The sequence below is a fragment of the Mustela erminea genome, chromosome 14, assembly GCF_009829155.1.
Source record: "Mustela erminea isolate mMusErm1 chromosome 14, mMusErm1.Pri, whole genome shotgun sequence".
Classification (NCBI taxonomy): domain Eukaryota; kingdom Metazoa; phylum Chordata; class Mammalia; order Carnivora; family Mustelidae; genus Mustela; species Mustela erminea.
The window spans coordinates 43,354,032-43,498,210 of record NC_045627.1 but is presented as its reverse complement, the minus strand read 5'-3'; the positions used below and the strand labels follow the sequence as shown (position 1 = coordinate 43,498,210).

The 144,179-nt window shown below is 45.3% G+C and overlaps 2 protein-coding genes, 1 non-coding gene and 1 pseudogene across 7 annotated transcripts; 2 read left to right on the top strand and 2 right to left on the bottom strand.

Annotated features, from left to right (window-relative positions):
* Positions 1-14,079: 14,079 nt before the first annotated feature.
* Positions 14,080-16,346, top strand: LOC116572671 (annotated as a pseudogene).
* Positions 16,347-24,640: 8,294 nt separating this feature from the next.
* Positions 24,641-24,744, bottom strand: LOC116573850. The gene has a single exon (XR_004279037.1). It is a non-coding gene; the product is annotated as a U6 spliceosomal RNA (small nuclear RNA).
* A 62,663-nt stretch (positions 24,745-87,407) lies between these two features.
* RPS24 (ribosomal protein S24) lies at positions 87,408-93,218 on the bottom strand. 5 transcript variants are annotated; one of them, XM_032311835.1, is made up of 8 exons: positions 93,117-93,218; positions 91,570-91,635; positions 91,269-91,478; positions 90,494-90,604; positions 90,366-90,368; positions 89,846-89,863; positions 87,905-87,926; positions 87,408-87,496 (listed from the first exon to the last, which is right to left on the bottom strand). In XM_032311835.1, the coding sequence occupies exons 1-6, from the start codon at positions 93,117-93,119 to the stop codon at positions 89,858-89,860; spliced, it is 399 nt and encodes a 132-aa protein (XP_032167726.1). In that variant the 5' UTR covers positions 93,120-93,218; the 3' UTR covers positions 87,408-87,496; positions 87,905-87,926; positions 89,846-89,857. The 5 variants fall into 5 exon arrangements, with proteins under 5 accessions (XP_032167726.1, XP_032167729.1, XP_032167730.1 ...); XM_032311838.1 differs by lacking the exon at positions 89,846-89,863; XM_032311839.1 differs by lacking the exon at positions 90,366-90,368.
* Positions 93,219-95,176: 1,958 nt separating this feature from the next.
* POLR3A (RNA polymerase III subunit A) lies at positions 95,177-143,938 on the top strand. Its single transcript, XM_032311834.1, has 31 exons — positions 95,177-95,362; positions 97,013-97,148; positions 97,381-97,518; positions 98,166-98,337; positions 98,584-98,738; positions 106,528-106,767; positions 106,878-107,040; positions 107,219-107,355; positions 109,079-109,182; positions 109,798-109,939; positions 112,330-112,470; positions 116,505-116,574; positions 116,998-117,125; positions 117,230-117,368; positions 119,086-119,250; positions 122,124-122,296; positions 124,069-124,180; positions 124,977-125,095; positions 126,458-126,595; positions 128,606-128,776; positions 129,709-129,822; positions 134,870-134,956; positions 135,045-135,127; positions 135,695-135,865; positions 136,861-136,954; positions 137,144-137,236; positions 138,281-138,445; positions 138,922-139,086; positions 139,305-139,436; positions 141,549-141,681; positions 143,345-143,938. Exons 1-31 carry the CDS (start codon positions 95,319-95,321, stop codon positions 143,491-143,493), a joined length of 4,173 nt encoding a protein of 1,390 aa, XP_032167725.1. The 5' UTR covers positions 95,177-95,318; the 3' UTR covers positions 143,494-143,938.
* Positions 143,939-144,179: the final 241 nt, after the last annotated feature.

The window sequence follows — 144,179 nt, the reverse complement described above, 5'->3', positions numbered from 1 at the left end:
ATTCATCCACAGCCCTCTGTTCAATCTGTCACAGGACCCTGCTCATTCTCCTTCATTTTCTCATGATATATCCATAGGGACTAGACCATATAGGCATTCCACAGAACTTACTTGTTCACTACACTGATGACATTATGTAAATCAGAACTTAAAGAATAAATAGGAACAAGCACAACAACAAGTAAAGATCTAGAGGGTAGGGCATAAACCCTACGAAGATTCAGAAGCCTTCTGGAATAACTGTTTTTAGAGATTTCATGGTCTTGGGGGATATTAGGATATCCCTTCCAAAATGAATAGCAAGATATTGTATCTTGTCCCTGGGGACTGAGACTTTCTTTTGGCTGTGTCTTCTGTGTCACTGAAGTCTCAGCACCCAGCACCACGACACCTACCACACTAATAAATGCGTGCATGAACCAAAGGAACTAAAGCAGCCCGGAAGTCAAAGCCATGGCCAACACCATCCACATCACAAGCAGCCAAACCTTGAGCTTGCCTTTTTTGAGGCTAAACCCTGGTACAGTCAAGTCTGAATAAATGAATAAATAGGAGAAGCAATCCATGCGTCTAGGTCATTCTCTATAAAGAATCATCCAGGTTCCTCAGGTTCCTGTGACCACACTCATACAGATGACTCTAAGTCGTGAAGGCTTTTAAAGGGAAACAGAAACCAATACCTTTAAAATCCTGTCATGTGTTAGACACTATGTGCATCATATTATTTCATTTTAATAGTTCTCTCAGATTTTACTAACATCCCCACTGTACAGATGTTTAAGAGGTTCCCAATAAGCAGGAATCTCAGACCCAGCTGCCTACAAGGATGAGTAGGTAGAAAATGAGCAAAGTGTCCCCAGTCACAGGCAGCTGGAAGATGTGGAGATGGAAAGTGTGTGTCCTGTCACAATAACCAACACATGAGGTGAAAATTTCTCCTGATGATTGTTCAAAAAAAGCTAGAAATCACAACTTTGGGGGGAAATCTCCTCATTGGTGACTGCTAACAATTAATTCAACAAATTACAAAACCCTGTGAGGGTCAAACAAAATGCATGTCAGGGCCTTCTACGACCCATGGGCCATCAGTTTTCAACTTCAGTGGTCAAGGATACAAGCATCAGGATACATTAGAATAAAACCCCTAAGGGTCCTTCATACCCAATATTCTGCCATCCTGTGGCTCCAAAGCCCTTCAGTGCTCTGATCACCAGGTCTGTGGGGAGAGGCCTTCTCCTCCCCTTCCCCAGGCATGATCTCCCCCAACCCCATCATTTCTATGTCCACCCGTCTAAGAGACAGCCTCAAGCCTTCCGGGTGGGCAGGTTAACTCAGAGCTTTAAGGATCTAGTTCTGCTTTCTCCAGAGATGGTGAGGGCAAGAGCATTCCAGCCCAAAGGAGGAAAGATTCCTAACATCTGACCCTGTCATTGTTCCTCACGCCTTTCAAACTTCCACACACTCTGGTCTCTTTTGTCCCTCAGTATGGCAAGGTGGGTGTTACTACCTATCTGATGGGTACAAGAACTGAGGCTCAGGAAAATTCAAGTTTGCCCAAGGTAACACAACAATGTTGCTGGGACCAGACTTGAGTTTCCTGAGATGCTTTTCTAGGGCTTTTTTCACACAGCCACTTCATCCAAAACAACAGATGCCCCTGGACAGTCCTGGAACAGCCACATGGAGCCTTCCGGCCCAGGGCCGTCTAACCAGCATCATCCACCATGTATGCCTGGGAGCCACAGATGGTTCTGTCGGCCCTCCTGCACACACTCTGGGTCCTCTGGGAAGCTCCCCACCCCCAGTAATATAGCCCCCAACGTGCTGGCTTCCACTGCAGCCATGCTATCTGTCCCCAGTCCCCAGCCTGTGCTGAGAGGTTCATTTGCCTACTGAAACCCTGGGCATTAAAAGGGCCAAGGAGGATTTTGTAACCACTGACTGCTGCTGTTGCTAAGAAACAGGTCCTTTAAATTCAATTTACAAAAAAGATAGAGAGAGTAAGTGAGCGAGAGCAAGGAAGAGATGCTCGAACATCTGGTTATCTTCCCTGGCTGTCTCCGGTGACTATGAAAATGAGATAAGTACCTTCCGAGACGCATGCCGACCCTCTTCAAGCCACTTGCTAACTTTCCTCTGAGCTAATATTTTACATCAGCAGTGGGACAGGGGGCAGGAGGAGGGGATGGCAGTGGGGGAGGGGGCTCTTGCTGGAAACTTGGTGGGTTTAAGACAATTCCAGCCACCTTTTCCCCTCCAGGCATGACTCAGTTGCCCAAGACAGTAAGCTCCCTGGTTCTTGAGGCCAGTGCCTCTCACCCCTACTTCTTCTGTCAAAATAAATTATGCACATAAGCCTAATCTTCTCTGGTTTAGGATTTCCACACAGGTTATGTTAGCTCTTGTGCAGTAAATATACTTTCCCACATCACAGATGAAGAGGGGAAGAACATGACGGTTGGAAAATGCACCTGTACCAGGAGGGGAAGGGGTATAAGCCTCATCTGCCAAGAGCAGGTTCAGCCACTCACTTCCCTCTTCAGGCTCACACAACTCAGCCATCTGCTGCAAAGTAGAGTTGGACCATGACTTCCCACAGTGTGCACCACATACAAACAGTGTTTCAGGGGAAGTTACTAGGTGTTTGGTTTCAAAAAAAAAAAAAAAAAAAAAGAGTTCTCTGGCCAAAAAAGTTTGGAAAACACTGGGCTAAAGTGAAATAGGCCTCCCCACTAGGAGATTTCTCACAGCCTTTCATGCTTTAACGTGCTATAGGAATCTCTGAGCAGTTCGCTATCTCGGCTTGGCTCCCACCAGAAGCTATGATAGAAGGGTTTGAGCACAAGTAGTTGATTTGGAAGGTGATCCTGAGGAACCCTGGTAGAGAAATAAAGAAGAGAGGCAGGGAAAAGAAGGTGGTCATGATGGAGGAGTTATCAAGCAAGTCACCTCTGCAGGCAATGGGAACTTTGTCCAGGGGGCTCTCTGGGGTGGGATGGGATGGATGGATGGACGGACGGATGGGATGGATGGATGGATGGGATGCATGTCTCCGAGTTATCCTGCCTGGAAGCAAGGGAGCTGGAGTATTCATACTCCAGCTGTGGCCGGTCATTGGTCGAGGCCTGCTCTTGCCAGGCTGGGGAAGGGCGTTAGTAATCCTCATCAATTGTCAGGCACTTCTGTCGTTCCCCAGGCATGAGCAGAAAGACCTCAGGCAGAACTGGCAGTTGGAAGTCCAGCCCAGTGCCCTAGCCTGACAGCGACTGGGAGAGACAAGAGAGACCCGGACAGTGACTGCTACAGACAAGGGAGAGAGCTGCCCTTTCTAAGGCTTATTGACCACAAGACTCTTTTAGAGATCAGCTCCCAGAACTCATGATCTGTGGAAGAGTTCATCAACCTAGGAGCTTTCTGAAGGCAAGGCACCTCAACGAGTCTGAGGCAATAATCTCACAATGGCCAAAGAGATACGTTTACTCACCATTTCCCAAAAGCTGGACAGATTAATTCTTACAAACATGAGGCAAGTTTGGCTCTGATCTGCTCCCAGTTCATCTTTCAGAAGATTCTGTCCCATTTCTGAAACCCTGCCCCCAACCTAGGATCCGATCTGACCACCCCAGCATGACCTCGTACCCATACGGTAAACTCCTGCTACAGCAGGCCTATCATATTCTTAGGGCCCCCCACCCCAGGTCACTACCTCCTTCTGAGGTCCTTAAGTTAGCCAAAAACAGAGAAACTATCCTAGAGTGCCTCCTCCACTCACCCCTCTCCTTCCACTGGTCTCTCAGACCTGCAGCCTTGTTTTTGAAAATAAGTAACAGTAGTAATCCCAAGAGAGGCAATAGCAGGATGGTTAAGAGTTTAGGTACCTGAAATCAAATTGTACCTCCACTACCGGCATGGCCTTGAGCAAGTTATTTGAGTAAGTTATTGTGCCTCAGGTTTCTATAAAGCAGAAATAATAACAATACTTCCATCAAAGAGTTATTACAACTTGTTAGTTATTATTAGAATGCAATGCACAGTGCCTGAGGACAGTAAGTACTCAAGAATGATGTCATCAGAAATAAAAATGACAGCAGCTAATGTGTATTGAGGGCTATCACGTGTCAGATACTATGACAAGCACTTTGTATGCATTAAATCACTGAATCCCAATTATCTACTTACCTGCCTACCTATGTTATCATTCTCCTTCTCTCTATGTAGAAATGAGGCACAGAGCAGTCATGCCACTGGCCCAAAGTCACTATGTGGGTAAACAACCAGGAATGCTTGTCTGATGGTGGAAGCTCAGAAGTGCAAAACAAGGTTTGCTGCTGCTCAAAGACTACTACTAGGTTTGTCTTCTAGGCAAGGATCTTTCTCTTTCCTCATCCCAGAAAGCTATAGAAAATGAATGACTCCCCTTGGGCCCCAAGATAAATACCTGATCTTTGGAAGTAGAAGCTTTTTACCTATATCCTCTCTGCCAATCAAAGCCTGTCCCATGCCATTAGATTTCCTTTCTCCCAGGAAGTCTTTCATGATCCTTCCCATACCCAACCACAAGGAGGTCTCCCTCTCCCTAGGTAGAATACTGTCCATATGTGACATCTCTTTGGTATGTTGACCTCCTGTTGTCTTTGTGTAGGTCTCTGCAGATTTGATCTTATGAGAAGATATGGCTGCCCACAGAGGCAGAAGCATTGCCTTAAACCCCAGGCTACATTCCTGTGTCTGGTACTCAGTAAAGAGCCACACATCCTAGCACTGAGAGAGAGACGAGAAATTATCAAGCACTCTCATCCCTTCCCTGCATTTTACAGAGAGGGACAATAATCTGCTTCAGTCACCCAACCAGGCAATGGAAGAACCAGACTCAAACCTAGGATTCCTGACTCTCAGGCTACAGCTCTCACTCTGAGGATGCAGAAAACTGTTTCCAGCATGATTCATGATCTTGAATTAATCACTAATATTTCTAGCAAGGAACTTACATCACCCTGCCTCCCTACCGCCATCACCCATCAAAGAGGGGACACTGAGTCCACCTCTTATCTCCCTGGCCCACTTGCTCCTCCTCTCCTTGAGATTCTCTGCAATTATAGCCCAGTGTCTGGAGGCTTATATCCCACCCACCCCTGAGACACTGGGATGTCAGCCATTAGTCTCCATTCTCTGCACTCTCAAATGAGAGAACCAAGATTAATGAAGCATCTTCTCTCAATCAAGAAGCCATTTCAGGCTGTGCTTTTAAGCCCAGTGAGTTGTGCAGATGAATTAACACCATTTGACCTTTTTATTTTCCATGGGAAGATTTGTGGCACCCCCCTCTACCCCCACCCCATCTGAAGAACAAGCATGCTCCCAGCCACTTACATTCAGCAGCCTCAAGTGTGGGCCCAGAGGGAGGGTATCGTGTCCCAGCACTGCAGTCAGATTACTCCTCAGAGTGGCTGCGAAAGGGGGAAATTGGTGGATGTCATTTCTGGGGGCTCCTCAAACTCAACATACCCACATCTAACAAAACACAAGAGACCCTTCTCTCTCAAGAGGCAGACAGAACCTGGAAAGGGACCCCAAAATGCAGCTCTTGCTAAGCCAAGTCCTTGACATGCAGTGGGGGAACCAGAACTGAGTCTGAAGCTAAGCCAGAGCAATATTTGTAAGAGCTAAGCACAAAGCATAGCATGCACACCAACCTACCAGAGCAGACACCTGTCATAAACCACCATAAAGCTACCCAGGCACATCCCAGGGGCTATTGGCTGCAAACAGAGCATTTCCTCTTCCCAAGAAATAGGAAGGGTTGGGGTGTTGATCCAGAAAGAGAGAGAAGATGCAAAGAGAGAGGAAGACCAAGTAACATGGCAGAAGGCTAGAATCCAAGTCATAGAAACAGTCAAGGGGCATTTAAAAAAAACAAAATGTCTTGTCTTAAATTTTAAGTTATGATTTTGCAAAATAAATCACTCCTTCACAAGCTTTCAATGGATTTTTCTAAACACTCAAGTGCCTGAGAGAATGGGGTATGTGTGTGTGTCTTTGTGTGATGTAGCAGGGGTGGGAGTAATGGGGAAAGGGCTGAAGTCTATATCTGACCCCCCACACTTCTGGACAAGAATAGCACATAAGGGTCCCTAAGTCATCACTAGACTAAACTAATTCAGCAGAAGCTCAAAGCAAGAGATGACCATGAGCAATGCAGGCTTTTAAAAAAACTCTTGGGGTCACATTTGCTTCTAACAAATCTATTCAAGGTTCAAGGAACCTCAGTCCAAGAAAATCTTATTCAGTTCTGAACAAGCAGAGTAACCCAAAGTGACATCTGAGTTACACAAGCAAGATTGAAGTCACCCTTTCTACTACCAGCAACTGCCCATACCCCCATTATGTGGCTGAATGCCACCCCAAGCCAGGAGGGCCAAACCCTGGAGTCATCCTTGACCTGTGCCCTCACTGCTAGTGACCAATGCTGTTAGATGCCTTCCCAATATCCATTCCCCACTTTTTTCCCAACTAACAGAGCCATAATTTGGTTTGGGGACAATGTGCCCAGTCCTAGAAAATGGATTGCAATCAGTCTGAGCTAATTGTGTAATTGTGACAATCCATTTCTCATATTCCCTGCCTCCCTTGCATCTAAGAGTGGCCATGTGAGTCAGGTCCAGACAACATAGCCTAAGCAGAAGTCTGCTGAGGATGATTCTGAGCATTTAGTTGGCTCTTCTGATAGAAGGAACTGATGGGGCACTGTCTTCCTCTTCGTCTGGGGAGGGAATGTAGAGGAGATGTCTGGAATTCTAGTAGCCATCTCCTGACCACAGTGAGAAAGCCCAAAGAACATCATAAAACTAGGCTCTGACAGTACACACAACTGAACCCTGCCTACAACCACCAAGACTCAGAGATATTCTGATATGAGAAAATGAACTCTACTTTTGTAAGTTAAAAGTAAGCAAGTGTTCTGCGTCTTGTACCTGAACACATCCTAAGTGATCCCCTCCCCTTCTCACATATCCAAATTGTCACCAAATCCTATTCCCTCCGTCTCCTGAGCACATTTCCCTCCAAACACCTGGTCTCCACCTCTGCTCAGCCCAAGTCCTTTATGAGGACACTAAAGGAGTCTTCCTTAAACATAGATCACTGTGAAGCCCAGCTCTTGTTACTTTAAGAGAAGCTTAAATTCAAGGTTCCTTATGATATGTCCCCACCTGCCTCCGAGCAGGTGATTTGTAACTTAATAAATTTTTGTCTCTTTTTTTTTAAAAAAATGGCATTTAGAACCCAGAGCAAGTTAGAGAAGTATAGGGACAGATGAGCCACAAAAAAGAAGGCATTTTTGGGCTGTGCCTATGGCCTGCCAGAGCCGTGTTAAGGACTGTGGACTTAATTCAATATGAAGCCATTGAAGGACTTTATTCAATATGAGCCTCCAGACGAAGGAATGGAAGGCAGAGGCAGGGAAGGCTATAAAGACAGCCACCTGTTCCCCAAGACAGCTCCCTGTTCTGCTCCTTGTTCCCAGGGACCCCAGTGCACACGCCGCCTTCCCATGTGCAGACGTCCGCATTTGGGCTGTGTGAGGGCCAGGAGACATGTGACTCATATCAGATCATCCTTCTCCTCATTGTTTCCCTTTTCCAATAAAGAAAAAAAAATGACTTTGGTCTCTGCCCACAGCTGTACCACTCGTGACATTCATCCCAGTGTGACAAGAGAGGCCACATTGGCCAGAAGTGGAAGGACAGAACCATCTGGACACTGCCTGAGCTCACGCATGGGCAAGCTTGGCATTTCCCAACAGACATGGCAAAGCACCTCCTCGGGAGTGGGTCAGCTCAGAAAACTCCCTGTACAGAAAACAAAGCTTTGAAACCCCATCAGCAGGAGCTAAAATCCATTCCTAAAATAAACAGAACCCAGCCCCTCACTGTGTCTCTACAGCTAACTCACAACTGAAACAGCCAATCTAAATATCTTTTTTATTTGGTGCTTCTTTCATAGCTTGTCAATAAATATTTTCAGTTTAAAAAAAATGTTTTGACTTCCTTGCAGGAATATGTACTCTCCTTATATCAAAAAACATCTAAAGCTTTATGATCAAATTTTTTAGCAAACGGATAGAAATCCAAAGGGGAAATACATTGTGAAATATGCAAAACAAGCCTTCCCACTCTCCATTAAAAAAAAAAAAAAAAAAAAAAAAAAAACACAGCAGCACACATGCAACTCTCCAGCTCATTCTCCAGAGCCCCAGAAACCTCCTTGCCCTTGGCAGCCAGGCCGTGGAGAGCCCCCCCAAATCCCCACCATCTGGCATTTTTGTCTGCAAAGCACAGGCCCTTCTACCCTGGGCTGCCTGCCCACTCTGCGGATGGAGGCCAGGCGCTGGCGGGGACTGCCTGGGCTCTGCCTCCCTGCTGGGTACATACACACACACACACACACACACACACACACACACACACACACTCTCTAACACTAACACTCTCAGCTCTGCTGCTTCCTGGCCCTGCACGGTGTGCTCAGGCCAGGCCTGCCACTCTGTCCTGACCTCACCTTCCCCACACACCAGCCAAGGGGGTCCAAATGTGAGAGAGAGGGTGAGAGAGGAAGTGGCTAGACTGGAGGGGGGAGAGCAAGGCCCTGGGGGGGGGGTAAGTGGGCAGGTGGTAGAGAGGGCTTCATTTGCTGGACCATCTGTCAGAAGCAAAGGAAAGTCGCCCAGCTCCACAGCCCAGGACCCTCATGCACACACACTCACACACACTCACACGTGCACATGCCCATGCACACAATACACAACCACATGCATACACACATAGACATCCACACATGTGCACGTACCCACAGAATCCCACACATAATGATAGACTCAAACAGGGCTGCCTGGGTGGCTCAGTCGATAGTCATCTGCCTTTGGCTCAGGTCATGATCCCGGGGTCCAGGGGTCAAGCCCCGCATTGGGCTCCCTGCTGGGCAAGAAGCCTGCTTCTCTCTCCCACTCTCCCTGCTTGTGTTCCCTCTCTTACTGTGTCTCTCTGTCAAAAAAATAAATACGATCTTTAAAAAAAAAAAAGATACACTCAAACACATATCCTCGTAGACATGTGCACACATAAATGTACACAAATGGGCACCTACACACACATACACAAGCATATGCACAAATAAATATACCACCTATAGAGTCATACACACACTCACACTCACACATAAAACCATGCACAGATAGACAGAACCATATGCGTGCATATTAAACCAACACCCATATGTAGTCAAACACACATGAACATACTTACACACATGATCACACACTCCCACACTCATCCATTCTCTCTCACATGCATCCTTACACACCATGCATAAGTAAACAATTATGTGTACATACACATGCCCGCAGACACACAGTATACATGCACAAAGGCACATGCACACACATATATTCCTGCCCATGCTCTGCCATTGCCACCCAATACGGACACCCATATCCACAGACACTCTCTCACATGCACACCCAAATACACAAAAGCTTGCATACACAGGGACATGAATACACAACTATGTTGTCCTAGTGAGGTCAGGTTGCTTTAATCAAATACCACCGACTGGGTGGCTTCAACAATAAGCACTTGTTTCTCACAGTTCTGGAGGCTGAGAAGTCCAAGGTCAAGGCACTGGCCAACTGGGTGTCTGGTGAGGACTGTCTTCCTGGCCTGTGAACAGCTGCCATCTAGCTACATCCCCACATGGCAGAGGGAGCGCTTTCAGGTCTCTTGCTTTCTTCATAAGTGCATCCATGCCATCATGACCTCATCTAACCTTATTTACCTTGCAAAGATCCCGCCTCCAAACACCATCACACTGGGGGTTAGGGTTCCAAGGTATGAATTTGGGAGGTTGAGCATACATTCAGTCCATAGCATATATGCACACACACAAACATACATGCACACCCAAACACAGTCACACACATGCACATACCCCTGCACATTTGTGTAGGCAATCATACATGCATATGCTTATGCCAACACAAAGACTCACGTATACAGCCAAAACAGACACATTCACACAATTGTCTACTAACACATACACACCCACACTCAGACATACTTATACATGTACACATGCTCACAAATACAGACACAGACATATGTCTACTCATGCAAACATATCCATATAATCAGAAATGCAGAAATACACTGATGCACACATATACCTCCTCACATGCACACATATGTCCACACACACATTTCTACAATTACATAAGTGCGTACATGAGCACACAAACACTTAATCACATGCACACACATATATGCCCATTATCTCTCTCTCTTTCATACACAGACACAGACAGCCTGCTGGCCATCTTTTCTTCCCATTAGGAAAAATCACATTCACTGCCAATATGCAGAAGACTCTGGTATGGTCACACCACTAGGTCTCCAGGAGTGAGAACAGCTGCCACCATTCCCCACTATCTCCAACATGAACCCACACTTACCCTCCCCTGCCTTTACCACCTCAGCACCATCTGCTGCTCCCCCGGGGGGACACCTGGTCCAGTGTTCTCAAGCCTGGCCACGTAGCAGAATCACTCAGCACTGTCCATCAATACTGACCCTGGGACCCTGATTCAATTGATCTAAGGGGGACCTGGGTACTGAGTTGGGATTTTTAAGTTCTACAGCCTCTCTGGCATAAATCCCCATCCCAGCTCTATACTTCAGAGTACTTAAGCAGGAATTACCTTCTCCATCTCTAAAATGGGAGAAACAATAATGCCTATTTTATAGGTTGTTCTATGGATTAAATCAGATAATCCATCCAAATCACAGAGTGCATAAATGTTAGCTATTGTTACTATTACTAGTTTTATAAGACCACAGTATATTCCTGGGAAATGTTAAGACCAAAATTTAAAAAAAAAAAAAAAACTGAAAGTAACCCCTGAAATTTGTATGACCCAGAAACCATCTGGGCCCATCTGTTCAACCTCCTTCTGACCCCTGTCTCCTACAGGACCAACAGTGCATTGGTACTTCTACCACCCAGAAGTCAGCCTGAGGGACTAAGCATCACCCTCTTCCTGATTGTTGTTTTCTTCTCCTCTTATTTCTTTAGTACAATAATGACAAAGACATCCTCCTACACATGCCTGAGGCTGCGCAATCTAGAGCGGGTTCCCATCATGCAGGTCTGCCACCCCCCTGACATGTCAGAATTATCCAGTCCCCACTGTTGTGATGAGAAAGCAGAGCCACAGAGAGCTTAGCAATGTGTCCCAAGTCAGTCACCAAGCAGCAGATGTGTCTGGTTCCACGTCCAGGGTTTTTCTCCACTGACATCCTGCCAGGCCGTTACTCCTCCACCTCCATTCTCTGTGCCCCCTTCATACTCTGTACTCCCTTTCCCTCCATTCAGAGGTCCTTCAGAGCCAGGGTGGCCTGCCACTCTCGTCAGGAGAACAAGGGGTGTCACAGACTTGATGCGTAAGCGTTTAACACGACGGTGAGAAGTAGTTGATTACAGCCCTATTCCAGAAATGCTTAAAATGGAGGGAGGAAGAGAAGACAATCAATATTGGTCAATGGACCTCGGATCACACGACTAAAAGCAGGACCTAGGGGAACCTGGGTGGCTCAATCAGTTAAAACAGCTGCCTTCGGCTCAGGTCATGATCCCAGGGTCGTGGGATTGAGCTCTTCATCAGGCTCCCTGCTCAGCGGGGAGCTTGCTTCCCCCCCCCACCGCCCCGGATCCCAACCCCCGCCTGCCGCTCTGCCTACTTGTGCGCGCTCTCTACCTCTCTCAAATGAATAAACAAAATCTTTAAAAAATAAAATAAAATAAAAGCAGGACCTAGACAAGAAGGAAGAAGGGGACAAGACCAGTATTTCTGACTACCTCCTAGGCCAGAAGCACTGTGAAGACATAATTTGATATTGTAGGGAAGATAAAAGAAAATGTGGGTTCAGAGTACCAAGTTGGCTTGAGTTCCAGCTGCACCATGTCCTAGCTATGTGATCCTACTGTCATAGCTTCTTTAAAGTGTACAGTGGGGTCTGATGAGGTCAGACCTAGAATATATATCGTCTGGTGCTTGAACACCCGAAGAACTCAATAAACCTTGGCTATTTCCATCTTATTAACTATTATCCATATTTCAAAGCTTTATTAAAGAATCATAGTCCAAGTGAGGACTCCAGATTATTTCAAAATATATTCTATTTTGAGTGAACTAACATGGTGTCCACTGGCTGGACTCTGTTATCAGGCACGAACTCCCAGTGTTATCTCATTCTGTTCCCTACATATAACCATGGAGGTGGCACAGCTCCTCTTCCCAAGGAGTTTAGAGGTTCCTAGAGAAGAAAGAAAAGTTTAGGGGGGCGCCTGGGTGGCTCAGTCAGTTAAGCAGCTGCCTTCAGCTCAGGTTGTGATCCCAAGGTCCTGGGATCTAGCCCCTCGTCCAGCACCCTGCTCAGTAGGAAGCCTGCTTCTCCCTCTCCCACTCCCACTCCCCAGGCTTGTGTTTCCTCTCTCGCTGTCTCTCTCTCTGTCAAATAAATAAGTAAAAATCTTTATTAAAAAAAAGTTTAGGAAGAAACAATATAAGGAACTAGATGAAAAATGAATAAAATGATTCATGCCTACATGCAAATAAGGAAAATGAGATTCAGAGAAGCAAAATAATTTGCCCGAGGACATGCAGCTGATAAAGGAGAGGGCAGGGCCTGCAACTCAGGCATGTCCTGATGCCAAATCTCAAATCTAATGCTCTTTGCACCAAACATAAGCGCTCTGGGGACTTGATTTTTAGAACAAATAGAAACTTTGGCAGATGGAGTGGTGGGTTCTGATAGAAAGAGTGATCTAAACCCCTGAGGGACTCAAACTTGAAAACAAGAAGTCTTGGAGAATGACTAACGAGGATCAAATGGGAAGTTTTGAAACTCCCATCCATAAACACAGCAAAATACATAAGTCATCCAGGTGTGACCCTCAAGGAGATAACATGGCATTTTCAGAGAGGCTTCCAAGAGCTAAACAAACAAACACACCGTATTTCTACATTTGAAGAGGGCCTATTGAGAAAATGTTTATTTTTCCAACTTAGTGCATGACTTTAACTGATTCTAATCAAAATCCTAAGGGAATTTTCTTTAGAAGCTGTAAAAGTGACTCTAAGTTTCATCTGGAAGAATGAAGAGATAGAGTTGGGCAAGAAAATATTGAAAAAAGAAACCCAGGGACAGCTAGGTATACTGGATACGAAAACTTACATGTACGAAGTTCAACATGGGTATTGGTGCAACACCACACAGGTCAACACGACAGAATATGTAGCCAGAAACACACTGGCAAATGCAAGAACCTTGTGAAGCTTCACAAACCAGTGAGACCAGGAGGGATTACTCAATAAGCAGAGTTGAAAAAATTGGACACCTGGGGAAAAAATCCTGTTAGAGCCTCACCTCACAGCATTATACCTTTAAACATACACACACACACACACACACACACACAAAGAAAATGTAGTTGAATATCTATCTGGCATCTCTCTAAATATAAACATCAACGTTAGGATGAACTACAATGGAAAACATCAAGATTCAACTATGTACAAATTTGAAACTTCTGAAAGTCAAAAATCAATATATGACAATGGTTAAAGCTGGGGGATGGGTATGGGGGTGATGGGTTTAAATTACACTATCTGGAAAGCCTGGGTGGCTCAGTTAGTTAAGCAACTGCCTTCAGCTCAGGTGCTGATCCTGGAGTCCTGGGATCCGGGAACAGGCTCCCTGCTCAGCAGGGAGTCTGCTTCTCCCTCGGCCTGCTCCTTCCTCCTCTCCTGTACTTTCTGTCTCTCTCTCTCTCATTCTCTCTCTCTCAAATAAATAAATAAAATCTTTTTAAAAGTAATTAATCAATTAATTAATTAAAAGCACACCTATAAGTACTAATTTTTTTTAAATTACGTTGTTCTCTCAGAACCTTCCTGTGCCTGCGTTTGGACTTCGTTTCTCCAGCCTCCAGGACACGTCCCATCCTTCCGGCCTGAGGCTAGCAGTATAGGAAAAAAAAAATTCCATATAATTTCTTGCCCCATACACACCTTGAGGCAAGCAAAAAAATTAAAATAAATTTTAACAATGAGGGAAATCGTGCACATCCAGGCCGGTCAGTGTGGCAACCAGATCAGTGCCAAGTTCTGGGAGGTAATCAGTGATGAACACGGCATCAACCCCACTGGAACCTACCACGGTGACAGCGACCTGCTGTTGGATCGCATCTCTGTGTACTACAATGAAGCTACAGGTGGCAAATATGTTCCTCGTGCTATGTTGGTGGATCTAGAACCCGGGACCATGGACTCTGTTCGCTCAGGTCGTTTTGGGCAGATATTCAGACCAGACAACTTTGTTTTTGGTCAGTCTGGGGCAGGCAACAACTGAGCCAAAGGCCACTACACAGAGGGGGCTGATCTGGTTGACTCAGTCCTGGATGTGGTGAGGAAGGAGGCGGAGAGCTGTGACTGCCTACAGGGCTTCCAGCTGACCCACTCACTGGGTGGGGGCACAGGCTCTGGAATGGGCACCTTGCTCATCAGCAAGATCCGAGAAGAGTATCCTGACCGCATCATGAACACCTTCAGTGTGGTACCCTCACCCAGAGTGTCTGACACTGTGGTCGAGCCCTATAATGCCACCCTCTCCATCCATCAGTTGGTAGAGAACACAGATGAGACCTACTGCATTGACAACGAGGCCCTTTATGACATCTGCTTCCGCACTCTCAAGCTGACCACGCCAACCTACGGAGACCTGAACCACCTCGTCTCAGCCACCATGAGTGGTGTCACCACCTGCCTCTGCTTCCCTCTCAATGCTGACCTCCGGAAGCTAGCCATCAACATGGTGCCCTTCCGACGGCTCCACTTCTTCATGTCTGGCTTTGCACCTCTGACCAGCCGTGGAAGCCAGCAGTATCGGGCCCTCACTGTGCCTGAACTCATCCAGCAGGTCTTTGATGCCAAGAACATGATGGCTGCCTGTGACCCCCACCATGGCCGTTACCTCACTGAGGCTGCTATCTTCCGTGGGCGGATGTCCATGAAGGAGGTAGATGAGCAGACGCTCAATGTGCAGAATAAGAATAGCAGCTACTTTATGGAGTGGATCCCCAACAACGTCAAGACAGCAGTCTGCAATATCCCACGTTGTGGCCTCAAGATGGCAGTCACCTTCATTGGAAATAACACAGCCATCCAGGAGCTCTTCAAGCGCATCTCAGAGCAGTTCACGGCCATGTTCTGGCGCAAGGCCTTCCTCCACTGGTACACAGGTGAGGTCATGGACAAGATGGAATTCACTGAAGCTGAGAGCAACATGAATGACCTTGTCTCCGAGAACCAGCAGTACCAGGATGCCACCGCAGAAGAGGAGGAGGATGTTGGTGAGGAGGCTAAAGAGGAGGCCTAAGGCATCCTCAGGCTTTTCCATTCCCTTAGCCTTCTTCCTCAGCTGCCCCTGTCCTCTCCCTCAGAATTACATTTTCTGACTCTGTCTCTTTTTTTTCCTTTTTTGGAGGGGCGTGGTCCTAGAACACAGTGCCTGGCACATAATAGGCGCTCAATAAATACTTGTTGTTTGTTGAAGGTCTCCTCTCTTCCACTCTGGGAAACCTAGATTTCTGCCATTCACAGTAACCCTGTATTTCCTTTCAGTGTCCCCTTCCCCCATTTGTCCAGTTGGTATTTCCCTTTGTTTTATAAGATAATTCTCCAAGAAGCTGGGTCTCATCAGATCCCATCTAGAACCAAGTGCTTAAAACCCAGTAGATGGCCACCATCCTAAGCCCATGTGGTAGCCCCGGGGAAAGGAAACAAAGCTACCTCATAGCAGTAGAGGAACCTATAAGGAAGGGGTAGGGTTTTTTATTCTAGAGCAGTTTTGGAGAGGGGTATTCAGGCTCTTGAGTCCTAATTTCCAGGAATTTCCCTGCTCCTCTTAGCTTCAGGAAAGGTGTTGACAGTATTATCTGTATTTTCCCGTCTTCTTCCAAGCTGTGTCCTGAGCTGTTTCTTTTGCTGGGGTCTGCCCCACCCTGTTAAAGCAGGATCCTTCCCTTTTCCTACATAACCACCTTCATATGTTGGATTCCTTCCTTTTCCCCTGGTTGGAGAAGGGAGCCAAGAAGGGGAAGAGGGACTAGCCTCCAGAAAGACCCTCCCCATCCCCACCCTTTCTTAGCAAACACCCAGCTCTGCTGTGTATATACAGAAAGGTTTGTACTGCCACCTAAATCTTTTGAATCATTCTTCCAGAGAGGGGACAAGGAGACCCTCCCATCTTTGGCAACATCTCATTTTTTTCCTTTTGCTATTCCCTCCCCTGCCCTTGGCTTTATCCTGTCCTACACTTCAAATTTCCATTTTGTGTTGAACTTGCTTTCTTCCATATTGAAAAGATAACATTGCCCCAAGAGCCAAAAATAAATGACAACTAAAAAAAAAAAAAATTACGTTGTTGGCTCTGCTTTTGCATATGTTTAAAAATGTCCACAAATAAATAAAAATATTTTTTGAAAAGGAGGGGGATGCCTCAGTGGGTTAAGAGTCTGCCTTTGGCTCAGGTCATTATCCTGGGGTCCTGACATCAAGCCTCACATTGGGCTCTCTGCTCAGCAAAGAGCCTGCTTCTACCTCTGCCTGCCTCTCCCCCTGCTCATGCACTCTCTTTCTTTCTTTGACAAATGAATAAATAAAAATCTTTTTAAAAAAAAGTCCATGGTTATAAAGAAGATGTGGCATATATATGTTTATATTTATATATAATGGAATATATAGTATACTTATATAATGGAATACTATGTAGCCATAAAAAAGAAGGAAACTTGCCATTTGCAACAACATGGATGGACCTAAAGGGTACTATGCAAAGTGACATAAGTCAGAGAAGGGTAAATACCATATGATTTCACTTACATGTTGAACATAAAAAAAAATGAACAAACACAAAAAAGCAGAAACAGATCCATAAATGCAGAGAACAAACAGATGATTGACAGAGGTGAGGTGTGTAGGGGGATGGACAAATGGGTGAAGGGTAATGGGAGGTACAGACTTCCAGTTATGGAATGAATAAGTCACAGGGATGAAAGGTAAAGCACAGGGAATATAGTCAATGATATTGTAATACCATTGTATGGTGACAGGTGGTAGCTATACTTTTGCAAGCACAGCAAAATGTCTAAAGTTGTCGAATCACTATACGGCACACCAGAAACTAATGGAATGCTGTGTGCCAGTTACACTTCAATCTAAAAAAAAGTCCACGGTTACAAATTGAAGTATTTAAAAGTTTAAAAATTTAACATAAATTTAAAAGGCAAACAACCACCAATATAGCATATAAACCATTATTATCTTTAAGGTGTAAAGAGCCCCTCCAATGACTAATACTCACTAAAGCATCAGTAGATAAGAAGTGACCATTAGTGAATTACCCCTTCATATCCAATTCCCCTTCCTGCTTCCTCATGGGCTTTGATTTCCATTGAAAGACCCACAAGGTTCTGGGGAGGCTGACTCCATCCCCGATATTAAGGAGATCATATGATTTGGCCACCCCAATCAGTGCATCTCATTCCCCAGCCATTGTGATTGACTGAGGAAGAGGCATGTGAGCAAGCCAGGCCCAAGAGAATCAATCTGAGTTTCTGAGATTAGGGACAAGGAAGCTCTTTCTTTCCCCCATGGACCTCAGTAGAGCTCTAGGAGCTTCTGGGAGAATGTTGGTATCTGCAGGAAATACCATCACCAATCCCAGAATAAAGCCAACACAAGGATGCAGAGCCAAGAAGTCAGTAGAAACAGAGAGAGGGGCTCCATGACTGTTTTTTGGTTTGGTTTGGTTTGGTTTTTTAAACTCAGGATCAAGTTTCATATAAAGCTGAATGTATTCCTGTTTAAATGTATTGAACAAAAATCCCATTTTTTTTCTGGGTTTCTATTACTTGCAAACGAAAGCAATCAAACAAAAATGAGCTAACTAAGCCTGAACATGTAAAGATCTCAAGCATTCCCCCCAAGTAGAATGCAAAGAGCAGAATTCTCACATGGCCCCTAGGTGGTCAGGGAGGTCTAGGGAGGGCCAGTGTGGGCAGGCTTCCCCTCCCTCAGACGCCAAGTAGTAGTAGAGACTCATCTGAGCTCTGACTGCTGCTCTGACTCATCTCCTGTCTTCCCACAGCCCCCTTATCTCTCATCTCCCGTTTTCCTCTGAGGGAAAGGACCACTTGGGCCCCTGGAATCCCCATGGCAAGGCATACCTCCCTCAGTACCATGAACTGTCTGCCCAGGAAGATAGTGAGACATCTGGGGGCAAGTGTGTTGGTTGAGACCCAGACTCTCCAATCTGCAGGTCCTTTCTCCTGGCCTAAGATTGGAAAGCAGATTGGGGAATCTTCCAGCACATGCAGTCTCACTTAGAGTGGTCAAGAGTGGAGGCTACCTACACCAGCCATCTGAGTATGGCCTCTTCAATCTGACCAGGCCAAAACAAGACCTTCTCCTGTCACCCAGACAGGACCAAATTCGCAGTCACAGATCATTAAATCAGAACGCCAAATGAACAAACCCAACAGCCAATGCATTCATCCACAGTGGTAGCGTTCCCTCTGCAGACCATGCCCATATGCACGATCCCTCCATGTATCTCAGTCCCTGAAATGGCCTAATAAGCATAATATTGGGGCCAATGAAAACTCAGATCCTCCCCCAGGCATGGGGGTGCCTGGTGATCTGAGCTGCCCCTGCTCACTGCCTGTCCCTTCTCTTCCAGTCCCCTGAACTCGGCCCCAAAATGTATTTTGCCAAGTTTGATCCTAGAAATTCTCTTTTTCTAAGACAACTCTTTTTCATAATCACCTTTGTCTATTTTTTAACTATTTCCTTTCCTAGCTGTTATTTTTACATTTTAACTATATTTTGAGCATATTTGATAGAGAATAGAAAGGATAAATGCAACAAATTTAAGTTAAAATTATCTATTAAAATGACCACCCCTTGGGGCGCCTGGGTGGCTCAGTGGGTTAAGCCGCTGCCTTCGGCTCAGGTCATGGTCTCGGGGTCCTAGGATTGAGTCCCGCGTCGGGCTCTCTGCTCAGCAGGGAGCCCGCTTCCCTCTCTCTCTCTCTCTCTCTCTCTCTCTCTCTGCCAGCCTCTCTGCCTACCTGTGATCTCTCTCTGTCAAATAAATAAATAAAATATTAAAAAAAAAAATGACCACCCCTCAACTCACCATTCAACGAAGAGCTAGAACCTCACCAATAACTTGTATCTGCCTCTCCCATCCACATCCTTCCCCTGCAAAATAGCCACATCTTGAATTTTTGTGTTTTTCATTCCTTTATGGTTCTTTGCACTGTTCGCACATATGAATGAATTATACAATTGTAGCTATACTCTGCATAGTCTTCTACAGACTGGCATATTTCACTTAATATTGTTTATAAGACATATTCATGTTGTTCCAAATTGCTGAGGTTTGTCCATTTTAATTGCTGCATGTTATTCCTCCGTATAAAAGTGTATCCTGCTGTCTATGTCCCTCTGCCTGTCTGCAGACACTGACATTGTCAAAGATCTTGAGGGCTTTGCACCATACTAAACGTGCTTCTATAAACATTTCTGCACACTTCTCCATACATGTAATGCCTACACACAAGAGCCTCTCTGGGGTCTATACCTGGGAAGGGCATGGCTGGGTCAATGAATAGTCAAATGTTCAATTTCACAAGAAAATGTCTAGCTGTGTTCCCACAGTCTCTCTTTATGTGGTTGCCAATATTTCTGTACCCCATTATTCACTCCCCAACCTGTAAGGCGATTGATAATAAGCCTCTACTCCTGCCTGTAGCATGCAGTGTCTTGCTGTGGATGGAGCATACCTTCCTGCCATGTGACTTGCACATACCAACAGAATATGACAAGAAGTGACAAGTACCTTGTCTAAGCAGGAGCTTGAAGAGCCAACACAAGGATCTGCCTTTGTTCTTTTTCCCCTCTGCTGTGAAATTATCATGCCCTAGATGGAAGCTCTTCCCCCACTCTGGGTCCTTGGATGAAGATACGTGGAGCAGAGGGGTAGCCATCCTCAGTGACAAAAATTATGAGAGAGAAATAAACCATTATTATAAGCTACTGAGTGCAGGGGCTGTTTGTTACTGCATCATAATACAGCAAAACCTACCTGACACAAGATACTCAACAAATATTTACTGAGCATCTCCCACATGCCGGGCATGGTGCTGGGTTCTGTGAAAGCAATGATGGTCAAGATAAACAAGGTCATGGCTTCCTGGGGTTCACACTCTATACAAGCAGCAGGTCCCAAAGGCCCTCAAGATTTTCACATATAACTCCCAAAAACAAACTCATCAGTTAAGACTCCTTCTGTCAGAAGTGATGCACTTGATAAAGAAACATGGAAATTTGTGGATTTTTTTTTAAGATTTTATTCATTTATTTGACAGGCAGAGATCACAAGTAGGCAGAGAGGCAGGCAGATAGAGAGAGAGGTGGAAGCAGGCTCCCTGCTGAGCAGAGAGCCTGATGCGGGACGCGATCCCAGGACCTTGAGATCTTGACCCGAGCCGAAGACAGAGGCTTTAACCCACTGAGCCACGCAGGCACCCCAAATTTGTGGATTCTTATAAACACAAAGTCCAGGCATTAAGCTTGAAGTAGGGATGGGTCCAGGAGCAAATGATATCACTGGGGCCCATGCTTGCATTCTCTTTCTCTCTCATTCTTTCTCTTTCTGCTGTTTTCCTATGTGTTTGTCTCCATGCCCAGACCCAAGTCAATCCAGGCTACACTTCCCTAGCTCTAAGACCACCAATTCAAACAAAGTCCTGGGCCTGACTCCCAGAACCAGATTGGCCCACAAGCTCAACCCTGAACCAGTCAATGTCCAGGAAGATGGGATACACTGATTGGTCCAGACCTGGGTCACATGCCACCCCTGGAGCTGGTGAGGAGGTCACCCTACCCAAACCCCATGGGCCAAGAAGAGAGTAGGTGGTAGACACCTTCAGGAAAAATCTTGGCACTCTTACCAGAAGGGAAAACAGATTCTAGACAGGCAAACCATCAATTGCCCCTACCAATGATACACTGAAGCTGGCTCCCACCATCTCATTTAAAGACGATAGTACACATCCCTTCCAAACTCTGCATTCAGTGACATCACATTGGTGGTATGAAATCAGTCACTGTGGGGTGTTTACACCAAAGGAATAGGCAGGCACTGTACATCAGGGCTGTAATTTCCCTAGAGAGCCAGTTCTTCTGCATTTGTCAGCACACCACTGGCCCTAACTCTGTTGCAACCTAAAAGGGGTGTGTGGATATGTGTGCAAGCATGCATGCACGTGCATGCTTGCAAGTTTAAATTTGCTTTCTCTGCATCAGAAATCACAAAAGCAGGCATTGGCTATAAACTCCAATATAATTTGGTGAGCTGTACCTCTTCACTTGGGCTATTAAATCATTTCCCCTCCAAAGGTACACATGTTGCGGCATAAGGAGCAAACTGTTGACAGATGGTGGAGAAACTTCACAGGCCCATAATTGAGACTTATTTTCATACATTTGTGCCAGTTTGAAATCTAATTGCCAATAAAACAATACTGTGATACTGCCACATCTAATACCTCTGCCACTCTCCAAAGTTACACTTGAATCCACTAGTAAATTCTAATCTCCCAGAGAAAAATATTTCCCCCTCTCCATCGGAAAAGCAGAGCTATAAATCCACGTACAGTGGTTCATTTTCAAATGCGAACCTCCTTTCCCCGATCCCCAAAGAGCCCTCACTCGGCTAATGTTAGTGCCTGCCTGAGAGCAGTAGATATTCTTTGTTTACTTGACAGAAGCACAGATGTGGCTTAGTGAGTCTGGGATGAGGTCTTTTCGCAGAGAAATGCTTGAATGGGCTAAGTTACCCTCCCTCTTTGGAGTGACACAGTGCCATGTCTGGAGATATTTCGCCTTGATCATAAAAAAGTGGCCACAGGCCAATCACTTTTCACTGAGCAAGAGAAGGTGAAGGAACCCAGAACCGCCCCCCGCCCCGCCGCAATCCTTGCTTTTCTGTTTTCACTCTCCTGATGAAAAGGTTTGACGATAGATCGATCCAGATCAATTGAGACTGTAAATAAAAAACGGGCTTTCAGTGAGATGAAGGAGAGCAGGGGCTGGGTTCATTTGTGTCTACTGAAAAACACAACATGTCACCTCAAACCACAAGCCTGCTACTAGTAGTCACGGCCATCGTTCACAAGTCAGAGCTTTGCCCAGTTCACAAAGAAATCATTACTGCAGGCTGAGTCTGTACCAGGTCTGTGCCAAGCCCAGAGATGGTGCAGTGAATATAGCAAATATGGCCCTTGCCTCCATGGTCTTCACGTGAGCCCTGGAGGGGGGCAGTATTATTTTCCCTATCACACAGACAGTAAGCCGAGGCTCAGAGTGGTCAAATAACTCTTCCTCCAGGATGTACAGCGAGTAGGAGAGGAGAAACTCGGCAGATGCAGATCATCTGATTTACCTCCCGGTCCAGCTGTGTTGATACAGGGATTCAATGAGAGGGACACCTGGGTGGCTCCATTGCTTAAGCATCCAACTCTTGCTTTCAGCTCAGGTCATGATCTCAGGGTCATGAGATCAAGCCCTGCATGGGCTCTGTGCTCAGTGCAGAGTCCACTTGAGATTCTCTCCCTCTGACCTTCCAACCCCTGCTTTCTTGCTCTCTCTCTCTCAAATAAATTAATAAACAAAATATTTTTTAAAAGGATTCAGGGAAATAGTTAACTATGGAATATTTAAAAAGTTGGGTTTCCTTTCTCCCATCCCAGCCCCACCTCCACCTGTGGTCCTCACTCTTCCATCTGGGACTGCATCTCCCTCACCAGCCACACACCAGCCTTTAAACAAGGGAAGGTCATTATACAGCTTCCTGGAGCCTTCCTTTTTCCATGCAAACAATCGTCAGTTGCTTCAGACATTCCCCAAACCATAGCCCAACATCTAACCACTGCTTCTCAAATTGTAGTGAGGACAGAAATCATCCAGAGAATTTGAAATGCAAACTTTGGCTCAGGAGGTCTGGATGGCAGCCTCCACCCCACCCCAGACTTGCATCTCTAACCAGCTCCCCTGGGGAGTCCGGATGCTGCTGGTACACAAACCACATTTGGAGGAGTAACTTCAGGGCCTGTGCTGATATTGGTAGCCACTGGCCACATGTGGCTATGGAGCATTTGAGGTGTTAGCAGTGCAAGTGAGGAGCTCAGTGTTTATTCATTTCGTTGTAATAATTTAAAATTAATTTTTAAAAACTAAATTTAAAAAAATTTTTAAATAAACATTATAATTAAATTTAATTAAAATTAAAGTATTAAATATTTTCCCATTAAACACAATTTACTGTTTTGGTAGGACTCTATTTTATTCTAACCATTGAAATTTAGCATGTGAATTGAGATGGGCTGGAAGTGTAAAAAACATACTGAATTTCAAAGACTCAGCAGTTACGGGGAAAGTTTCCCCTATGTCACTAATAATTTATTTACATGGTTTAATACTGAAATGAACATGTTTTTAATATATTGGGTCACCTAAAATCTATTATTGGCTACTAGAAATGTTTTAATTTTTGGTAGATGATAGATAGGTAGATAGAGTGAGTGAGCTCACATTATATTTCTATTGAACCGCCGTGGTCTAGATCATTCGTCAGCCTCAACACCTTCCGTTTGTCTGAGCTCCAGCTTATCTACAACCTACTGATCCATGGTCTGGATGCTGTACTCAAACCAATGCATCCTGAAGTTATTGGGTTGTTTTGCATGAGTTTGAGGGGCAAACACATCACATCAACCCCACTGTCTTTTTGTCCCCTGATATACATCAGCTCTCCCCTAATGTCCACATAAAGCAGTCTAGCTTTGTGAGCTGTTGCCATTATTCAGACAGTAGAGTTTGCCCTAGTCCGTTTCTCATGCTTGTTTCAGCCCATTCTTCCTGCCAGTCGGGGTCTCCCCTGCATCTCGACTCCATCATTCAACATCTCTCTCTCAACTTCACAGCTTCCTCCTGTTTGATAAGTTTGCCCTCGTGTCTTCAATGGGGCCAGCAATTACATTGCTGAAGGGGACAGGCCACATCTAGAATAGAAAATTGTAAGGAACAACTAACACGCTGTCTACACTCAGGAACTGTTTAAAACAGAGAGTCTGTTAAGTCCTTTAATTGGAATGACCTACAGACACATTTTTTCAAATGGTGTTACAGAAAAACATTTAATGACGCAGAACATTGTCCTTAATGTATTTAAGTGCTAAATGCATGTAACATAACAGTATATAAAGAATACTATTTTCAAGTATTTATTTACATAAGTGGAAAAAAGACTAGTATACGAATATATCAAAATGGTAAACACAGTTCTCTCTAGATGATGGAACTGAAATCACTTTCATTTTCCTTGCAGAATGTTCTGCTTGCATTGTCTTGTTTAATATGTACTTTAATATTTGGGGTCATTGGCATTTTATTTTATTTTATTTTTTTAATATGGAATGCTTCACAAATTTGCATGTCATCCCTGTGCAGGGGCCATGCTAATCTCTGTATTGTTCCAATTTGAGTAAATGTGCTGCCAAAGAGAGCATGGGATCATTGGCAGTTTACAAGCGATGGAAACTGAGTCTCAGGTTACCCCATCTGTCCTTGGCCCCTTTGCTGAAGCACAGGACCATGGGGGGCTCTAGTCTCCCATGGGCAAAGACTCAGGCTCTTCCCCCAGACCCGCTGCTGCCCTCCTAGGGGGTGGGGCCCAAGAGGGTCCTGTAAGTACAGGATCTCTGGACTTCAGCAAAACGTCTAATTACAGCCTATCTTCCCAGATGTGCTTTAACTCCACCCCCTTGCCTAGTCGAGAACATGGCTTTAGCTCTCCTTCCTCTCTCTCCCACCAAATCATGTTCCTCCTCTCTACAGGATCACCCCTGTCAGCATAAAAACAAGCTCTTTAAAGAAAAAAACATAGCCTTTTCTAACCCTCTTTTTCCCTCCAGAGACCATCCCACCTCTCTCCTTCCTTTTACAACAAAAATCCCTGAGAAAGGAATATACAGGAGTATTCAACAAACAGTAGCAATCATTAGGTGCCCCATCAAACATGGCAATGAGGTGATGGAGTGGTCAGCATTGCTCAGAGCCCATGTATCAATGCACAGAGCATTCTGCCATTTTACATCTCACCCCTATGGCAAGTAAGAGCTAGAGTAGCAGGAGCAGCTTCAAGCCCATGGCTCCTTGTTCCCAGAGGAAATCTACATAAAGAATACAATGAGACCCTCAGAAACCAAGTCCCAGCATATATCCCATTTCTTTAAGAACAGCAGCAACAGAACTAGTCAGAAAACAAAGTCAAAGATATAAGAGAAGATAATCTTCTAAAATAAAGACCCAAAATTGCAGATCAAAGGGAAATTTGTCCTCTCAGATTAATTCAATAAGAAGTCAATATTCGAATGGGCAGAGAAATAGAGTCAGCTACATGGGGACACAGTCAGGCTGCCTCCATGGTCTTCTTTGCAACAATCAACGTCAAGAGATAGAAAAACAACCCTTACAGAAATCAAGGGGTGGGGGCACACATAATGTGAATCAAAATTTTTATTAACCCAGCAGAGGTGTCATTGTATATAAAGACAACAGAGCAGTTCTCAGAAAGGTAGTACCCATCAAACCCTTCCTAGTGATAAAGTCTAGCCAACACATGAATGAATCCAAAAGAGGTAAAAAGAAGAACTTGTGAGTACAAGGCCTGTGCTGTACAAGACTTGGCAGAAAAAAAAAAAAAAAAACCTGATTGCCGTTAACTACAGAGCAAAATCTAGGGAATGTGACAAACTGAGGTTACAAGAGAACTTGATCTAGTATAGGCCATGACAATGCCAACGAACAAACATAACATAACCAACAAAAATCAGAAGGCAAAGGGAAAGGAGGGAAAGATGGAGGAATTCTGTGTATTCAGAATCCCTGCTGGGTGATGAGTCAGTCCTTTCTACAGTGGCTGAGCTCTGTTGGTAGTTTCCCAAACATTGTGCCATCAACTCCTCAGGCTCTCCTGGCCCCAGAGTCCACCAGATTCAGCTTTACCCGCAGGCAGTTAAATGACTTATCTACACTTCTCTCGATAGGCCAAGTTCCCCAAATCCAGCTCAGTGACCACATTCTGATTAAAAGGCTAGACTTAAACAAGCTGGCTAAAAGAGCTTCAAGCAACCTAAGAGAAGGGGGCAGGGGGTGTCTCCCCCCAGTGCTAGTCTTGTCCCACCTGAGATATTATCCTCCCCTCAACTCTGGGCACCCTGCCCATACAAGCCCTGCCATTCTGCTCGAGACAGCTTTGCCAGTTCTGTACTCCTCAACAGTCCCCTCTCCCCACCTTCCCTTATGCCTCTGACTCCAGGTTGAGGAGAAGGGGCCCACTCCTCAGTGCCTGCAGCCACCTGGAGACCACTGTCCCCTGCAAACATTCCAGAAAGTCTCTTCTATCACTCCCCAACCTCAGCACCATCCTCTTCTACCATGTTACCCAAAACGTGGTCCACAGATACTAATCCCACAAAATGCTCCATTGAATAAAAGCACCATAGTCCCATATATTTGGGAACCATAGGTCCTATACCTCTGTCCTGAGAAACACTATGTACAAAAGTGTGTTAAAAGTGAGAAAAATCTCATAGTATAAATCCTGGCATTTCCCAGACTTCCTCCTCCACAGAACTCCTTGTCACAAAACATTTGCTTGAATTGGCAATCAGTGGGACACACTTTGGGAAACTCTTCTATCACCCTCCATGACACTCTCACTCACCTAGTAGCCTCCCACCTGACACAGGTTCTCTTCCTGCTTGCCTGCCTTCTCCACAGTCCTTCTCCACTTTGTCCATTCCGCTGGTATAGTGGAAATTTCTTCTTGCCCAGTATCCTTTATCCTTCCTCTAGTAAAAACATCTCACTTTTTTTTTTTGTACCATCCTACCCTCAGACCATGTGATTCAGCTCTAAAGGTTAAGTGAGACTCAGGCTTGGCCAACCACTGCACTGAATTCTCCTGGCCACAGTCGTCAGGTCACTGATGGGCTGGGAACAGCAGTCAGGCCAGTAAGAAACAGCTCCAAAGCCCTTAGCTGGAGCTTTCAGGGAAAAGGTGCTCTATCTTCTGCTGGCATCGCCCAGCTAATAGGATGTAAGCACAGAGAAGCTGGTCGTCATCTTCCAGATAGCCTGCCTGAGAAGTAAACCAACACAGAAGAAAGTGAAGTCTCAAGATATTCCAGAGAATAAAATGGATCCACCGATGCCTGGTTTCTTATACTTCTCACTTATAGGAGTCAATAAATCCTTCCTTTATCCTAATCTAATTATATTGAGTTTCTGTTCACTGCAACATAGTAATAGCTAATATTTATCTAATATTTATTATGTTCCAGGCACTGTTGTAAATGCTTGACACGGATTTTCTCATTTTTCTCATTTAATCCTAACAAATATTAAGAAATAGGCATTGATAGGACTGTGTTTCCTACAGGTGAAGAAATCAAGACACAAAGAAGTTGAGTGATTTGCCAAAGTCCACACAATCAGTAAATGGCAGACCCAGCATTCAGATTCATGCATCTGTCCCTGAGCCCCCCTCAACCACAAAGCCATCCATTTCCATCATTAAGGATTCCAACCAGTGAGGCGTACTCAGCCCAAACACCACACCCAATCCTTTCCTTAATCAGGAGGGAGTTCAGTAGCTGATTAATTCAGGAGAAGTTGGCCTCAAGTAATCCCAGGCTCAGCTGAATTCCCTCACTGCTCCTCCAAAAACCCTTTCAACCCACTTCTTGTCAATTCCCAACCAAATTCCCCGCCTCAGCTGTTCTAAATTTTCTCTCTTACTTTACAGAGGCCCTCTGACATGATTTTCTTCAACAGCAACCTTCTCAAACTCAAAATGTTTCTTCAATTATCCTTCACTTGTCCTCCAACACACTCCCCAAATGAGGCCTGGCACTAACCTGGATGGGGGTCCTTGTCTTTCTACTGTCCCCTTCCCTGGGATCTCACTCCCTCAGTTTAATCATTCCAAATGGAAAAATGACTTACTACACAGTGAGATACAATGAGATAGATACAATGAGACATTCTAATTATATGATTCTATCATTATTACATGATGCTATCAACATGAGGAAATAATATGCAGTGTAAAAAGCAGACAAAAAAGTTGTGCATGAAGTAGACTCTAATATGTAGAGATAAACAGGTAAAGAATAAAGACTGACAGAAAACCCACAAAAACACTAATAATGCTGTCCATTCTCAGCAGAACAATGGGTGATTTTTTTGGTCTTTCTGCACTTCTTTATTTTTCCAATTTTCGACTTGTATTACTTTTAAGTGAAAAAATATTTCAAATATATAAAGAGAGAGACTATAAACAAGTTAGTTAATCAAAACTCCTTTTGATTACTATTCTTTATTTCTTAAGCCCCCAAATTTTTCGAGAGAAGATATCTGTACTGATGCCCCCACCTTCCTCACTCCAAATACTCCCTCATTTCTCCCCCTTTGTTTTCTGGCTTTTCTTCACAGCATTCTCTGAAGAAACCCTTCCTCCCCTGGGACTTTGCCAGGCTAACTGGCACATTTCTGAACCTCTGCTTCAGGTAATACTGCTAATCACCATTCACTGTGTCAAGGGGATTTTTCCTTTTTAGTAGTGACACTAGTATAACGAAGCCCCTGAACCCAGCCCCCAGCGTTCACCATTACTGACTTATACAAACCCAGTTCAGATCATCTTAACTGGTTCATGGGATGAGGAAATACAGAGTGCCATAGCTTCAGAGACATGGCTGTTTCTAGGAATTCAAACAATGTCACCTGGATCATAAAATGGGTGAGCGGGGAGAGATGAGAACTCCAGCTGCACCATCCACTACAAATAGCCAGAAGCAAGACGATGGCCCACATTCCCCTTACTCAAAATAATCACACTGGATGTTTTGGTATATTTGTTTCATTTCTTTCCCTTATGCACGTTTTACTCTGCTCACATGCAGATGTTCAACGAAGCCAAGTACTGTATCCTGTAAGGTGCCAAAATAGACACAGATTTTCATCAGCTTCATCCCAAGAAGTGACCAGTACACCACACATCACCTACAGTCCTCGCAGGAAGATGTCTAGGAGGGTGTGCGGTGCCTGCCCCAGTTCTCTGCAGCTACCATTCTGCAACTACAGGGCTGTCCAGCAGAACTTCTGCAATGACTCACGCTGTACAATATGGTAGCCATAAGCCACATATGGTTATGAGCCCTTACAATGTGGTTCATGTGACTGAGTAACCACACTGTTAATTTTATTTAGTTTTAAGTAATTTGAAATGTCTAACAGCTTTATTGACCTACTATAACATTCAAAGTGTACAATCAGTGGGTTTTAATATATTCACATAGTTCTATAATTATCACCACTATCCAATTATATTTTTAATGTAATCTTTTCTTTTTTTTTTTTAAGTAAGCTCTATACCCAAGGTGGGGCTTGAACTCATGACCTTGAGATGAAGAGTCACATGCTCTACTAATTCAGCCAGCCAGCTGCCCCACCACTATCTAATTTTAAAACATTTTCATTACGGCCCCAAAAGAAACCCTTTACCTATTATCAGTCATTCCCCTTTCTCCCCTCCACCTAGCCCTTGATAACCACCAATCTATGTCTATCTGGACATTTAATATCAATGACATCATACAATTTGTGACCTTAAGTAACGGACTGCTTCCATTTAGCATAATGTTTTCAAGATTCATCCATGTGGTAGCATATATCCACTCTTTATTCCTTTTAACTGCTGAATAACATGCCATTGTATGGATATACCACTTTTGTTCAATGATAGACATATTTCAGATGCTTCCATCTTTTGGCTATTCTGTATAATTCTGCCACTATGAACTTTCAAGAGGATGTACTCTTGGATATATGACTAAGAGTAGAATTTCTTGGCCATATGGTAACTCCATGTGTAATATTTTTGAGGAAATGTACAACTGTGTTTTCCAAAGCAGCTGTGCCATTTTACAATCCCACCAAATGTATGAAGATTCCAATTTCTCCAGATCCTTGCGGACACTCATCATTGTCTGTCTTCTTTATTACAATCATTCTAGTGGGTATGAAGTGGTGTCTCGTGATTTTAATCTGCTTTTCCTTAAGAATGAATGATGTTGAGCATCTTTTTATGTGCTTCCTGGACATTTGTATGTCTTCTTAAGTGTCTTTGCGTATCTTTTGCCCATTTTTAAACTCAGTTATTTATCTTTTTATTATTGAGTTATAATAGTTCTTTCTCTATTCTGAACAAAAGTCCTTTATCAGATCTACGATTTGTAAATATTTCCTCCCATTCTGTGGGTTGCTTTCATTTACTTATTGATGCCCTTGGAAGCACAAAGCTCTTTTATTTTTTATTATGGCCAATGTATCCGCTGCTTGTGTTTTAGCATCCTACCCAAGTAACTATTGTCTAACCTAATATCACAAATATTTAATTTTGTTTTATTCTAAGAGTTGTATAGTTTTAACTCTTAACTTTTGTAAATGTTATGAGGTAGGGGGTCTAACCACTCTTCTGCATGTGGATATTCCATTTCCCAGAACCATTTGTTGAGAAGAATATTCTTTCCCCAATTGAATTATTTTGGCACCTTTGTCAAAAATCAATTGACTGTAAATGTGAGGGTTTATTTCTGGACTCTCAATTCTATTCCATTGATCTATATGTCTACGCAAGTACCACACATTCTTGATTACTGTAAGTCTGTAGTACATTTTAAAACCAGGAATTGTGAGTCCTCTAACTTTGTCCTTCTTTTTCAAGATCTTTTTTGTCTATGCTAGGTTCCTGGCATTTGCACATGAATTTTAAAATCAATTTTTCAATTGGTGGTAAGGGGAAGCCAGCTGGGATTTTGACAGGGATTATGTGGAAGTTATGGGTCAGTTTGGGATGTACTGCCATTTTAACAATTTTCACAACCTTGAACATGGGAAGTCAGTCCATTTATTTGGGTCTTATTTAATTTCTTCTTATAACATCTTGAAGTTTTAGTTGTACAAGGCTTACATTTCATTGGTTAAATTTATTCCTAAATATTTTGTTCATTTTGACCCTATTATAAATGGAATTGCTTTCTCAATTTTCAGATTGTCCACAGCTAGTATATAGAAATTCAACTGATTTTTGTATTTTGATCTTATAGCTCACATTCTTGCTAAAGGCAAGAGATCCTTTCTTGCCTCTTCCCACTTTCGATGATCACAGGCTCTCTGTGGCTTATGGTTGCACCACTCCAATTTCTGCCACCATCTTCACAAGGCCTTCTTCCCTGTGTCTCTGTGTCTTTTCTATCTCTCAGCAGGACATTGGCTTTGGCGTCCACTTGAATAATCCAGGATGATCTCATCTCTAGATCCTTTTTTTTTTTTTAAGATTTTATTTATTTATTTGACAGAGATCACAAGTAGGCAGAGGCAGGCAGAGAGAGAGAGAGAGAGAGAGAGAGAGGAGCAGGCTCCCCGCTGAGCAGAGAGCCCAGTGCAGGGCTCAATTCCAGGACCCCAAGATCACGACCTAAGCTGAAGGCAGAGGCTTAACCCACTGAGCCACCCAGGCATCCCTCATCTCTAGATCCTTAATTAAATCTGCAAAAGAACTTTTTCCATATAAAGTGACATTCACAAGTTCTGGAATATGGACATATTGGGGAGGGCGATCTTCAACTCCCTACATCTTTTTTTTCTTTTTTAAAGATTTACTTATTTATTTATTTATCTGGGAGAGAGGGAGAGGGACAGAGTGCACAGTGGGAGGGGCAAAGGGACAGGAAGAGAGAATCCCAGGCAGACTCCACGCCCAGCACAGAACCCAATGCAGGGCTTAATCCCAGGATCGCAAAACCATGAGCTGAGCCAAAACCAAGAGTGAGACACCCAACCAACTGCACCACCCAAGAGTACCTTGACCCTCTACATCATCTATTCCTAGTTTGTTGAGTGATTTTAATTATAAAAGTGTGCTGGATTTTGTTAAGTGCTTTTTCTGTGTCTACTGAGCTGATCATGTGGTTTTCATCTTTTCATTCTATTGATAAAATACACTGGTTGATTTTTCAAATATTTAACCAACCTTGCATTCCTGGGATAAATCCCACTTGATCATTTATATGATCCTTTGTATGTGTAGCTGAACTTAATTTACTGGAATTGTGTTTAAGATTTTTGCATCTGTAGTTATAAGGGATACTGGTATATTGTTTTATTTTGATGTGATATATTTGCCTGGCTCTTGTATCCACATATTATATCTGGCTTTATAAAATATGCCAGGAGTGTTCCCTCCTCTCTTGCTATTTGAAAGAGATTGTGATATAGGTATTAATTTTTCTTCAAATATTCGGTAGAATTCCCTAATAATGCTATCTGGGACTATTATTTTCTCTGTGGGAAGTTTAATTACCAATTCAATCTTTTTACTTGTTATAGATCTGTTCAGATTTTCTATTTCTCTTGAGTCAGTATTGGTAGTTTCTGTGTTTCTAGGACTTTGTCCATTTCACCTAGATCATCAAATTTGTTGATGTACAGCTGTTCATAATGCAGTTATAATCTGAAAAATCCATCATGATCTTATTCTCCTATAATCTATTTATTTCTGTAAGATCAGTGGCGACATTCCTTTTTCATTTTTCAGTATAGGCACTTGATTCTTTACCTTTTTACTCAGTCCTAGCTAAAATTTTGTCAATTTTGTTGATCTTTTCAAAGAACCAACTTTTTGTTTCATTGATGTTCTCTATTTTTCTATTTTTTCTATTAAACTTACTGAGATTTGTTTCATGGTCTAGCAAATATTCTAAACTGGAGAATGTTTCATATGCACTTGAGAAGAACATGTATTTTGTTTTTGTTGGATGGAGTGTTCTGTAGATAGTTCCTTATTGATTTCTGCCTCATTCTATCTGTTATTGAAATTGGGGTATTAGAGTTTCCAACTGTTACTTTTGAATTGTCTATTTCTCCCTTCACTTCAGTCACCTTTTTGTATTTGAGGTTCTATTATTAGGGGCATGTATTTTTATAATTGTTATACCTTCCCATCCTTCTATCATTATTAAATGTCCTTCTCTGTTCTCTGTAATTTCCAACTTAAAGTCTCTTTTGTGTGATAATACTATCACTAACCCAGCTGTCTTTTGGTTACTGTTTGCATAGTCGATCTTTTTCCATCCTTTACAACCTATGTGGTTATCTTTCAATCTAAAGTGTGTCTCCTTTAAGATAGCCCACCAGTTTGGGACGCCTGGGTGGCTCAGTTTGTTAAGCGGCTGCCTTCGGCTCAGGTCATGATCCTCACGTCCTGGGATCGAGTCCCACGTCGGGCTCCTTGTTCCGTAGGGAGCCTGCTTCTCCCTCTGCCACTCTGTCTGCCTGTGCACTCGCGCTCTCCCTCTCTCTCTCTCGCTGACAAAAAAATAAATAAAATCTTTAAAAAAAAAAAAAAAGATAGCCCACCAGTTTGCTTTTTTTTTTTTAATTTTATTTATTTATTTGACAGACAGAGATCACAAGTAGGCAGAGAGGCAGGCAGACAGAGAGAGGGGGAAGCAGGCTCCCTGCTGAGCAGAGAGCCCGATGTGGGGCTCAATCCCAGGACCCTGGGATCATGATCTGAGCCACCCAGGCACCCTACTAGTTTGTTTTAAAGCAAATACCAAACATGAGATCATTTCACAATACCATTACCACACCTAAAAACACTCATGAAGCCTCTTAAAACCACCAAATTCCCAATCAGCATTCAGCATTTATTTTTAATTTCCACCTCATGGGCTCCTAGACATGGTGTCCTCCTGGTCTTCTGCTATATCTCAAAGCACTCTCCTTTCTCAGGTGCTACTCTAGCCCAAACCTCCCAAACCTGTCTCTTTTCCCCAGAGACACTGTTCTCAGCTCTCTGATGGGTCCTCACATTCCCTCAGGCATCTCATCCTGTCCTAGGCTTCCTAGGCTCAACACAGGAGACAGACCAGATTTGCTCGGAGCCAGGGGTTTCACACTTCTAACTGACTGATGGAACATCTGTATAGGAGCCTCCACCCTCCAAACTTCACATTTTCCCAATTTTAATGCCTCATCTGGCCCCCAACTTTGCTCCCCTCACAACTACTCCATCCTGGTCATTCACATCATCTTCCCAAAAAGCTACACTCAAAACTCCTGTCACATTGGTCGCTCACCTTCTACCTCCACATGTGACCATCCTGCCAATTCCACCACTACCTGCAACTGCCAAAGTTTCTCTGGTAGGTCGTTGGGGTTTCAGGTCTCATGATCGATCCATCCTGCAAGAAATTCCTATCATCAGACTAATGCTCGGCTTGCCTCATCAGCAATGTCCTCAATGAAAACTTACTTTCACCGGGCCTTAGGTTTGTGCAGGGTTTGGCATATCCTATTTGAGTCACAAAATGCACAAAAGGAAGTGATGGCCCAGGGAAGTTAATTATGTTACCAAGCATAGCCATCAACTGGGGGAGTTGAAACCTCAACTAGGTCTACCCATCTCCAGATTGTTCCATCTAGCTTAGCAATGTAAAAAACTTCACCAGGCTTCTGGAGAGAACGAAGACAGCTAAGCCATGGTCCCTGCTTTCCAGGGATTTATGAGTCTAATGGGAACCAAGACACAAAGAGGAGAAAAGTATATTTTGTTAAAAGTATTAAAGATCAGCAAGACAGCAACAAACAGGCAGAGAAGGTTTCCCCAGGTGCCTGAGGGTGCCATTCGCTATAACATAATTATCAATGATGGGCCTGGGGGATATGTCCAAGAGCTGTTCCAATCAGCCATGGAGAAGCAGGACCAGGAGACCAGCCTATAAGGATATGGCTTGGATAGGGCAAGAGAGGAAGGAGTCTGAGGCAACAGTAAGAAATGTTACAGGAGTGTGGTAGATTCATACTGGGGAGGCTTGTGCTGCCAGGATAAACCCTTTGTACTTAATTTAGCAATGGTTGTGTTTCCATTTGTTTAGAAACTTCACATAGTAGAAGTTCATAAAAAAGGATTGGTGCAGGGGCTCTAGGTGGCTCAGTCGTTAAGCATCTGCCTTCAGCTCAGGTCATGATCCCAGAGTCCTGGGATGGAGTCCCCCATCAGGATCCCTGCTCAGCGGGGAGCCTGCTTCTCCCTCTCCCTCTGTCTGATGCTCCCCCCTGCTTATGCTCTCTCTGTCAAATAAATAAAAAAAAATTTTTTTAATCATTTTTAAAAAGAAGGGCTGGAAGATAAAGTCAGGTTAATTCTCCATATGGTAAACCAAAGAATAGGTACAAAAATAGTTGAATTAGAAATACAGTGATTAATCTATGGGCTCCAACATTTGAATAACAGTTCAAAAAAGATAAAAGAGAAGGGATGGAATCCTCCACAGAGATGTCGTCTGGTAAGGAAGGACAGGCATTCCGGGCAGAGGAAACAGCATGTGTCTGCCTAAGAGAGCATGAGCTATTTAGGGAACAACAAGCAGTTCTGTGTGACAGAAGGACAGGATTCCTGAGAGGAAGGGCAGGGAGATGAGATCTCAGAGGTACCCTCAGAAAGGCCTTGCATACCACACAAAGGTGTTTGATCTTTAACCAGCAAGCTTTTGAGGAATTTTTAAGCAAAAAGGTAAGATGATCAGGTTTGCAGTAAGAGAAGTTTGGTCTATAGTCCAAAATATGGAAAATACTCTGTTCTGGTCAATTGACATGTAACAAATCACCCCTGATTTAGTAGCTTAAAACAGCAATAGTCTTCTTTTTGCTTATGAATCTACCATGTAGAAAGGTTTCAGTGGGGACGGCTGTCTCTGCTCCACATAGTACCAGCTGGGGAGGCTAAAACTCTCGAACTGACTCAATGGATTGAAGGCTGGAATCACAAAATGGCTGCCGCAGCTCCTACCTCACACCCCTTTGGGAAAAGTTACAGAATGGCCTTCCCATCAAATGTCTCACTGAGTCTCGGGGTATCTGATTTATCTGATTGGGTCACACAGATACATCCGTGAGCCAATCACTGTGGCCTAGGCAATGCAGTTCACTGATTGGCCCAGCTTTGGTCACATGATCTCCCAACCAACTTGAGCCAGGGAGGAGCCCCGCCCTAGCATAGACTGAGAGTGGCGAAGAGGAACCTCTCCAAATGATAAGCTGTGGAGAAAGAGGGATGGAAGCTGGAAAGGCAAACATCAGGTAGAAGAGGTATGGAAGCTGGAAAGGCAAACATCAGGTATGCATGCTTCCCACCCACCCTACTACCCCCCAACCCCCACCTCCCCGCTCCTGGTTCCTCCCCTCCCCCTCTGCCTGTTCTTCCACGGAAGGAAGCTCACTGTTCCCATGTCTTGCTGGGTGGAAGGAATGCTAATTCCCCTAACTGGAGAGCTCTGTACTCAGAAGGGCCATTTACACTCTGCTCAATACGACTGATGAAGCATAAACTAATTAATTCTTAGAGTGAGAGCATCCCTATCAGGTTTTTCCCAAATAGTAATGAATCATTATCAGCCAAAACCTTAACATCTGCTTACTCAATCAACCTACTGCTAGTCACATGCTATTAATGTCGTTTGCCGTGTTCTGCATCCCCAGCCCCCAGAGTCTCATTAGGCTGTGTAGCCAAAGGACCTCAGGCCAGCAAGGGGGTGAGGATTTTACTCTGGGCACTGGGATACAGCTTGTTGGGGGGATGGCTGAGGATCCAGTGAAAGAATGACCTATTCCCAACTCTCAGAAATTCTCAGAACCAAAGGGATCTTTGAGCCAAATGATCCTTCAGTCTTTTCTTACACACCTCTGACGGCAGTGAGCTCATAACCTCACAAGGCAGCATATTACATTGTTCTGCTCATCTGACTTGCATTTCGTAGTCTGTGCCCAATTAGTTATAGGTTACTTAAATCCAAATTTGAGGCAGCTTGAATGAATATGTCAAATGCTGAAAGAGAACATGATCAACAAAGGGTCAAAAAGGCAGGAAAAAAAACAAAGCAAGGACTAAGATGAGCATGCAGAAATGCGAACCATCCCATTTTACAGAGCCACAAATTTGACATTAGATTTCCTTGTGGCCAAAAGGAAGTGGGAACTATGATTAGTTATAAATTCACATCAGTAAGAGATAGATAAATGACAGAAAGATACAGACCTCAAAAAAAAAAAAGTTAAAACAACTTGTTGCAGAAATCTATTTTTCCTGAAATCCTTCGCTCATATTTAACCAAAATCTAATTTCCCTTCAATTTCTACACATAAGTTCAACTCAGAGGCACTTAAGAAATCCCAAGGACTGGGACACCTTGGTGGCTCAGTTGGTTTAGCCGCTGCCTTCAGCTCAGGTCATGATCCCAGGGTGTTGGGATCGAGTCCCGCATCGTTCTCCTTGCTTGGCAGGGAGCCTGCTTCTCTCGATGCCTCTGCCTGCCTCTCTGCCTGCTTGTTTGTACTCTCTCTCTGGCAAAGAAATAAAATCTTGAAAAAAAAAAAAAGAAAAGAAAGAAAGAAAAAGAAAAGAAAAATCCCAAAGACTGCCTCATTCCAGAAACTTCCAGTGTGTGCTGGTGATGGACAAGACATTGGACTACATGTTCTATAGAGTTCATCTTCCCCACCTTACCCATGTGACCTTAAGCACATCATAAGCCTCTGTCTCCTCATCACAAAAGAAACAAATAACCCTGGAATATCTACTTTGCAGGACAGGGAGATGTAAATGATGCAGACCCCACCTTCATCGCCCCTTCCCTGCCCCCCGTGGATTTAGTGCCACTCTACCCTTCCAGCTGTATTGTTAACTACCCCCTTTCACAAATGCTCTGCTCAAGGTCAGTCTAATTTGCCTGGTGTATCCCCAGTTTCCAGCTTCTCAGTCTTACTTTGCTCAAGCTGGGCGGTCCATCTGGAATGGCTTTCTCCCTACTCTTACACCCACCTCGATCTCTAAATCCTGCCCACCCTTCACATTCCAGCTCAGGTGCCAGCTCCTACAGGAAGTCTGCCATGAGTCCTGCAGCTGTGCATTATATTTACCTTCCCTAAACCTGCTAGCTTGTATCTGCACCTCCCTCAAGACCAAGGTCTCCATTCAGAAACTTCCTGTTCTTTCTCAGGAAATTTAAATATTCCTCCAAATCTCAACTCCTGAGAAAAAACAACGAAGAAAACCAAGAAAAGTATCATATTCTCCTGTGAGAATCAAATCCTATCAGTACAGAGGCATTACTGGTTTGAAGGAATCTGCCAATGTCAAGTCAAAGCAAAAGCAGGAAAGACTGACAGGCAGAGTTGAAGGTTAAGGTTGACATGAGTCAGTCTTGCTCAAGGCTGTTGTGTTATCAGTGTGTGTTTGATGCCCTTTTTGCTGCTAATGGTGAGTTATTCTTGCAAATAAAATAAATATTAATAAGTTTATATGCACAGTATATTTTACATAAATCCTATGAGTGGTGTTCCAAGAAATAAATTTTGGAAGACAAGGAATTCCTTAGTGTTGTTAACCTTGCTAGGAGATCTCAATGTGACATTATTCAGAAACTACCCAATTATGTTCACTGGCATTTTCCATGTTTTAATACACACTCTAGGCTACAGTTCTACTCTACTAACTTAATATCTCTTATTTCTTCATCAGAAAGTTTAGTTATATATAAAAGTGCATAAAGAGAATGAAAAACATTGGAAGTTTTGGTTTTTTTTAAGATTTTATTTATTTATTTGACAGACAGAGATCACAAGTAGGCAGAGAGGCAGGCAGGGGGCGGAGGGGGGCGGTGGAGGGAGGAAGCAGGCCCCAGGCTGAGCAGAGTCCCAGGACCCTGAGATAATGACCTGAGCCAAAGGCAGAGGCTTTAACCCACTGAGCCACCCAGGCACCCCAGAACATTAGAAGTCTTAAAAATAACTTAGGATTTTGCAAAGTCCCTGAAATTCTCATGGTTTGGCCCCTGTATCCCAAAGATTCACATCATTACATGTAGATGCTCCTCCCTTCTCCTTTGCATTATGGTTATCTACACAGTGTCAGCTCCTCTAATGGGCTGCTGGGTTGGATGACAAGATTCACACCTGGTCAGTGCTCATCTTCTCTCCACCTCCTGCACTGCTCAGCATGGCCCCCACACACAGGAAACCAAGACAGTTTCTCAGAATACAAAGAGTGGGGGCATTGGGGGGGTTGAATGTCAGCTTTGTCACCTTCTCATTGTCTGGGCTTAATATGTGGCTTACATGTTCTAAACTTCAGCTTCCTCGTCGGAAAAAAATGAGGGTATTAATAATGCCCACCTCAAAGGGCTGCTGTAGGAATCCAATAAGATAATGTATATGGAACACACCCAGTGCATATTTTACCTTTCTTTGAAATAAACGTTCAGAGCTCAGAGAATCCATGACTGGGTGGATGGATGGCTAGCCTAGTGACAGAAACAGCAAGTGCTTCCCATACCACATTCCCCACTCCTACCCCCAACTCCTTCCCCCATCACCAGAGGGAGAGTCTAAACTTAAAGAACTTAATGAAAGGCAGTGACATTCCCTGGGTTGCAGAGAAAGCAGCCCTCAAAAGCTTAGAGTGCTTTTTGTGATGCCACAGGCCCCAGGAAGGACAAAAATAAATCCCACATTCCTCAGCAAAACTGAGGAGATCTGCTCTATCTCACACGACAGGACCACAGACCAGCTAACAGAGGTAATGTTGCTTTTTAAATTCTTCTGTATAGGTTTAGACTGTGCTTTGGAAGGAAAGAAGGAAGGAAGGAAAGAAGGAAGTGAGGGAGAAAGGGAGAAAAAAGGAAGAAAAGAAAAAAGGAAAGAATTAAACAGTGGGCTCACTTAATAGTTCCTCACCCCATGAGAAGACCCGCAGCCCCACAGCTCTCACTCATGGGAAGAGAGTAAATTGGTGACCTGTGCCGTGTCTTTTCTTCTTTGGCATGGAACTCCTACTCAGCTACACACAAGCCTGCAAGGCTGGGCCAAGTCAGACCTTGGATTAGTCATGACTCCTTCAGTTGCAAGTGACAGGAATCCAGCTCAAAATGGCTTCAGCAAAAATCAATAAATTTATTGTCTCCAGTAGTATCCATGGTAGACCTGGCTTCAGCCTAAATGGAATACAGGAGCTCAGATCTTTTCTTCAGAGCTCTCTCTCTTCCTCTTTCTCTGTGTGTCACTGTTTCTTCTCCCAGGTTTCAGCTCTTCTCCCCTCTGTTTTGAATTCACTCTCAGGGAGACCACCTCCCCATCATGTCTCTTGCATGACTCACCTCCCACCAGCTTAGCAGACACTAAAAAGAGAACATCTACACTAGCCACTGGAAAATGAAATTTTTTAAAATACCTTTATAATAGCATCATGAAATACAAAATACTTGGTAATGAACATAAAAGACTTCTACAGTGAGAACAAAACATTGCTGAGAGGAATGAAAGAAGAACTTAAAAAAAAAAGGTTGGGGGGAAGATATACCATACTCATGGTTTAGAAGATTCAATATGGATAAGATGTCAACTTTCTCCAAATTGAGCTACAGATTCATTGATATTCCAATCAAAATCCCAGGATGTTGTATTGAACAAATGGAAGGGTAATTCTAAAATTTATATAAAAATTCAAAGAACTTAACTAACAAAAACAGTCTTAAAAAAGAACAAAATTGAAAACATTTATACTGCCTAACTCCAAGGCAATATACCAAGGTACTGTGATGTTGGATTAAGTAATAGGCTAATAGTCAAGTGGATAAGTGAAACAGAATGAAAAAGCCAAAATGAAAGTAGAACAGGAAAAGTAATCTCTAATGATAAAAGTCAGAATAATGATTTTCTTTACTGTGTGTACTGGGAAGAGAGTGGTATTGACTGGAAAGGACAAGAAGAGGCTTTCTGGGATTGACTGGAAAAGGGCCTGAGGGAACTTCTGAGGGTGATGGGAATGATCTATACCTTTATCTGGGTGCTATTTACACAAATGTGTATACATTTGTCAAAACTCTTCACATTAAACACTAAAGACCAGTGCATTTCCCTCTATATGAATTATATCTCATTTTTAAAATTTTTAAAGGAGCTTCTCTGTCCTAAGTTGGGTTTTTTTTTTAAGATTTTATATATTTATTTGAGAGTGCGAAAGAGCACAAGCAGGGGGAGAGGGAGAAGTAGGCTCCCTGTCCAGCAGGGAGCCCTACATGGGGCTCAATCGCAGGACCCCTGGGATCGTGACCTGAGCTGAAGGCAGACACTTAACAGACTAAGCCACCCACGTGCCCCTGTTGTAAGTTTGTTGTTATTTTTTTTTTAAGATTTATTTATTTACTTGAGAGAGAAAGAACAGGGGGAGGGGCAGAGGGAGAGGGACAAGCACAGGGCCCAAAGCAAGGCTCAATCTCATGACCCTGAGATCATGACCTGAGCTGAAATCATGAATTAGATACTTAGCCCTCTAAACCAACAGGCACTCCTCTGTTATAAGTTCCAATAAGTTCCCAGAGCTATCTCTCATTGCACAAATGTGGTCACATGTCCATCCCTGAACCAGTCACTGGCCAGGAGAAGAGAATGGTGTGGTTATCCAGGCCTTAGTTATCTGTCTATCTCTGGAGTTTAGGCATGAAGTCAGTACCCTTGAACCACATGACTTGTGGTGCCATATTTCCCCAAAGTAAAAGTCAGGATGTTCTCCCTTCACATTCACAAAGCCATGAGAACAAAAGATGGAAGGGACACTCAGGCCATTGCATTCTACCTTCCCCCTCTAACTGCAGTCTCACGTTGAAGAGATAAATTAGATAGGTCAAGGATAAAGCCAGTCAACCAAAGAAGTAAAGGCCCACTCACTTCACATGTCTACTAGCAAGAGTTTTTCTCTAAGAAAAGCCACTCAAAATCTCTCCAACATGGCAGAGTGTGGTGGCATAGCAGCAGCTGAAGGAAGAGGCCAGAGGACTGAGTCAGGCAGATCCATGACCCTCCACCAAAGAAGCAATCAAAGGAGGGCACACAAAGGTACTAAGAGGGCAGAGGCCTAGCATCAAGAGAAAGAGGCCATCATCAACAGGAACTTATTTGTGATCTAAGGGCAAATGGCCAAAACCACAGACTCCACTAGCACATGACCCAGAAGGCCAGAAGAGATAAGTCACACCTTAGGGGCCACCAGTCCAGGGAGCAGACCAGACTAGCTCCTGGATATGGAAGATACCATGCAAATCCAAAGCCTGTCCCTCTGTTATCTGGAGAATGCAGTAAAGCCCTCAAATACCCAGGTGCTATCTTGGAGAGAGGAGAAAGAAATGAAAACTCTGAAAGACCATTTACTTAAAGAGTTATTCATTAATCCCAAAGGAACTATTTAAGCCAGCTCTGAGAGGAAAATAGGAATGAAGAATGGGAACATTTTCACTGAAAGGTGATTGAATAGGCTAGTGGAGCCTGTCAGCTGATGTGAGGTTTCCCTCACAGTGTGAGTCTCTCTTGGTCCATTCCAGATGTAGTAGTACTCTACTTACATCAGAGTAGTGTGACAGAGTACAGCAAGTATGGCTTTTAAAAGTGTACCTGGGGGGCGCCTGGGGGGCTCAGTGGGTTAAGCTGCTGCCTTCGGCTCAGGTCATGATCTCAGGGTCCTGGGATCGAGTCCCGCATGGGGCTCTCTGCTCAGCAGGGAGCCTGCTTCCCTTCCTCTCTCTCTCTGCCTGCCTCTCCACCTACTTGTGATCTCTCTCTGTCAAATAAATAAATAAAATCTTTAAAAAAATAATAATAATAAAAAAAATAAAAGTGTACTTGGAACCAGACAAATCTGAGTTTGAGTTTTGGCTAGCTGCTGAAGCTGTGTGCCACTAGACACAATACTTATCCTCTCTGAGCCTCAGTTTTATGATATGTAAAATGAAGGTAACAGGGACTGACTCGAAGGATCATTTTTAGGATTAAATGCATGCATAGTTGGATTCAATAGAATATGAAACTAGCCACACATTAAAAAAAAAAAAAAAAAAACAGCTTTCAAAGTACTGCCTTCATCCATGCCCTGATGAATCTCACATTCCTGTTTTTTGTAATGATATCACAGGAAGACCCCTCAGTCTCCTTTCATTTTCAGTATCTAAGTAGAAATGTCAGTCTGGTTTAAAATCTCAATCACCAGGGCACCTGGGTGGCTTCTTTGGTTAAGCGTCTGCCTTTGGCTCTGGTCATGATCTTGGGATCCTAGGATCGAGCCCCATGTAGGGCTCCCTGCTCAGCATGGAGTCGGCCTCTCCCTCTGCTTCTGCCCTCTACTCATGCTTGTTCTTTCTCTCTCCATCAAATAAATAACAAAAAAACAAACAAACAAATAAATAAATTTTTAAAAAACAAACCAAAAAAGCCCCTCAATTGCCTATCTCATTTAGCACTCACACGCTTCCCATACCACCCAGGCAAGACCTATGGTCTATTCTTCCATCCTCCCCCCCACTTCCTCTCCTGGGGCCCTTTCTCCTTGGGAGCTCTTCGGGAGGCCCCACCGGAAGGAGAACTCTCCATTACACACTCCCAAGGGCTGCTCCAAGTTGACGTCCTCCACTTCCCCTCAACTACCACCCTTGGTGGTCTACCTGAAAGCCTCTAGCTGCTATCCTTCCCTCTGTCCAGGGTCTTAGCAGAATGGCTGAAGCCTGGCTGTGTTCCAAAAGCTCCACTCAACTCAAGAGAAACTCATGCAGTTTTATTTTGCCAAAACACTATACTCTCTCCAACCCAGTGTCTCTCTGTATTTGCTTCCTATTGCTGCCATAATGAATTACCACAAACAGTGGCTTAACACAACACAGATGGATTGTCTTACACTTCTGTAGATCAGACATCCAGCACAGATCTCCTGGGCTAAAATCAAGGTATCAGCAGGGCTGTGTTCCTTTCTAGAGACTTTAGGAGAGAATCTGTTTCCTTACGATTCCCAGCATTTAGAGGCCACCTGCATTGCTTGGATCATGGCCCCTTCCTCCATATTCAAAGCCAGCAGTAGCAAACCAAACCCCTTTCACACCTCTCATTTTTCCTGCCTCTTCTTCCATCATCCCAGTCATACCATCTCTCTCTGATGGCAGCCCAGAAAGGCTCTCCAACTTCCAGAACTCAGATTAGGCCCAACTGAATAATCTAGAATAATCTCCCTGTCTCAAGGTCTTAACTTCATCACAACTGCAAAGTCCCTTTCACCATATAAGGTAATTCACAGGTTGCTGGGATTAGGACATAGACATCTTGGGGGGAGATGGGGGGCATTTTTCTGCCTACCACACTCTCCGATTATCTTTTCCTCCTGTTCAAATAAGCACAGGGAGCAGATCAGCAATTCCCCTGCTAAGAAGAAGCTAAGCCAAGAATTAAAATGTCAATCTTCTTTTATCCAGGACCCTTCCATCTCTGTGAGCGATTCTCTTAGAATCCTTTATATGGAGTGGGGACAAATGCCCCTCTAGCCTCCCGCATGAGAAATGGGAGGAAGAAAGCCACATTACTACCCTCCTAGTACACCCCACTCCCATTAGAAAAATTATTCAAATATTTAAATATTCTTGAAATAATTTAAATATTTCTATTTCCAATAGAAATACAATGTAGGACTACATAACTTTAAATTCCTTACTATTCAAATCAAAATAAGCCAAAAGAGGTGCCTGGCTGGCTCCGTCGGAAGAGTGGACAACTCTTGATCTTGGGGTTGTAAGTTTGAGCCCCATGGTGAGTATAGAGATTACTTAAATAAGTAAAACTTTTCCAAATGAGCCAAAAGAAACAGGTGAAATTTAATATTCTATTTCACTTAACCCAATATATCCAAAATATTACAACATGTAATCATATAAAAAGTTACTGAGATACTTTACCTCCTTTAATTGTGCTAAATCTTTGCAATCCAGTGTGTATTTTACACTTACAGCACATCTCAGTCTGGAATAGCCACATTCCAAATGTTTGTTTATTTTATAAACTTTAAGACTGTATTTATTTATTTAACAGAGAGAGACACAGAGAGAGAGGGAACACAAGCAGGGGGAGAGGGAGAAGCAGGCTTTCCGCCGAGTGGAGAACCTGATGCGAAGCTCAATACCAGGACCCCAGGATCATGACCTGAGCCGAAGTCAGATGCTTAACAACTGACGCACCCAGGTGCCCCTGCCACATTCCAAGGGTTTAATAGCCATCTGGGGCTGGCAGCTACCATACTGAACAGTGCCACATCTGGACTTCCATCTCTCTAGGCTGTGACAGTGTGAAGCCAGGGTCTGGGCTACAGTAATGGATGGAGGTAGAAGAATCCATGCAGTAGCTTCTGGGGAAAGTCTATACCTCTCTGCTTTTGGTGTTCTTTATAACACAGGTGTTTTCTGCCTCTTATCCCTACATTTACTTGGCCCATTTCCAAGCAATGGGAAAGTCCCATTCACTGTGCTCTTAAATACTGAAGTGATTAGTACATAGTTTGTATTCATAAATGTTACTATTATCCTACATAATGCCGAGTACAGGGACAGACACACAGTAGATACCCCCAAAAGAAGCTGTTTAAAGAATCAGCTTTTATTCATTCCCCAAGTATTATTTCCCACATTCCATGAAGTCAAGCCAATACCAGGCCCAGGACCAAGCACAAAGTGAAGTCAATAAGTATATTCCACATACCCCACAACAGGGCCCAGTCCTGAGCACTGACCACAGCAGATGCTCAGTAACAGTGTACTTTCACTCCACAAAGAAGTGAGAAGAGAGGGTTACAGTCTGGAAATGGAAGCTAGACTTCCTTCCTGAAAGTATGAACCTATAGCCAGCCAGTTGGGGAACTTAGAAAGTGGATGGTGATGTGGAATGTCAAAGCTAAAATAAGAGGGTCTGAAGGGTCATCTCATCAGCCCCTTTGTTGTACAGACAAGGAAACTTAGGCCTAGAAATGGAAAGGGACTTGCAAAGCCAGGAGAGCAACCCAAGTCCCCCATCACGGAACCTAGGGCTCAGTTCTGGACTAAACACTCTGAAATGCTCCCCATGGCTTTTAGTGCAGACAAAAAGTAATGTTCTGATTTGAGGGATGAAGGGGTAATGAGAAGTGGGTCTGAAAGTTACATTGATTCTACCTCCAATTTCCCGTTTGGTCTTGAGAAAGCCCCCTCCCTCTGGGGTTCCCATCTAGACAGCAAGGAACAAAATCCAAGCAAATGACACGCTGCCGAACTTCTACCAAGATTTCATAAAATCACACAGACCACCGATACAAGATCCATTTTTCAGATGGGAAAACTAAGGCCCAGAGATGGAAAAAAGTCTTGTGTAAGACTAAATAGCAGCAAATCTTCACTTAGGGATCTTTCTTCTCTGCCAGGAAGTGTCTCCCCCAGTGAGGGCACTCCTACCTCTTTACTCCTGATTTCCATAGCAGGGGCAACCACCACACCTTTGAAAGGCAGAAGAGAAGAAAGAGGCATCTGGAGGAAAGGGAGGCAGTCAACTGACTTTTCTAAGCAGGGCTCTGACTCTGGGAGAAAAAAAAGAGAGTTCAAGAGCCAGGCTGAGGTGAAAGCTGACAGCCAACAATCAGACCTAGAGAAAAATGCAAATGAGAGAAAAACGCAGCCAAGGAGGAGAAATGCAGAGACCCAAGGCTGGTTACACCAAGCGTACATGCGCGTGCGCGCATACACACACACACACACACAAACACACACACACACACACTCAGCCTCGCGTCCCGCGTCATTCAATTCCCCTGCGTGTTCTAAACCTAGATGATCAGATAATAAGAGGTTGAGTGGTATGCATAACATCAAGTTGATTAAATTTGTTTACTGATAATTCTTTCAGGTTCCCATGAATATCGTGTAATTTCCTTGCTGTATTTCAAACAGATTTGGGCTAATGCATTATTGACAGCACCCTTGCAGACCATCTCGACAATGTCATTCAGGATAATTATTTCACAACAGATTTCCAGAGCCCCTGGTTCCTGTTGGGATTCACTTGGGCATAAATTACAGAGCCGAATATTTAATCAGTGTCCCCATTAGAACCCCGCGGCTTATTTTTAGGAATGGAGGAGGGAGAGCGGGTGGGGAAGAGGGTATTTGTCTTATTACAGCATGAATACATTTCTTCTGTTCCGGGTGGGTTGGTTTTTTTTTTCCCCCCCAAAGCTCAACCAAGCTGAAAAGCAGCCTGAAGCATCCTTGCCTTTTTTAGAAATAAACACAAGCATTAATCTTTTGACTGCATTAAATTAAATATTAATGTTAACGGATCACATAATGCGAAGTTAAAAAAGCGATTAACATTTATATCACATTCTCTCTCCGTGACTTTTCCATTACACAAATTAGTCCCTCTCTTAACCAGTAACACCTAAGCAATGGTACCTTGGAAAGGTAGGAGCAGGAGGCAGTGGGCTGTGTTGACTGTTTCTGGCATTTCTTGAAGAGAACGGTGGCGGGGGCAGGGGGAGGGTGTCAATGGGCAGACGCTGCTGACCAGACCTGCCTCCTCGCTTGCTTGCTCAGCCAGAACCAAGGTATGATGTAGTTGCTTCCTTGCAAGGAATAATCTCAGGGCTAATTAGCAATGCCAAGGGGCGCTGTGCTGGATCCAGCAGTGTTTACATTTCCGGCTATTTGTGTTGTTCCAGCAGCAGAATCAATCAAGCAGCCAGCCTGAGCTGAGCGCCCACTCCTAGCCCATGAGCCATGCCTCGGCTGCCGGCTTCCCACTGCAGTCTGGCTTTGCCACAGTCACACCCCAGAAGGCGACCACACAGCACCGCTAGTGGCCTCCCACCTGCTGGCTCCAGCCACCTCTCCCCTAACCCTCCAACAGAGTGACCTCTGAAGACTGTGAAGTTGGCCATCACCCCTCCTTTGTAAAGAGTGTGTCTCTCTGTTGTTATGACTTCCTTTGACCCCTCTTGTTACTTGAAATTCTGTGTTACCACCGCCTGCCCATTAGAAGCCACCCAAGCACTGGGAGTCCTCCCTGGCCTTTCTTCCTTCTTCCTCTCCCCAGACTGCTGACCCCTCAGTTCTGGCTGCCATCCCCCAGTCCTCCCCCCCTCTGCCTAATTCAGATCCATGCACAGACGTAGGCCTGTTGAGTCCCTGGCTGGCTACATCAAGGCTCTCCCTGTAGTCCCAGGTTTCCCAGCCTACCGCTGCCAGAGCGACTGCGCCTCTGATGGCTCCCACGGCCTCCAGGATGAAGTCCGCCTGCAGCCCGCACAATAAGGGCGTTCACAACCAGCCCCAACTCTGAACACTGGCCCCTGGCCACTCCCTATCACACGCCCTCTGTTCTAACCATATGAGACTCATCAGCATAAAGGATTTCTGTCTGGAGAGTGGAGAAATGAGGGCAGAAGACCTTTCAGCCTTCACAAAACAGGACTGGGCCCCTATAATTTGCCAGAGGGTGGGCAACCTCAAGGAATCCAATCCTGGCTCTCTGCTTGGAGGAGGACTCTGAGGAGACCGGCTCACTCTCCTTGGGGTTCCTGCAAGGTCAGAATAGAGTGATCCAGGCCATTGGGGCCGATCAGAGAACCTTCATGGAGGACAGGCATTTGAGCTGGACCTTAAAGGAGTAACAGGATTTCAATACGCAGAGGATGTTCATCTTACGCATTTATCTGGCCTGACGGGCACTTGCAATGAGAGGAGGGAAATGGGATTGGGCGGCAGGAGAACAATCTCAGAGGGTTCCACAGCCTTCTTCATCCTCCCCGTGAGGAGCAGCTGAGGCCCCAGCCTGAGGGAGTTCCTCCAGGTCGGCCGCTGCCTGTGAACTGCCGGGTCTACCAAATCCACTTCTCAAATCCAGGACCCTGAGTTCTTTCCTGTTTATACCACTCACTCAGAGACAGTAACTTGAGTTCCAATCCCAGCTCAGCTATTAACCAGCAATGCAGTCTTGAGCAGGTCCTTAGGGAAAATGAGTTTCTTCACATGCAGAAAGGGGTTAGCAATAATGCCCCACATGGGTACCCAGGAGATCACGTAGGGAGAAGGGCACTCTGATCGGGATACCCTGTTTGTGAGCCACCATGCCCCAGCCCAGCCTCACGCCCTGCCCTCTGGCGCCTCTGGGGTCCTGGACTCCCATCATGCAAGTGTCGCTGGAGTCCACAGTGAGGTCAGTGCCCTGCCTGCCTGGAAGGCACAGCTCTGCCTTCTAGAGCTTTGGTGTGCGGCCCAGTCCACAGCCTACCCGCAGAGGCCCTCTGCACCTCCATGTCCCCCTGTCCTTGCACGGTGCAGACAGAGGCTTGGACAGGGGGCCGTTTGTGCGTGTGTCCCAGTGAACTCTGCCGACACCCGCTGCCCTACTTTCCTCTCCTCCTCGCTCTCAGGGCACCACAGGAGCCTTGTTCATCTTTGACTTGCAGACTTGGCTGCCACTGCTCCAAGATCAAAACATCAGAGAGCCAGACAGGACTGAGGTTCTCTATTGCAGGTGCTTTTTGTTGCATTTTCAGTTTTTTACTAGTATGAGAACAGTTGGTCCTTGAACAACACAGGGGGTTACGGCGACCAACCCCCTGCACAGTTGAAACTGCACGTGTAACTTTTGGTTCCCCCAAAACTTAACTACTAACAGCCTGCTGATGTTTCACCAATAACATAAATAGTCAGTTAACGCTATTTTGTATGTTATATGTATAATATACTGTATTCTTACAACAAAGGAAGCTAGCGAAAAGAAAATGTTACTAAGAAAATGATAAAATACATTGACAGTACTGAACTGTATCCAAAAAAAAAAAAAAAATCCACATATGAGTAGACCCATACAGTTCAAACCCATGTTGTTCAAGGGTCAACTGTATAGGCTTTAAAAACTCGAACAGTACCAAAGGGAATTCAGTGACAAGTGAGTCGCACTCCTATCATCCCCAACCCCAGTCCCTAAGGGCCCTTTCCAAGAGGGATCTGCTATTGCCAGAGATATCTGACATAAACTCAAACATGTATTTGTATCTTTTCACACAAATTTTAATATATATATTGTTCTTCACCTTGGTTTTTTTTTTCACTTATTTTGAGAGATGAGCCCAAATCAGTACAAACACATTGTCCCCCCTCTCTCTGACACTGTATGACACTGTAGAATATTTTATGGCACAGATGCAGCATAACTTCGTGTCCTCCTTGTTGACATGTGGCTGTTTACAGTCTATACTGGTGCCACAGCAACACACCACAGCACACAGCAGGGGCCACAGGGGACCAGCAAAGTCACCCAATCCTGTCCACACCCCAAGGTGCCGCCTCCTCCATGAAACTGAACACCGTCCCTTTGCTGAGAAAGGAAATGGTCCCCAGAGAGGTTCTGTGACTCACCCAAGGACGTTCAGCTAATTGACAGCAGAACAGGGTGAGGATCCATGGAATTACTTGAATCTGTACTTTAAAAAAAATCATCCAAACTCTACTTTACAGAGAGGGGGAAACTTGAGGCCTTTTAAAAACGAGAGCCTCTCCTCAAAATCCTAAAGCAGTGGTTCTCAAACTCAAGCACCAGCATCCCCTGATTCATTAAAACAGAGGGCTGGGCCCTACCACTGGAGTTTTTGCTTCAGTGAGTCTGCCATGGGGACTAACAACTTGCATTTTTCACTTGTTACCTGGTAATGTTGACGCTGTTGATACAGAGAACTCCACCCCCTGAGAACTAATGTCCTAAGGGTTCCTGGTATTTGGGTGAGGCAAGGGAGGCCACGTGGGTTTTCCCCATCCAGCCGGCCACCCACCCATGATTTGAATGCAACAGCAATACTTTTTTCTGCTTGTGTGGATAAGATTAGCTTTCTTTTTTTTCCTGGTGTTTGACTGCTTCAGTGCTGTTGTTGGGGAATGACTGGAGTACATCAGAGTCCTTATTATTTGACAATGGGAATCAACCTTTCATTTCCCTAGAGCTCAGTGGTCATCCCCCATGGGGAGCAGGGGTTAGGTGAAGACCCTGGAACACAAGGTGTGCTGTCAGAGCAGGAAAAGGGCCTTTCCAGCCAGTCTCCTCCCCACTGGACACACTATCCCATGGGGGGGCCTGGTGAGGAGGGGCATCACAGCCCAAGTGTGTCCCCAGAAAGGCATGGCAGCTCCCATCTTAGCTGCACTGCCAGCTCTCCCTCTGCTCTCAACTGTGGCTGTGATTCACTGGTTGTCTGGACAGCTGGACTCTGCCGTTGGCCTGAACTTTTTGACCAACTGCCTTCGAAGGCAGGGAAAAGTCCAGCCATCACTGATACCCTCATTTTCCTCCCCGACCCGAGTTCCCAAGCAGCCTGTTGATGCCATCGAGATCTGGGCCTCAACTTCCAGGAACACAAGTCCCTTTCTCGACACAACAGAAGACAAAGAAGTACCAGTCAATGCAGAAATATGCCAGAAATGTGCCAGTGAAGGTTTCAACATCCTCATGGTCCACTGCATGGGGATGTAGAAGACTGCTGGTATTTGTCATTGACATATGTTACATTAGGGCTGAGTCTTCCTACTAGGGAACATCCTACAGTATGAGTCTTTGGGAGGCAGAGCCCTCCTCCTAAGTCAGAAAACAATGGAGGCCTGATAGTTGTCTCATAGTTCCATTCTCCTCTTTGCAGCTGAAGCCCAGTGTGTCATGCTCATGACTTGAAGAGGCATGGTCAGGAGAAAAATGCATACCGGAAGCAGAGGCAACTCCCAGGTCCTAAGGGCATCACAGTGGGGACAGAAGTGGCACCAGCTTCACACCAAGATACCCTGCAGCTCAGTTCAGACTGCGGTCCTGGTACCCAGCCACTCTTATCCTGCTTCCCCAGCTATCCTGCTGATGTACTGATAGGTCATACTCTTGTTCAACAAATTCCTTTCCTACTTAAACCAGCCTGAAGTCATTTCTGTTAACAGTGAACTTGGACTAACATCATACCAACGTCAGAATCCTCTGAAACTGATGGGGCTCCTGGGTGGCTGAGTCAGTTAAGTGTCTGCCTTCAGCTCAAGTCATGATCCCAGGGTTCTGGGATCAAGGCCCACGTGGGATTCTCTGCTCGGTGGGGAGCCTGCTTCTCTGCCTGCTGCTCCCTTGCTTGTGCTCACTCTCTCTCACTCACTCTATCTCAAATAAATGAAAGAATCCTCTGAAACTGAGGAGAAATTTTGTCCTGAACTACCCCCCTACAAAGTGATTAGAGCAAGCCATTCCATCCCTGGAATGCGGGAATCTGCAGCCTTCAACTTCGCTTGTTAGTAACAATAATCTCTTTTGCTTCAGCACCAATTTTGTCCTTTTCAAAGCTGTCCCCTCCCCTATCCTGCTCACTATCACCAAGCACAGGTGAGGGTGAGAGAGGCCAAGGGAGAGGAAAGCAGAGAGAGACTGGGACTTGGGGTATTTTTTTTAAATCACTACTATTAACAACAATAATAAAAGACACTATTTGTTAAGAGTTGGCTATCTGCAAGCACCAGCTAAACACTTCATTATACGTTGTGCAAACCTGCAAGGTAGATGTTTTGCTACGCGTTCTAGTAATAGGAAAACAAGCTCAGAGAAGTTAATTTGCTTAAGAGCATCCAGTTTTTAAGTAGAGAACTTGGACTTGAATCCGGGTCCAAAGCCAGAATTCTTAGTCATTATATTAAGTGGCTCCCAACTGTTCTGCCTCTGCTTACCTTTCTGACAAACCACTTAATCCCCTCTGAATTCCAGGGTCACCAGCTGCAGTAACTGCTCTGACTTGCAACACTGAAGTTTACATTCTCCAGGAAGAAACGGAGTGCCCTTGAGACAAGGTTCTCTTCAGCCAAGCTCTGCTTGGGAAAGGAATTTAATTAGAACCCAGGTGTCTCAAACCCCAGCATCGAAGCTGACTGGACAGGCTCACATCCAGCCAGCCACGGAGCCCTAGTTTTGCACTCTCAGCATTAGTAAATCCTCTCTCTGACTCTTTGGTAGTCTTGTGCAAGGTGGCTGACTGGACAGGTGGGCACTGCCACATTATTAATTTGGATGCTGATTCACCGCACCTCCTAACTGAGAAGGATTCTAATTACAAAACCCTGGAAAGTGGCAGGTCCTGGGAGCTGACAGAATCAGCCCCTTACTGCTCCTTCCCTTGCCTTGCCCCTGCAGCACAGAAAAGGAGCACAGGGCGGAGGGAGTGCTGGTCAGAGAGGGCATGTCTCTGCTGGTGGAGGGAGGGGGCAGTAGGGTCTGCTGCATAGCAGAGAGGGGGGCTGAGTTCTGGGCAGCTCAGCTGGGGAACCCAAATAGCTGACTCTGCCCTTTCACTGTGCTCAGAGGAGGCGGAGCCACACCCCACCTTCAACCCAGTGGGACCAATTAAAGCATTTACAGTAAAACACAGGAAGGGATGTACCTCCCCGGCTCCATCTTGCCACGTTTGTTGAAGGAGCGCCTATGACATTACACAGATTAATACTCCACTGAGCAAATTAATCCTTGGGATTTCACTCACTACCTGTGGCTTATAAATTTTAATTGGCTCTAAACCACCACCTGAATTGATGTGGGAGTGTAGTGATGCAAGGCAAGACATCAGAAACAGTGCCAGCCACACGTGTAGCTTCAGGAAGGAGGAAGGAGGGGGACGCCATATTCCAGGTGCCAAAGGGGTGAGGGAAGGAGAAAATCTTTCAGTGGCCTGCCAGCAGTATTTCCCTGTGCATTCAAGGGGATGGGCAAAAGGATGAAGAGGCAGCCTTGGCTTCCTCCTTCCCTCTGCTTATCTCAATCTTGTCCATCATTCAAATCTCTCTGGAATTCCACAACTGGACAAGCTTTGACTAAACATTTGTATGTGCCACATCCTGGGCTGGGCAGTAGGGAGTCAGTGTATTTAGAGATCGCTGGGTTGTAAGAAAGGGAAATTCCCGGAACTGGCCCCACCCCTGCCCCGCCCTTGGTTAGCATGGCTGTGAAAACGCCCAGGTATCACAGGGAGAAGAGAGGGCCTCAAGGGAACTAGAAGGTGATCAAGCCATGCTGTCTGCCTCTGTCCCTTTCAGGAGCGTGGTCCTCTTCCTTTCTGTCCATACACCTGCTGTGTTCCACTCTCTCCACAGACAGGCTGCTCATCTTCCCACACAAAGCCTTCATAGCCTCCCAAATACAGCAGCCTCAGCGGCCACAGTTAATATCCTCAGTCACTGTGTCCCAATTCAAACTTCCAGGAGAAAGCTGCTGACCAGCCCAGGCTGCATCTCTCCTCACCATTTCTGCCCTTTGCTAGCTAGCCTCACCAGTGGCTTCTACTTATTGAAACTTCCTTCTTGGGCTTCTAGGACTCAGCTGGTGCCAGCTTTCCTCCAACCTCTAATTAGGCCTTTTCTGGCCACTACCATCATTTTGACCCTGTTAAGAGCCGGCTTCGACTCCACCCACCTGCTATCCCTGAATGTAGCTCCAGTCTGGTCCCCTCTTGCCACACCCATCTTTCCCTGCCACGAGTAGTGCATGGACCCACCCAGACAGCGTGGTTCTGATCTAACTAGTGCTATCCAATAGAACATTCTGCAGTGATGAAGTCTATATGCACTGTCCAGTGGCAGTTACTAGCTATGAGTGGCAAATGAGTCCTGGAAACATGGCAACTACTGCTGAGGAACGGAAGTTTTATTCATTTACTGATTTATATCTTATTTTCATTAACTTTGCCTCCCAAAGTCTCCCAGCCCTGCCAGACTTCTCTTCTAATCCCACCCCCCCCCCAACAGCAGCCTGAGTCACTCTCCTTGACTCTGTCACCTGTATTTCAGAACGAAGTCTGGCTTTTCCGCTCAATAGTCAAGGTTTTCATAATCCTGCTTTCTCTCCCAGCCTTCCTCCTTCTTCTCCCCCCTGCATATACAGCAATATCTGCACCCACATTTTTTTTAAAAGATTTTATTTATTTACTTATTTGAGAGAGAGAGAGAGACAGCCAGAGAGGGAACACAAGCAGAAGTGGCGGAGAAAGAGAAGCAGGGTCTCCGCTGCACAGAGAGCCCAAGGCGGGGCTCAGTCCCAGCACCCCGGGATCATGACCTGAGCTGAAGGCAGACGATTAATGACTGAGCCACCCAGGTGTCCCTGTACCCCTTCTTTATGCTCTTTGAACAAGCCCTGCCTTTTCTCACTTCAGTGCCTTGCAGACTGTCCTTTCTGCCCAAAATATTCTTCACCCCACCTTCACTCCAGTCCTAGCAGACTCTTATTCATCCTTTGAGCCCCAGGTAGACTGAACTTCCCTGATCCTCTTCTGTCTCCAAGTTAATGTGTCTTCTTCCATGCCTACATATCAAGGTCAGGCCTATATAAGCTTTGGGTAGACTGGGGCATGTGTAGATTAACACTGAGATGATATTCGCATCACTGCTGGGTTTTTTTTTTTAAGATTTTATTTATTCATTTGACAGACAGAGATCACAAGTAGGCGGAGAGGCAGGCGGAGAGAGAGATGAGGAAGCAAGCTCCCTGCCGAGCAGAGAGCCGATGCAGGGCTCAATCCCAGGACCCTGAGATCATGACCTGAGCTGAAGGCAGAGGCTTAACGCACTGAGCCACCTAGGTGCCCCATCGCTGCTATTTAAATATTAACTCCACCCAAGGTCCCCTATACGTGTGAGCATCCCTGGAGGCCCCTGCAAAGGCATAACTTGTCATGTTGTACAAGTGTGGACTTGAATCTCATTCTGGAAGGCTACTGTGCATGGGGTTGTACAGTTTCATGAGACTGACCAGCCACTCGACATCCATTTCTCGACACATATTGCTTATTTTCCATTCATTATTTACAAGAAAAAAGTGATTTTTTTTTAAAGATTTTATTTGTTTATTTGACAGACAGGGATCACAGTAGACAGAGAGGCAGGCAGAGAGAGAGGGGGAAGCAGGCTCGTTGCTGAACAGAAAGCCCGATGCGGAACTCGATCCCAGGACCCTGAGATCATGACCTGAGCCGAAGGCAGCAGCTTAACCCACTGAGCCACCCAGGCGCCCAAAAAGTGATTTTTTTAAATGGAAAAAACTTTGTGAAAAAAATGCCTCTCTCATCTGCTAGCCAAAAAAAGCTCTACAGCATATATAAATATATATATACATATATATCATATATAAATATATAAACATATATAAAACATATATATGCATATATAAAAATTTATATACAAATCTAGCTTTATAGCATATATATAAATTTATATATATGCATATATATAAATTTAGATACAAATCTTTTCTTTTTTACCAATCCTACAGTGTTAGTTCAGGTGTACGATATAATGATTCAACAATTCCATACATTTCTCAGTGCTCAAGGCAAGTGTCTTCTTAACCCCCTTCACCTATTTCACGCACCACCCCTCTGGTAGCCATCAGTCTGTTCTCTGTATTTAAGAGTCTGTTTTTTATTTGTCTCTTTGTTTTGTTTCTTAGAGTCCACATGAGTGAAATCATACGGTATTTGGCTTTCTCTGGCTGACTTACTTCACTTAGCATAATACTCCCTAGCTCCACCAGTGGTCTTGCAAATGACAAATTTTCATTTTTTTATGGCTAATATTCCTGTATGTGTGTGTGTGTGTGTGTGCATTCTTTGTGCATTCTTTATCCATTCATCTATCAATGGACACCTGGGCTGCTTCCATATCTTAGCTATTGTCAACAATGCTGCAATAAACATAGGGGTACATGTGTCTTTTCAAATCAGTGTTTTCACTTTCTATGTGGAAACAACCAGCATAATAACTGGATCATATGGCAATTCTATTTTTAATTTTTGGAGGAACCTCCATACTGTTTTCCACCATGGCTGCACCAATCTGCACTTCCAACAACAGAACAACAGTGCTGGAGGGTTCCTTTTCCTCCACATCCCCGCCCGTGGTTATTTCTTGTGTTTTTTATTTTGGTCATTCTGACATGTGTAAAGTGGTATCTCATTGTGGTTTACATTTGCATTTCCCTGATGATGTCTGTTGGCCATCTGTATGTCTACAGAAAAATCTAGATGGTCTTGGGATATAATTTCTAAGTCCCATGAGTCTCCCAGTGTTTCTCAGAGGGAGATCCCTGGACTAGAGCATCAGTGTCACCTGGGAGCTGTTTCAATATGTAAATCATGAGCCCTCCCTAGTCTTGCTGTATCAGAAACTCTGGGGTGAGGCCCAGCACCCCTGCTTTAACAAGCTCTCCAGTCTCTTTCTGTATTATGAGAGGTCCTGAGGGGGGGTGCTCCGCCACCCTCAGCTCTCTATGCCCAGCCCCTAGTCCAGTATTCTCCTGTGATGCTCGCTGTGTGTGTACTGAATGAGAAAATGAATGCGTACATGAGTGGATGAACAAAAAGATAAAAACAAATAGAAAAGAAATTGAGCAACAGATGCAAAAGAAACTAGACTAACTTCTGGTTAGGCATTCACTCAGACCTTCTGGTCCAATGAGTAGGAAGAGAAGTGTGAATAGACTATTCAAGCATTGTAGATCCCCCTAGACCTGCTCCTCTCCCATCCCCCATCCCCTCGTCTTGTTCTGAGACCTGAGTGCCAATGCTTGGTCACTCAGCCTCTCCAACCCAAGTCTCAGGTAAAAACTCCTAAGTTCCTCAAAATAGAACCCAGGAGCAAGGAAGCACTGGGTCCTAAATGGCCTGTGCAGGACCCATAAATTAATTACTTAATATCATTTACAGAAGGCCAGTTGGTCTCAGGATGAATGGAACTAATGCTGTTCCTGGCATCCAACTTAAAGATTCAAGGCGCCAGAAATACAAAGGAAGGCTTCTTTCAACTTCCAGACTAGGCTGCTGAATAAAGCTGGAAGGATGGGTTGGGGGGAGGAGGGCTATTCAAAGAAGGAAGAAAGGTTTCTTTGGTGAAGAAATATTAATCTCAATATTCACATGGCGTTAAAATATATGTTTGAGATCTCTAGAATGAGATGTTCATAAATAGATAAGCTCTAAGTGGATGATTTTTTAGCCTTGATTTTCCTTTACTGAAATATAATTAACACTTCCTGAAACCAGCTAGCTTGGAATAATTTAGTTCAATTGTAAGTATGCAAAACACTTAACAATTAGCTCCATGAAATGAGACCAGCCAGCGCTGAGCCGACTTCATTAATGCCCTAAGTGCATATGCCCTATTATAAGAGCTTTCAGAAATATTGTATAAATCTGAAATGCCCCCATAGAATGAAACGGGGAGGGAGTTTCCGATTATTTCCATTCATTTGAAAGCTACATCTCATAAACGCAGCAGTCTGAAAGATGACGGCAATTGGTTTTAATATTTTTACAGCCGCTTCGAGGTGGTAAAAAGAGAAGAAACCAAGGTATTGTAATGGGGTCTTTAAAGGCAGAGTGATTTAACCTCCCATAAAGAGGGGCAGCTTGGGCGGGAAAAGCTCATGGGATCTCAGAGTCAAGGGCCCTGGGCTCAGTTGCAATGCCTGGCACACGTCCTTCATCTATATGGGTTTTCTCACCTGTAAAATGGGGATGACCAGGGATACTATCCAAATAAGTAGCCATCAGTGCAGCACAAGCCCAGAGCAATCGGAATGAATGCTGGAGGAAACGACCAGAACCACAGGCAGAGTGGTATCGTCTGCACACCTAGTACCCTTGCCTGTTCATCCTGCTCGAACATCAGAGCAGCAGATTGAGAATACAGCCCTCAGAGAGCTGCTGAGAGCATTACAGGAGATACTGAATGGGACAGGGCTTCAAAAGGGGAATCTGCCTCTTCAAAAACAGATAGATACTAGCTGGAGGAAACACCAGCTCAGACTACTTTTATCTTGGAGCTCTGAGTGGAGTGAAAAATGAAGACTTGCCAAAGCAGAATTTAAAAAAAAAAAAAAAAAAGTGGGCAATTTTCAGTGTGTACATTTACCAAAATACTGTTCTAACCCACCAACCCAAAACAAAGTGCAATCCATGTGATTTTGCTAGTCCTGAAATAAAGCCTGTATTCCTGAGCAGTGTGGAGCTCTACAGACATGAAGGCAAGGACAGAGACACAAATTCCAGACTGCAAGATGCCCATCTTTCAGTCACACCAGTGAGCTCTAAGACGACATGTGACCACGTGGGGTGCTGACATCAAAGATCCGCATCCGAAGCCCTAGGATGGGCAGCCGTAACACCTGGGTCCCCTGAAAACCAGGGGGGCAAGTTGCTGGCTCCAACTCTGAAGAGCGCTGGCTGAAAGGGAGCTCTTCCCCACATCTGACACTAACCCTGCCCTGGGTACTGCTGGGCAGGCCAGCTGCCCATTCCCCAGGAGAACCCCAGAGACAGGAGGCACTGAACACAAAACCCACAAGTCTGCTTTCCCCAGACAAGGGCTCTCCTGGGGAAGCATGGTGCCGTGCATCTGAGTTGGAGGAAGCAGGCAGCAATATGAATTATGTTAGAAGCTACTGAGTATCTAGCCATGTCAAGTACTTTCATGTGTAAAACTCTCTCCTTTACAGACATGAAAACTGAGGCTCAGAGAGGTCAGATGACTGGCCCAAGGTCACACCACTAATGAGCAGTAAGGCTGGGATTCCTGCTGGCCTCTTCTGCACGGAAGCTCCTGCACCCATTCATCACGCTGTTTATAGAGACACATTTAGGTGAGGTACCTAGCACAGTGCCTACTCCGGACGGGTTGCTTATAAATGCCTATGGAATTTGAGTAGAAAATACTAAATACAGATCTTGTATTGATTTCTTACTGCTCCTATTAACAAATTAACACAAACTTCATGGCTCAAAACAACATAAATCAGGGCGCCTGGGTGGCTCAGTGGGTTAAGCCTCTGCCTTCAGCTCAGGGTCCTGGGATGGAGCCCTACATTGGGCTCCCTGCTCGGCAGGAAGCCTGTTTCCCTTCCTCTCTCTGCCTGCCTCTCTGTCTACTTGTGATCTTTCTGTCAAATAAACAAATAAAATCTTCCCTGTAATTTAGACATTATTACCTCCAATTTACAAAGTAGGAACCAGGGTTTTAAGTTACATGATTTGTTCAAGGCCACAGTTAGTACATGGTGGAGCTAGGATTTGAACTTGGGACTAACAGAGGAGGAACTGGCCGTCCTGATTGTTGATTCAGGAATTATCTCTACCAGGTGGTCTGTGCATGAAAGAAAAAGCACTCTGGAAAATATTCATAAAGAGGTCTTAATATTAAAAGGACACATAAGGAATATAAGTAAGAAAGCATTTAGAGCCAAATTCTGGTTCTGCCATTTGGGCCTCAGTTTCCTTATCTGTAAACAGTCTTAAGCATCTTGGGTTGGTCCAGATATTAAGTGGAGACAATCCAGGTGGAGCATGGTAACAGTGTTCCATCTACATTAGCTGGGCAGGGAGGAAGGCCAGGTGTGGCCCTAAGGGTCTCAATGCTGGAACTAATGCCGGTCAACCTCAAGCCCCTCCTTCCCCTGTCTGGACCTGAGCTCCCTCTCCCCCCAACCCCTCAATGTGCAGTGAAAAAAATGGGCTCAGCAGCTCTGCAAGCAATCTTCTCCCTAATTTCCAGTGAGAAGATAGTACAGGCTTCCTGACTCTAGACCAAAGGCCTTCCTGGTACTGTGAGCATTCTCATTTCTCAGTCCCAGGGCAGTCTCAAAATGGATAGAAATTCGTAAAAGGGTCTTAAAGAATCTTGCTCAGAACCACTTTTCACAGATGCCCTTCACGCCTCTTCCAGCAGAATCGTTTATCAGGCACATGAAAACATGAGAGCAACTACAGGGTCTGGAGCCTGGTCCCAAATTGTGTTTTACGTGAGGATTAATGAGTAGTGTGATCAACCGGGAAAGGCTGGCTCTGGCGGCTATACGATGACATCATCTGGGCAGCTCCTTTGTCCCTGGGAAGAGAGCTCCACCCCTTGCTATCTCACACCCTTGGGAGAGTCCAAGGCCAGACTGCCGTGTCAAAATGTAGCAGACAACAACAAGCAGGGTGCTACAAGACCAGCTACTCCATGGGAAGAGGCCCAGAGCCCTGCTCCAGATCGCACAGCCAGCTAGCATAGCCACTGACTGTCCGCTCAGGGCTATTGTGACCTTGGGCAAGTCACTTACTCTGTGCCTCAATTTCATCGTCTCTAAAAGAGGTAATAATGAACCTATTTCATAAGGTTGTCATGAACACTAAATGAATTAAAATATGTAAGATGCTTATATAAGGTATTCAACCTACAATAAGACTGTGTTATTATTAATAACTACCTTCCTACAGCTTGGCTCCAAGCCTCCCGGATCCTGTACTCATGCTTCCCATGACATCAAAGCATGTCCTTCTGCCAGGTCAGGGCTCTGACATTGCCTCGTCTTCTCTCCACAGCTAACATGGAGGTCCTGGGCCAGCAAGGACCTCAAGGTCTCCCATTCTCCTAACTTACCCAAATAAGACTATTGCTTCATCAACACTCTCCCTGGCAGTTTCTGGGATCACTAGAATACAAAAAGTTAGAAAAGCCTAGGAGCTAAACACTCTGGACCAGAATTTCCTTCTCTCAGTAGTGATGAAGGCCATCAGGTACGATGGAGAAGGGAGAAGGCCCTCACCCCAGTTCCAGAAAGCTGGGCTCTCAAAATCAGAGGGAAGGCTGTTCCTTGTTCTCCAGCCCCGCCTGATTCCTGCAGAGCTCTAAGAGCTGGCTGCCACATGGTTCCCAGCACAGCTGCCCTTGAAGGAATCAAGAGGACTGTATGGATGTAGTAGGACACAGTTGGCTCTTATGCTGGCCAATTAAGGACTGTCACTTTGTCACTTTGCCCATCAAAAGACCCTATGCCAAGGCCTGCTTTGATGTCTAATACTCTCTCCCTCACACACACAGCTTGTCTCTTCAGTGAGCACACAACCCCAGCAGAGGGGAGGTCCACAGGAACACAGAGGAAATGGCTGGCAGGGGCAGCCACAAACATGGCCCCACTTGGTCATCTGGGTCAGCAGGGCTCTCTGACACACATACTGCACCCTAGTTCACTTGAGCTACTATAAAACAGGGGCACCTGGATGGCTCAGTGGGTTAAGTGTCTGCCTTCAGCTCAGGTCATGATCCCAGGGTCCTGGGATCAAGACCTACATTAGGCTCCTTACTCAGAAGGGAGCCTTCTTCTCCCTCTCCCTCTGCCTGCTGCTCCCCCTGCTTGTGCTCTCTCTGTCAAATAAATAAATAAAATCTTTAAAAAAAAAAAAAAAAGGGCTACTATAACACAACACCACAGACTAGGGGGCTTATAAACAACAGGAATTTATTTCTCGCCTTTCTGGAGGCTGGAAATCTATGAACATGGTAGCAGCACTGCCTAGTGAGGACCTTCTTTTGGGCCACAGACTTCTCACTGGGTCCTCATCTGGTGAAAGGGGTGAGAGAGCTCTCTCTGGTTTCCTTCATGAGAATATCAATCCTGTTCTTGAGGACTGAACATCTTGCAAAGGCCCCACCTCCAACAATACCACCTGGGAGATTATGATTTCAGTACACGAATTTTGGGGGCCACAGACATTCAGACCACAGCACATGATGTGATGATGTGGCCTACAAGAAGGCCAAGAGTCTCTGTGACCTTGGCATGGGAAAACCACACAAGGAAGACTAGCAAAGTACGGAGAAAGCAGAATGAAGCTCTGGAAATGAAGGGGGAAGATGGGAGGGGCATGCCCAGGACTCCTACTCCGCACCACTCCTTTAGGAATGGAAGGAGCCAACTAAGACAAAGGCCATAGGAACTTTACTTCCCAAGAACCCCTTGGCCAGCAAAATCTATCTCTACACAGATTTCCTGGCCTAAATGATAAGAGGCCAGCAGGCCTGGGTTCATCTTCAGACTGTGCCACTTACGAGCTGTGTGATCTACAAAAGGTTAACCTCTCTGGACTTCATTTTCCCTATCTGTGAAATGGGTTAAAAACACATATTATTTCATTGGGTTGTTCAGAGTACTAAAAGGGATAAATATGCAGCACCCTCTTCCTTCCCATGGTCTCTGTTCTACAGTGCGCTCGCAGTAATGTGAGCCACTGCATACCGCCGTATCTTCAACAGCCAACACAGCCTCGGCACCCAGGAAGCACTCAGTAAATGCCTCATCAACAAATAAACATGTCACTGTTTGTGTGACAGGAGTCAGCAGGCCCATTTTTCCTGGCAGGTTATGAGAATTAAATGGGATTCCAGGTGGTATGTTCTCCCACAATGCCTTCCCTCCCTTATGGGCTCAAAGTGATCTGAGTTCAGGAAAAGCCCACCAGCAAACTGTGCTCTTTGAGGCCTCCTTAACGGTACAACCTTCCTGCCCAAAGACTTGAGGAGGCAGCCAGCTGCCCATCAGGAGAAAATCAGACCCCAAGAAACTGCTGTTGGTTCTGCTCTCCTGCCCACAGCCTGGAGTGAGACAAACAGCTTCAACTGACCCTTGGCCTGTGGCAGGTGTATTTGCCTGCCCGCAGCCCCAGCTACAGGGGCAGCTCTAAGTGGCCCTGCTTGTATTACCTGTTCTCCTCTGACTCGATTGGAGTTGGATACCTGGCCTAAAAACATCAAGGTTCTTAAGACATCTGCTGGCTACCAGCAATCTGTCAGGTTTTTTCCTCCTAAGAATTTGGACCAAGTTAGACAGGGATAGGCACTGTGGGTTATGTAGTCATGGCCACAGTGGGCTCCACAGCAAACCATGCCATCTGCAAACAAGCTGGGGGGTGGGGGGCAAAGAAGCCATGAGTAAGCAAAGGAATCTTGCCTACAGAGCAGAAAACAGCAGAAAGGCTGCTCAGAGATGGTCAAAGGACAAAGACCACACAGCCCAAGAGAGATGGGAGAATAGAGATACAGACAGAGGGGAACTGCCTCCCTCTCTGGTAGCCTCCTTGACCCCACCACCATAAGCCCCACTGACCTTGCTTTCCATCTACAGGCCCCTGTCCTTTTCCAACCACCATGTTCTGCCCAGCACAGGAGCTGGTTCACATGACTGTAGTCTATGCAACCCAATGGTCCCGCCTACAACAATGGGCATGGTGCTTCCCAGGGGGCAAGGTTGCCTCTTGGCCCCTCTTGTCCTAATGTCCTTCTTTCCATCTTTCCGAGGGGCCCAAGCCCCATATCTCACAAGGACTTCCCTAAGTTCCTGGGCAGTATGCAGACTAGGCTGCCACAGAATTCAGGGCATCATGGCTCAGCTATCTAGAGATAAGAGGAAGCATCTGTAAAATAATCCTGGAGTTACTGACGTTCACTGAGGAAGGTTCAGTGCAACCAGGACATGATAGATTATTTGTTTGGGTCCCCTAGAATTGAAAGTCTTCTCACCAAGTGAAAGAAAAATATAACTCCTCAAGGCACTGCATCATTAGCCAAGCAATCGTCTGGAGTCAAAAGACTTGTGTTCAAGTTCTGATTCCACTACTTACTAGCTCTGTGACCAAGGGCAATAACTTAACCTCTCTTTTGTTCAAGTTTCTAACTGGTATGGTTTGGAAAGAACTCAGTAAGATAATGCATCTAATTTTAAATATTGGAAGAGGCTGTCTACCCATCTGCCTGCCTTTCCTTTATCATAAGTGACTGGCAACAAACAGGTATTAAATAAGTGTATTGTGAAAGCTAAGCCCTCCTCATCCAACACAGTGGCTGGCTGTGATGCCCAGTGCCATCAAACACATGTCACAGAATCCACTCCCAGCTGCACTAGACCAGGAACCCCTGGAGAAGAGGAGCTGTATCTTATTCTTCCCACCATCCCCCAATTCCCAGCACCAGCTTTAGTACAGATTGGAGGAGTGAAGAAACAAATGAATGGGTTCCTTACACATGTCCAGCTCTGGAATGGTTTAGCTATTGTTATCATGAAAATGCATTCTCTAAGTTTGCACCTGTCGCCTAGGAGAGTCATGCGTAGGTATGGACTTGGACCAGGCCTTCTATCCACCTAAGATGGAACACTCCCACTGTGGATAATGTATGTGTACGTGACTGAGTCAGCACCCAGGGTGCCCAGCTTCCTGTGAGTCCTGGGAACAGATTCTCAGCTGGAACGCTGGCTCTCTACCAATCTCTTTCCATACACACACGCACACATATACAGGCAGCAGGGAAGGACGTGTCCAAGCTGGCCTCACCTAGAAAGTCCCAATCCTCCTAGACAGTTGGGTGGAGGCCAGGAGTTGGGGGTCCTGGACCAGGTCCCATGGGGATACCTTGGGGCCCAAAGGTGGGTCCTTTTCTCTGAGGGTATATCCTATCACATGCAAAATGCCAACACCAACAGAGATGGATCCAACTAGACTGCCTATTCAAGTGGCCACGTGGAATCTGGGAGCCAGATTCTATAAACTCAGAGACCAAGAAAGCAAAGGGAAGTCAAGGATTAAGGAGATTCAGAATTCAGACCAAGAGCTGAGCCTAGAGGAAGGTTAGGATACAGGAACTGGCCATGGGGTAGCAGCCTTACTCCAAAGAGCCTCCCATCATCATATGGCTCCCCCAGCCCACCTCCCCTAGGAGAGACATCATTATACTCACCTAGGATAGGAAAGTGGGAAGTGGGAAGATACCATGTGATCAGTCACCTCAACCTCTCATTCATCCTCTGGTGGGATGGATGGCAGGGTGATGACCTGCTAAAGAGAGTCAGCCACAACTCCTTGCACATGGGGGACTGGGAGGACAGAGGCCCAAGAACACAGAAAGGAAACCAGCCTGTCTCTTACCATTTCCTCCCCACATATTAGATCCCAGGAGCATGGAAGTGCTTCAATTTCTCAGTGTACCCCATGCTATGCCATGCATCCATGTCTTTGTTCTCACTCTTCTCTTTCCACAGGATACCCTTCAAATATTTCTTACCCTGCCTGTTACTACAATTCAGGACTCGGCCCAAAGGTCATCCCCTCCAGGAAGTTCTTCCTGAGTGCCCAGGAGCTTAACAATTAGTGAGCTAACCCATGACAGCTCTCTACCCCCATGCTTGCCTTACCTCTTTCCATTTCGTACCAAGAGTCTTTGTAGATGGATGGCCCTCACTGGGCCAAGAGCCCCTTGAGGGCAAGCACTATTCTCACTGGGCCAAGAGCTCCTTGAGGGCAAGCACTATTCTTCGCCATCACTAGATCGCCAGCATCTATCACACAGCTTGATGCTCTAGTGAGTGCTCCATCAGTGCTCGCTGAGCAAGTTCTTAATACACAGAAAACAGTGGTTTGGATCATGGAGAAGAGAGGGGAACGAGAGAGAAAGAGGCTGAATATGAGCATATCGAAATTTGGTCAGATCTCCAAGTAGAGACAGAGCCATGGAGAGAACTCAGGGCTGGTGACAGGTTTGGGGGTCTCCCATGTGGAGGTGGTAACTAAAGGCATGGGAGCAACTGGAGCTCTTTGGCTTGACAGGTAGCTTAGAGGGGAGGATAGAAACCCTCATGATGCTCCTAAAATTGTTCCTGTCATACACAAATCCTCTCCCTCAGTGTGTCTGCAGGATGTCAGCTGTGATTTTTACTGTTGCCCCAGACTGGTCATGGGGACATAGCTAAAAACAAAGAAGTGTCAGTATCATAATCTAGAAAGTCACTAGTAGCAGACACCTTCCCAAAGGTTTTATCAAGAAACTGAAATAGACCCTCTAACACTAGGCCTCAGTACAAACCATGACAGACAGACATAGTCTACATAAGAGACAGGAGAGGAAGAAAAGAGGATCACTGGGGAAACTGGTCTCAGAGAGAACATACTGTTTCAATGAATGGGGCTCAAGAGATCCACTCATAGAAATGGGAGTTGGGGGTTGCCCACAAGAGGGGAAGCTGGCATTTCCCTCCCCAGCTGGATGCTTGCTGAGCTGCATTATCTGGAGCCCCACCTCACACTGCCAGGAGAGAGGAACCAAACCTAGGGAGGTAGTGATGCCAGATGAAGCTGACATGGGTCCCCTAGAGCCTGGGGATTTACATGAGCATAGAACAAGGCATCCACTTTTCCCAGGAGATCACTCAAGACAGAAGGCTTGGAGGAGCCCATAAAGAGGGCAGTGGGGTAGAGTGCTTAGGAAGAAAGAGTGCACCCACAGCGCGGATCAGAAGGCACAGTAGGCCTCAGCTGCCCCTGTGCAGACACATGGAGGTGTAGAGAGAGAGGGTGGGCCAGAGCCACAAGACAGCCCAAGAAATGCTGCCCCTCAATCCCCCCACAGAAAGGAGGCAAGTGTGTACCCTTCATGGGGCTGAAGATACCTGCCGCCTCTAAGGGCATCCTCAGGGACAGATGGCACTGGCATAAGCTAGACTCTGCCCCTAGGATGCCAGCTTGCCATCCACACAGAGACCACCAGGTCATCCATGGCAGCAAGCCGAAGTAGAGATGCCTCCCCCGCACACAGGGACCACTTCTCTAGGAAGCCTGCCTCCACAGCCCACTGTCCCTGCCCCCAAGAGGTGGGCCCCAAAGCTCTGCAATAGGAAGAGAAGCGAGAGCATGAACACTGCCCCCTCCTCACCTGCATCAGCAGGCCCAGCCTACAGTGGGCCAACGGGAGAGTTTCAGTTGAGACACACACTGCAGTTCTGACCATTTAGCCATGGCCTCCGCTCCACGTAAGGTTAAGGGTAATTTGACAGAGTCCAACAGAAAGCAGTGACTAGAGAAACATCAAACCACTGCACATCTCTATGCCACCAAGTTGACACTTGTCGATGAACCAGTCACACGGAGGTCAATGTGAAAGCCCTCCATAAACTGACGAATAAAGGAAAGTGGGAAGAGGTGGGAGCTCTTGGCCCCCCACCTCGGTTTCTCAAGAAGATAGAACTTAAGTCAAAACCTCCTCAGTCTTAATTACCAAACAAAAAAATAACCAGACGAGCTTCTCACTGTATGTCTTTATTTATACTGTCATCTGCTCCGGCATTTTAATATCCAACTTTCCGTTGGAAGACAGATGCCTGGATGTTCACACCCCGTTCTAATGGCTTAATACCCTGGGTACTGGAGCAGGGAGGGGGCTGCAAGGAAGGAGGGGGGATGAAAGCCACCGCCACATTGAGCACAACTTTGGAGCAAATGGGTTTGAATATTCATTAAACAACATTTAATTTAAACACCCAAACTCTGAAAGCAGCAACATATGGCCTGTTTTATTTTACATAAACTGAATAGGAGGTTGGGCCATTCGTTTCTGCAGACATAATGTTCATTACCAATGAAGAATGCTTCCCTCTGAGGACACCCCTGCGCTATACTGGGCCTACTGCCTCACGGCCCCCATGGGCTCAGGCGAGCCCTCTCATGGTGGCACAGTGACATCAACCAAATCCCCATCACCCTTTAGGGGCAGATTAGGATTTCATTAAGGAAAAGAGAAGACTCTGAAGGCCTCCTGGCCCCTTGGTTTGTACTTGGGAAAGAGGATTGGCAGAATTCTCGTCCTCCTAGATTGGGCCTTCTTGGTGCCTGGAGGCTAGGTGGCAGCATCCAGATGGTGTGAGCCTGACCTCCTCTGCCTGTGCGTGCTGCCATGCACCAGTCACACCAGGCCCCAAGGCTCTGCCTAGAATCTACGATTGTGCACATTTCTACAGAAGTCTCTGAGTATAATGAGTTGTGTGTGAGCATACATGTACATGCGTGGGCATGCACTTTAGTGGGGTGGGCCCCATGTACTGCTTATGTGTGTGTCCACATGCACATATATGCAGTGTCTCTATGGGTGTGCCTGCAGCTGCATATGTGTGTCCATGTGCACACCAGGTCCATCTGGAGAGATACAATATGTCCTCTGTAACTCTGTGCAGGTAGAAAAATTCTAGTAGGTGTGCAAGTTCACACATCTACAATGCGTCTGAGTGACAATGTGAGTATGTGTATAAGGGGTTTTGCTTTTCTTTTTCTTTTTTCTTTTTTTTAAACAACGGTCACTCAGTGGTTCTTAACTTGGGACCCACAGACATCTCCCATGGCATCCGTGAACAGAGTGCTGGGGGGGGACATAAACTTGGATGGGGAAAAAAATGATATCTTTATTTCACTTACTTCTTTTTTTCATCATGAATACTGACAACAAACCCCAGCGGCCTGATCAGTTACAATAACTGTGTCACCAACAGAAATCAGAGATATTTTCATACAACACCCCAGATGTTACAGATCTCAGAATGTCCTTTATGCTCTCGATCGCTACTTTGAATTAAAAGGTATTAGACCTGCCACAAGATACTATTATCTCATTAATAAAGAAGCATATGATACTTCATTACAAATTATTTAATATTTTACTAAGTGTACTTGAACAGAATTGGTTTTCTTTATAAGCTGATGTATTGCATGCATTTAGAAATATTCTGGGAGGGAGACCCTTAGTCAACAGCCCACCCAGGGGTGAAGAAAAGGTAAAGGACCCTCTGTGGGGGGATGGAAGGAGCCACCTGTGGTCCAGGAGGCATTCACAAGACATCACATGGACAGGACTGCAGAACCCTGGCAGGAGTGGAACCAGCATCTTCTGAGGGAAACCCTCCCGAAGTGGCATGTGTCCACAAGGGAAGAGGGGCTAAAAAGCCAGTAACCCTCTAAAAAAGACAGCTATCTCTCCATAGTCCCAGAGTCCCACAGTCCCTGTGCCAGACATGCAGACAGCCCAAGCTGGCATCTCCTTGACACTACCCCTCCAGGACTATGGGATAGGCTTCTTGAGGAGCAGAGACTTGCACAGGGCTGTGGAACATGCTCCCAATGAACAGCCACACCAGGCTCCCCATCCCTACCCATGGCTCCTCATCACTGCCTATCCACCCAAGTATCAGTTGGGCTTCCTTCAATGATCAAGACAGAAAAGCCAACTCAAACTCCCTCACACGAGAGACAGCATTCATTAGCCTCCCTAACTAGAGTCCAGGTCAAAGGGTGCTTCGGGTAGGTTTGAGCAGGGGTCTGCCCTGCTCCAAATCTCAACTTTGTCCTCGGGCTGGCTTTCCTCATGGTAACAAAATGTGTAGAGTGGTTCTAAGTTTCATTTCTGCCAATTGCACCACATGGAGCAGGAGAGATCTCTTCCCAGCCATCAAGGGGAAGCCTTCCCACCAACTGCAACTGGCCTAACCTCCATCAGCTGCTTTGGCCAGGGGCAATTCCGTGCACCAATCGTTTTAGGTCTGGGTCACTGCACGTCACCAAGCCATTACTATTCCAGGAGCCAATGCCATACTTTTATTAGCTTAGGCCAGTGAAGGACCATTCCCCCCACCCCCAAGAAAAACAAGTGGGCAGAGTGGTAAGGGGATAAAATGAATGCCTAGTGAGGTGACTGGAAGATCCTCTAACATCTGTCTTTCTGTGAACTGCTAGCAGGCATCTCAGCTTCCAACTGAACCAGCAGTGCTGGGGCAGGGGCCATCTCATGCATATTCACCAGTCCCATAGTGACCACTGAGAAAAGCACTTTGTATGTGCCAAGTCACCATGACATGCCCTCAACCAGCCACTGAGTACACTAGCAGCACCTCTCAGTCACTGCCACACCACCTGAGGGGGCTCCCCTCTCCCAGAGACCAGAGTTCTTCAATAAGATACTGTCTGGGAGACAGGAAGGCTCAGAAATTCCTTTCACAGGCCTCAATTTCCCCACACGATCAAAGAGGGAACTGGACAAACTAAACCTCAAAGTGCTTCTCAATTGACAGTGTGCACATTACAGCAAGGGGAAGAGGAGTTTTGTAGACCCAAGAACCCCCACCATCTCCTGTCAGAGATTCTGCCACAGCCTCCTAGCTGGTTTTGCCACTCCACTCACACCCCCGAGAACAATCTGCTCGCCATACAGCCACCATTCAGTTGGTCAGTGAGTCATTCAGCAAATATTTACTTCTCCTCCTGGCTACCAGGCATTATTCTAATCACGGGGGATATAGCAATGATGTACACACAGGAAAAAAAAAATTTTGTTTTGTGAACACACACACACACATACACACACACCCCCTGCCTTCATGAAGCTTCCTTTCTAGACAGAATGTAGTCAAGAAATGAGGAAACAGGGGCACCTGGGTGCCTCAATGGGTTAAGCCTCTGCCCTTCAGCTCAGGTCATGATCTCAGGGTCCTGGGATCAAGCCCTGCATTGGGCTCTCTGCTCAGCTGGAAGCCTGCATCTCCCTCTCTCTCTGCCTGCCTCTCTGCCTATTTGTGATCTCTCTCTCTGTCAAATAAATAAATAAAACCTTTTTAAAAAGAAGAGAAATGAGAAGACAATAGATGTGAATGCTGAGGAGAAAACACCAAAGTCAAGAAGAAAACTTGAAGATTACAATCTTTGATAAAGTGGTCGGAGAAGGCATCTCTGAGAAGGAAACACTTGAATGAAGACCAGATGAAAAGGAGAGCATGACCCGCAAGGTTAGCTGGGACAAGAGTGGGCCAGGCTGAGGGAAGAACACATGCAAAGGTCCTGGAGCAGGAACAGGGCTGACAGGCTGCAGGAGCAGAGCTAGTGGCTGGGAGGGAGATGGGAAACCAGGTTGCAGGCCATGTGGATGAAGAAGAGACTTCGGCATCTCTTTAAGTGACATGTATAGCCCCTGGGGGGCTTCTGAACAAGAATGACCTCATGCATCTCTCATTCTCACAGCGCACTCCAGTTGCTGCATGGAGAATACATCTAAGGGGTAAAGGTGTAATCAGGAGTGCCCTGAAGGGGCCACAGCAGGAACAGGGTGAGAAATGTGCAAGCTGTGATCAGAGGAGCCACCAAAGTGGTGAGAAACAATCAGGTTCAGGATAGATCATTTGAAGGAAAAGCCAGAAGATGTGGAGATGAACTGGACATGGGAGTGAAAGTGGAGGCTATGTGCCATCCATGGGTGGGGGCAGCCAGCAGAGACTAGGAGAAGCAGGACTACTAGGGCCTCGATTTCTTGCCAGTGCCCTCTGTGAGAGGCACATCTGATGCACCATTCCTCTGCAAAAATCTTCCAGGGGCTTCCCCTTGCCCTCTAAGTCAAGTCCAACCTGGAAACACCTGCTACAGCCCCTTCATGGGCCAACCCCTCCCACCCTTTTGGCCACATTTCTATACGCTCCCCATTCCTGGCTCTCCTACCTCCTACAAATCCACCTACCTTCTCTTGCCTCTATCTTGGCATCTGCTCATCTCTCTTCCTGAAAAATTCCTCACCTGCTTACAACTCCAAGCCCCAGTCACCCCATCTGCAAAAGGGGGAAGCAGAGTATAGTACCCAAAGACTTGCAAGAGACCTTCCAGCTGCCAACAATCTGCAGTCTGTGGCCAAGAGTTTCCGGGTCCTCCCTTGCCCGGGCCCAGGAAAATCAGCAGCAGAGGCGCGCCAAGAGTGTCCCCGATACAGGCTGCGGTCTTCACCAAGGGCCTGCCTGGAGGACAGAACCAGGCTTGAAGAGGAAGAGCATGGAACAGAGGTAGAAGAGCCTGAGTAGAGGTAGAAGCAACAAACAGCACAGTCTGAAGTAGACAGGAGCCCCAAAGCCAATATGCTGTGGTACAAGCAGAGCCCTCCACCTGGGGCACTGTTCCCTTCCATCCCTGCTCGTCCTTCAAAGCCCCTGGTGTAACTCGGCTCAAATCCCCTCTCCCTGAGGAAACCTTCCTGCTGTCTCTGGACCTTCCAGCTCTGCAAGCCAGCTGGTGGTAGACACATCAGTCTTCCCTCTCACCTCTATGCTCATCCACTCCCACTCCTGACAGAGTCCACTTGGAGACTCACACACCACGGTGTATCTTAAAACTTTTCTTGGAATCAGATCACTAATATACTCTGTGTAAGGTATGAGCTTCCTGCCAGGGCAACACATCCTTTGTCCCGCGCGGAACCTGGTCTTTGTGCGGGGAATAAGCCAGAGGGCCTGTGATTAGGGCCACAACACCAGCCCCTGGCCTGCACCTAAGCCAGCCGTCTCCTCTCACCTTCAGGATGTGGAGAAGCCAGAGACTCTTCCCTCACCCTCCCTCACCTTCCGCCCAGGGATGTTATGAGAATTAATGGGATAACAGATGAAGTGCCTCCAAGGAAACGGGCTACATAAATCCAAAGTGTTGTTATTAAATTCCAAATTTAGCCCTCGGGATCAGTGAGACATGACAGATCTGGGCTGGGAGCAATCCCAGCTGTGTGGACAGGAAGTCCCCATAAAATCAGAGGCCATAATATACAGCCTCTGGGGGTCAAAGAAAACCCTAAAAAAATCCCCCAGGCTTACACCTTGCAGAAGGCCCAAAGAGCCTCTATAGCAACCCCACAAAGTAAGCAGCTAGACTCTGCTGTACAACAGCAGTGACAAGAAGCTCACTACTCCCAAAGTTAGCTCCTGCCCTCTTCCATTAGCTCTGGGTTTCAAAAATTTCCTCCTGTCCAACCACACCAGTGAGCCATATTTTCCACACTCCGGGACAAATCTCACCCTTTTCCACATTATAGCCCTTAACCAATAACACGTATCTCTGCTCATTTCCAGCTAAATACCTCCAGACCACACTAGATATCAGCCTGATACTCTTTCTGAAAGCTCGGCTTCACAGCTTCCAAAAATAACATAACCCCAAGAAGCAATCCAACAGGACAGGGCAAAAGAGAACTCACTCCTCCTTCAGTCTAGGTGCCCACTTCCTATGGAGCAGCTGGAGGCAACAATCGGTGTTTTTTTTAGCATCCAAATCACACCATGAAATCATATAATCTCCATTTAAGTTTCAGGCCATAATTCCTGCCACACTATCTATCTGGCTAGTTATGGTCCTGAAGGACCCCAGAAATGACACCCAAACTAGGTGGATGGGCCTCCGGGGAGCAGAGAACCACCACAGGCATGAATGCAGCCTTTGGAGCCAACACTAACCTAAATTCAAGGCCCAGCTCTGCCACTGACTGAACAACCTTCAGCAAATGACTAAAATCCTGAGTTCCAATTTGTTTATCTCTGAGATGAGGACAATAATGTTCACCTTGCAGAAGTCTGGTGAGGACACAAGAGAATATATACAAGGTGCCTAGCACACTGAGCACTAGATACTCAATAAAAGGCATTATTGTTACATCCAAAGTCTCACAGGAGCCCTGACAGGAGTTTCCAAAGACAGAAAATCCAGGAAGTGACAGCACAGTCCACTGAGTTTCAGGGGGTGCCAATGAGTAATGAATAATCTTTTCAACAAGTTTTACGAGAACAAATGAATAGTCACATGAAAAAGAATGAAGTCAGACCCCTTCCTCACACCGTCTATAAAAATTAACTCCAAATAGATCATAGACCTAAATGTAAAAGCTAAAACTATTAAATCTTTAGAAGAAACCAAAGGAGTAAATCTTCATGATCTTTAGGTTAAGCAATGGTTTGTTAGATTTAACAACAAAAACATAAGTGACAAAAGAAAAAAATAGATAACCATCAAAATGTAAAACATTTGCCTTTTAAATTTTTTTTTTTTTAAAGATTTTATTTATTTATTTGACAGAGAGAAATCACAAGTAGGCAGAGAGGCAGGCAGAGAGAGAGAGAGAGGAGGAAGCAGGCTCCCTGCTGAGTAGAGAGCCTGATGTGGGACTCGATCCCAGGACCCTGAGATCATGACCTGAGCCGAAGGCAGCGGCTTAACCACTGAGCCACCCAGGCGCCCAAACATTTGCCTTTTAAAGGGCACCGTCAAGGAGCACCTAGCTGACGGTCCATAGAACTTGTATTCGGCTTTTGATCTCAGGGTTGTGAGTCTGAGCCCCACGCTGGGTATAGGATTTACTTAAAAATAAAATATTTTAATTTTTTAAAAAATAAACAACACCATTAGAAAGTGAAAAGACAGGCGTGCCTGGGTGGCTCAGTGGGTTAAGCCTCTGCCTTTGGCTCAGGTCATGATCCCAGGGTCCTGGGATTGAGTCCCGCATCATATCGGGCTCTCTGCTCCTCGGGAAGCCTGCTTCCTCCTCTCTCTCTGCCTGCCTCTCTGTCTACTTGCGATCTGTCAAATAAATCAATAAAATCTTTAAAAAAAAAAAAAAAAAAAAAGAAAGAAAGAAAGAAAAGAAAGTGAAAAGACAACCCACAGAATGGGGAAAAAATTTTGCAAACCATTTACCAGATAAGACTTTGATCTTATATATATGAGGAACACTTCGAGCAATAAAAAGACAATCCAATTTTAAAATGAGTTAAAGACTTTCTAAAGACATAGAAATAGCCAATAAGCACATGAAAAGATCCTCAACACCACTATTACTAGGCAATGCAAATCAGAACCATAATGAGATACCACTTCACACCTACTTGCATGGCTAAAATCAAAGATACAGATAATAGTAGGTGTCGACAAGGATGCAGAGAAATTAGAACTCTCATACACTGCTGGCAGGAACAGAAAATGGTGCTTCCTCTGTGGAAAATAGTCAGGGAATGCCTCAAATGTTAGAGTTACCAAGTGACCCAGCAATTCTACTCCTCGGTATATATCCAGAGAAATGAAAATGTGCATCCACACAAAAACTTGCACATGAATGTTGACAGCACCAGAATTATTCATACCAGTCAAAAAGTAGAAACAGTTCAAATGTCCTTCAACTGAAGAACGAATGAAGTCTTCAGTCCTTCAACTGAAGAACGATCAACCACACAATGAAACAGTATTTGACAATGAAAAGGAACAAAGAACCACTGCATGCCACATGAACTTGGAGAACCTCATGCTCAGTGAGAGAAGCCTGTCATAAAGTCCTGCACGTGATAGGATTCCACTTACATAAAATGTCCAGAAGAAGCTCACCCACAGAGACTTTCAAGCAGATGAGTGGTTGTCAGAGGCTGAGAGAGGGAGAATGGGGAGAGACAGCTCATGGGTAAGAGATTTCTTTTTTGGAGTGAGAACATTCTCTGTGAATATACTAAAAATAACTGAGTTGTACACCTCATAAGGTGAATTTTATGGCATGTAAATTGTCTCAATAAAGCTGTATTTTTTAAAAGGAATGAAATATTGATACGTGCTATAATACGAAGACTGAAAACATGTTAAGTGAAAAAACCAGTGACGAAAAGGTCACCTATTGTATAATTCCATTTACAGGAAATGAAAATGTCCAGAACAGGCAAATCTATAAAAAGAGAAAGTAGGAGCATCTGGGTGGCTCAGTCAGCTGAAGGTCTGCCTTGGGCTTAGGCCTGAACCCATGCTCAGCAGGGAGCCTGCTTCTCCCTCTCCCTCTGCTGCTCCCCGCTTGTGCATGCTCTTGCACTCTGTCTCTCTGACAATTAAATAAATAAAATTTTTAAGAAAAAGAGAGAGAGAAAGTATACCAGTGGTTACCAAGGGTTGGGGAGTAGAGATGGGGGGAAACAGGGCATGACTCCTAAGGAGCACAGGGTTTCATTCTGGCACAATGAAAGTGTTCAAAAACTAGGTGGTGGTGATTAGGTGCTAGATTCTGTGAATATACTGAAGCTCACTGAATTATACTCTTTGAAAGGATGACTATTATGGTATATGAATTATGAATAAAGTAGTTTTTAAAAAGAATTTTTTTTTTTTTAAATGGCAACATGGGGTGGTCTGGAAGTGATGTGGAGAAAAGGCAGAAGTCTTAGCAACGTGAGGGACGGCTGCTGTGGACCCCTCAGCAGCCCTCTCTCCTCACTGCCTCTCTGCCTCAGTTAAGTGAAGACTGGGATCCATGAGCTGGCAGGACCAGGGAGGGACCCCTGTCCTAAGTGGGCCAGTCAGTGTCACAGTCCTGTGAAGTTATAAGTAGGATGCAGGGTCTAATGAATGGTACTGAATGCCTGGAGTGGGAAGCAATGGAAAGGGCAGCTGTGAGAAAGAAAGGACAGCATAAAAAGCTGCCTGGAAAGAGAGTGGGAGCGAACTCAGAGAAGGTGAAGGAAGGAGGGAAGAACTGATTTCTTAATCCTGATAACAGGGAGGCCACCAGGACTACCTACACCTTGGTTTTTAAACCTCTCAGCTTTCCAGTAAATTCCTTTTGCTTGGGAGAACCCTGTTCAAAGAGTCCCCATGATGCATCCATTACCTTCTTCCTGCCATGGCAGAGACTTGTAGCTATCCCCCAAAGCCATTCTCCCCACCTTTCCCCCAACTAGAGCTAGCCTACATTTCCCAGCCCTCTTGCAATTAGGTATGCCAGGAGACTGAGAGCCAGCTAATGTGACAGGAACAGAACTGATGTGGGTGACTTCTGGTCAGGTTGTAGAGAATGGGTGCCTCTCCTCCATATTTTCCCCATTCTGCCAGGCAGATACAGGTGACCATGAGGCCCTAAAGATGGCGAAGGCACAAAATAGGAGGAGCCCAGGTTCCTGACTCACCACCTGCAAGGGACAGCTTCCCGCTGACCTGGAATACCCCCACCGTAATTGGCAACCATTTACGAAATGGAGCCAACACTGTGAATAGCAAAGCAGAGGAAATGTCTAGGTCTTCGTGACACTGTTGATCTGCTGCATCCATCAACCCTGAACACCTCTTTGCATCTAGATGGCTTCTTATGTAAGCAAATAAATGTCCTCATTGTTCAAGACACTTTAAGTGGAGCTCTCAGTGTTCTGTAGCTTCAGCTTCAGCTTCAGCCTTCAGGCCTCTTACCTAATACACCACCTAAACCAGAGACAAAGCCAGCTCGGGGAGCAACAGTAGGCATCTCAACTCTTAGCTTCTCAGGGAGCACTTGTGTACCAGTGATACTCTGCAAGACAGCAGAGGGCAATGAGGTGAACAGCACGGAAAAGTGCCCCAGACAAGACTGCAGTGCTTTGTAACCTTAACGAGAGAAGAATGGTATTGAGAAAACGGAACAGCCACTTGCAAAAGAATAAAATTAGACCTCTATCTAACACTGTGCACTTAAGACAAAAATCAACTCAAAGTGAATTAAAGACTTGATGGTAAGACCCAAAACCATAAAACTCCTAGAAGAAAACCTAGTGGGTAAGCACCTTGATATTAGTGGTGGCAATGACTATTTGGACTCGACACCAAAAGTAAAAGCAACAAAAGCAAAAATAAACAAGTGGAACTACATCAAATTAGCAATGGAAACCATCAACAAAATGAAAATGCAACCAATGGAATGGGAGAAAATATTTGCAAATCATGTATCTGATAAGAGGTTAATATCCAAAATATATAAAGAACTCCTACAACTCGACAGCAAAAGCAAAACAAAACAACAACAAAAAAACACAATCCAATTTAAAAACAGACAGAGGAACTGCATAGGCATTCCTCCCAAAGAAGACATACAAATGGTTGATACATGAAAAGGCGTTCAACTCACTAATCATCAAGGAAATGCAAACCAAACCAAACCACAATGACATATCACCTCAGAATGGCTATCATCAAAAAGACAAGAGTCTGAGGCACCTGGGTGGCTCAGATGGTTGAGCATCCACCTTTGGCTCAGGTAATGATCTCCAGGTCCTGTGATCAAGCCCCGTGTCAGGCTCCCAGCTCAGGTGGGAGTCTGCTTCTCCCTCTCCCTCTGCCTCTTTTCCTGCCTCTCCCCACTGCTTGTGCTCTTTCTCTCTCTCTAATGAATAAAGTCTTTAAAAAAAAGAGAGAGAGAGAGAGAGAGAGACAAGAGTTAAGTGTTGGCAAGGATGTGGAGAAAAGGGAACTCTGTGCACTGTCGGTGAGAATGAAAACTGCTGCAGCCACTCTGGAAAAAAAGTATGGGGTTTTCTTAAAAACCTAAAATTAGAACTACTCTATGATCCAGCAATCCCATTCACAGGTATGCATCCAAAGGAAATGAAATTACTTTCTTGAAGCAGTATCTGCATTCCCATGTTCACTGAAGCATTATCAGCAGCTAAGACATGGGAATAACCTAAGTACCCGTGCACAGATGAATGAATAAAGAAAGTGTGGAAGACAAATACACACAATGGAATATTATTCAGCCACTAAAAAAGGAGGAAATCTTGCCACTTGAGACAACATGGATGGGCTTGAGGGCACTATGGTGGCATTAGAGCAAGAAAATACTGTATAATCTCCCTTCCATGTAGAATCTAAAAAAAAAAACCCAAACTCAGAGAAACAGAACAGATTGGTGGTTGCCAGAGGCAGGGGGTAGGGAGTATAGGAAACTGGTAAAGGCAATCAAAAGGTACAAACTTCCAGTTATAAAAATATGCCCTGGGGATGTCATGGACAGCATAGTGACTATAATTAACGATACTTTATTGTGTATTTGAAAGTTGCTAAGTCTTAAAAGTTCTCATAACAAGAAAAAGAAAACTTATAACTCGAGGTGAAGGATTTTAACTCAACTTACTGTGATGATCATTTCACAACATATACATGTATCAAATATCATGCGGGACACCTTAAAATAATCATATTAGATGTCAGTATTAGCTCAATAAAATGGGGAAGTGAGAACCAAAGGATGTTTTGGTTTTTTGTCTTAAGAGAAGGAAGAAATGACTCCTGAGTAGCAAATGGCTCCTTCTGTTGTTGGAAGGAAAGTGAGCTCAAGGTGAAAAGGCCCAAAGCTCAGTCCTCTGCCCACCACTGTTGAGCTGTGTGAGCTGGGGAAAGTCACTCTGTGCCTTCATGGCCTCATTCATAAACAGAAGAAAATGCAGTGATACCTGCCTACAAAATGGAGGGGCCAGATCAGCTAAAGAACTTTCTTCCTCCACAGAGCCTTGCCAGAAAGATGCATCTTGTTTAAGACCTTTCCTCCATGAACAAGAGATACAGTTCAATGATGTTCGCCTATGAGCTGCACAATTTCTAACCAAACTTTCTAACATCCTAGAGGACGGGAGCCAGCACAGTGCTGGACTCAGAGCCTCCCTTGACTCCCCCACGGCCCTGTGATATGAAGGTCTACAGCCCTCTGAAAACACAATTCCAGAGATTAACGCCCAGGCACAGCAGCTCGATACAGTGAGCTGTAGTAGGCCAGTCCCTGGATTAATGAGGTGAATGCTGAACCCCCCTCCGCTGTGACAGCCCCTCCCTCCGAGGCAATGTATATTCGGAATACACACTGCAGCTGAGAAAGGGTGTAAATCTTTCCTTCTTCCAAGAAACGCAGAATAGAAATCTATAGCAAACGTAACATCCAGAGATCTGTACTTTTTAAAAAATCCAATTTGATAAGTTCCACCTTACTGCCTTGCACCAAGTCCCTGGCAAGGCTTACTTAAGTGGATACAGGAAATGGAGGTCTTCAACAGGGCTTGCAGCTGTCCTGCAATCCAAGATCCTTGAGTAGGACAAGTCTGTCTTCTGGTTCCCCAGGACAAAATTTTATGAAAGGTACTGAAAGCCACCACTCTCAGTGTCACTCCCTCATCCTAGAGAGTAGGGAACTGATGCCCACAGGAGAAAAGGGACTTGCCTGAGGTCAGGAAGTATGGCTGAGACAGAGCTAAGGCCTGAATAAGGTCTTGGACCCCGTACTCTGGCACCCCACCCAAACCATTCAAGAACTGAACCAAGCCATCACACTACAGGGAGAACAATGAATCATAATCAGGCCAGTAGGATTCGAGTGTTCTTCCTCCCAAATAAATTGCAAGCCCCTTGGCTGGGGCAGCTTACAAAGGAGGAATGTTATTTGCACTGGATCTGCAGAAACACTGCAACACGGATGGGTAGACACCACCAAGCGCATGTGAACAGCAGAAAGCCCTGCCGGTTCAGCTTCCCTACGAAGGCCGAATCCTATAAACAAGATTACCACCCCCATTAGACCTTCTCTGAGAAGAAAGAGTGACCTCTCCAGTTGATGTGGCATCAGGCTTTTTTCATGCTTCCGCAAGAATAGCAGCCAGGACAACAAAGCAGGCAGCTTCCAAGTCTGTGCCCACAGTGCCCCCTCGTGGGAGTCTTTGTGGCTCATCAGACCTCTTCATGCCACCAAAGCAAAGGCCAGTGATTGGAGCAGTCCATAGCACCACCCTTCCTTGGGGAGCTGCCAGCCCCTCTGGAATGTCCTCCCCTTCCCCTCACTGAGTGAGTGGTTCTCAAACTTCAGTCTGCATCAAAATGGCTTGGAGGACTTGTTAAAACACAGGTTGCTGGGAACCCGCCCAGTTTCTGATTCTGTAGTTCTGGGGTGGGGCCCGAGATTTTACATTTCTAACAAGTTCTCAGGTGATGCTGACAACAGCCTGTTCAGACCCACTGCCTCTCCTAATCTCTCTGCATCCATCAAGGCTCAGCACAAATTCTAGCTCTTTGAGATGTTCCACAAATGTCCCCAGGCCTATCATACAATGTCAAAGCTATGTAACTTTGATCAAGTTCCTTAAGCTCTTTGAGCCTGTCTCATCTGTAAAATGTGGGTTAGTAGCTCCCTCATAGAGTAGCTACAAAGGGCAAATGAGATACAGATATACCCCTCAAAAAACCTACATTAGCACCTGTTTCTACTAACCAAAAGAAATCCAAAGAGGATTTTCACTTTTGCAGGGAAAAAAAAAAAGCGAAAATAACATTGTTTGTTTTGCAGCGCTCCCTGAGCAGCAAGAGGCACCACAAGCCCCTGGCCCCAAAATACACTCAGCATCTCGGCATCAAGACGCTATAGCTGTGAACGGTATTGTGAGCACCTGTGCTTTATCTCAGTGTACTTTGGGCATCCATTAGCAAGATGTTTTCTAAAATGCATCCTAAGGCTGGAAGGTTATTTTCTGGATCTGAGAACACTCCAAAATTTTCCCATATAAAATTAGTTCTTCTCTTTACACCTTTTCAGGTTCTCAAAGTTTTCACAGGATCACTCTAATTTCAAATACCTGGGAAAACCTAGAATTCATGCAACAGGGTTCCTGGCACATAAAAAAACAATAAAGGTTAGCTCTTCTGTCATTATTTTACTAGCAGTAGCAATAATAAAATTACTGTTCATCTGCCAGCTTTCATTTATTTGACTGAGAGAGATCACAAGTAAGCAGAGTCAGGGTGGGGTGGGGGTGAGTGGGGAGCAGGCTCCCCGCTGATCAGAGAACCTGATGCAGGGCCTATCCCAGGACCCTGAGATCATGACCTGAGCCAAAGGCAGAGGCTTAACCCACTGAGCCACCCAGGCGCCCCTCATCTGCCAGCTTCTTGAAGGCAGGGACCATTTCTCCTGTTCAACAATTCACAGAGGCAGGAGGGATCTCAGGGACCCATGAGTCCAAAATACCCATAACGTAGCAGCACCTAGGAAGTAATCACAACCTTAGACTCTTGGCTGCCACCAGAACTCACCTGGGAAAGTGGAGCAGGAAGTCTGGGCATTTGTATTTTCAACAAGCCCCCAGATGCCAAGTTTGGGAACTACTCATCCATCCCTGTACCTCATCTAGACACAGGGAAATGGTGGCTCAGTAAAGTCCCTTGCCACCCATAACCCCGGATGGCAAGAGGCTGAGCAAGGATCACAAACCAGGTCTCCAGATTCTAATCTAGTTCTTTTCCATCAAGCTACATGGCATGGATGCCATCTTTTCAATGCCTGGCCTCTGGCACAAATCCCCGCTCCACTATGCATGATGAAGAGCTTAAGTATCCCCCATGCAGAGGAATTCAACATGTGACAAGGACACTCAATCCAGTAGTTTTTATTCAAACAAAATGTTGAACAAGAAAAACCCTTAGCCTTAAGTACGAGATCCTCTTTTTAACTTGCTCCCTGCTGGCCTCTGTAGTCTCAGTTCCCTCAGGACCTTACTTATACCCTAACCCTCAACCAGACTGTTCACACCCTGGACCCACACTGCAGAACTCCAAAACTCAGGAAAGCCTCTACTTTATCAGCACAAATGAATCAGAAGTCTATTTTTGAAATGGAGTTTTTGGTACCAGGTGCATTATGCAAAACTGCTGGAAGGCACCAAAGTCACCAGAGATCTTCCATCTCACCTATAAGCACTCTGCTCCCACCCTCCCCAACTCATCCCACTTGTACACCATGAGAATGACTGGGTTCATTTCACCCCACAGCTGCTACTTGTTCCCACCTCCCTGCTTTTACCACCTTAGATCAGAAAACCCTGCTCCCATTCATCCAGATCAGGTTGTTAGTGATATTCCTTCATAAGCCTTCCAAGACCCAGTCAACCTTCAGATTCTCTTGCCTCAGATTCCTATCATGTAATTTAAAACAATTATGCACTGTGTGCAGCTTCACAGTGAGGAACCAGGCCATGAGACTGCAGTGAGTTGTTAAACCCCCTGAGCTTTGAGAGAAGGGTTAGTTCATTCATCTCCCCAGGACCCCCACAGGGACCAGGGTACACAGCAGTCTAGCCAACAGGAAATTCAGTTGGCCATCTACCACTTCAATTATCCCATTGCAATGGGCTCCTTGTTGAGCACACAGTGGGTATACGAATCACAAGTCTTGTTCACCTTTAAACTTTACATGCCCTGCAGAGACCTGCTCAATTCGTATTTGAATGAATAAAGGCACAGGGACAGACTGGAGTCAGGGGCACCTGGGTGGCTCAGTCCTTAGGTGTCTGCCTTCAACTCAGGTCATCATTCCAGGGTCCTAGGATTGAGCACCACATGGGCTCCCTGCTCAGCAGGAAGCCTGCTTCTTCTCCCACTCCCCTCTTGTGTTCCCTCTCTGTCAAAATCCTTCAAAAATTGAAAAATTAAATAAAATTCTCTAGAGTCAAGACAACTGTGCCCTACTCCCAGCCCCACCACTTAACTGCTCTAAACTCTCCTCCATAGGCCCAGTGAGATCCGTCTCTTAGGGTTATTGTGCAGGATAAAGGAGAAAAATTACACAGAATTTAGATGGTACTCGCCTTGCCTCCAAGACTATGACCTATAACTTACCAGGAAACAAAGAGCAGAACACTGTTAAAAGCTGCTTGACTGCTTGGGCACATGTAGCTAACTATAAATCCAACTTCGGTGGTGGGATAAGAGGCCAAGCAGCACCCCAGTATTCACTGGAGACTGTAAAACCACCCCATTCAGAATCACTTCTAGCCTCTTCGCCACTCAAAATCCCTGCTTCCTCTCACGAATCCACAACCTCCCCCCAGTGCCAAATTAAGGAAAGGAAAGTACTCTCCCTCCCTGCTGACTCTGCTTAGGAAAGGCAACTTTCCATTTTCCCAAAAAGGCTCTTTCAAAAAGACTTTTGACCAGCAGAGCATGGTCTGGTTACTGTCTGGGGCAACAATGCTGGATCTCTACAAATCCGCAAGTTCAACAGCACATACCTTCCACAATTTTGAGTTCCTGTGTGTCCTTCCTTCCTATCGCACATTGCTTAGCATTGCAGTTTCTAAACTGTTCTTACAGGTCCTCCATCATCTGGGCCTCAAAATAGCCTCTTCAGTCCGGTCAACAGAGCAGGTACCCTTGAGTACCCCAATTTAAAGTTAATCCATGGACACCTGGGTGGTTCAGTCAGTTGGGCATCCGACCCAGGGTCTGCTAGCTGATCTCAGGATCTTGGGCTCTCTGCTCAGCAGGGAATCAGCTTGAGATTCTCTCTCCTCCTCTCTTTGCCCCTCCAGACCTCCCTCTCGTGCATGGGCTCACACTCACATACTCTCTAAAGTAAATAAATCTTAAAGAAAAGCTAACCCGGAGGCACCTGGGTGGCTCAGTCAGTTGGGCATCTGCCTTTGGCTCAGGTCATGATGTGGGATCCTGAGAGTCCTACAACCAGTTCCTTCCTCAGCAGGGAGCCTGTCCCCCTCTCCCTCTGCCTACCACTCCCCCTGCTTGTTCTGTCAAATAAATAAATAAAATCTTAAAAAAGAAAGAAAAGCTACTCCATCAGTTGACCAAGTGACCTGCCAACACCCAGCTGGACTAAATGAAGAATCTTGGAGAAGGGAAACAAAACCAGAGGGCAGGCAGAGAGGTTACAAGCTAGCTGTAGGAGCGGAGACCATGGACTGCACAACACCTATCCTAAGGCAGGCACCCAAGCAATTAACCTTGCAAACTATCATCACACAGAAAGGTGAGAAATTGTTGGTGCCTGGTATTTCAAGAAGCTGGAAATCTCTATCTTTGTGTATAACATGTCCAGTTTCAAACATGTTGTGCCTGTGCAACAGAGCTTACAGACAAGAGTATCAGTTAGTGACTTCTGCAATAGCTCAGCCTAGGCAGCTCCCCTAGAAAACCAAGCCCAGCCAGAGTTAATAGTAACTCCCTTCCCCAAAGAGGCTACACTGGCTGAATGACTGTCAACTCTGCCCTTCCTGAGTACATCCCAACAGAAAAGCTTCTTCATCTCGTGAATGCTACCAACCTTCACCTCCACTCAGGCTGGCCACAGCTGTCCCCTCTATCTTCACACCAGTCTCTAATACCCCAGTCTCAAAGCCACCTCATACCCTTTATTTTGCTTCTCTTAGCTCTGCTCCTCAACTTTCTAACACCTCCCCCACCTCCAATTCATCCAGTGCTCTACCCTGGGCCAGCCCAGGCGTCACCTCTCCCAGCTCTCCCTTCTCTTTTTCCTTCTTTGCCCCTGCATGCTGTTTACATCCTCTGCTCCCTCAACCTCGCTGCCACAGGAACCCCATCTTCCGCAATGTTAGCCACCAGGCAAGAATGGCTTCTGCACTACTTAGCTGAAAAATCCCCCACTCCACCTTTTAGCCACTTTGGTGAAAACTGACACTAGCAGTCCTGAATCCCCTACTTCTCCACACTCTCCTGTCAGTACAGCCAGGCTTAGGTCCTGGCCCTAGCAAGGGAAACCATAGGGCCATGAATTCCACAAACCCAAAAGCACAGCCTGAGCTTAGCTCCAAGTGAAACTACACCCACCATCAGCAGGCCTCAGCCAGCAGGTCCAGCCCTTACATCCCTGCTCTCTATTCTGCATGTCCCTCTTCAATTGAGGCCTCTCACCATGTTCTCCAAAACACACAACCATACCTTCCAGCATCCTCATGCCTTCTGCTATCATGATCCTTCCTTCTTCCCGAATACCCCATCTACTCAACCAAGCAGGTCCTTTACTCCTTTATATTTCCTGAGGTTTCACTGGTGCTTTTCATCTACTTACATAGCTCCTAATCATATTTATAAGCTTGACTCCCAGATGGACCCATGTAAGGTACAAACCAATCCTATACCAACTTCAGGGGAAAATGGAATCCAAAACCCTTAAGCCATTAATGCCTCTTCACCCCATTCCCAAATACCCAAGCACTCCCAACTCCTCACTTTCTACCCCCTCATCAAAAGGCACCCCAACCCTTACAGTAACCCTAAAACAACTGCCCTTCAAATCTCTCAAAGCCAAGGCTCCTTGAGTGGCTCAGTTAAGTGTCTGCCTTTGACTCCAACCATGATCCCAGGGTTCTGGGATCAAACCGCACATCAGGCTCCCTGCTCCATGGAGAGTCTGCTTCTCCTTCTCCCTCTGCTGGTACCCCTGCTGTTCTCTCTCTCCCCAAAATAAATAAAATCTTTAAAAAACAAAACAAACAAACAAAAAAAACACCTCTCAAAGCTGAACAAGTGACCAATAACCCAGAGCTCAGGGTTATCAACCTGGTTATCAACTCTGATACCTGAAAAAACCAAACTCAGAAGTGACATTCAGCAAAGAAAAAGTGATACTACATAACCCTCCATGTTTCACCAAAAGCACATACAGATTTACCAAGCAATTACACACTACATCCAAATATTCATTATATTAACTTCTTCTTCAAATTCCCCACTCATAATACACCATTCACTTATCCCACAAGCACAAACCTACAATGCACAGATAATTTTGGCAGATCCTATTTACTTCATGATAAATGATGAAAATGTGGACTAATAATTTTTTGTTGAGGTCGGCAAGTAATTTTTCAGTAATAAGAACGATGTCAGGTTCTAGGAAGACCAAAAGGAATTAATTCAGATTTCAAGTGTGTCTTTCAGATAATGATCCACTAGACTGATGGCAAGTATTAACAATGAGCACACGAGGTTGGCCCTATATGCTCCCATGTTACTGATACCCTATACCTACATTATTTGTGCTACTAAAAGAAACAACAAACATACCAAGTTTTCACTAAAAGCGTACTGGAACATGTAAACTTGGGCAGCAATCTAAATCTAGTCTAACAGTAGAGTAATTTTCTTGACACTCCCAGTAAATTTCAAATACATTTCAAACAAACAGACACATTAACATTCTTAGTTTATTAATCCTCTCATGAAAAATCTGCACAATCACCAAAGATAAAGCCACTGCAGCATCTTTACTCCTTCTGTGAAACAAAGAAAAGGAAAAACTTAGTTAGTTAACCACCTTTAAAACTCTTTGAAGTTCAAAATCTTCAGCTAACTCCAAAATTAATGACACTCATGCAAAACAGGTATTAGTGACCTAAAAGGTTAAGTTTGCGATAACACAATGAGAACATCAAGAAATAAAGCTTGCAAACATTCACATTAGAAATGAAACAAACAATTAAATATTAAGTTTTAGAAACAAAACCATGTCACTACCAGTATTTAAAAAGCTATGATTCTTGAAAGTATTTGCGAATCAACTTCTAAAACTATTTCACATGCAAAAACAAACACAAAAAAACAAACTATTTCACATGCTCTAGACTTTCAAATTATTGTTATCAGTAAAGCCTAATGATGCACATGAAAAGCTTGAATTATACCTGTTGTCCAATTTCCAGCTCACTGAATCAGTGGCAGGGAAGGGAGAAAGGAGGGAAGAAGGAAAACAAACATTTCATTAATAGTCCCTTTTCAAACTCCAAAATAATCTGCATTTACATGCATGCAATCAGTCACCTTAAAAGTAACTGTTTTCTTTTTAACTGTATACAGAGCACTGCTTAGACACACTCTTTATTCCTCTCAATTTGGAGAATACCTCATGTGATTACTATGTTTCTTATGTAAACAAAGTGGCATAATGGTTTCACAAGGAAGAGATCATCATACCAACAGCAGTGCCAATCCAGGCTGCCACTGCCTACGTATACATGAAGCACACATACCTGACCCTCAACCCTCCTGTTCTGCTCAGCAACATCATGTTGGGCACAAAAGCACCACCAAAAGAGCCAGGAATCACCTCACACTAGAGACTAACCTCAAAGAAAGTTCTAAATGATCAAGCTATGTCTTTTAAAACCTGTCTCAGCCGAATACTTTAAAAGCTACTGTTCACAGCCACCAAAAGTAGTGCAAATTAGTTTTTAAAAAGGCAGAACTATTAAAAAAAAAAAAAATTAAATAAATAAATAAATAAATAAAAAGGCAGAACTGGGCTGAAACGAAAATGCTTCAAGCGCTCTTCAAACAAGAACAAGTCCTTAATTTGAAACAATTCTATTGTACCCAAAAGGTAAGAGCAAAAACCAATTCCAACATCCAAACAAGAACAGTTAAAAGTAGTATTAGTAAACCTGGCTAGTTGGAGCCAAAGAACACATGTGCTCATTCATGCATTCATTTCCCAGCCAATTTTCCAGAGCTCTGCTAATGAAATGCACCAGTGCCATGTCAAGAGGGAATAGTGATGGCTCAGGTCCCCACAGGGAGCCCCTCCACACGTCACTGGCGAACACTAACGAGCACAAACACACGGGGCCCAAAGGCTGAATGAAGACGAGAATGGGTTAAATGTCCTTGGGTTCTAGATCAGTCCACTAACTTTTTGCAACCTCAGCAAACACCGTTGATAAGTGTAAGCCTCACAAACAGGGAGCAGTTCTAAGCAGAAGATAGTTCCTCTGGCAGGTCATCCATTACTAGAACTCCATGGCTGGAAAGACAATGGGATTAGAGAGGCCTGGGCAGGCATACCAGATTTACTGCCTGGCAGGGCAGGGAGTCATTGTTACAGGAAGTAAACAGGGGCAGGACTACCAGTGTTTCAAAACCCTACTACTCCCAATCCCTCTTAAACCCACTTTACATGATTTAGGCTGCTCAAATATGCAAAATGTCACGGGGTAGTGGACCACTCTGACCAAAAATTTACAGAGAAAGTATATCATATATCAGAGGCTTTGGTGTGAATATACAATTACCTTGGAATTTTTTCAATTAAAAGAAAAATGGACATCAGATGAAAAATTAGAGATCAATAAAAAGCAGTATAACCGAAAAAGGCAGATCCGAGTGAACGCTTTCTAGACAGAAGCTTCGCCAGATCTCCTAGGCCATTTTATTACCAGAGCTGCCAAAGAAATTGACCAGTCCTCAGGGTCCCCAAGGGAAAGACTGTTGATGACAAAATGAGAGGCCCTTTCTCAGGCCCTGTGTTAACTAAAGCTGTTTCCTGGGTATATAACTCCGGGACACAGCATTTCCCAACTACAAGTTAAAAGATGCCTACTCAGTAGAGTACCCACCTTCCTCCACCAGGTCACTTCGCAACATTAGCATGCATTTTTGAGTTTCCAAAATAAACGTGATTAAAAGTTTCTCTTCCTTCCTCATTATACACCATTTTAAAACAAAGCAGTTAAATTATAAAAGATCATACTACATAAAACTCTTGTTGTCCAAAAGCCAACACATGCAAAGCATCAAAGCAAACTCAGTGAAGGTGATGCATCCCCACACCGTGCTCACAATCTCAGTACCTGCTAGACACTTCATTTCTGATGAATAAGAAATCCAAGAAAGTAGAGGGAAAAGGCAAAAAAAAAAAAAAAAAAGTTCACAGAACACTTGATTATTTGTTAATTTAACAACCCAACACCTTAATTCAACTATTATTTACAGTTAGCTGGCAAAGCTGGTAAAAAGCTGCTTATCATTAAAATCACTTAAGTCTTGGCTAACTGGAGAGGAAATCAACTGAGATTTCAGCTGCCTCTCCAGCATGCCAGGAAAACATGGGCCACATTGATTCAACTGCTTCTTAAACCAGTTATCTGTTTTAAGCAAATAAGTTTAATCTTCCCCTTTTAACAGTCCAAACCAATTAGCAGAAAAATGAAAACTTTTTCCTGACAGGGCTTGCTTGCAAGGTGCCTACTAGGATCACTGAACCGATGTGGCCCCTGTGTTGTGCTGATCTGTGAGCTGACAAAGGGTGGGCAAAGCTACTCTAGTGAGGTGTTAAGATACTACATCATGTAGCGTCTCAAAACACGTTACCTTCTGTAATCCAGAAGAAGTGGGAAAAGAAAAAACATTAAAAAAGGTTATTAAGGAAACAAATCCCTCCTTTCTAGAAACTAAAGACCTGCAACTGACATTTCTGTATTCTTCTTGATGAGCAATACCTTTTTGCCAGCACCAACATTGGCTTTCGCAGTCCCCCTGACTTTCTTCATTCTGTTCTTGCGTTCTTTTCGCTGTTTTCTTGAAGTCTTTTTCTTCTCATACAGACCATGCTAAAGGAAAAAGGAGTACCTCTAAGTGACCTGTGAACATCAACTCAGCATTAACTGATCTGGTAGGGACCATAAGCAAGTCAACCAGCTCAAGAAATGCACCTTCCCAAATCAAAAGTGTTTCAAGTACATTTAACAATGCTTGTTTGTACTAAAACAGGAAAGGTAATCCAATTGAGACACGCAGACTGCTTTCAAATCTTCACACAGATTTCAGCTTAAAGGTCACCTCCTCAGCAAGGCCTCCGAGGGAACCCAACTAATGAGTACAGCATCTGTCTACCACACCATCATTTGCCCTCAGCTGTTCTACTGGAAGACTTACCTGATGGCAGTGAATAAAGAGAGAAAAACACAAGTACTGCTTTAAAATAATAATCGATAGTTTATAATCTAGAATCTAAGGGAGCTTGCTCCACTCATTGCTGTAGTTCACTAGGAAAATGATCAAAAAAGCCTTTTCACGATTCCTGGCTACCTATGAGGGTGGAGTCCAAACTCAAGACTTTTGGAATTAAGGATCTCAATTTGGTGCCAACCTTTCCAAACCCACTCCCCCTCCTTGTGTTCCCTCTCTCGCTGTCAAATAAAAAAAATAAAAAAAAAAGAAGAAAAAAAGAAAAACTCAGTCTTCAGCAACTACTGAACAAATGAGAACACCTACTCTTGCAAGTCTATGTTTGGGTTCATTTTTCTTTGCATAATCCAAGGAATCATAAATCATGCCAAAGCCAGTTGTCTTGCCACCACCAAAATGGGTTCTGAATCCAAATACAAATATGACATCTGGTGTGGTCTTGTACATTTTGGCTAGTTTTTCCCGAATTTCTGTCTTAGGTACTGTTGCCTTCCCAGGATGAAGGACATCAATAACCTAAAAAAAAATAACAGGTTTTAGTGCTTATTATTACAAAATGAATCTCTTAAAGAGAAAAACAATGAAACTTTGATATACCCGCCCTTACCATTTGTTTGCGCTGAAGTAGTCGGTTGGTCATGAACTTCCTGGTCCGGATAGTTACTGTGTCGTTCTAAAAACATACATAAACCATGAATTAGCAATCCACTCAACCTTTTCTTGACCTTGCTTAGTTTCCAAAGTACAGAACTGCCAATGGGTACCTACGAGCCACATGTGGATGATTTACAAACATAAAGTCACGATTAAGATGCAATTCCAAGGCTGCAGGCGCCACATTTTAAACCTTCAACAGCTACATGAGCTAGTGGTGGGAACGCTTTCACTGAAAGAAAAAAAACCACAACCCCCCCACTGCCTAACTCCTAAGACACACCTAACACACATATGCTCAGTATCAAGAGAACATACTCCACAGCTTTATGGAATCTTCCCTTTGCTATGGGAATCACTTTGGAGTAGGGTTTCTCAATCTCAACATTACTACTCTGGCCCCACTACTTCTCTGTGGGGGCTTGTCCTGTGCATTTTAGAACGTCCAGTAGCACCCTTCCATTAGAAGCCAGTAGCACCCCCAACTCTCCAGTTTGGATCAAACATGTCGCCAGATTTTGCAGTCTCCTTGGGGCGGAGCGAAGGGAGACCACCCTCAGCCTCATGTAAGGACCCTTTCTGTGGAGTAAAAACTACATGAACTTGTACAAACCTTACGGCCTCCATTACATTCATAACACCCTCACAATTTGACATAAACGCTGCCACTATCTGCATGTCAACTACCCACCGTGCATGGCCAACTTACACCCCCACAAGAAAACCTACTCCCTTCTAAATGGCCCAACAGCTTTTACACAAATAAGCACCTAGGAACGTGGGCATTCAGCATGCTTACACTAAAAAGAAATTTCATCCAAAAGAGAGAAAGGAGAGGCTTTCATGGCAACGACTGGTTGCTGAATTTCTACTTCAGCGCGAAAAGCCACACCGAAGTAAGTTCACTCTAACAGCCCCCACCTCTTGAGAACATTGGAGGGAAGAGGGAACTTGCACGTTCGGTGGAATTACGAACGGGTGCTGAGCCTTTACTGACAAAGCTCAGGGGTCATGTACTCAAGACAAGCTTTCTGCAGGCCTCCCTTTCCAAGGTCTCGGTTTCCGCAAAGTACAAGAGGTTCCGTCCAGTTGACAGTGATCTAGCTTAGACATGCGGACAGCTTCACGCGACACAAATCGCCCGGGCGCCGGCGGCGCCCGCTTCATCTCTGGGGCTGCCATCACTTGCAAGCCGCCTATCCCAAACCGAGAACGCAGGTGAGAGGAGTCTCAGACCACCCTGCGCGATCCACTAGACTCCACGACGCCGACAAACGCAGCAAGCGCCCTCGCAATCCCAGGCCCTGGATTCTGAAGCCCGGCGTGTCCGGGTCAGGTCCCCGCCGACGGCTCCGGGACTCTCGGCAACCAGCCTCCGTCAGACACAGCCAAAAAAAGAGCGACAGGGCTTCGGGTGGCCGTAGCACAAATGGCAGGACCCGCGGACGAAGGATGGCTCAGATACGTGCCGGATGACTGCACGGGTCTGGGGAGACTCACCATGATGGCGGCCGAGCTTCAAGCAGCCGGAGAGGAAAAGAGACCCACTCCTCGCCGGCCAATCATATCAATGCGCAAGGAAGGCCCCCGCGAAGGCGTGGGGGCGTGGCCAGCCCGGCGAGGGCAGCCGCGCCAATGCCTGATTGAAAGTGCCCAAGGCCCGCCCCCACGGACCTTACGTAGACTAGATTTACGAAGGCAGACGTTCAGTTTCAATTCAATTCGCTGTCCTGAATTTCCCGTACTTAAAATTACGGTAAACCGAATTATAGTTTAAATTATCTCAATGCGAGTTAAACCTTCGTAAAGCTAGAAGACATCTTAGGAGATCCTGTTGACCAGCCTCATTTTATAGCGAGGGAAACCGCAGAAACCAATTCAAAACCTTTTGTTATTTCAACTGCACAAAACCGACCGTTTTAGTTTCTTGCTAAATATTGCTTTTTTTGAGATCCTGTGGTAGTTTTCTGAATTAAAAAAAAATCTTTCTTTAATTTGTGTTTTTTCTGAAAACCTTAGTCCTTACCAAAAAAAAAAAAAAAAAAGACTTTTATGAATATTTGATCCATAAGTTTGTTATTTAAAGTGACATGGCCATGCAAAAATAAGGAACATAGGTGCATGTTCAAATACATACATTAAGACCTCCAAAGATTAGTGTGGAAGAGGCGACAAAGGTGCAGGCTTTGAGGATAGCTTTTCTACGTTTTTCAGAATAACAATAGCTAATGTTCATTGAGTGACTGCTCTGTGCCTGTTACATTCTAAATACTTTCACATTCATTTTGCCATTTGACCTTCCCCATAACTCTAAGAAGTAGGATACTTATTACCTCTCTTATAAGGTGGGGAAACCAAGACAAAATAAGACCAAATAACTTTCTCAAGGTCACACAGCTTTAGGTGGTGGTACCCGAGGAGCGACTGTGATTCCAGAACCTTTGCTTCTGACCTCTATGATAAAAGCCACTCGTCAAATCTTGTTAGTACTGTCTATATTCTTCTAAAGAGATTTTAAGTGATTAACTGCTGAAATAAGTAAAGTCTAATTTGCTTTGCTTTTGTTTTACATTTGTGTTTTGCCAATGAGGATCCATGGAGTCTGAATAGCATCCCTTCTTAAAACTCAAAGGTGTTGAACCACTTGATTCAGTTCTGTCTAGAGTTTCTTACAAATAGTAAAGAAGTTTCAGGCTCTGTAGCACTAAATCCTACAGTGGTGTGGTTTCCTTGGTAGTCTCATGTGCTGAGATGTCACACTAGGATCACCTCCCACAGGTTGTCACAGACTGCACGCAAGTTGTTTATTTCTTGACTACGTTAATGATCTCCAACTCCTATTCTCCCTTCATCTTGCTCACCATGACTTACTTTTCACAGATTTATAGCTTCGGGTTTGTAATCAATCATATAAGTTTAATTCATTTCTTTTTTATTTTTTATTATTCATTTATTTGACAGATAGGGAGAGATCACAAATAGGCAGAGAGGCAGGCAGAGAGAGAGGGGAAGCAGGTTCCCTGCGGAGCAGAGAACTGGATTCGGGGCTCGATCCCAGGACCCTGATATCATGACCTGAGCTGAAGGCAGAGGCTTAACCCACTAAGCCACCCAGGTGCCCCTCATTTCTTTTTCAAAGAAACTTTGTAAACTGCACACATGACCTTGTTTCCTGACCCATTTATTTCCTTTGGTGGTCTTCCAGTTCGGTACTTCTGTTCCCTGGGCAGGTTCATTTAAGCCTCCACCTTAATGTAAAAAATTAGAGGATCGATCTTAATTACGGTGGTATTGATGTGGATAATGACGATTTTCCACTTTATGCAGTTTTTGTCTCTGATGGCCTAAACGTTCTGAGGCAAGGCTTTGCAGTGTCTCTGCAGGGGTCACATGACCTGAAGAAACGAACCTCAAAAAGGCTTTTGAAATTACCAGAACCGGCTCCGCTGCAGTTTCAACGAGGTGCCGCAAGATGGCAGTGTAGGGAGAAGGCGGAAAGCGGTCTGTCCGAAGCCCTCTCCTGACTGACAGACGCGCCGGCGAGTAGCGGAAGAGGAAGTGACCACGTGGGGCGCTCTACGGTGGCCGACAGGATGCCACGGAGGTGTTAGCAGCGAGGCGACTAGCAGCCTTAGGAGGTGCGGGGACGTACGTTTCTCTAGTTCCCCGCGTATTGGGGAGGGTACCTCAGCAGCCGTCACCATGGTGAAGGAACAGTTCCGAGAGACGGATGTGGCCAAGAAAATGTAAGGAGAAGCAAGAATGGTCAAAGAGTGGAGAAATGAGGGGCAAGGGGGTGCGATGTCAGGGGTCCCGGGTCTCGAGGAGTCGGAGATGAGATTCGGTTGGAAGGGGAGGGCCGGGAGGTCCGCGGAAGGTGTGGGCAAAACTCAGAAGTATCAGGATAGGCCAAATACTATTGGTCAGGCAGAGGGTAATCCAACACCTGGGGGACTGCAGGCTGGGGATGGTCCCGGGGCTTGCTGTGTGACGCGAGCTGTGGCCCTACGCACGAGTCCTCCCGAGGTCAAACGATGACCTTTCCCAGCAGATCTTTTTGCCACTGCAGCATGGGGCGCAGTCTCGGGCGGGGACTGTGTCTAATTGTGGTTTTGCTGCAGAGCATGTAACACCGAGGCGATATTTGCTGACCGAAAGGATAGAGTTTCCAGTTAGAAAGCTGTCCCACTGGGTGATATGTAGCAGTCTCAGAAATGGGGCAGCTCTTCTGGACCTTTTATCCCTCAGAACTTATTTATCAGACCGTGGCCTCCTCTTAGAGCTGACACGGAAAAGATGAACCAATCATTCTTGCAACAGACGCTTAACTGAGGAAGGTGTTGTGTGCTAGGCCCCGCCATAAGTATTAGAGCTAGGACGCGAATAAGACCTTACTGCCTCTTTTAGTTGGAGAAGGTAGGCAAGTCAGTGTTGGCAAGTGCAAGGACAAACACCTAATAAGAAAGGGATTCAAACAGAAGAGTGCAGACCCAGCAGCCTTTAAGGAGCATGCTGGAGGGAGAAAGGGTGATGAGAAGGAAGCAGGAGATCTGAAGCTGTGTTCCAGAATCCTCTTGCAGGCCATAACGAACCTCTGAAGCATTTTAAGCAGGGGAGTGTCTAGGTAATAGAGTTCTCCTGAAACGTCCCTCGATTCTTGGGGGACAGAATGAGAGGGAGATCTTGGATGCCACTGCAGGGGTCCAGGCAGGGGATGATGATGTCCTTCTGCATGAGATTGGTAGAGTCACTGGAGAGCTGGATTTCAGAGGAGTTTAGGGTGTAAAATTGACACACAGAATGGGCAGCTGTTTGGTTGGTTGCCGTTCATGGGAAACAAGTGTCTTACGTGGAGGATTCCTTGCTAGTGGTCTCTCCATATTCACCCTGGCCCTTCATTCGCACCCCCCAAACCCCACCCATATTCAGATGTAATCTGTTCTCACAAAGGAGCCCAAGAGACCCTGTTAAGATGCAAATTAGATTTTCTGACTCCAGTTTAAAACCTTCCTGTGGCTTTCCATTGTACTAACATGTAAAATCTCTACCAGCCTTCCCAAGCACAGCATAACTGGACCCCATACACCACACTGATTTCATCTTGTGCCATTAATTTTCTGCACTCTATTATGCTGGCTTGGTTTTGTTTTGGTTTTTTGGTTTGTTTGTTGTTGTTTTTTTTAAGATTTTATTTATTTATTTGACAGACAGAGATCCCAAGTAGGCAGAGAGGCAGGCGGTGGGGGGGGGGGGGCAGGTGCCCCGCTGAGCAGAGAGCCCGATGCAGGGCTCAATCCCAGGACCCTGAGACCATGACCTGAGCTGAAGGCAGAGGCTTAAACCACTGAGCTACCCAGGCACCACCACCCCTGTTTTTTTTTTTTTTTTAATTCCAGAAGCCACATCTGTTTTGGAATGAAGTCCCCTGAGGAGATGCGCCAGCAGGCCCACATCCAGGTTGTGAGTAAGAACCTGTACAGCCAGGACAACAACCATGCTCCCCTGCTGTACGGTGTGCTTGACCATAGGATGGTAAGGCCTCACCCCCTCCCAAGCCATGTGTTTTGACATGCTGATGAAGCTGATGATTTGCCAGGTTCAGAAGAAGCAAGAGCTTCCTTCCTCCCTTATTCGTCCTGCACCATCTCAGGGAATCTAGCCTTTGGTCAGTGGGGTGTGAATACACTGCGCCTTCCAGAATCACCTGGTCCCACATTCCGGTTCAGTAGTCTCCGTTAATAATTGGATATGCTCTTATCCAAAGGGTACCAGTGAGAAAGATCGTCCTTGTGAAACCTGCGGGAAGAACTTGGCTGACTGTCTGGGCCACTACGGGTACATTGACTTGGAGTTGCCGTGCTTTCACGTGGGCTACTTCAGAGCAGTTATCGGCATCTTACAGGTAGGTGCAGACGTGTTTGTTTTCAAGGCGTAAACTTGGGAATTACTGCTCAGAGATATTGGAGTGAGTTTAGGATTGTGAGTGGTTAGGGATACATATAGGGAGAATGTTTACATTACACTCATAATATTGCATCTTGCAGTAAAGTAAATTGCATAAGGTTTCTTTATTCTTTATTTTTTCTTGAGTAGATGGCAGATAGGACACTGTGAAAAATAATCATAAATCCAGCAGTACAGAACAACACAAAATTAACAAATCAGTTAGCAAAAATCCTGCCAGCAAGCTGTGATGCTGAACATCACCCAGCTCTCTGGGCATGTTGCTCAGTTTCCGTGTCCTGGGCAAGAGGTAGGGGTAACTTTTTTTTTTTTTTTAAGGTGATTTTTTTTTTTTTTTTAAGATTTTATTTATTTATTTGACAGACAGAGATCACAAATAGGCAGAGAGGCAAACAGAGAGAGGAGGAAGCAGGCTCCTTGCTAAGCAGAGAACCCGATGCGGGACTTGATCCCAGGACCCTGAGATCATGACCTGAGCTAAAGGCAGAGGCTTAACCCACTGAGCCACCCAGGCACCCCGGGGTGACATTTTTAAAAGAAGACTTTTTCATCTCTCATCCTTTTCTCTGTTTTAATTTTTAAAAGATGATCTGTAAAACTTGCTGCCACATCATGCTGTCCCAGGAGGAAAAGAAGCAGTTTCTGGATTATCTGAAGAGGCCCGGCCTGACCTACCTCCAGAAACGTGGACTGAAGAAGAAAATCTCAGATAAGTGCCGAAAGAAGAACATCTGCCATTACTGCGGAGCGTTTAATGGTGAGCAGGACACGTAAAAGGCTTATGAAAGCCCTTTCCATTCACTCTGGCCCATTTAGCTTATTAGTTTAATGCAGTGTTGGGAAGTCAGGTTTTTTTCTTGCAAATGATGCTTTGGAGCCTAGCAACGGATGCTCTGTTAGCAAATGCATTTTCAGTGATCTCATTACCCAGACTACAACCTTGGGGCAGCCTGACCAACTATCTCATTAGTACAAACTTGGTAAATAAAATCACTCTTAACAGGTACCGTAAAGAAATGCGGATTGCTGAAGATAATTCATGAGAAGTACAAAACCAACAAAAAAGTGGTGGATCCTGTCGTATCGAATTTCCTTCAGTCTTTTGAAACAGCCATTGAGCATAACAAAGAAGTAGAACCCCTGCTGGGAAGGGCACAGGTAAGCCTGAGCACACATGCCTGTCCTCTGCCTACCTCCCCCTGCATCACACGTACCTGTTCTCACCCCCTCCTTCTCTCTGATCTTCTCTCATCTTTCAAAATGAGAAGTCTGATTAAGTTAGATCTCTAGGAATGCTTTGTGTAAAGTGCTTATGGTACACTATGTTTAAGGTAGACGGGCCTTGTAACTAACACATTTTTCATGGTACAGATAATGTGTTTTATCCTAAAAGATTGTGGCTGTATAGATCATAAATTGAGAGATGCTGTTTCTCATGTGGGTATTGAGATCTAAGAAATTGTAGGTAACTCCCATTACTTAACTTGGCACTGATTTAACTAGTAGAATTTTATGAGGGACCCTGTTCGGTCTTGCTCTGATTTCGAGTAGTATTTAATTCCCCCAGTACAGTCTAGAATTGGTAGTATACAAGACTAACAAACGAGTTGAGTTGTTACTGAGTACCAAGTTCTGTCAGACTTAGGGGGAGTATCAGGAACTGCAAGATAGTGGTTCTACTGTCACTGGTCCCACAGTTTAGATGCGTCACAGGCAATTAGTCTGTGAAAAGATAACTGGTATCCCTAGGGCAGAGTGTTGACCATCACACGAGTGGTGGAGACAGGAAACTCAGGAGGAATGGGGAGGAAGATGTCGCTTCGGACTTGGTTAGGGAAGACTGAGGAAAGACATGGTGGGATCTGGGTGAGTCAGGTTTACAGAGTCAAGGGCCGTGAGCTCAGCATGTCCAGGCAACAGTGTCTAGGCTGATGCTGAAGCTGAGGCTTTGAAAGACCAGGGAATGCTAATAAAAGCACCCTGCCTTCAGCAACTGCTGCTAGGGTCAGGCACTGGCCAGGCTCTTCACATGGATTGCCTCCTGTGTAATCCTCAGGAACGCCTAAGACAGCCTTGTCTGAGATGACCTAGTCAACTGTAGCCAAGGGAACTGGAGTTTTGGGGACCAGACAGGTGAGAGCTTAGCCTGCTCTGAGAGTGTGGAGCCAGGGAAGGCATTGAACAGGAAGGTTCGTGGTGAATAACTGATGAAATTGCAGAAGAAGAGCCTGGCTGCTCCTCCGGAGACCCCATTACCGGAGTAAAAAGGTTAGGCCATGGGCTGAGAGAAAGCAGTCAACGTTTGTGTATCTGACAAAGGACTCTCCTATCCAGAATATAGGAAAGGGTCCTTTAAAATCAACAAGAAAAATACAACCTGATTTGAAGCCATGGGAGCAAAACTTGAATTAACACTTCACAAAAGGATATATTCAAATGGCTAATAAATAAGTGAAAATTTGCTCAATATGATTAATCATCAGGTAAATGCTAGTTAAAACTATACACACACCAAAAAAATTAAAATGTGAAAAAAAAAAAAAAAAAAAACAGTGAAAACCACTTGCTGGCAAGGATGTGAAGCGACTGGTACTCCTGCATTGACAGAGGCAGTGTGGACGGTTATCACCACTCTGAACATCCATTTGACGATTTCTTGTAAAGTGACATCTACGCTTACCATACGGCCTAGCAGATTTACTCTTCAGTACATACCTAAGGGAAATGGGTGCCTGTGTCCACGGAAATATTTGTACAAGAATGTTCTTCGCAACTTTCTTAATAAAAGCCACTATTAGAAATAGTCCAGATGATTGTTAGTAGGAGAATAAACAAGTTGTCATAGATCCACACGGTTGAATACTATCCTGTGAAAGAAGTGAACTCTTGACACACACAACCTGGCCAAATGTCAGAATCCTGCTGAGAACAAGGAACTCCGTACCTGAGGGTACATGATGTACGATTCCAGGTAGATCAAGTCCAAGAACAGGCCAGACTGATCTGTGGAAACAGATGTCAGAGCAGTTCCCCTGGGCTGAGGGCTGGTACTGATAAAAAGAATTATCAGGGTCCTTATATGAAAATATTCTGTATCTTGTTCTGAACATTAGTGTGTGTGCTGTATATATGTTAAAATGGGTCAGTTTCTTAAGGACTTGTGCAATTTACTATATGTGAATTCTGCCTTGATGTTGTGCGGGTTGTGGGGGTGGGTTAAAAGGAAAACAGACCCTGAGCCTAGGTGGCAATGAAGGAGCCAGAGACCAGAGTCACTGTGTATGATAACGGACAGGAGTTGATGACCAACCACCAGGGAGATGGGCGGGAGAGGAAGTGGTCAGAGGTGAGTGAGCACGTGCACAGACATCTGGAAAATGGAAGTGATCCTGGAAATGGGGAGACCGAGTGTCAGCGATTGATTCAAGCAGAAGCATCTTCAAGGCAGTTATGGTGAAGCTACTGCAGGGGAAGTAAGGGTGTGAGCTGAGGAAGATGATCTTGCCCTTGTACAGCTGTGAGAAAGGCACTTTGCAGGCTCTTGGCTGTTCACAGAGCTGTCAGAAGCCTGGGGGCAGCCTCAGTCTGTGAGTTTGAGGGGTGTCCGGGCTTTCTTGGGGGCAACCTTACTTGCCATCCCCCTGCATGCACTCTGCTCCTTCCAGATCAGCCTCCCAGGCATCCCACCACCACCACTTCCCCCGGCCAGCTCTCTGCCCAGGCCCGAGCTGCTGCTATCTGCTCCACACTGTGTCCACAACAGCACGATACTCCCATATGGCCTGGGAGGCCTCTTGTTTGGGCATTCTCCTAAATGACTCAGCTCTGGAGGTAACCCCCCCTCCCATTTAAGTCACTAGCCTTGAGCATACAGCTCGACTCTCAGATCATTCCCCCACTACCACCGCTTCCCTGTGGACCGCACCCCACTCTGCCCAAAATGACACCCTAGAGGTGGTTTAGGATGGGAGTTTAGAGCCCAGTTCTGCTGCTTATTTGTTCAGTGACTAGACACGTGACCCAACCTGGACTTGAGTTTCCTCAACTATCAACAGGGATTACAAGAGTATCTGCTTTAATACTATTGTAAGGATTAACAGATGAACTCCAGATACCGCCCTTAGCACAGTGCCCAGTGCAGAGCAGGTGCTTAGAGTGCATTACCCAGTTGCTACCCACTGCTACTGACGTTATCATGATGATAATGACAGGATGGGGCACCTGGGGGGCTCAGTCAGTTAAGCCTCTGACTCTTGATTCTGGCTCAGCTCATGATGTCAGGGGTGTGAGATCGAACCCCGAGTCAGACTCCATGCCAGGCTTAGAGCCTGCTTAAGATTCTCTCCCTCTCTCTTTTTTTTTTTTTAAGATTTTATTTATTTATTTGACAGAGAGAGATCACAAGTAGGCAGAGACAGAGAGGAGGAAGCAGGCTCCCTGCTGAGCAGAGAGCCCGATGCGGGACTCGATCCCAGGACCCCGAGACCTTGACCCGAGCCAAAGGCAGTGGCTTAACCCACTGAGCCACCCAGGCGCCCCTCTCTCCCTCTCTTTAAAAAAAAAAAGTCTTAGTAGTGACAGGAGTGCCTGGCTGGCTTAGTCAGAAGAGTGGGACTCTTGATCTTGAGATCATAAGCTCGAGCCCCACACTGGGTGTACAGATTACTTAAATAATCTTTCAAAATAAATAAATAAATAAAAGCTTTTTTAATGCAACTGTATGATCTAATTTACAACAAAATTCTAAAAATGACAGTCATGGTAAAGACAGGTGAGGATTCCTCCCCTCTCCACGTGTATGCTGGGACTCAGGGTCCTTTCGGCTTATTTTACTGATGCTGCTCCCTCCCCTCACTAGAGGCCCCCTTGCCTTAGCTTTTCTGCAGCTTCTGCTCTTCCGACCCTTTGATCTCACTCACCTTTTCTCAACCTTTTCTCATTGTCTCTGCTTCATGTAACACTTGTATTCCATCTTGTATTTCTATTGGTTTCTCCTTTTTTTTTTTTTTTTAAATACCTTATTTATTGGGCACCTGGGTGGCTCAGTCAGTTAAGCATCTGCCTTCGGCTTGGGTTGTGATCTCAGCGTCCTAGAATCGAGCCCCACATCAGTCTCTCTGCTCAGCGGGGAACCTGCTTCCCCCTTTCTCTCTGCCTGCCTCTCTGCCTACTTACGATCCCTCTCTGTCAAATAAGTAAATCTTTAAAAAAAAAAATTTTTTTTTTTAATATATGTTTATCTGACAGAGAAACAGAGCACAAGCAGAGGGTGAAGCAGGCTCCTGGCAGAGCAAGGCAGCCCGATTCGAGGCTTGATCCCAGGACCCTGGGACCATGACCTGAGCCACCCAGGTGCCCCAGTTGGTTTCTCCTTTAGTGTGGTCTGTAGCAAGATCTGTTTTTCTGAGGTCCTGTTTGAGGCCTTTACAGTGCTTGGAGCAGTGGCGTTGCCTCCAGAGTTGTCAGACCATCAGCTCATCCTGGTTCTTACGCCAACTGTGAGAGGAGGGAGGGGGCGAATCAGGAATTCAGCATCGCCAGATTCCGAATGGCCCTCCCTCAGAGAGGGCCCCGTAGTCACCAAAGTGAACAAAGCATCCATGAGTCACTTTTAGCTTTTGTAGAGAGAGGTGTCATGCAGACAGGTGAGTGTATTACCCTGAAGCTCATTAATCTCAGGATGGTCCAGATCCCAACATGTTTACCCATTTGATTTCCAGGAACATGGAACCTCATGTCCCTTTATGGGCAGCACAGCACCCTTGAGTTAGACAATACCTTAGAGCCGTGGTTCTTGACCTTTTCTGGGTCACAGACCTCTTTAGGAATTAAACTCTGGACTCTGTCCCCAGAAGACTAGTGTATATCTACTCCCCGTTTTAACACAAATCCAGGAGTTGGCCAATCTCAGATAAGACTCTCCATAGAAGGGCATCGGGGTGGCTCAGTTGGTTGGGTGTCCAGCTCTTTTTTTTTTTTTAAGATTTTATTCATGTATTTGACAGAGATCACAAGTAGACAGAGAGGCAGGCGGGGTGGGGGGGGTGGGAAGCAGGCTCCCTGCTGAGCAGAGAGCCCGGCACAGCACTCAATCCAGGACCACAGGATCATGACCTGAGCTGAAGGCAGAGGCTTAACCCACTGGGCCTTTTTTTTTTTTTTTTTAAGATTTTATTTACTGGGGCACCTGGGTGGCTCAGTGGTTAAGCCTCTGCCTTCGGCTCAGGTCATGGTCCCAGGGTCCTGGGATCGAGCCCCGCATCGGGCTCTCTGCTCAGCAGGGAGCCTGCTTCCTCCTCCTCTCTCTCTGCCTGCCTCTCTGCCTACTTGTAATCTCTGCCTGTCGATTAAATAAATAAATCTTAAAAAAAAAAAGATTTTATTTATTTATTTGACAAAGATCATAAGTAGGCAGAGAGAGAGCGGGGAAGCAGGTCCCCTGCCGAGCAGGGAACCTGATGCGGGGCTTGATCCCAGTATTCTGGGATCATGACATGAGCCAAAGGCAGAGGCTTTAACCCACTGCCCAGTGCCCTGGATGTCCAGCTCTTTTTTTTTTTTTTTTTAATTTTAGGGTGTCCAACTCTTGATTGGGTCTTGATCTCAGGGTCTTGAGTTCAAGCCCTGTATTGGGCTCTACCCTGGAGATGGAGCCTGCTTTTTAAAAAAAAAATTAATAAGGAAAGAAAAAGAGTCTTCTTTTAAATAGCATCAGTCTTGCCTCCCAACCCCACAAGGTAGAAATGCCTTCCACAGCATCCCTAGCAGACTGAGCAGCAAGCTAAGCATCTCTGCCAGCCAGGACAGCCCACACACTCCACCAGGGAGCCCGAGCTATTTAGATATTGTGCCTCAGACCAAACAGCCCTTCTTCTGTCTCTCCAGTGGTTTCTGACTTCTGTTTTCCTAGTATATAACAATAAATCAGGGCCCTCTTCTTGTGCCCTATGGAAGGCAAGTGTTATGACGTTCTGGAGTAATGGCTCTGGCCAGGAACTGGTCTCCAGGTTCTTGCCAGTCTTCCTGCCCTCCTGTCCTCTAGACCTCAGTAACATGATATTCTTTTTTTTTTTTTTTTAAGATTTTATTTATGTATTTGATAGAGTGAGAGACCATGAGAGGGGAGAAGGTCAGAGGGAGAAGCAGACTCCCTATTTTGCTGGGAGCCTGATGAAGGACTCGATCCCTGGTCTCCGGGATCATGACCTGAGCCGAAGGCAGTCGCCCAACCAACTGAGCCACCCAGGCACCCCAGTAACATGATGTTCTTGTCTAGCCCTGACCCTGGTACTGTAAGTGACATCTGGCCTTCACCCTGTTCCTAGAACTCTTAGTACAGATTTCCTCTGACTGCCTCATGTAGCGTGTGGTGCTCGTTGCTGGGAGGCAGGGAAGGTGAGGAAGGGACTTCTGTGGGCAAGGACCTGGACTGCAAATCTTCAGGCAAGATTCCTTCTTTCTCCCCAAGTCTGCTGTCATGTCTAGGGTGGGCCCACAGAAACCTGCTCTTGGGACAGTATCCTAATAGAAGTGGATTATGGGACTTTTCTTAACTTTGTTGCTTGTCTCATTAAGTTATGCATAGCAAGTTCTGCTTGTAACATGTATTCTTTGTCACACAGTCTTTAATCCCAAGAAAATATAACTTAGAGCAGCAGGACACAAGCTGACCATTCCTATCTTTGATCTTTGAATATCTCTGAGAAGGTGCATAGTTCTTATGAGTAAGTTGTTACAACATAGCAATTCTATAACATGAAGGTGATACAAAGGCAATATAGGGCGCCTCTTCCAGCTCCCTGCTCAGTGGAGAGTTTCCTTCTTCCTCTCCCTTCCCCGCGCTCATGCTCTTGCTCTCTTTCAAATAAATGAAAAATAAAATCTTTAAAAATAATAAGGCAATATATGTTCATTACAGAAAATTTATTTTTTAAGATTTTACTTATTTATTTGACAGAGCACACAAGCAGGGGGAGGAGCAGGAAGAGGGAGAAGCAGGCTCCCTTCTCAGCAGGGATGTATGCCTGATGTACAGCTCAGTCCCAGTACCCTGGAATTATGACACTGAGCCACCCAGGTGCCACACTGCAGAAAATTTAAATGTAAACAAAGATGCAAAAAGATTATAATTCCATTCATCTGTGGACAGTACTATTAACACCTTGCTAAACATCCATTTCCTCTTTTCTGTACAGATACACATTTTCCCCCCAAAATGAGATCATATCGTACACATGCTTCTTTCATTTACCAGTATGTTATGAACTTCTCATGGCAGTAGCTAAACTTCTGTGGTGTCATTTTTTTAATGGCTACATGGTTGCTCATGTAGGGGTATACGATGGTTTTATCTAGCCAGCAGCCTATCAGGCTGTTTCCAACTTACCACTCTTTTTTTATTTTTTTTTTTAATTTATTTTATTTTTTTTTATTTTTTTTTTTAAAGATTTTATTTATTTATTTGTCAGAGAGAGAGAGGAGCGAGAGTGAGCACAAGCAGACAGAGTGGCAGGCAGAGGCAGAGGGAGAATCAGGCTCCCGGCCGAGCAAAGAGCCCGATGTGGGACTCGATCCTAGGACGCTGGGATCATGACCCGAGCCGAAGGCAGCCGCTCAACCAGCTGAGCCACCCAGGCGTCCCACCAACTTACCACTCTTAACAGCTTTAGAGAACATCCCTATAGCTGCTAAACCTTTGTGTTGATTTCTAAAGCCATTCCCTTTGGAATAATTAGAAGTGGAATTACTGGCTTAAATAATTGAATTAAAAGGCATGTACATGTTTAGGGCTCTGCCACTGTAGCATGTTACTGACAGAAATTTCTATCAGTGCGTATAGTTAACACTGAGGTAAGTGGTGAATGGTGTGAAGAGCATGGAGAAGTAAACCCTTGCCCAGACTGGAAAGTTAACGTGTCTCTCCATTCTTCTTTCCTCTTCTCCATAGGAAAACTTGAATCCCTTAGTAGTTCTGAATTTATTTAAACGAATCCCAGCTGAGGATGTCCCTCTACTTCTAATGAACCCAGAAGCTGGGAAGCCCTCTGATTTGATTCTCACACGACTTCTAGTGCCCCCTTTGTGTATCAGACCCTCTGTCGTGAGCGATTTGAAGTCTGGCACCAATGAAGATGATCTGACGATGAAATTGACAGAAATTATTTTCCTAAATGATGTCATTAAAAAGGTCAGTACTTTCAGTCCCTAAGTTTAGGAGCCTATATATGCAAACACTGCTCATCAAGAAAGTCAGGATGACCCAGGATTGTGTTTTCTTCATACTTCGCTCATTTTTAGCATCGGATATCAGGAGCAAAGACCCAGATGATCATGGAAGACTGGGATTTCCTGCAATTACAGTGTGCCCTCTACATTAACAGCGAGCTCTCAGGCATTCCCCTCAACATGGCGCCCAAGAAATGGACTAGAGGTTTCGTCCAGCGTCTGAAGGGAAAACAGGGTACGTTTCCAACAAAATGTGCAGAAAACAGTCTACTGCCTTTGTCACCTTTTTCTGGAGTGTATGTCCAGCTTATCTGATTGGAAATCACAGATTTTCCTAGTTCTCTGCAGTCATACTATCCGAAACAGCACATGTTTGTTCCAGGGATATCTATGACGTGTCTTTATTGATTTAGGTCGATTTAGAGGCAATCTCTCAGGAAAGAGAGTGGATTTTTCCGGCAGAACAGTCATCTCACCTGACCCCAATCTCAGGATTGATGAGGTAGCTGTGCCAGTTCACGTGGCCAAAATTCTTACTTTTCCTGAGAAGGTAAGTACCATTCAGCCACTCACTTCTGTGTTTTCAATCTAGTCTTTTATTTTGAGATTCCAAACAATAGACACTTGGGAAATCCCAGGTAATGCACACACACCCCAATTTGGTGTGTGTATGTTATCTTCCGGTTTCATACATCTACCACCGTGGATGCCATCTACAACAGTACAACAACAGATGGGTCTGGCTCTGTATATATATATAATTACAGATACATTAGACATAATCTGCTACAACTTATTTTCCAAGTAGTATGGTCTTTGACCTCTTAGTTCATTCTTACCTCATTTTTTTTTTAAAGATTTTATTTATTTGAGAGGGAGCACAACGGGGAGCAGCAGGCAGAGGGAGAAGCAGACTCCCAGCTGAGCAGGGAGCCCAATACGGGGCTCAGTCCCCAGACCCTGGGATCATGATCTGAGCCGAAGGCAGACGCTTAATGACTGAACCACCCAGGTGCCCCTACCTTATGTTTTTAAAGTAACTAACTAATAAGCACCACACCTAGTTAATTACCTTGGGATGGATTTTTTTTTTAACTTTATAATCACTGAGTCAAATACTTTGAGTATTTTTTTTTTTTTAAGATTTTATTTATTTACTTGAGAGAGAGACAGTGAGAGAGAGCATGAACGAGGAGAAGGTCAGAGAGAGAAGCAGACTCCCCATGGAGCTGGGAGTCCGATGCAGAACTCGATCCCGAGACTCCAGGATCATGACCTGAGCCTAAGGCAGTCGTCCAACCAACTGAGCCACCCAGGCGTCCCTACTTTGAGTATTTTAAGGCTGTTGATGCATAGCTAGAAAGGCTACACCACTTTACATCAACTCACACTCATCATGAGTATAAAATGGAATTTATAGTAACTGAGGTATAGAAAACTGTAAGCCCTAATAATAGGAAGATATGGGCTTTAGCTTTGCTTTTGAGATTCATAATTAGCCCCGTTCATGGAATCTTCTGGTAAAGCTTTTATAAAAGAGCCTCAGATACTTTATGTATCTAATCCAGAGTTTCCTTCTCTAGATGGTGTCCCACAAGATTGCTGTCTGAGAGGTTGCATGATGTGACAGTGCAGAACAGGGCATAGTGGTGTTGGAGTCACGGCTTTTAAACCTCAGGAGCCCATGGTACATCGTTGCTAGTGAAGATGCCAACTGTTCTTAGATCACAGTGTGTGCCAGAAGGTCCCTACAGCTGAGTCCAGCCCACTCATTTTACTAATAGGGAAACCAAAGGCCAGTAAAGGACTTGGCCGTTTCACCCCACCAGTGATAGAGTTCAGATTGGAACCTTGGTTCCTGTGTGTCAATCTGCTGTTGTCATTTAACTCAAGACCCAAGAAAGGGGCTCCTGGGTGGCTTAGTCATTAAGCACCTGCCTTCAGCTCAGGTCATGATCTCAGGATCCTAGGATCGAGCCCCACATCGGGCTCCCTGTTCTGCGGAGAGCCTGCTTCTCCCTCTCCTACTCCCCTGCTTGTGTTCCCTCTTACTGTGTCTCTTTCTGTCAGATAAATAAATAAAATCTTTTTTAAATAAATAAATAAACAAACTGCAGTGGGGGGAAGAAGAAAGACCCAAGACAGCACGATGCTGCCTTTCCTTCTCCTGGAGTCACCCAAGGGAAGTCAAGATTGAGACACAACTCAGGATAATGCTCTATCTTACAGAAACCTCATGGTATCTCCTCATGTCTTCTATTGTGCTCATGCAGGTGAACAAAGCAAACATCAATTTTTTGAGGAAACTCGTTCGAAATGGCCCAGAAGTTCACCCAGGAGCCAATTTCATTCAGCAGAGACACACACAGATGAAAAGGTAATGCTGGCCCAGGATAGCCATATGTAACGACATTCTTGCTCCCAAGGTTGCCATACTCAGCCATAGAATACAGTCCAGAATACGTCTGTCACATGTTAGCATGTGGAAAATACTGTTTAAATTGCAATGAGTGCAGGTTCATCATTTGCTGTGTTTGCTTATCACATAGACACAAAATATCCTCTTATTCCCTAGCATTTATCGTTGGATCTAGGTAGACAGAACATGTGGAGTTAGGAAAGCCAGTCATTTTCTATGTCGCACACGCTCTGTGGGGTTACTTATTGTACTTCCAGCCTTGTTTTGCCTGCTCTGGCTTTCCACTAATCACTGGTGCCTTTGGATCTCTTGAGATACACCAACAGGCCACTATGGGAGAAGCGGACTTATTACTACATTTCTGTGATTCTGAGACATAACTCTTTTCACATTTTAACATACATGAAAGGAAGATATACTGACAGTGCGTCATCCTTTAACTGACGGGCTGGTGGAGGCACCTTCAGCTCAGTGCAATGTGATTGTTTTCGAGACTGAACCCTGACGTGAAGAGGGAGCGACTCGGTGAGGAGGCGTTACTCTCACAGGTCACGTTTCTTATCACACACTCAGGTTTTTGAAGTACGGAAATAGGGAAAAGATGGCTCAGGAGCTCAAGTATGGGGACATTGTGGAGAGACACCTCATAGACGGAGACGTGGTGCTGTTCAACCGGCAACCATCGCTTCACAAACTGAGCATCATGGCGCATCTGGTGAGCGTGACGTTTCTGTTTTTAGCTTCTGTTGGGTGGGAATTGGCTGGGCCAGCGATGCAAAATTCCAGGCCCCTAAAACTCAAGATTGCCAGTAATCTCAAATTTTCAGGACTTCTGATTTTACTCTATACTCTCACTTTTTAGTTGGAGTGAAACTTCTACATTTCAAGCTTCCCTTCAGTGTTTTTCATATTGATAAAATCCACACACAACAGTAAAACAGAAAGGCGCTAATTGAAAATGAGCATGAAAGTGACTGGCATGATTCCACTTGCAAACAGAAATATATACGTATATGTGTGTGTACAGACTTGCGTAAAATAGATATGGCAGAGAGTCGATTACAGGTTTGACTTTGCATATTAACTACGGAACGAAAACGCTTAGGAGATTTCTCGTCACAGTGGCCCTCCAACGAAGACCTTCAAGCATATTTTCTTCGGTGATTTAGTTTTGCAGCAACAGCAGTTCCTTTTTCTGGAGATGTAAAATGGAAATTAGATGCAACTTTGATTCGCTAAATATGCATAAATTGTCCTATCTCCAAAGCCGTTAAATCCATGAGCGTTTGCAGACAGTGCTTAAACAGGCTTTTTGGTTAGTGCCTTTCTAGATTTAGTTTTTCCCTTCATGAACATGTTTTGTCAGTCTTTTTACTTAAGTCTGGAAATCCCAAAGAAGCAGTTTATGATTATGGGGGTTACAATATAGGGATCTAGGGAGGGAAACAGAAAGCCTTCCCTTTCTAGAAACTTTTGCTTGGCTTTCAGGCATTCTCCAAATGAAAATTTTTGTGTGAAAATTTCAAATATAAATACAAAAGTAGGAAGAATCCTATGAAGAACTCCTATATTCTCATCCTCTGTATTTAATAATTTTCAAGGTTTTGCCACACCTGTTTCTCTCCCTTTTTCCCTTGATGGCCCCAGATGCCATGTCCTTTCTTCGTGTGTATTCAGTTTACTTCTGTAAAACACACATAACCATAGTGCCATACCACACCACACAAAATGGACACTCACTCCTTGGTATTGTCCAGCACCCAGTCCATGTTCACATTTCCACAAGCTTCTCAACAATCTTTTCATGGCTAGTTTGTCCATGTCTGGATGCAGAGTCTGCACGTGACATTTGGTTGACATGTCTTCGGTCTGTCTTGATCTAGAACAACTGCCCCCAGCCTTTTAATCTCACTGTTACTGAGAAGGCCAGGTCATTTGTCCTGAAGAAATGTCCTGTGTTCTGTGTATGTATACACATGGCATTAAGAGTTTCTTCATTCTTCCTTTTATTCCTATAAACTGGATAGCTCTCAAGGCAGGATCAGATTCATGTTCAACTTCTAGCAAGAGTAACTCCTAGGTGCTGCTGGCTAAATCCTCTTGCCTTATTTCAGAAGGCATATGTTGTCTGACTGCCCCACTCTTTGGTATTCTGAGAAGATTAGGGCATCAGATACTTTAGCCTGGTGTCTCCCTTGAAAGTTTCTTTATTGACCTTTTTTCTAAAGGCTTTCTCCACTTATGATTATTGCCAGCATTATATCATGGGGTCTTCAAAAATGGAGATTTTCTAATTTGTCATTCCTCTCACATTTCATAGCTACCATTTGTATAATGAAGAATTTTGTTTTATTAACTAGGGTTATTTGCTTATCCAGAAATATAATTCCTGAAGGAACAAGCATAAATGCCTGATTCTTTTTTCCTTTATTATCAGTTTGAGGAGGAGAAAGTTGTTGTTCAGTTTCTTCCAACTAGGTTGGTTTGGGTTTTGTGTGTGGTTTTGCTTTCCTTTTTTTCAGTGTCATTATAAACTCATGGGTTTTTATTTAGTCTGTGTATGTGGTTTTTTGGGTTTTGTTTTAAGATTTTATTTTTTTATTTGACAGACAGAGATCACAAGTGGGCAGAGAGGCAGGCAGGCAGAGAGAGGAGAAAGCAGGCTCCCTGCTGAGCAGAGAGCCCAATGTGGAGCTTGATCCCAGGACCCTGGGATAATGACCTGAGCCAAAGGCAGAGGCTTTAACCCACTGAGCCACTCAGGCATCACTAGTCTGTGTGTTTTAATCAACTTCTGCCATGAATCTGTTTGATATCAAACTGTGACATCATTGGCCAGGGGAGCCCTTTCTTGTGGCTCTTAGGTTGGTACTTGCCTTTTGTTAAACTCATTGCATTGTTTTGATCTCACAAATCTACTTGAATAAGTCCACAAGTGACATGTTATCACTGGACCAAACGTACTAGAAATTTATTTTCTTAATCTAAAGTATCCAGTTTTCCAGGAAGCCATGTATTAATGTTTTGAAACCATGAAGTTTTTGGATAAATGACTTAAGTCCTTCTCCATTTTGTTTTGTGTGTGTGCGTGTGTGCATTCCACAGGCCAAGGTCAAGCCACACCGAACCTTCAGATTTAACGAGTGTGTCTGTACGCCCTACAACGCGGACTTCGATGGTGATGAGATGAACCTTCATCTTCCTCAGACGGAGGAAGCTAAAGCAGAGGCCCTTGTGCTGATGGGGGTACGTAGGGTGGCAGCCCCGCCTCTGTAGAACAGCTTGAGAGGAGGGGAAGGGCAGTGGGTCCTGTTTGAAAGCACCTTAGAGTGTGTAAGGGAGTGTCTGTGACAGGTGGGGAGTCAGGGGAGTATCTTCTGGCCTATAATGTGCATCTCTAAGGGAAAGTTCCTGTGCGAGCTCTAGCTATGAAACAATAAGACAAGTGTGTAGCCCTAGATCCTTTAGTTTACATTTAACTATTAGGTTTTATCACAGGTCAGTCCCTTCAATCCATCCTTCTCTCTATCCATAGTCCATCTTATATCTGGAAGCATTTAACCGCGAGTGGCAGACATTTAGCATACTGCCTAAACTCCGTCCTCATATAGTTATTTTTAATTAATTAATTAATTATTTTAAAAGATTTTTATTTATTTATTTGCCAAACAGAGATCACAAGTAGGCAGAGAGAGAGAAAGAGGAAGCAGGCTCTCTGCTGAGCAGAGAGCCCGATGTGAGGCTCGATCCTAGGACCCAGAGACCATGACCTGAGCTGAAAGCAGAGGCTTAATTAACCCCCTGAGCCACCCAGGCACCCTCTTTTTTTTCTTTTTTGTTGAACATTCTGAACAAAAATCTTCTAACAGTATATTACATGCTTGTTTGTTGTCTAAAGGACATGCTAAACAAAATCATTCTATAGAGGTTAGGTTTTCCTTGTTTCCAGTATTCTGGTTTTCTGTGTTATGGGCCAATTTGTCTGTCGCTGTCCAGGTGCCTACCTCTAAAGCAATTCACACTATTTCTGATTCCGTGCTTTTTAAATCTGTTTTAGTTTAGGGTGTTAGTATTGATTCTAAAGTGAAGGCAATTAACTTCTACAAGCATATCTATTAAACTACAGGAGGATTCGGTGCAGACAGGCAGGAGGGGCTGCATTCTTGGCCTCTGCCTGGGTTCTTCATGCTTGAAGTTCACATTGTTTTTCTGGTAAAGTCAAGTATTTAATGTGGTGCAGATTTTATGTACACGCTTAACTATTAAGAAATTCATGTGGCTAAAATGCACTGTGATCTTTAATTTCTTTTAAAAATTTACTCTTATTTAGTCAAATGTTCCAGCATAATGAAGTGATTTAAATAAGATAAGGTTTTTCCATATCACAACTCCTCTGGGTTCTTTCTTTCCACCTCTTTTATCTGTTTGGTTCCTTCTCTGGAATTTAGATACTTGTGGTCATGGTTTGTGATAGTAATACTTAATGTATTATAAATGTCCCCATTTGGGCATTGGGTGGCTCAGTTGATTTGTGTCAGACTCTTGGTTTTGGCTCAGGTCATGATCTCAGAATTGTGAGATCAAGCCCCTCGTTGGGCTCCATGCTAGACAAGGAGCCTGCTTCAGATTCTCTCTCTATCCTTCTCCCTCAGCCCCTCCCCCCCTTAAAAATTTAATAAATGTAAATTTAAAAATAAATTCCCCCATTTGTTGTAAAGTCTTCATAATTATTGATTATAATGGCTTCACAGAATTTCACCAGGTTAACATACCAAAATTCATCTACCTTCTATTAAAACTTGAGGGTGTTTTCCCTGTTTTGCCATGAGAATGACTCCCTCAGTGGCCATCTTTGTGTATTTGGAGTCTTTCTTCTTCTGAATCATTTCTTCAGACTCCTCAGCCTTTTTAAATGATTTGGTTGATACTTATGTGTCAAGTACTCTTCTAGGAACATAGCACAGAATAAGAAAGTCAGTTTTTGTTCTCATCCCTATTCAAATAGGGAGAAGTAGAGTGTAAACAAATGGAAAATAGTTGAGGTGGTAAGTGCTGAGAAGAGAAGAACAAAGCACAACAAGGAGGAAAGAAAATGAGAGAAGTCCTATTCCATAGAGGATGGTCAGGGAGGGCCATTGGAATGATAACACTTGAGCTACCTTCTGAAAGAAGTAGGAGAATGAGCAGCGTGACTGTCAGCATACGAGCAGTCTAAGCAGAGGAACCCGGTGGTACGATCATACCTGGCGTGACAGGAGTCTAGCCTGTTTCCTCCTAAGCATCAGTATTTGTAGCAGTTATCATGAGCACCAGGTTAGGTGTTGACAGAGTTCCATGCTCCTATAGTCAGACAGTATGTTAATCATTCCTTTTGACCTAGCAATCTCCTTTCTGGTAAGCTCTCCAGAGGCCATAATCAGAGTTGGAAAATTACTTGTAATAGTAAAACAGTAGAAACAGGCAATGTCCACTAGTAAAAAATTGGTAAAATTAAATTATGTCACATTCATACCACAGAACCCTGTGCAGCCCTGAAAAATGAGGACATAGTTTGTATCGTTGTTGGCATGAAAGCTACTTATGATTTATTTTTTACTTAAAAAAGCAGGGTTTGTGTATGACATGATCCAATTTTGTTTGGCAAAAAGATGCTTCTATGTTTGTAAAAACATTTATAGCCAGAAGTTGGAAGGGTTATATACCAAAATCTTATAACCAGTTCTCTGGTTCCTTGGAGAGATGTATTTTTGGATTTTGGAATTTTTTCACCTTTTTTACGTCTTTATATTTTTAGGGTGTTTTTTTTTTCTCTAAGGAACATACTATTTTTGTAATAAAAAGTCATGTTTATAATGTTCCCAGTGGTATCAGTTGTGTAACTGGTTTCTAGTGATAACAGCCTGTCACCAACCAGTTAGACTTCAGCATTGGCTTTGTACTGAGGGCCCATTTTGTGATAATAACATATTTCATCAGTTAAAAGTGACAACCATAGGGGCGCCTGGGTTGCTCAGTGGGTTAAGCCGCTGCCTTCGGCTCAGGTCATGATCTCGGGGTCCTGGGATCGAGTCCCACATCGGGCTCTCTGCTCAGCAGGGAGCCTGCTTCCCTCTCTCTCTCTCTGCCTGCCTCTCCATCTACTTGTGATTTCTCTCTGTCAAATAAATAAATAAAATCTTTAAAAAATAATAATAAATAAATAAAAATAAATAAATAATAAATAAAATCTTAAAAAAAAAAAAAGTGACAACCATAAAACACAGGCTCCAAGGATATTGGGATGGAAGAATCTTTAGTTATCATGGGGACAAATCCCCTCCATTTCATATAAGAAAATTGTCAGCTATTGTATTGACTCAGCATTTCTGACTCAGAGGAGTGGGTATGGCCCTAGCCTAAGTGTAGTCCCAAGTTACCCCCGAGACTTGCAAAATACGCAGATCCCAGCTTCATGTCCTCAGCCCCCAGACCACCTCCCTATCCCACCCCAGAGAGATTCTCAAAAGCAGACACAAACAACTGTCTTCCAGCCCTAGTTGGAGGATCACTTTCGTGCAGCATTCTCAAGAAGTCAGGAGAGGTCTCTCCCTTCGGGGGCCTTTTACTCTAGGTGAGGTTGCCCAGGCAACCCACAATTAACACGAGCCATCGCCATGTCAAGGTTTGAGCAAATTTACCTGTTAATTACATCTCAACAATAGCAAAAATTGACCAAATGCATTCTGATGCATAGAATCTTCTTTTAACTTGTTAATTATGCCCTGAACAACTAGCACCCCTTTTTGCTCAGTGCAGGCACTCATTAAATTTTAATTAAATCCTGTTGTTAATTATTGTTAGAACCTAGTGTCTTAACCAAGAAAAGTTCAGTAGTTCTGCCATTATTGTGGAAAGGTATGAAATTGATTGACCTCAGAGGTAACTGCTGCTCATCATTTATAGAAGTGAATTTTCTTTGAAGAATTGCATTTATTAATAACTACGAAGTCTTACACATACACAGTTCTTGTAGGAATCCAAAACAACTTCACTCAGTATTGATTTTTGTGTTGCTATGTCTGAGGTCATTTTCTTGTCTCCCCTTGGTGAATAAAGGAAAGAGGAGCTGGTGACAAAGCTGGAATTGGGACCCCTGGCTTCCATTTTTCAGCCTCTTTTTTCCACTCGCTGGCTATTCTGTATATGCAGCGGTTTGTCGTCTTTCTGGTGCAGTTCCGTGGCCTACATCATGCAGTCCACAGAGATGGATGGAATGGCTAACGTATTTCTGTTTCCTTCAGACTAAAGCAAATCTGGTAACACCGAGGAATGGAGAACCACTAATTGCTGCTATTCAGGATTTTCTAACAGGTGTGTTTATGAATTCACTTGAAAGGAGACTGGAACACCAGGATTCTCATTCACAGTGAATCATTCAGCGACTTGAAAAGCTGTGTGATTTCCTGTGTTTAATTCTGTTGTTTGTATATCAATGTGATTGTGAACCAGCTTGAGATATTTTGTGTTGATTGGTTATGCCTAGAATTAGTAAGCCTTTATTGAGCGCCTAAGGTGCCCTAGACATTTTTCTAAGCACTGGAGATATGGCAGTGAGTCAAACAAAGTCCCTCTCCTTGTGGAGGTTTGATTCTGGTAAGAGAGAGCCAGCAAGCAGCCAAATGTTTTAATTCACTCTTTTAGTAATAGCCCAAATTCATTTTAAAATTGAAACCTTGTGATTTTTCTCACAATTTCATTCCATTTCTTTGTGTTGTGTTGTTTCCAACATTCTAGGTGCCTATCTCCTCACCCTTAAAGACACCTTCTTTGACCGCGCCAAGGCTTGCCAAATCATTGCTTCAATATTGGTTGGCAAGGATGAAAAAATCAAAGTTCACCTCCCACCCCCGACAATACTGAAGGTTTGTGTGGGCGCTGGGAGAGCTCATGGCAGGTTAGCCCGCAAACACTCTGCATTTGAGACCAGGCCCAGCCAGCTAACACTGTGGCTTCCTTCTTCCTGCAGCCTGTCACCCTGTGGACAGGAAAGCAGATCTTCAGTGTCATCCTCAGACCAAGCGATGACAACCCGGTGAGAGCCAACCTCCGAACCAAGGGCAAGCAGTACTGTGGCAAAGGAGAAGATCTCTGTGTCAATGATTCCTGTGAGTGAAGGTAGCAGGTTGGAGGGGGCGGAAAGCAGGTGGCCAGTGACTTCCTTCCTGGTGCAAGCAAATCCGAGGTTTCTCTGAGGCAGGTGTTTTTTTTTTTTTTTTTTTTTTTTTTTTTTTTTTTTTAAAGATTTTATTTATTTATTTGACAGAGAGAAATCACAAGTAGATGGAGAGGCAGGCAGAGAGAGAGAGAGAGGGAAGCAGGCTCCCTGCTGAGCAGAGAGCCCGATGCGGGACTCGATCCCAGGACCCTGAGATCATGACCTGAGCCGAAGGCAGCGGCTTAACCCACTGAGCCACCCAGGCGCCCGGTTTTTCTTTTTTTTGGGGGGGGAATGTAGTAGGCTTTTCTCCTCTTAGTGTGACTCCCCATTTCTTGAGAAAGTAGAGATCATGTAGATCTGTGGTCCAGTGATTAGAATGTTCTTCTTCAGAGCTCCAGATGTGTTTTAGGGACTAGTTTCTTTAAATTCATGCCATTTCTTTTATTCCGGCCCTACTTTTTTTTTTTTTTTTTTTTTCTATCAGCAGGGGTCTCATTATTTAAGGCATATAATTTATCATTTTACATCCAAAAATGTGCTCATTGTCTTAAAGTATAACTAATAAGATTGTTTTTTTACTGCTTCCTGGTCATTTAATTTTTTATAACATGAAGATCAGGTTTAACCATGAGAGAAGTTTTTTTCCAAGATACTTATTTATCTGTTTATTTATGTATTTGAGAGAGAGAATAAGGTCTCTGACAGCAAGGGGAGCATCAGGCAGAGGGAGAAGCAGGGTCCCCACTGAGCAGGGAGCCTCAACGCAGGACTCAATCCCAGGACCTTGGGACTATGACATGAGTCGAAGGCAGACGCTGAACTGACTGAGCCACCCAGGCGCCCAACCGTGAGAGAATTTAAATGTTAAACCATCCAAGTCATCTAGACTAATTCAACCCAAAGTATGGTCCACAGACCAATGCCATTCAGCCGGTGTTTGGTTTGTGCCACTAGCTCCTTTGCTTCCCCTTGGACTTTTAGCAAACAGTTCCCCTGCAGACTACTCTGAACGACACTGACTTTGAATGGGCTTTGTTAGCCAGGCCTGTGACAGGGAGTAGATCTCCAGGACTTTGTACTGAAGAACTGAACTGCAGAGTCTCTGAAGGTCAAGACTTGCACTGTTTTGTCATGAGTAAATGTTTTGAAGGGCACCGATTTTTCTCGGGTTTATAACCGTTAACTTTGAAAATACATTCTCAAGCCTTTTAGGTGTTTTTGGCTTCTTGTTTTAGACTGTGTTTTGTTTCTACCTAGATGTGAATTTCATTTTTTGGTATAGGCTCTTCCAGCTGCCATGGGTTTTCATTCTCTTGTGTGAATAACAACGTGCTTTGTAGTTTATAGAGTATACTGCATATGATTTCATCAGATGCTCAAAATATCCCTGTGACATAAAGATGATGTGGTCAATACTTCTGAAAATGAGGGTCAAATAGTACATTTCAGAGTTAGGATTGTAAAGTAACTAACTGGACTTTTCATGCTTTTCAAAAGTCCCTAGATGTCTGTTTTTTCTCCTCAAACATTTTTAAGAGAATTTTTATTTGCTCTGCTTTAATTTTCAATATGGGAAGGTATTTTCTCAACTGCCTCATGTTGTTTTAGAACAAGGCTAAGTAGTAATTGTTCATTTAAGTGCATGGTCATCATTGTCCTTGCAGACGTTACTATCCAGAACAGTGAATTGATGAGTGGCAGCATGGACAAGGGAACTCTGGGGTCCGGATCTAAGAACAACATTTTCTACATTTTGCTGCGAGACTGGGGGCAGAACGAAGCGGCCGATGCGATGTCACGGCTTGCGAGGCTGGCTCCTGTCTACCTCTGTGAGTATCTTACCATCCTTGTTTTATTGCTATACTTGCTGAGGTATTAGGGGCTCTGTGCTATTTCCTTCTTTTACCTTTGACTCCCCCCACCCGCACACACCACACTCATAACTGTGCACCCAAAAGGAGACTTACTACCAGCTAAATCATTTGTGACTTCACTCCACAAAATTAGCTCAGTACTGACCAGTTTGGTTCAGATTTGAATTTGCTCTTGGGTTCTTATCTCGCATGTGCCATAGGTCTCTACTGCCCATCAGACAGGGTTGTTAGACCAAGGGCCCTTCACGGGCTGCTTCTCAGGTGTCTTCACTCCGACCACAGCCCACTGGGCCCTCTTGACTCATCTCTGCCAGGCCCTCATCTTTCCCTTCTCTCCTTGCACTGGTCTGTTTCCTTTGTTAGCTTGGGCTTTGAGCAGGCCGTAGGTCCAGATTTTTACATGCCCAAAAGCATTTTTATTCACCTCCTACACTTGATCATTTCTCTGGCTGGGTATAGAGCTCTGGATTGAATTCTGTCTTTCCTTGGAATTTTGAAGGTCCTGCTCTACTCTAGCCTTCAGAACTGCATTAAAATGGATTTCTGTTCTTATTTTCACATTGTTGTATCTGTCTTTTCATTCTGGAAAATTTGAGAGTCCTGTTCTTGGTGTTCTGAAAGTTCATAGTGGTAGACCCTTGGTATGGATCTTTTTTCATTTATGGTGCTGGGCACTCTGTGAGCTCTCTTGATCTGCCACCATGTGTCTTTCAGTTGTGGAAATTTTCTTGTGTTTGGTTTGGTTTGGTTTTGGGGTTTTGTTACTACTGTTGGTAATTTTCTCACCTTAATTATCTTTGTTCTTTCTTTTTGTAGTTTCTAGTCATTGCATAAGTTGAACTTCTAGATGGGCTGTCTGATTGCCTTATCTTCTTTTCCCTGTTGTCCATCTCCTCATTTCTGGATTCTTTTTATTTTTATTTTTTTAAGCTTTCGTTTATTCATTTGAGACAGAGAGAGCAGGAGTAGGGGGATAGGGAGTGGGAGAAGCAAACTCCCCGCTGAGCCAGGAGCCCAACATGGGGCTTAATCCCTAGACCCTGACACCATGGCCTGAGCCAAAGGCATCAGACACTTAACCATCTGAGCCACCCAGGCGACCTTCCTTTTATCTTTTAAAATGAATTGTTCTGTTGATTTTTTTTTTAATTTAACAATCATTTATTTAGCTTCCAACGATATTTTCCATTGTTCTCACTTGCAGGTAATTTTTTGCTTTTCAGGGTTTTGTGTTGTTTGGGTTTTTTTTATTTTTGTTTTTTTGCTACCTGTTTTTGTTTGTTTGTTTTTAATTTTTATTTATTTTTTTGACAGAGATCACAAGTAGGCAGAGAGGCAGGCAGAGAGCGAGAGGAGGAAGCAGGCTTCCTGCTGAGCGGAGAGCACAATGCGGGGCTCTATTCCAGGACCCTGAGATCATGACCTGAGCTGAAGACAGAGGCTTAACCCACTGAGCCACCCAGGCACCCCTTGGCTACCTGTTCGTGATCTCTAGATACATCGTCTCTATCAGACACAGTATTTTTCATAGTTTCATTTGCCTCCCAATTTTCTTTCCTTTTTTTTTTTAAATTTAATTTGACAGACAGAGATCACAGGTAGGCAGAGAGGCAGGCAGAGAGAGAGGAGGGGAAGCAGGCTCCCTGCTGAGCAGAGAGCCCAGTGCAGGGCTCGATCCCAGGACCCTGGGATCATGACCTTAGCCAAAGGCAGAGGCTTAACCTACGGAGCCACCAGGTGCCCTGCCTGGGTTTCATTTTTCTGTGTCTTTGTTGTCTTCAGTCATTCATGTTGAAGACTTTTCCTCAAACATCTGGTGGTCCCTAGCTATCCATTCATAATTTTAGGAGTAAGGCACCAAACACTGATTAGAAATGGAGTCTGTTAATTGATGGGCTTCTTTGTTCCTTGATTGAGCTGCAAGCCAGCATTTTTATTGAGGAACTGCCAAATGCCCCTATCAGTAATGCTTTTCTCTAGGGAGGCTTGGTTTCTCCAGGAACATATCTTCCAATCTCAACTGCCTGTCCCCCAGTGGTTGAGATTTGCTTGCCAGGATTCTGGGAGCCAGGCAGGAAAAGGGTCCAAGGGATCACAGCCATGAAATATACTTTCCCTTGTGCCCTGCTTCCCAGTTGTTCCCATCTTTTTGCACCTACTATCCCCCAGTCCAGAGTTCTCTAGTTCCATTAGCAAACTTCCATCTCCCACAGGAAAATACTGGTTTTCCACTAGGTTTCCTTGCTTCCAACCCTTATATTATCTCCAGCATCTGAAGAAGTTGGTGCTATAGTTTCTGAGCCTTCCCAGTCTCGTGGGTCCTCATATCCACAGCCACTCTTAAGCATCCCTTCCCCACACTGCTAAGGCAGGTGCCTCTCATCCACCCATTTCTATGCATCTTAGGTTAAGTCATTGGAGGGGCATAGTTCCCTCGAGGATGGGGTTTTTCTGTGTTTGGGAATGATTTCTGAAGAAGGAAAGGGGGTGTGGGCAGAAAATTCTCTAAGATGGTGTCTTAGAACCAGAAGTCACAAGGCTCACTTTCCATTGCTGGCTTTCTCTGGCTGCTTTTTAGTGTTTAATATTGGTCTCCTTTATATTGTAATTAGTTGGGGCAGGACTTGCCCCCCGCTGGGTTGTAAGGTCTCTGACAGGATTCAGTGAGTCTTGGTCATTTTTACGTAACTTGCCAGGGACTGTCGTGATACATTTTTATTTAATTGGATCATGACGCCTTCTTTGAAGGTGTAAACTTGTTTCCATGTAGTAGGTTGACGACCATTCATGGCCCTCTCTTTTTGCTCCACCTGCCAACTGTTCTGCAGCCAACCGTGGATTCTCCATTGGGATTGGTGACGTCACACCTGGTCAGGGACTACTGAAGGCCAAGTATGAGTTGCTGAATGCTGGCTATAAAAAATGTGACGAGTACATCGAAGCCCTGAACACTGGCAAGCTGCAGCAGCAGCCCGGCTGCACCGCTGAGGAAACTCTGGAGGTGCGTCAGGCTTTTCAGCTGGGTTAGCCACGTGGTCCGCGTGGGCCTGTGCTGCGGGCCGGAAGAGTTGGTAGCAGAGGGGAGAGGGACGTCAGCACGGTGTGGCTTTAGCCCCAGGTCAGCTCTCTGCTCCTTGGGTGTGTGCTCATTCATTTAATGAGGGGAGCACTCTCTCGACTAGATCCTTTATATCCCCTGTGGCTGTCTCAGTCCTCGGTGAGGCCGTCGGTGAGGCCGTCGGTGAGGCCGTCGGCTCACTCTGACCACATGGAGCCGCTCTTGCCCCAGCATCACACTTAGACCCCTGCTGTAACTGGTACTCCAGTGCTTCTGCCCTTTCTGTTTCTAGCATCTTTCCAATAGAGCCTGGCAACCATAGCTCTTTAAATGAATGGTCTGATGGGACTCCTGGCTGGCTCAGTCGGTAGAGCACACAACTCCTGATCTCCGGGTTGTAGGTTTGAGCCCCACGTTGGGTGTAGAGATTACTTAAGCATTAAATCTTCAAAAAATAAAATAAAAAGCAACAGATGTACTTCGAAAGAGACTTGGACACAGAAGAGGGAAAATTCATGTCCGAGAGTCACATGCCTTTCTCCTGCCCTTGTCCCCTCTGGATCTAGGTTAACTGAGAACTTGACCAGCAGGTGTCAGAATCAGAACGACCATCAGCCTCTATGAGCCCTACATTCTCTCTCAGGCAGCCAGTATCAGCAGTCTGACTGCACCGGGATTTTGCCTGGCTCTCTTCTGCCTCTCCAATAGCCCCTGGCTAAGGGCTTTTAACTCACCTAAGTTTGCGAGAACAGATAAACAGTAAGAAATTTTCTGATGGAAGGAATTTTTTGTGAACTAGGAAGAAAGAAGAGTTGTAGGCCCTATTCACCATTAGCTCCTTCTTAATCTCACCGAGTCCTGAGAGAGACACACAGGTTTCTCACTGACTTGTAACTTGGGCCTTCAGCAGCACTTGGCTTTCATGGAACCTGACTCCTCACTGATTCAGCACCCTAAACTGTGAATTGATAAAGGACAGCCTGAGTTCAAAGACTAGAATATTCTTGTAGAGACACCTTACCACACACTCTTAACTTGTGGGAATTCACGTTTGTGCCTGGAAAGTAAAAAACAAGAAGTAAATATTATAAATAGTACAAGCAGTTCTCCTTCACTATATGCTACACGTTAGCTTATATTTCGTATGTTTATTTAAGCGGATGTGGATGCATACGGTAAAATATATACAGACGTATTGTACTGTAGGCCACTCTCTATATACAGGGCCATTCGCATTCTACCTTATGGGCCATTTTTTTTTTTTAAGATTTTATTTATTTATTTGTCAGAGAGAGAGAGAGCGATCACAGGCAGACAAAGTGGCAGGCAGAGGGAGAAGCAGGCCCCCTGCTGAGCAAGGAGCCTGATGTGGGACTCGATCCCAGGACACTGGGATCACGACCTAAGCCGAAGGCAGCTGCTTAACCAACTGAGCCATCCAGGTGTCCCCCTTATGGGCCATTTAAAGGATTTTAAAAATAAGGATTTTTCAAGGTTTTGTTACTTATCAGTTTTACCTTAAGCACTGATTTTAGAACCTTGTGGAAGATGTGGGTCTTTATAGATAAGGCATACTGGTCTTCAAAGGCTCAGAAATTTACTTGGAAATACGACCTCTGGCTTAAATTTTTTCAAATTCCCTTAAACGTCAGATTGAATGTTGGTAGTCGGCAGAGCCCCCACTCACCTCTCACCTGTCTTCCCCCACCTGCCAGGCTCTGATCCTGAAGGAGCTGTCTGTGATCCGAGACCACGCCGGCAGCGCCTGCCTCCGGGAACTGGACAAGAGCAACAGCCCACTCACCATGGCTCTATGCGGCTCCAAAGGTGAGTGCATCTTGGGCTGCCGCGACCATCGTACTCTCTGTGTCGGCTGGCCAGGGTTGTGCCAGCACATGTATGCATCACAACTTCAGACCTTCTGTTTATAAGGGGATAGCTTTTTAAATCACATGTACAGAAAGAGAATTGTCTGCACTGAAGTAATTTAACTCCTCTGGAGGAACTTGATTTAAGAGCTCAAAGATGCTTTAAGCCAACTTGATCTTATTTTTAAAATATAACCTTTCTGAACTAGTATATTTAATGCAATAGCAAAACACTCAAATTTCATAGTTATTTAGAACCTGTGTTAGGTTTCATGGTACTGCACTCAGATTGAAAAACTCCATGCTTTTATTTCTTTAAAAATTTTTAGCAGAATGAAGTCCAGCTTTGCTGCCTTTCCCCTCAGTATTCTACTTCCTGCTCCTGGTACACATACATGCCCCCCACTTTCCTGTGTCTTTCCTTCCCACTCTTCCCCTTACTTTGGAATTCCTCTCCTCATCCTTTTCATGTCCAAATTGTAGTGTCCTGCCACAGTTCAGCCCGGTTGCAGCCTCACCTACAAGTCTTTCCTCCAGTCCCAAAGTGCTAACTTCCTGCTGAGCTTTGCCCACCCTCCTTCTGCTTTTGTTCTGTTACCGAGGGCTCTATCTTACACTATTCTCTTTCTGGCTCTTACTGTCCCTAGACTGGGAGCCTGGTACGTCATGGTCCTGTTTTATCCCACAGATCTGCTCATGCTTCAGTTAATGTGATTTTGGTAAACGAGTATTATATTCCTGACCTGTTTTCCCAGGTTCTTTCATTAACATATCACAGATGATTGCCTGTGTGGGACAGCAGGCCATCAGTGGCTCTCGAGTGCCAGATGGCTTTGAAAACAGGTCCTTGCCTCACTTTGAAAAGCACTCAAAGGTAAGTGTAGTGGCTCAGGCAGAACTTTGAAGGGCAACCGATGGCACAGGAGAGGAACAGAGGCACATGCCACTAGCCAAGGAGCCCTTAGAGGAGGGGTTGTGAGGCCAGGGCTGCTCAGGGGTCTACTTTCTTCATCCCCAACAGAGTCCTGTAGGAGCCTTGTAAGACTCGAAGCTGTAAAACTGGAAGATCAACACCCTCTCCTGTTTTCTCTCCAAGGAGGAGGATTTCAGGGTCCTATCGAGCCTACATTCAGTAGTCAGAATATAAAGTTACCTCATGCGTGATCAATCTCTATGCTTATTTGGGGGGCACTGACATCAAAGTATGGTGATACTAAAATTTGATATATTGGCTGGCAAATTCCAGATTCTCCTCTTGAGTTCTCAAACTCATTTTTTCGGTTTATTTATTTTTGAGAGAGAGCGAGCCCGTGCTTGTGCATGTGAGCAGAGGGAGAGCGGCAGGAGAAAGAGAATCTTAAGCAGGCTCTACCCCCAGCGCAGAGCCTGACACAGGGCTCAATCTCACACCTGAGATCATGACCTGAATGGAGATCATAACCTGAGCCAAAATTAAGAGGCAGATACTAACTGACTGAGCCACCCAGGTGCCCCTCAAGCTCAGTTTTTAAATGACCTCTCGGTTTCATTGGCTTTGTGGTTTGAGCGCTGATATAAGTAGAGATAGACAAATCTGTGCTGGGTTTTTTCTGGAACTCAGGGGCAGACAACTATTAAATCTAGTTGAGGAACTTAAAGTAGATTTGGTTACTCAGATTCTGTATTTGGAGACAGCTCTTACTCCCATTAAAGCACAGATGCCCCAGCAGTTCCTGTCCCATGGGACTGCAGGATTTCTGTCCAGCCCCTCCTGAGGAGACAGGACTGCTGTCCTAAGGGTGTATAGGTACTATCTGTATCCAAACAGCCCCAGGAACATTTTAGGGTCTCTGCCCAAGATCAGAATTCACTAGAAGTTAGATAGCCAAGTGGTCATTGGAATGGTGCCTGCTGTGCATGTCAAGCTCAGAGTTCTAAAGGAGACTGACGAGTTTGGAGGAGAGGCTGGGGGTGTCCCAACTTCCCTTGGTCCACTTGCCTGCCACTGGCACCAGCACCAGCCCTGACTGGGACATCACCCTTGCTTGCCTCTGGAAAGGATAGTTTATGCCAAGTTATTCCTCCTTTAGGAAAGCGCTTATAAAGTCTCCCCCTTCATAAGAGTGCACTGACTGGGTATTTATAGTCTAAAGGTGGGGCATTTTGTGATTTGAATGGGTTTTTAAATTGTGGACCTTGTAGGTTTTTTTGTCTGATTCTTCTTCTCTCTCCCCAACCCCCCACCGCCTCTCTTTAGCTCCCAGCTGCCAAAGGCTTTGTGGCTAATAGCTTTTATTCCGGTTTGACTCCAACTGAGTTTTTCTTCCACACAATGGCTGGCCGGGAAGGTCTCGTTGACACAGCCGTAAAGACCGCTGAAACAGGGTACATGCAGGTAATTCAAAGAAATGTAGGCCATTTGAGGCCGAGCACTACAGGGTTCCAAGGATTTTGACTGCTGAGTGTTTACATATTTTGTACATGAGCTGTAATTTATCGAGTCCTACAATTAAAAAGGAAAACTTGAGAAATTCAGGTGCCATAGAAATAGCCTAAAAAGGTAATGTGTTCCCTTCACCTGTGTACCTCGAGGGAACTAGATAAGGCCAAAACCACACACACCAAAGCTCTGCAGAGAACATACTGGAAGTGCATCTGGGGACACAGCATTGAGCCGCACTGGGCCTCTGTGTCCCAATACATGAAGATGGGGATGATAGTACCTCCCGATCACTGAGAGGACTCTGCTTCTCACATGGCAACTATTTGTGTAACCCGTTATTAGGATAATTTTAACTGACGCCGAGAACTTAACTCCAGTGCCGGCAGAGGCCTTGGCCACTTGGAGGGATGGCTCTTTCTCCATTGTTTGCACAGTGCCAGGATAATAGGCTTAGTGGGGAGAATGAAACTAGAGGGTTTTGCAATGCCTGCGCTTCTCCAGCCGCGGTAAAAAATACCCTGGATGGCAGAGGAGAGAGAACACATCCCGACTTGTTCTTCCACAAGACCACAAGCACAGGATTTCTTTTCATTCTCTAATTATCATTTTCTATTCTGTCCTCTATGATCTTGTTTGCTTTTACATTTTTTCAGTATTTTTGTTTCCTCATAACACCAGATGAAGTTAAATCTCCCAGTTGTGGGCCATGCTCTCGCTGTGGTTTTGTGTCCCCTCTCTCCCTGCTGTGGACCCCAGTTTGAGAAGCACAGCCCTTTGCAGGCTGGGAGAGCAGGACTGATAAAGCAGGGTTGTGGCTGAGGGCGCCAGAGCAAACAAGGCTGAGGGTGGGATCAGACTCGCGTCAGTAGGCAGCTGTGTCCAGACGCTCTCCTGCACGTGCGTATCCTCATCTCATCTACTTCCCTTCTCGTTATCTTTGGGTGGGAAATTGCCCTTCAGTTTTGGAGTGTGCTGCTTTTGTCAGAAACCCAACAGACTGTGAAATGCTTTTCACCACTCTTGCCACAATGTGTTTTGACTTTATTTTCTGACTTTACCTTTTTGAAGTAGAAAGTATGACTTTCCCAGAGCACTGTGTTAACCTAGAACAAATTTATTCTGGCATGAGGGATTTTTGTTTTGAAGTTGCCTGGAGGAAAATTTCGCTCTCTTTTAATTCACTGAGCCACCATCGTGTTGCTAGCTGGAGTGCTCCACTGGTGGAAGGTTCTCCCTAAGCAGATTTGGGAAATGGCTGCTGCCCGCTGGTTCAGACACAATGCTGTCCCTGTTCTCTCTTCTTCCCCCTGTGTCCCAGAAGAGGGCCTGTACCTGATCCTCTGTAATTCATATTAAAGTCCACAGGAGTCCTGGATTAAGTTGTGTTTAGAAATGCAAAGCTGTTGCATTAATTTATACTTTAGGGAGAAAGAAAGGGAAGGCAAAACAGCCTAGGGAAACAGCTAGTGTTTGCAGAGTCCTTTGGGGGTGATGAGGCTTAAATTGCATGTACTCAAAAGTACACTAGGATGCGTGAGGTTGGAGCATATTCTAAATCCCCCTGCACAGGCTGTTGGGCCACTTTGAGCTTGCTGTTCTGAGTGTCAGGAGACAGTTTTTTAAAAATTTTCCTTTTTTTTTTTTTCTTTTAAGATCTTCTTTATTTGGCAGAAAGATCACAATTAGGCGGAGAGGCAGGTAGAGAGAGGGGGAAGCAGGCTCCCTGCTGAGCAGAGAGCCCAATGGAGGGCTCGATCCCAGGACCCTGAGATCATGACTTGAGCCGAAGGCAGAAGCTTAACCCACTGAGCCACCCAGGCGCCCCTAAAAGATTTCTGATAAAATGTTTTAACTGGTGAAAGTACTAGTAACCTTGAAACTTAGTGTGCAGATCCCATCCTCTGTACATGTGACTGGTCTTCTGAAAGCAACTGAGCGTTTGTTTCCTCTCTTTTCCTTCAGAGAAGGCTTGTCAAGTCCCTTGAAGATCTTTGCTCACAGTATGATCTAACTGTCCGAAGCTCTACGGGTGACATTATCCAGTTCATTTACGGGGGAGATGGCTTGGATCCTGCAGCTATGGAGGGAAAAGATGAACCATTAGAGTTCAAAAGAGTTCTGGACAACATCAAAGTAAGATTTAGTATTATATCTGGGGTTAGAATGTTTCTGAGGATGTGTTCTTAGAATGCAGGTGTCCTCTGGAGTTTCACACACAGTTAATGCCTCAGTTACTTCTACCCAGCTACCGGGTTAGTATTTTTCTTCTTGTGTGCTCTGCTTAATTTTCCCAAATATTAAGGGAAAATATTTTTTCAGTTTCAAAGCCTAGCACTGGTAGTGGTTGAATGCACAAAAGAGGGCTTTGGGTTTCTCTCTGTCTAGGGCAGCATGTCACACTCCAGTGTTAAAAGCCGTGGGTGTTGAGAAGAAAGTTTACTTTAAATTTTTACTAAAACCATATTTTAACTGGGGGTATAATTTAGAACAACCTTTTCAGAAGGTAGTTTGACAATAGTGATCTGAATTTAAATGTGAGTGTCTTTTGACATGGTAGTTCCACTTATAGAAATTTGCCTTACAGAAATGATGTAAATGTGCCAAGACTGTGTTTCCAGCATCATTTATAGTAAAGGCAACCATCAGTAAAGTATAGATCAGATACGTAGTGATTTACCCATATATTAGGGTAATATGCAACCATTAAAACTTTGGGGAAATCCCACAAGCTTAGGGATGGGATTTTTCACTTCTGAAGTGTTTGGGTTTTTTTAAAACAATATATATTTTTAATACAAATCTGGGATGGGGTGAAGATTGAGGAGTAACGGAACAATGCCCACTATTCCCTAAGTCTTTATGTGGGGTGGAGTGGGGCTATCGTCTTGACCTTCACACTAAAGGTAGGATATAAAATACGTTTTGAAAGGAAAAAAAAATCATAGGTTGGTAAAAGTTCGTGCTGAGAGTAGTCATTTTGTCTCTTATAAATTCTTTCTCTTAATATTGCCCCCCACCCTTGGTCACCCCCATACACATCACACTATCTCCTTTCGATACTCGAGGCAGTCTTCCCGTGTCAGAGTGAGCCTGCACTAAGTAAAAATGAACTGGTCCTGACCACTGAATCAATCATGAAGAAGACTGAGTTCCTCTGCTGCCAGGACAGCTTTCTGCAGGTGAGTTCTGCTCCCAGGGGGTTGTGGCAGGGGAGCACTGTGGCCATCACCAAGAGATGGTTGGCACAGGTTGGGGAGGAGGACATTAAGAGTATTTCTTTGTTAAAAATTTCAGGATTGGGGTGCCTGCATGACTCAATCAATTAACCGTCGGCCTTTGTCTCAGGTCATGATCCCAGGGTCCTGGAATTGAGCCCCACATCAGGCACCCTGCTCAGCAGGAAGCCTGCTTCTCCCTCTCCCTCTGCCTGCTGCTCTACCTGTTTGTGCTATCTTTCTGTCAAATAAATATTTTATTTAAAAAAAAAAAAATTCAGGATTGATCCAGGCAAAATTTCACCAGCCAACATATAAAGAATTTATGTCATGACCTTAGTGTATGGGTCATACATACCCTGCTAGAAAAATACTCCTTTAGAACTCATTATTTTTTAACCTTGTCCTGTCAACCCCTTTATTTACTTCCCCATCTGGAGGGACCAGCTCTTTTCACAGTCGTTGTGAATCCCTAGTGATTTTTTCCTAGTGGTGTGTTTACTTTTTCTTTTTCAAAGATTTAATTTGTGGGGTGCCTCAGTGGCTCAGTGGGTTAAAGCCTCTGCCTTCAGCTCAGGTCATGATCCCGGGTACCTGAGATCGAGCCCCGCATCGGGCTCTCTGCTCGGTGGGGAGCCTGCTTCCCTTCCCCTCTCTCTGCCTGCCTTTCTGCCTACTTGTGATCTCTGTCTGTTGAATGAGTGAATAAATAAATAAAGATTTAATTTGTAAGTTATCTCCACACCAATGCAGGCCTGGAACCCAGAGTCACCTGCCCTACCCACTGAGCTGACCAAGCGCCCCTAGTGGTGATGTTTTAAATTGCTCTTCCTGTTACCATAGTGTGAATACGAAGTTTATTGAGTTAGCCAGCCTCCTTCTTCCAGGGAACTGTTACCGTGATAGCCTCTTAACGTTTTTTGTTTGTTTGTTTGTTTGAATATTATTTATTTATTTATTTATTTGACACAGAGAGAGAGATCACAAGTAGACAGAGAGGAGGGAAGCTGGCCCCCTGCTAAGCAGATCCTGATGCGGGGCTCCATCTCAGGACCCTGAGATCATGACCTGAGCCAAAGGCAGAGGCTTAAGCCACTGAGCCACCCAGACGCCCCTCTCTTACGGTTTTTTAGTTTGTTGGTTTTTTTGTTTTTTTAATTTCACTGACCTGCTCAGGCAGCTCCTTCCTGTTTATAATGATGGTTACAATCAAAAGCAAAGGGGTACAAAAACCAGTAAATAGTTACCTTTGTGTACCGACTGGTGACTCAAATGCAGCACAGGATTGTCTGGAATATCTATCCCTTTCAGTATGTCAGAAATGACAGCAGTAAAACGAAACTTAAATGTTTTAGGTAAGGAAGCTCTTGACTCTTTTTATATATTGACTCTTTTATATGTTAAGGTGGGAAAAAGAGACTCTTCCAGATTTTAGTAAGTTTAAAATCCAGAGTATGGCTGGGCTGAGTGCCTTTTGTTTTGTCTTCTTACCTTTTTGGTTTTTTAGGATTTTATTTATCTATTTGACACACAGAGAAAGAGCTCAAGTAGGCAGAGAGGCAGGCGTGGGGGGCGGGGAAGCAGGCTCCCTGCCGAGCAGAGCCTGACATGGGGCTTGACCCCAGGACCCTGAGATCATGACCTGAGCTGAAGGCAGAGGCTTAACCCACTGAGCCACCCAGGCGCCCTTACTCTTCTTTTTTAACACATTAGAATTGTGATTTTGTTTTTATATATGATTATGTTCACTTACTTACTTTTCTGTTTATCCTCAAAGACCTTAACTGAGACAGGCTATGAGAAATATAACGAGGTACTGCACTGAGCATGCTGGGAATGCTGAGCATTAGGGGTGAAGTCTGCAGCAGTGCGGCTGTCGGCCAGCCCCAGACTCGACAGGCTTCTGCCTCACTTCTGGCACACATGGCTTCCCTTTCCATCACTCTGGCTCCCTTCTTGCCTTTGACAGGGTTTAACGGGTGCCCACCCCCTGACCCGCAGTGTGTGCTTCCTCAGCGAGCACTCCTTCTAGCCCTCAATACGTGTCACGCGCCTCAAAAGATGACTAAATGTGTCTATACCCTCTAGGGGCTTACCACCTAATGAACTCAGGTCCAAAATCATGGGCCAGAACAGATGTGTCTGACCCCCTCATGTGTTCTCCAGCCCCAGCCTGTGCCGGAGCTGAGGCCCGCCAGAGGCCACTGCCTGTGCTCGCAGATGTGCTGTGGAGTGAGTGTGAGAACGTAACTGCTGGTTAACCGTGTGATTAATTGCCTGCCAGTTGTCATGTTGTGAGTCCCTTTTAGTATGCATGGATCGATTCAGCTGAACTCTTAGTAGCTTATTTCAGTTTTCATTTCTACAAAGTGAGCTTTTTTTTTTTTTTTTTAAGCCTAACTTTGAGAAAATCCACCCTAACTTTTGTGTAAGGAAAATTGTTCCTTTCAGCAAAGCCACTGGAAGCATGTCCATTTGGGTGGTAGCTGAAAGACCTCCTTTCCAGTTCCCCTACCAGTTCCCCTAAGCTGAGGAATGGTTTTTGGTGCGTGTTCTTTTACTCGTGTATGCAGAGTTCCTCAGATGAAAATGCCCTGGGTCTGCTGAGCCTTCGACTCCCGCTGTGGTTTTACTAGGTCAGCAGTGGGGCAGCCTTGACCAGCTGCCGATCAGCAACTTGCCCTAAAGAACACAGCCACAGCTAGATGTGTAGGCTGGGGGAGGAAATCACCAATGCCAGAGAGGCTCTGCACTGAATGATGCAAAGGGAAGATGAGGCAGCAGCAGCTAAGAGTGCCTGTGTTGAGCAGAGCCGTACAGGAATGATTGTCTCACTGCCCCCTGCAGTCTAGATTCCCCCCTCTGGTTTGCAGTCACTGACTACCTCAAAGTGTGGTCTCCATCTCACAATCAGTAAGTAAACCCGGAGAGCTTTTTTTTTAAAGAGAGTTTCTTGAAAACTTTTAAGATCTTGTAAATTAATAAAAGTCCTTTCCTGTATGGAATGACAGTGGAAAGGCACAGTACCCCTCACATATTCCACACTTTCTCAAGGAGAAGGAAGAGAGTTGGCCCATAAGTGCAGTCATCACAAGAAAGCTACGTTCATGAGCAAGGGATAGAATATGATGGACCTCAAGCAGCCCTTTGGTTAGCTGAGCTTCAAGGAAACAGAAATCGCCAGTGGGCAAGGATGACATTGCAGAACCCCCTGTCCCAAGAGCAGATTTCAGAGAAAGCATCTGGCTTCAGGGAGACGCCTGCCACCTTGGCCAAGCCTGTGACCTCCCTGAGCCTATCGGTGCCCTCCGCTCTAGAGTGATGGGGTTGATGCAATGCCACCTCACGGGGACGGCTCACCTTGCCAGGCAGCAGCTGGCTGGGAACTGCCCATGAGCCTTGGAACATTTGTATATTAAAAGTTAAGGCTACTTAAAATACAAACATTAAGAATTAGGGTTTTTGCTTTCAGGAAACATAGTAACTAGGATTGTTACTCACCTCCCACAGGTGGTCTATGGGAGGCTAAGGAGACTTATTATTGCAAGGTTAAGGTAGAACTGGGTTCTGGTAAGTTTTAAGCTCTGCGTGAATACCCGTAGGGTTTTTTTTTTCCAAGAGTAGGCTGCTGGTTCCATCTGCTTTAAAATATTTATTTCACACAAAACAGGTATTTTCAGCTATGTGATATAGATGGAGTAGACTTTGGATAGGGGGTTATGTTGGTCTTCTCCTTGTGGTCCCTCAGCCTGCCTTAGAATCAAGAAATAAGACTTCCTAAAGCTTTGCAGCCATGACGGTATTCCCTTCACCCTTGGACTGCCTACATGTTTGGATCTGCCCTCAGCCAGCCACACAGAGCACTGACATTCAAGAGAAACAGTTAAGCTCACTGCCACTGTTATTTGTCCAAACTCAATGAGGGAAAATACATTTCCAGGGGGGCTACTAAGGCGAAGTGGAGTCTAGCCACTCTTTCCCATATTCTCAAAAGACATCCCTGGATCAAACTAGAGTGGCTGATGGCCAGCCCCCAGGCCTGTGTCACAGCAGCCTCTGGAAGATTGCTGTCACTGCATGGCATGTGCCATCCACTCACCTGGGAAGTATTCTTAGAGTTGGTCCCACAGTGCTTGATGCATGAGGCCCTGGGAGCAAGGCTTTGATGGGCGTAGCTCTCTAAAGCCCATTCATTACCTCCTCCATAAGTTCTCCTTGAGTGCTGGCCAATCCTGGTTCTAGATCCTGGCTCTAGGGGTGACTGCAGGGCTTGTCTGTGTCAGAGATACACCACAAATTACAAAACAGATAAGTTTTACAGCTTGAGTGATTACGAGAAAATGTAGGTCTGTGGCATCTAGCCCTGTCCTGTGCTTCCTCCACATGATGTCCTTGTCACCTTCCTTGCTCCATATAGTCCCCATCTGGGAGCTAGAGTGCTACTCTGCAATGCAGAGGGGACCACAGACACCCCGATGTTCAATTCCCAGCCTGGTTTCCCAGAATCCTTACCAAGTCCTGATTGTTGGGAAGGGCAAGTAAGACTGGGGGTGGCGGTGATGCAGAGGCGAGGGTCAGAGAAAGAAAGAGAAGTAGGGATTCGGGAGTGTCTTTGAAATGAAGGCAAGCCGAAACCATGTGTTTGAAATGTGTATGGCATCTACAAGGCTATGCCTTAGCTGGTGCTTCAGTTGACAGTAACTTCTGAAGAAAGCCTCAAAAATAAGCCTGTTTAGAAACTGCGGGTTTATAAGTTCTAAACGTTCTAAGCTGGGAGGATGGGAGGATGGGAGGATACAGACAACAGGTATGCCCAGAGGGGAGGTGGCTGTGTCAGCCTCTCCTGCCGTGGCTCCCACTGGCTGTGCAGGTGGCTGCGTGGAAAGGGCAGAGAGGGTGTCGTGAACCATCGTGAGGCTGGTGGGCTCATCACACTGCCGAAGTTTATAAAACAAACTGCCATCCAAATCCCCACAGATGCACAACTGATGTTTGCTATGTAATCTTTCAGGAAATAAAAAATTTCGTCAAAGGCGTTTCCGAGAAGATCAAGAAGACCAGAGATAAATATGGCATCAACGACAATGGTACCACAGAGGTAGTGCTCGGCTTCCCCAACGGGCTCTGGTGCCTTCATGGGCTCGGGTCCTGCAGCCTGACCCCTCACTTGGTTTCTGTCCCTCCAGCCCCGTGTGTTGTACCAGTTGGACCGGATCACTCCCACCCAAATCGAAAAGTTCCTGGAGACCTGTAGGGACAAGTACATGAGGTACAGATGCTAATTTGCCTAGACTGTGGGGCAGGCGCATGGGGCTCCTGTCCTTCCTGTTGCCCACTGCATTTCCAGTGCCAGCATGCGAGCAGGTTCCATTACCTCTTCTTTGGGGTTCCAGTGGGGAGGCAGGCTGGATGTTCCAAGATGCGGAAATAATTGCAAAGGCATTTCTGAGTGTCTTTACCCCATGGAGTCACTCCCAGTATGCTTTGTGGGTGCCAGCTACACTGTCTACTGTTGGCACCGTTTGTTAGCAGAGCTCTTGGATCTTCTCCAGGCTGTCGATGTTTGGGCCCAGTCACTGCAAGCGGACCACAAGTAGCCACACAGCGTTCACGTCAATTATTGGGCCCCTTGGACTGTGGCACCCCCACCCGCCCCCCCTGTCTACACCTCTGGCTGATCCATGCCTGGTTCTTCCCGTCAAAGCATGGCTTGGCTCATAGCATATTCCCTCCTGACCCAGACAACACCTGCATTTTTTTTCTGTTGAAAAGAGATAATCAGAAGCCTCTTCCCAACAGTTTTGCTGGACTCTTCTTCCATGCCCTTACCTTCTAGGGCGCAGATGGAGCCAGGTTCTGCGGTGGGCGCGCTGTGTGCCCAGAGCATTGGTGAGCCAGGCACCCAGATGACCCTGAAGACTTTCCACTTTGCGGGCGTGGCCTCCATGAACATTACTCTCGGTGTGCCCCGGATCAAAGAGATCATCAATGCTTCCAAGGCTATCAGGTGCTTCCCTCCACCTCCCTTCTGTTCTCCTGCTGCCTGTCATGTGCTTCTCTAACTACGGCTGGTAGTCTAGTGGGCGGTATTGTCAGCTCTGGTGGCATGCTTGCCTTCATCAGATCCAGATTATTTAAAAACCCCATTGAGAAAAGATAAGTGGAAACTGGGTATAGTTCACAAATGAGGCAGTCATTCTTTGTGGCCACAAGTCACATGAAAGAAAGAAACATTAAAAAAAAAAAAAAGAATGACTGGAAAGACTGTATCAGTATGTCTGTGTCAGTTTAAATTTCAGATGTTATTCCCAGCCTAAGCTTGACTGGTGAGTTTGTCACTTGAGCTGTGGCCACAGTCTTTGACTCCCTAATGATTTCGTGGTAGGATTTATAGGTCATGTGAGACCAGAAAAGATAGAACTACGTTAACAGTGCATTCTGTGACCTCATGATGGTTCACCTGTGATCTGAATCCTCCAGAGTGATGACAGATAGCATCCAATGAGGGAACACGACACTGCGTTCTAGAGCAGCACTGGTGGGCGTCCAGGGTGGCAGGAGCTCTACTGCCGCTCTGATTGCTCTGGTCTCCCAGGAGTGCATGGCCAGGGGACACCAGCCAGGACAGGGAGGGCAGAAGCTCAAGCGAGTGATTGGCAGGTGTCAACCTGGAAAGGGGGTGATAGGATTGGACAGAGGGGTGGCAGAAGCTCTGATACACGAGCATGAAGTGTCAGTACAGAATTGAAATAACTACCTGCTAGGACCAGAGAGGAAGAGGTCGGTTCACTTGGTCAGGAAGAATGTTCCGAAAACCGCCTCATTCACTGATGGAGTCGGTTGCATGTGAGTTCTAAACAGAGAAAGTCTGGATAAGAATGTGAAGCCTCCAGTGAGTGCTTCAGAAATTGTAGCTGGTTTTAGCACTAGGATTCCTATAGTGTCTCGGCCTCCCCATGGGCTCCTTCCTGGGCTGTAACGGCTACCCCTGCCTTCTCTCAGTACCCCGATCATCACAGCACAGCTGGATAAGGATGATGACGCAGACTACGCTCGCCTCGTGAAGGGCAGAATCGAGAAAACCCTCTTGGGAGAGGTAAGAAATCCGTCTTGGTGACAAGAGCACTTGGAGCAGCAGTGTGGCAAGCACGCACATGTAAACTCTGGTTGTGGTGGGCCTTCTAATCAGTGGGGCCATTCTGTCCTGGGTCCCTCAAAATCAACAGCGTATGCTCTTTAAAGAGGGAGAGTGACCGTGTAATGTTCTGATCTTCTGACACGACAGATTTCAGAGTATATTGAAGAAGTGTTTCTTCCGGATGATTGCTTTATCCTCGTCAAGCTCTCCCTGGAACGGATCAGACTTCTGAGACTAGAAGTGAGTCACGTCATTAAATGTAGGTAGGAGGTCATCCTCTGTGAGTCCCAGGATGGGCACTGATCACCGAGCAGGAGCTAAGCCAGGCGTGAGAAGCATCGAGGAGGCGAGGCTTTGTTGGGTTTCTGTTCTGTAAGAGTCTATCGTACCTTCCAATTCTCTCTTTCTGAACCTGACCCTCACGCACACATTCCCACCTAAAGACACACAGGAATTTTGTGAGGCCACGATAGCCGTTTGCTGTGACACATATTAGAGGGTCTGGCAGGAATATAGGGCCACCTGTATCTTACTCATGTGTGGGCCCCAGCATGGCGCCTGGCTGGCTCTGCCAATGTTTTTGGCTGGATGGACTAGTCTGGCTTAGTATTACTGGTGTTCATGGTCAGGTAAAGATCGAGAGATTGTCAGCCTTTCTCACAGAGCAGCTGAGGCAGGGATGCAATCTGAGTGACTTTCTGGCACTTTCGTCTTCCTGGCCACATTGTGTCTCAGCCCATTCTCTCAAGTATCAAGTTCGTGTTGCCCAAAGACTATGATTCCAGAATTGAGCAGTCGGGTCTCCAGGCTAGGGACTTCTCTGGCTTACCTCTGGCCATGTGCCTTGTGACTCTTGAACTAGGGCTAAGTTGCATCCAGGCATGTGACCCGTGAGCAGTTGTGGTGAGGTCAGGTGAAGGGGAGGCTTCACTAACACAAATTGTCCTGCTCTCCAGCCCACTGCCTCCTGGAACCACCTCAGAGCCTGTGTGTGTTACTGTTAATGCAACATGCTTTTTCAGTCGGGGCGAAAGTTGGTTTAGGGTGAGAGGAGGTTGTGAAGAAAGTCTCCTCTGTTTATAAGTAAAATAGACATACTTATGCGGTACATAAGCAAATATACAATATGTCACATGTTAGGATTTTATAGTGAGGAATAAGAGGGGAAAAAATGAGGCTTGTCAGGGGGCAGTGATGGAAAAAGGCCAAGAAACACTGGAATCAAAGCCTCCAACCCTGTTAGTAATATCCTGGGTGGGCGGGCCGTGTCTGGTCACCTTGCAGGTGAACGCTGAGACCGTGCGCTATTCCATCTGCATGTCCAAGCTCCGTGTGAAGCCTGGTGACGTAGCTGTTCATGGCGAGGCTGTGGTGTGTGTCACCCCCAGAGAGAACAGCAAGAGCTCCATGTACTATGTGCTGCAGTTCCTGAAAGAGGATCTCCCCAAGGTGAGAAAGAAGTTCCCTCTTGGAGGCTCCACCCAGCCTAATGCCTGGACATTTGTAGGTGGAGAGACTGTGTTTACTTGTGGCCCAAATACCCAGGTGTCAGGAAACCTGAGGACTGTGTCACTACAGAGACTGAGAGGGGTCCCCATTTCTTCTTTCTTGCCACATCCCCCTTTGCCCAGCCACACAAACTCTACCTGTTAGATTCCTGTGTGTTCTGTGGTAAAACTGGTGTAGACTGAGGCTCGGCCGCTTGAACTTGTGCTTTCTCCCTAAGCCCTAACAGCACCCGGGTACTTTCAGGTTTGTTATGTTCCCGATAAACCCCACTGAGAAACAGGGCTGGTCAAGGTGACAACCCAGGCATGACGTTCCCAGTTCTCACAGCCATGTGATTTCAGAGGCTACCAGGATGGGGGAAGGGGGGCGGCCGTCGGCCCCGCTGGGCCTTGAGCCTTCTGTGTCTCTGAGTCCAGGTGGTGGTGCAGGGCATCCCAGAGGTTTCCAGAGCTGTCATCCACATCGACGAGCAAAGCGGAAAGGAGAAATACAAGCTCCTGGTGGAGGGTGATAACCTGCGGGCAGTCATGGCCACCCACGGTGTGAAGGGTACCCGCACCACCTCCAATAACACCTATGAGGTAACATTCATGCCCCGAGTCACCTCAGGGTTGTCCCAGCACACTGGTGTGACAAATGCTACTGTTTCTTCTGGGTCTGCACGAAAGATTGCCCAGCAGCCTGTTTCTGGCAGAGGGCCTATGGTGTGCTGGGAAGCCGCTGAGCGGAGGAAGATGTGGGGAGGACTTGGGCCGCCGTGTCAGAAGAGGCTGCTTGCACTCAGCCTGGCTCTCTGTAGGTGGAGAAAACGCTGGGCATCGAAGCTGCCCGGACAACGATCATCAACGAAATCCAGTACACGATGGTCAACCACGGCATGAGCATCGACAGGAGGCATGTGATGCTGCTCTCCGACCTGATGACCTATAAGGTTTGTGGGTGTGCATGGCACACCAGCCGGCTCACAGCTGCCTGGAGAACACGCAGCTGTGATGACCGCCGCAGAAAGAAAACAGGATGTCCCCATTGCTCAAAGACCAAAGCATGGGGTTGGGCTGGGTGTTCTGGTGAAACTCTGGTATGAAACTTACAGCCTTGTGACAGGAGGTGGGGCATTACTATTTTTGTCCTTATTAGAAATGTTATCCTAGAGCAAAACCAGCCATTGCCAAAAGCCCAGGGATTTCCATGGCAAACCAAGGTGTTTATTTCCTATTGAACCCATTCCTCACATTTCTGTAGCCATTTTCAGGTAAAGGATAAGTTACCATGATCTGAAGGGGAGGCTAGGTGGGAAATGAGGTTGGTCATTTTCTTTCTCTTTTTCTACAAAACATATCCATTCCCCATAGTAGTATGCATGTCCCGTAGCAGTGCCATAAGGTTTTCATGGAACCTGTCCCTGATGACAGAGCAGATAGAGAAATGACCTGTTTCCTCCTCCCTGTAGTAAAGGCTGTCACTTTTAAGTCTTGCCTCCTGGTCTTATTCTCTCTGCACATACTGTGTTATGTACTTGCAGTGAATAGTGGGCTTATGGGTTTTCTCTTATTTCATGTAACTTTTTGCCTATTTTCCATGTCACATAGTTTTTATAAATATACTTTTTTTTTAAGATTTTATTTATTCATCTGAGAGAGCACAAGCACGGAGAGAGGCAGAGGGAGAGGGAGACGCAGAGTCCCCACTGAGCAGGGAGCCCGATGTGGGGCTCCATCCCAGGAACTGGATGGAGATTGTGACCTGAGCTAAAGGCAGACACCCAGGGGCGCCTGGGTGGCTCAATGGGTTAAAGCCTCTGCCTTAATCAAGCCCTGAATCCGGCTCTCTGCTCAGCAGGGAGCCTGCTTCCCTTCCCCTCTCTCTGCCTGCCAAATAAATAAATAAAATCTTTTTTTTTTTTTTTTAAATTCCTTAAAAATAAATAAGTGAATAATAAAGGCAGACACCCAACCATCTGAGCCACCCAGGGGCCCCATAAGTATACTTTTTTTTTTTAAAAGATTTTATTTATTTTTTTGACAGAGACATAGCGAGAGAGGGAACAGAAGCAGGGGGAGTGGGAGAGGGAGAAGCAGGCTTCCCGCTGAGCAGGGAGCCCAGTGCGGTGCTCGGTCCCATGACCTGAGCTAAAGGCAGACGCTTAACAACTGAGCCACCCAAGTGCCCCATAAATATACTTTTTTAATGATGGTGCAGCGTTTGCTTGAACGAAAGCACCTAAATTTACTTAACTCTTTCCCTACTGTGAGGCTTTTAAATTATTTGAGTTTGGAATTCTTTGAGCCATAATAAACATCTTCAGAAGTACTCTTTTTTTTTTTTTTTTTTTTTAAAGATTTTATTTATTTATTTGTCAGAGACAGAGGGAGAGAGAGCGAGCAAGCATAGGCAGACAGGCAGGCAGAGGCAGAGGGAGAAGCAGGGTCCCCGCCGAGCAAGGAGCCCGATGTGGGACTCGATCCCAGGACCCTGGGATCATGACCTGAGCCGAAGGCAGCTGCTTAACCAACTGAGCCACCCAGGCGTCCTAGAAGTACTCTTTTTTAAAAGTTGGATTTTGGGGGCACCTGGGTGGCTCAGTGGGTTAAGCCGCTGCCTTCGGCTCAGGTCATGATCTCAGGGTCCTGGGATCGAGTCCCGCATCGGGCTCTCTGCTCAGCAAGGAGCCTGCTTCCTTCTCTCTCTCTCTGCCTGCCTCTCAGTGTACTTGTAATTTCTCTCTGTCAAATAAATAAATAAATAATCTTTAAAAAAAAAAAAAAAAAGTTGGATTTTGAATTCTAGCTCTCAGTTCATGACTGTTTGTTCCAACAGCATGTAGTTGGGAGTGTAAGGATCCCTGTCGTCAGTGACTGCTAGCCCTCAAGGGGATGCCAATGGGACAGATTACAGTGAGGGTCCTATCCTGACCCGAGACTGACTTGAACAGCTGCTTCGCCGATTTGGGCTGACTATGTTGAAGGGAGGCAGAGGGTGTGGTTTGCTGTGGCCTTCTGTAAGTGGTGTGAGTACCACCCTGACTCCTTCTTCCCCAATGCAGGGTGAAGTCCTGGGCATTACGAGGTTTGGCCTGGCCAAGATGAAAGAAAGTGTGCTGATGCTGGCCTCCTTTGAAAAGACAGCTGACCATCTCTTCGATGCTGCCTACTTCGGGCAGAAGGACTCCGTGTGTGGTAGGTTTGGTGTTTCTAAGACTTTCATCAGAGGGCCTTTGTGGTTTATAGCTGAGACTGTGGCTGAGGATTCCCAGGAGGCGAGGAAACTGAGTAGGCAGAGCGTTTATTTTTTAGGCATAAAGTCACAGATCACAGAATTGGAAATGATATCTTTTATCTTCACATCCTGGCTGTGGCTCCCTGTATCCCCCTTCATCTGTTAGAAGGCTTCTCTGTCAGTACAGACAGCTTTTTGGGGCAAAGAAGAAAAGATCAACCTGGGCACCAGTGAGTGTTCTAGACCTTAGAGATGCGTTGGGCCAGTATGATCCTGCTCCTCCTGTATGGTGCCAGAGCTGACAGGAGGGAGCAGCGTCTGGTGGCCCTGCTGTCATGACCTCTGGAGAAGGAGAGCTGCCAGCCCAGCACCTTGCATGCACTGAGCACAGCACATCTATAGGGACAGGTATTAAACCTTTGCACCAGTCGCACAGGGAACTAGCTTACTGGCTCACGAGTCTCGCCCTGCACTGGCCGCCTCCCCACAGCACCCAGTGCATCTCTGATGGCGTCCTGGGAGAGAAGGGCCTTAGCAGAGCTGTCACCATCTACCTGCTGCCCGGCTGGCTCTTCCCTGGCTCCCGCACCACATGTCGAAGAAGGGAGTCCGCAGGGGGCTCAGTAGCTAGGCCAAGGTCACATACTCATCGGGCTCAAGCAGGGATTCTCAGCCTGGCTGCCATCCTTATCACCAGAGGTTGGCTTCCTCATGGCCATTTCCTGTCTCCTCTCCCAGTCTTACATGGATTTGCCGAACAGGTGCTGGCCAGGTGAGGTCTCGGGCAGGGACAGGCTGCTGCTTTGTTCCTAAGATTAACTCTTCTCTTTTCAAAAGGGACACAGGTTGCAGACAGAGGAAAAGAAAAATTACTATATCATTTTTTAAGATAAGTCAGAGGAAAGAAAAAGGGAGAAGAGATTGGGGCAGAAGAACAGGACAAGGCCAAGGCCAAAGTAAGAGTGAGTGTGCTTGACAGTGGAATTAATGGCCAGCGCTTTGACCCTACCATTGGGGTGCTGAGCCTTACAGCCCCACACACTGCCACCTTGATGGTGGCCTGGCACGGTCACCCCACCCTGCACTGTGAAATCTTTCCCTTCCTCGCCCTTTACATTGTTGTTAACTAAGAGTCAGCCCTCAGTCCACGTTGGTCTTTAGCTTGGCAGTTTGTCTCTCTGGTCTCCTAATAGCACAAAGCCTGGAATAGAGTAGGCAAGCACTTGCTTGTTACAGAACCAGAAGTCTGAGCCAAAGCTGGACTGGAGTTCGGAGAAAGAATCTGCTCCATTGCCTTCCTCCTGTCTCTGCAGGGGCCTTGCCTTCCAAGTGTCTCCCATTAGGGCTGTGGGTTTCCAAAGCACAGGGGTGCTGGTAAGCTGTTAAGCTTGACCCAGCCTTGACCCCTGAGCATAGGGAACAAGTTTCTCCTGCTGTTTCCACAGGCACTTGTCTTTACCGTCAGCCTGTTTGCTTTTCTTCTAGGCCCTAAACTGAGGAAACATTGGGTGGCAAAGTCAGGGTTCTGCTCCTACAGAGCAGCTGCGGCCCAGACGGAGAGGAGAGCTGGGAGCCCACCTGTGTGGTGAAAAGCCATCTAATGCCCTGTCTGTTTGATTTCAGGAGTGTCTGAATGCATCATCATGGGGATCCCCATGAACATCGGAACTGGGCTCTTCAAGCTGCTACACAAGGCTGACAGGGACCCAAGCCCTCCCAGGAGACCCTTGATCTTCGACACAAACGAATTCCACATCCCCCTTGTCACATAGTTCAGGGAAGAGGAGACCATTCCTGACCTCGGCTCCTTGTCCTGTCTGGAAAGGAGTCGAGACTGGCAGGTGACCCAGAGAGATTGTGCTCTCTGGGACAGTCCCTGATATCACCCCCAATGCCGTCACGCAGAGAAGGCCTCTACGTCCCCAGGAGCAGCTCACCCAGGTCCCTCATCACACCACAGTGCCTGGTTAGGAGAACTGAGGTTTGTCTGTTTGAAACCCTAGCCTCACCAGGAGGCCCCAGCCAGGCATCTTTGCTCATTCTCAGCTCATCCTTCCAACCGTCGGCTTTCAGGAGTATCCCACCATGATCCAGAGCCAGCTGTAAGGTCTGAGACCAGGGCCTGTTCTGGTTTTTCTGTTGTTGGTCATGCTTGAATCTCTCAACATGGCCTACTCATGTAAATATTATCACTATTATTTATTTATTCAATTTGAAGAGTTTGGAGTTATTTTGGCTTTACTTTTGAAATTTGAAAGCAAGAGGCTATAGAAACCAAGAAAGCCAGCATTGAAGTATCACCGGAAAAACTGGTTAAGCAGATGGGACTGCCTAGGATTTGTAACTGAGCTAAAACCGTCATGAGGCCCAAGCTGCTCTGAAACATCTTCCACAGAGGCCTCTGGCCACCCCATTGTTTTGTTTTTGTTTTTGTTTTAAAGACTTTATTTATTTGACA

What these genes read in the sequence shown, in the direction of transcription:
- RPS24 (XM_032311835.1), bottom strand. An exon ending in TACTTCAGCGCAAACAAATG is followed by an intron (nt 91,479 to 91,569) that starts GTAAGGGCGGGT and finishes ATTTTTTTTTAG; the next exon opens with GTTATTGATGTCCTTCATCC. An exon ending in CCAAACATAGACTTGCAAGA is followed by an intron (nt 90,605 to 91,268) that starts GTAGGTGTTCTC and finishes TTTTTCCTTTAG; the next exon opens with CATGGTCTGTATGAGAAGAA.
- POLR3A (XM_032311834.1), top strand. Translation starts at nt 95,319, where the DNA reads ATGGTGAAGGAACAGTTCCGAGAGACGGATGTGGCCAAGAAAAT. An exon ending in TTCTTACTTTTCCTGAGAAG is followed by an intron (nt 107,356 to 109,078) that starts GTAAGTACCATT and finishes GTGCTCATGCAG; the next exon opens with GTGAACAAAGCAAACATCAA. An exon ending in CCGACCTGATGACCTATAAG is followed by an intron (nt 139,437 to 141,548) that starts GTTTGTGGGTGT and finishes TCCCCAATGCAG; the next exon opens with GGTGAAGTCCTGGGCATTAC.